This window comes from Hippopotamus amphibius, chromosome X, assembly GCF_030028045.1.
Source record: "Hippopotamus amphibius kiboko isolate mHipAmp2 chromosome X, mHipAmp2.hap2, whole genome shotgun sequence".
Lineage (NCBI taxonomy): Eukaryota > Metazoa > Chordata > Mammalia > Artiodactyla > Hippopotamidae > Hippopotamus > Hippopotamus amphibius.
The window spans coordinates 83,347,738-83,491,916 of NC_080203.1; the positions used below are offsets into that span (position 1 = coordinate 83,347,738).

Here is a 144,179-nt window from a genome sequence, read left to right on the forward strand (position 1 = left end):
CACTTCACATAAAGTATTCCCATGTCTCCACCTCACATTTGCAGACAGGGTTGTTTCTGTATTTTTTGAGTGCCAATAGGAATACAGAGCATGTATCCTAGTTTTGAAACAGAGCATGTCCTGTATTCTAGTTAATAGTGCCTCAGGCTTAGGAACAGGTAACAAATTCAGTCTTTTTGGAATGTAACTCATAGTAAGAGTATTTGTATATATGTATGTGTTTACTGTAACTTCAGTAGCATCTGGCCAGATAGGCCATTTGGGCATTCAGATGAAAAGAATTTATCTAAGAATAAAAAACTGGTTTAGTGCTAGACCTCTAACTTTGATATTGTCCAGCTAAGTGCCATGGTAACTTTAGGACATGTTGAGCCAGGGATAGAAACCAAAGTGATGGTGAAGTAATTGTCCTTTTTACTGGGGTGTATCAGGCAGCTTTAGAAGTAGTATTCAAATATATGATCTTTGTTACCTATAGTGTGACAGTGTTAGCAATATGCCTGCATGAACGTCATGCAACTGATGTATAAATCAGAATCTAGGCTGTGTAGGTTCTTTGAGAGCCTGACTTTTCATTGGCCTCAGGTTTATAGAATAACTGTCATGGCAGCTCAAGTATGAACTTTCCAAGGTACAACCATGTATATGATCAACTTTCAACTTCCTGTAGTGTGTTATCTTGAACCTGTAAGACCAGTGGGGTATGGGTGTGTGACCCCCGTCAGAACGTTCACTGTCATTTGTTTAATCGAGTGCCAAATTGCTCACTGGCTCCCTTCTGCATTTGTGTTCCAATCTGAAGATGGTTGATACAGTTTTGTTGGTCTAGAATTTAAAACCTTCAGTCTTTTATGTGTGTGAGGTTATTGTGTAATAGCTACAAATTAAAGGAAATGTGGCATACCTTCAAAAAAAAGGTACCCTGATCTAGCCTTAATGGATGAACCACCTTATAAAGACAGAATCTGCAGGTAGGTTAAATGTTGATGTTAAAATAAGACAAAACAAGTATCAGAGAAGATGCTTGGTTCTGGACGGCCATGGAGTTCAGAGTCTATCTGGCACTGATAAGCTGGGAGGGTAAGACTGACACCTACTTAACTCACAAAAGCATACTGTCTGACTGAACACCAGTTTGTTCACTCACATTGGGGGAAAGATCTATCCAGGGATCAGGCTCTTCATCCCCCTCCAGGGCCCCTTCTCTTTTCTCCACCTCCCATCCACAAGAATCTTCACACATGGAGCCTCATGAACTCAGGAATTATTTCCTCCAGGCCACAAAAGAGGCCAGTGATCTCTCCTTGCCCCCAAAGCAGAGCCTCCCTCTCTGGGAACTACATGCCCAGGGCCTCCAGTGGGTAGAACACAGAGAGATCTGGGTTCTAGTCCTGGCTTTGCCATTTACTAGCTGTGTGGCCTTGAACAAGTTACTACCCTTCTCTGAGCCTCAGAGGCCTCATCTGGAAAATGGAGGTAATAATTATACCTTCCACACAGGATGATTGTGCAGTTTAACTGAGCTAACATGTAAAGTACTACGTGGTTAAGTGCCTGGCAAATTTTCAAAAATCAATCAGAATACATTAGTCAGGCTCCTACTTTCAGCCCTGTTGCTACTAATTAAACTAACCAATTCTTTTTTTTTTAGCTCTTTATTGGAATATAGTTGCCTCACACTTTTGTGACAGTTTTTGCTGTACAACAAAGTGAATGAGCTCTATTTATACATATATCGCCATATTCTCTCCTTCCCGCGACTCCTTCCCACCTTCCCCATCCCAGCCCTCTAAGTCATCACCCATCATTGAGTTGATCTCCCTGTGTTATGCAGCAGCTTCCCACTAGCTATCTATTTTACATTTGGTAGTGTATATATGTCAATGCTACTGTCTCATGTTGTCCCAGCTTCCCCTTTGCCCCCCACCCTGTGTCCTCAAGTCTGTTCTCTACATCTGCATCTTTATTCTTGCCCTGTCACTGGGTTCATCCGTACCATTTTTTTTTTTTTTTTAGATTCCATATATATGAGTTAGCATACGGTATTTGTTTTTCTCTTTCTGGCTTATTTCACTCTGTATGACAGACTCTAGGTCCGTCCACCTCACTACAAATAACTCAATTTCATTCCTTTTTATGGCTAATATTCCATTGTATATATGTGCCACATCTTCTTTATGCATTCATCTGTTCATGGGCATTTAGGTTGCTTCCATGTCCTGGCTATTGTAAATAGTGATGCAGTGAACATTGTGGTACATGTTTCTTTTTGGATTATGGTTTTCTCAGGGTATATGCCTAGTAGTGGGATTGCTGGGTCATATGGTAGTTCTATTTTTAGTTTTTGTTTTTGTTTTTGTTTTTTTAGTTTGTTATGGAAGCTCCATACTGTTTTCCATAGTGGCTGTACCAGCTTACATTCCCACCAACAATGCAGGAGAGTTCCCTTCTCTCCACACCCTCTCCAGCATTTATTGTTTCTAGATTTTTTATGATGGCCATTCTGACTGGTGTGAGGTGATACCTTATTGTGGCTTTGACATGCATTCCTCTAAAGATTAGTGATGTTGAGCATCTTTTCATGTGTTTGTTAGCCATCTGTATGTCTTCTTTGGAGAAATGTCTATTTAGGTCTTCCACCCATTTTTGGAATGAGTCAGTTGCTTTATTGGCAAATATTTTCTCCTATTCTGAGGGCTGTCTTCTTGTCTTGTTTATGGTTTCTTACCACTGGACCACCAGGGAACTCCCTTAAACTAACCAATTCTTACTCTTAGGCTTCCTTTTTCTTCAACGCCATTCAGATTCCTACCTACTCTTGACACATTGTTTTTAGACAGTCAAGTTACAATACAATAAGGTTACAATACAATTTCTGTCAGTCCATTTAGATTACTATAAATACCAGACACTGGGTGGCTTATAAACAACAAACATTTATTTCTCATGGTCTGGAGGCTGGGAAGTCCAAGATCATGCTGCTGGCAGATTTGTTGTCTGATGAGAGCCTACTTTCTAGACAGCTATCTTTTCACTGTATCTTCACATGGAGGGGAGCGGAGAGAGAAGCATGCTCTCTCATGACTCTTAAAATGGCACTGATCCCATTCATGAGGGTTCAACTTTCTTCAGCTCATCTAATCCAAATCACCTCCAAAGGCTCCATCTCCTATTATCATCATATTGGGGGAGGGAAAATTTTAACATGAATTTCGGTGGGACACAAACATTCAAGTTCATAACAGTGGATTAGGCTATGGCTCTCTTTTATAATTAACCAAGAATCATTTGTTCATTATGGAATGTTTTTAAAATATAGAGAACCAGAAAAAGGCTTCATAATTCCTCTGTGCAGAGATAAATTTACATGCATGCATATAGAATAAAAATCAGATCATACTATACACTCCTATATGTTTGTTGCTTACATATTTTAAACACCTTTCCACCTCTCTCTCTATATATATATGTGTGTGCGTGTGTGTGTGTGTGTGTGTGTGTAGATAGATTTCATTTTTAATGATCACATTGTATCTCACTATATGAGCTATAGTTTATTCAACCAACTCCCTATTGTTTGGTCAGGCTACAGCTTTCTTCTACATCAAATTTCAATCTTGTCCTTTATGGACTATACCCTATTTCCCTCTACTGGAATTCAGCAATCTCCTTTCTGATATAAGATACCCTCTTCTCTGAGGTGACCTGTTCAGATGGATAGTTTCATCTATCTGGGAGGATTTTTTACCAACAGATTCTCTAAGGCTAATTTGATTTCCAAGCTCTCAGGATACTTTACTATATATGGAACATAAGCTTGAACTTGGAATTTATCCACTCTATAGTCTCATGGTAACCTACTGTGTTAGTTGCAGCCGAAGACATGGCAAGCTTGGTCCCCTTAAATCAACTATTTCCACAGCCTCCTGTCACCTGGTAAAGGTCGTTTCACAGGGGCAAAGGTATCAATGGAAGACCCTGAATGAGAAATCACTTCTGGATGAGTTTCAGCCCCCCTACTTACTATGTTTTCTTATTCGTAAAATAGGAATAATCTCTATCCTGATAGTCTCACACTGTGATTGTGGAAAGCAAGGGAAGTTGTAGCTGCAAAAGCACTTTGTAAATTTGGAGGTGCTTTTCATATATAAATTGGTAAATCCTGTCAAATTGAACCACATAGAAGCTATCATATAGAAGGAAGGACCTAAATAATCAAGAATTGACAATGTCAGTTCTTTAAGGGGAAAATGTCACTTGGGTATATGTGAGTCACAGCACATTTGAAAGGCTCCCTCATTTCTCTAGGCCTCTGTTGCCTTATGTTTAAAACAGGTGACTTGAACTAGATGATTCCTAGGGAAAGATATTAAATACCTATTGAGTGACTCATCTGTGCCAGGCCTTGATCTGGGAGCTTTAAATGTATTTCATGTGGCTTAAATAGCTGAAATCCTGGGTAAGATACCAAGATAGTATGCAGGCTATTTGGAACCCAAGGCTGCCTTAAAATACTGTTTCTCTTCAGAATTTTGTACGACAAAATCCAGTTTATTGGACTTCTGGTCCATACAAGATGTTGTAGACTCATTTCTTACTGCTCCTTCCAACTAAGTACAACTTATAAACCCTGTAAATAACCCAAGAGGCAACCGAAGGAGGACTCTGAAAGGTGGTAAGAGAACTGATTTGGGACTCAGGATTAGAGTAACAACCCAAAAGAAGAAGGCAGTCCAGCTTGGGTATTTCCTGACCTCCAACTTAACAACAGAGGGCAGCCCAGAGAGGCTCATTTCTCCCCCAGATTGAACAGTAGTCCCCTCTGACAAGAGGTGAGCCTGGCAGCATCAGCAAAGGGGATTGATAAAGACCCTATCCCCCACTAATAATAATAAACTAACTGAAGGGCTCTCATCCCTGCCCTTTCCCACCCAGAGACACTGCAGTAGCCAGGAGGCATCAACAAGAGATGCCCTGCCACAACAAGTGCTCATCTCAGGAAGCTCTCTCCATTTCCACAGGCAGGGAGGACCCTGTAAAAATAAAGGACCAGCCAGGGAAGCCTCTTTGTTCTTGCAGAGCTGAGATTTTCATCCCCAGTGAGAGACACTGAGCAACAGGCCTGGGGAAAGCCCTTCCATCTTCTGAGGTAGCACAAGCAGAAACCAGTGGGATCCCTAGTGATGCGAGATAAATCAAGCAGAAAACTAGCACCACAAAGGCTCTAAAACTTTAAACTTCCATTTGAACCAGAGCTGACAGAAGCAGGCCAGAATCTGCATGCTAAAACTAAGATGACTGCCTACTAAAAAAGAAGATTTAAATAGGACCCAGAGTCTCCTTACATACTAAACTAAAATGTCCAGGACACAATAGACAGTCACCCATCATACCAAGAGCCAAGAAAATTGCAATTTGAATAAGAAAACACAAACAGCTGACATCAACACTGAGAGGAATCAGATTATCTGAAAAGGATTTTGAAACTCATAAATACTATTAAAAAGACAAATAAATTATTTTAAAACAAATGAAAAATAGAAAATCACATCAAAGAAATAGAAGTTATTTTAAAAAAGAACCAAATTATACAACTAAAAAATACAACAACATATTTTTAAAAAAGGAAAGAAAGAAAGAACGAAAGAAAAACACCTCACTGGATGGTATCCTAGTAGAATGAAGGTAACAGAGGATAAAATCTATGAACTTAAGGACAGGTTAATAGAATTTACCCAATCTGAAAAACATATAAAATTGACTTTTAAAATAAATAAATAAACAGAGCCTTGGGGACCTGTGTAACATTTTTTTAAGCCAACTTTCATATCTTTGGAATTGGAGAAGGAAAGTACAAAGACAACAGGGTTGGAAGAGTATGTGAAGCAATAACGACTTGAAAACTTACCAAATTTGGTGCAAACCTACAGATTTCAACTGAGCAAACCCCAGACAGAATAAACCCAAAGAAATCCATGCCAGGAAATATCATAATTAAACTTCTAAAAACTGAAGACAAAAATTATTGAGCACAGCCAGAGTGAAATGACACATTATTGAAAGGGTTTTTATAGGGAGCTACCAATTCAAGTGAGAGTGCATTTTTCATATGAAACTGTGGAAGCCAAAAAGAGTTGGATATTTTTTTCAACTGCTGGGGAAAAAAAAAAAAACTATCAACTGCAAGTTCTGTACTCATTGAAACTATCCTTCAGGAATGCATAGGAAAAAGACATCCTCTGATGAAGACAAACTGAAAGAATTTGTTGCTTGCAGACCTTCTCTTAAATACTGGCTAAATCAAGTTCTTCAATGGAAAGGAAAAATGAACAACATGCAAGAATAGATGAGTAATTTAAGCTGAGCGATGGGAACTCTAAGAAAGAATGAAAAAGAAATGCTAGAAATGAAGTACAATGTAATAGAAATGAAGAATGCCTTTGACTGGCTCATCAATAGATTGGACACAGCCAAGAAAAGAATCAGTGACTTGAAGAAACATCAATATAATCCTCCAAAAACTGAAATCCAAAGATATTTTAAAACTGGAAATTACATAACAGAATAACCAAGAACCATGAAGCAATTACATAAGTTATAACATGGATGTAAGGGGAATACTCGAAGGAGAAGAGAAAGAAGAAAGAAAGAAAGAGAGAAAGAAAGAAAGAAAGATAGAAAGGAAGAGAAGGAAGAGGGAGGAAGAGGAAGAGAGAGAGGAAGGAAGGAAGGGAGGAACAAGCAATATTTGAAGCAATAATGACTAAGAATTTCTGAAAATTAATGATAGACACCAAACTACAGATCCAGGAAGTTCATAGAATATCAAGAAGAATAAATACCAGAAAAATTTACACACATATGTAAATAAAACTTTAAATGCAGAAGATCAAAGACAAAGAGAAAATCTTGACAGGAGCCACAGAGGGGAAAATGCTGTAATAAAGCAAGGATAAGAGTTACATCAAACTTCTCTTCAAACCATTCAAGCACAGAGAGAGTATTTAAAGCATTAAAAGAAGAAAATGACCAATCTAAAATTATGTACCAGGGACTTCCTAGGTGGTGCAGTGGTTAAGAATCTGCCTGCCAATGCAAGGGACAGGGGTTCGATCCCTGCTCCAGCAAGATCCCACATGCCTTGGAGCAACTAAGCCTGTGTGCCACAACTATTGAGCCCATGTGCCACAATTACTGAAGCCCAAACACCTAGAGCCCATGCTCTGCAACAAGAGAAGCCACCAAAATGAGGAGCCTGTGCACCGCAAGAAGAGTAGCCCCCCACTCGCCACAACTAGAGACAGCCCATGTGCAGCAATGAAGACTCAACGCAGCCAATAGATAAATAAATAAATAAATAAATTTATTAATAAAATTCTGTACCAGTGAAATTATTCTTCAAATGTGAAGGGGATAAAAGCTTAAAGCAAGAGGGTAGACTAGGAAGATCCAAATCCTCATTCCCCCATAGAAACATTTTTTAAAACAACTAGAGACTAAATAAAATGACTTTATAAGACTTCTAGAAATCAGACAAATATCTATAGCGTCCAAGCAAATGCCCAATCAAGAAAAAGCCCGATTCAAAAATCTAGAAAATTTTGTGATGTTTTTACTCATCCTTGACCCACTTCCTCTCTGGCATGGTGTGATGGAGGGAAGCAGTGGCCCAGTGCCCAGTTACTTCTTCAAACCAAAGAAAGCAGAGTGGAAATAATTTGTAATGTTGTAACCTTCCTGGGGGCTGCTGGAAGGATTGGTCTCCATGTTGTTTAAAATGGACCTCAGATCTCAGAATAGGAAAAGCCATGTGAAACAGTGAGCACAGCTCATGAAAGTTGCAGAAGGACTACAGAGCTGCAGGCAATGGAGGCAAGAAAATATGGGTAGAGGAATACAGTATAAAAGCAAAGACTTTGACGCAGCCATTTGTTATCACAAGACCTGCCCTACAAGAAATACTAGAGTCCTTCAAGTTGAAGTAAAAGACAAATGCCTAAAAAATAACTGGAAATCTATGTCAGTGGGTACACACTGTATAAAGATATAACTTGTGACATCAGTAACATAAACTAAGGGAGGCAGACCTGCAAAGGGTAGTTTCTGCATGCAATTGAAGTTAAGCTGGTATCAATTTTAAATTGATTATTATAACTTTAAGATGTTTTATGTAATCCCCATGGTAACCACAAAGAAACTATCTATACAAGATATACAAAAGGCAATGAGAAGGGAATTAAAATGTGTCACAACAAAAAAAGTAAACTGAACACAAAGGAAGGCAATAATGGAGAAAATGAGGTTCAACAAAGATATAAGATAGAAAACAAATAACAAAATTGCAATACTAAGCTTTTCACCAACAGTAATTACTTTAAATGTAAATGAATTAAACTCCCAAATAAAGAAATATGTTGACAAAATAGATTTAAAAAAAAAAACAGAATCTAACTGTATGCTATCAACAAGGAACCCAACTTAGATCCAAGGGCATGAATAGATTGAAAAAAGTTGGAAAAGGGTATTCCATGTAAACAGTAACCAAAAGAGAGGAACAGTGGCTATACTAATACCAGACAAAACAGACTTAAAGTGAAAACTGTTACAAAAGGCAAAGAAGGACATTATATAATAACAAAAGGGTCACTTCACCAGAAAGATATAACAACCCAAAGCTAACAGAAATAAGAAAATAATAAAGACTGAAGCTTCAATAAGTAAAATAAAAAATACAAAAACAATAAGGGAAATCAAAAACAAGAGTTGGCTCTTTGAAAGATCAACAAAATTCACACAACTTTAGTTAGATTTACTAAGGAAAAAAAGAGAGAAGGCTCAAATATCAGAAATTTGAAACAAAAGAGTGGACATTACTACTAATTTTGTAGAATTACTACCAATTTTATAGAATTTTCTATATATTTTTATATCTAGAATTTAATAGAATTACTACTAATTTTATAAATTTTCTATACACTTCTATATTCTAATTATAGAATTTTACAGAAATGGATTATAATAGAGTATGCCAAAAACTTGGATAACATAGATGAAACAAACAAGGTCCTAGAGACATACAACCTACCAAGAATGAATCTTGAAGAAATAAAAGTTGGAATAGACCCATAACTACTAAGGATATTGAATCAGTAATCAAAAACCTCCCAACAAAGAAAACCCAGTACCAAATGGCATCACTGGTGCATTCTAACATTTAAAGAGGAATTAATTCAATTCTTCTTAAACTATTCTGAAAACTTGAAGAGAAGGGAACACTTACTACCTCATTCTCTGAGGCCAGCATTACCCTGATACCAAAGCCAGACAAAGACACTAAAAGAAAAGAAAAGTAGACCAATATTCTTTTTTGAATATTGAAGTAAATGTCCACAACAAAATACTAGCAAACAGAATTCAACAGCACATTAAAAGGATTATACACCATGGCCAAGTGGGATACTTTCCTGGAATACAAGAATGCTTTAACATACTAAAATCAATCAATGTAATATGCCACATTAATGTTAAGTCCATGTGCCCAATGCACAGTGAGGCCAAACAATACTGAAACATCAGAGTTTGGAGCAGAGAAAGGTTTACTGCAGGGCCATGCAAGGAGATGGATAGGTCATAGCTTTAACTCCCAAAGGCTTTCAGCAAAACCCTTTTAAAGGCAAGGTGAGGGAGGGGTGTAGTTGTTGCATACTTCTTGTAGGATCCTTTGTGCTTGCAGCTGTCCATGTAGGTCAGGTCACGGTCAGGTCACAATGTTCCTGTAAACCTCCAACAAGACAAATGTTATTCTCTGTTCGGGTCAGGTCACTGTCAGGCTATTTTGTATTTCAAGCTATAGGCAACATTCTTTTACAAAAGGTGCAGAGACAGCATGACTAAGCACAGGCAACAGAGTAGAAAGGGTAAAGTAAGGTTAAAGTAAAAAGAACGGATTTAATGTGGAGTCAGATTTGTTCTTCCCTATTACATTAATAGAATGAAGGGGAAAAATCACATGATCATTTCAAGTCATAAAGAAAAACATTTGAAAAAATTTCAACACTATTTCATGATTTTAAGAAAACCAAAAACATCTCAATAAACTGGGAATAGAAGGAAACTATCTAAACACAATAAAGGCCATATATGAGAAATCCAGAGCTAACATCATACTCAATGGTGAAAACTTTTTCTCTAAAGTCAGAAACAAGACAATAGTGCCTGCTTATACCATTTCTACTCAGCATTGTACTGGAAGTTTTAGCCAGAGCATTGGCAAGAAAAAAATATATAAGGGATCCAAGTTGGAAAGGAAGAGGCAAAATAATCTACTATCTATGTTTGAAGACATATAGATATAAAATAAATGAAATATACAATATAGTGTTAGAACTGATAAGTGAAACCAGAAAGATTGCAGGATACAAAATCAATATGCAAAAGATCAGTTGGATTTCTATATGCTAACAATGAACAATTTGAAAAGGAAATTAAGAAATCAATTCTGTTTACAAAAACATGCATAATAATAAAATACCTAGGAGTAAATTTAACAAAGGGGGGTAAAAGAAATGTACGCTGAAACTACAAAAGGATGCTGAAAGAAGTGAGACAAATGAAAAGACATTCATATTGATAGATTGGGAGACAATTTGGTTAAATGTCAATACCACCGAAAATAAAAAACAGTTTCAATACAAGCCCTATCAAAATTTGAGGCATTTTTTGGCAGAAAGAGAAAATTCCATCCAAAAATTCATATGGAATTTTAAGTATCCCCACAGAGACAAAAAAATCTTGAGAAAGAAAAACAAAGCTGGAGACCTCACACTTCCTGATTTCGTAACTTAAAGAAAGCTACAGCAATCAAAACAATGTGGCACTTGTATAAAGATAGGCAAATACACTAATGGAATAGAGTGTCAAGAAATAAACTCTCATATATATGATCAAATGATTCTCAATAGCAGTGCTAAGATCATTCAACAGAGAAAGGATGATCTTTTCAACAGGTGGTACTGGTAAAATGATGTCCATGTACCAAAGAATTGACTTGGAAATTAAAGGGGAAAAGTTTCTTGATATTTGATTTAGCATTTGCTTCTTGTACATGTCATCAAAGGCAGAGACAAAAGGAAAAATATACAAATTGGATTTCACCAAAATTAAAAACTTTTATCAAAAAACATTACTGAGAGAATGGAAAGGCAAAACATGGAATGAGAGAAAATATTTGTAAATCATATACCTAATAAGAGATTCGTGCTGAAAATATATAAAGAAATCCTACAACTCAACAAAAACAATAAAATGAATGTAATTGAAAATGGGCAAAGGACATGAACAGACATGACTCTAAAGAAGATATACAAATGGCAATAAGTACATGAAAAGGTGTTCAATGTCACTAATCATCAGGGCAATACAAATAAAAATCACAGTGAGATATTACTTCACACCTGTCAAAACCACTATTAACAAAAAGACAAGAGATAACGCTGGCAAGGATGTGGAGAAAGGGAATCCTGATGCACAGATGGTGGGAATGTAAATTAGTAGAGCCACTACGAAAACAGTATGGTTACTCAAAAGATTAAAAGTAGAACTACCATATGATCCAGTAATTTCACTTTTAAGTGTGTATCCAAAGGAAATTAAATCATTGTCTCAAAGAGATAACTGCACTCCCATGTTCATAGCAGCATTATTCACAATAGCCAAGACATGGAGAAAACCTAAGTATCCACTGGCAGATACATGGATAAAGAAAACATTTTAGATAAAGATACAGATATAAACTATTTCGCAGCCATTAAAAAGAAAGAAATGCTGCCAATTGTGACAACATGGATGGACCTTGAGGGCATTATGCTAAGTGAAATAAGACAGACAAAGACAGATACTGAAAGATCTCTCTTAAATGTGGAATCTTAAAACATCAAACTCATTGAAACAGTTGAATGATGGTTTTTGGGGCTTGACGGATGGGAGAAATTGGGAGATACTGGTCAAAGTTTACAAACTTTCAATTACAAGATGAATAAGTTTTGAGGAATCTAAGGTACAGCATGGTAAATACAGTTCACAATACTATATTCTATACGTGAAAGTTTCTATGAGAACAGAGTTTTAATGTTCTCACCATAACGACAAAATGATAATTATGTGAGGTGAAAGATGTTTGAAATAACCTTATTTTGGTAGATATTCTATAATATATATGTGTATCAAATCATCACATTGTATACTTTAACTTAATGTTGTATGTCAATTATATTATAATAAAGCTAGAAAAATAAATACAAGAATGGAAATTAAACAAGATATACTCTCAAATCACAACAGAATTACACTAGAAATTGATAATCAAAATCTAGCTGGTAAAGCCCAGTATACTAAGAGATTAAACAACATACTTCTAAATAACACATGGGTCAAGGAAGAAGCCTCAAGATAAATTTTTAAATGTTTCTAACTAAGTGAAAATTAAAATACAACTTATCAAAATTCATGGGATGCAGTGAAAGTAATGCATTGAGAGAAACTTATAGCATTGAGTTAGAAAAGGAGAAAGATCTAAAATAAATGATTCCACATTAGGAAACTAGGAAAAAAGAGCAAATTACACCAAAAAGAGGAGAAGAAAAAAAATTAGAGCAGTCATTGAGGAAAATCAAAAAAATCAAGTAAGACAGAAATTCAATAAAGAAAATCAACAAAACCAAAAGCTGGATCTTTGCAAAGATGACTAAAATTGCTAAGCCTTTAGCCAAGTTAACTATGCGAAGGAGAGAGAAGACACAAATTATTAACTGAGCAATAAAAGTATAGTAAGAGAATATTATGAACAACTCTATGCCACAAATTTGATAGATGAAATAGACCAATTCCTTGAAAGACAAAATCAACAAAAATTCACACAAGAAGAAACAGATAATCTGAATTGGCCTATTTCTATTAAAGAATTGAATCAAGAAATAATAATGAAACAGAATAGAGAGCCCAGAAATAAACCCACACATATATGCTTAATTAACCTACAACAAAGGAGGCAATAGGGAAAAGACAGTCTCTTCAATAAATGGTATTGAAAAACTTAGGCAGCTACCATGCAAAAAAATGAAACAAGACCACTTCATCACACTATATACAGAAATAAACTAAAAATGGATTAAAGACTTAAATGTAAAACCTGAAACCATAAAACTCCTACAAGAAAACATAGGCAGTATGCTCTCTGATATTGGTTATAGCAATATTTTTTTGGACTTTTCTTCTCAGGCAAGGGCAACAAAAAAAAAGTAAACAAATGACAGTACAAACTAAAACACTTTTGCACAGTGAAGAAAACTGTCAGCAAAACAAAAAGGCAACTACTGAATGGGAGAAGATATTTGCAAACAATATATCCAATAAGGGGTTGATATCCAAGATATACAAAAAATTCAATATCAAAATGCCAACAACCCTATTAAAAATGGGCAGTGGTGTTGAATAGATTTTTTTTTCCCAAGGAAGACATACAGATAGACAACAGACACATGAAAATGTACTGAGCATCACTAATCATCAGGGAAATGCAAATCAAAACCACAAGAAAATACCACCTCACACCTGTCAGAAGGGCTATTATCAAAAAGACAAGGAACAAGTGTTGGTGAGCATGTAGAGAAAAGGGAACCCTCATACTTTACTGGTGGGAATGTAAATTGGTACAGCCACCATGAAAAACAGCATGGAGATTCCTCAGAAAACTAAAAATAGAACTACCATCTAATCCACAATTCTACTTTTGAGTACTTATCCAAAGAAATAAAAAAAAAAACACTAATTCAAATAGATACATGTATCCCTATATTCATTGCAATACTATTTACAACAGCCAAGATATGGAAGCCAGCTAAGTGTCTATCAATGGATGAATAGATAAAGAAGAGGTGGTATGTATAAATAACAGAATATTACTCATCAATAAAAAAGAGTGAAATATTGCCATCTGCAACAATATGGATGGAGTGAAATGAGTCACAGAAAGATGAATATTATATGATTTCACTTTTATGTTTTGGAATCTATAAAACAAAACAATGAACAAACAAACAAAATAAAACAGAAACAGACTCATAAGTACCAAGAACAAATTGGTGGTTGCCAGAGGGGAGGGGCGTTGGGGGATGGGTGAATAGATGAAGGGGATTAAGAAGTACCAAGTGCCAGCTATAAAATAAATAAGTCATGGGGATGTAAAGTACAGTATAGGGGGCAAAGTTAATAATATTGTAATAACTCTGTCTGGTGACAGATAGTAACTACACCTATCATGGTGATTGTTTCATAATGTATAAAAATACGGAATCACTATGTTGTATACCTGAAACTCACATAATATTGGATGTCAATTATAATTTCTAAAAAAAAACCTTCCAAAACAGAAATCACTAGTCTCAGATGGGTTCACTGGTGGATTCTACCAAACACTTAAGGCAAAAAATTATACCAATTATCTACAATTTCTTCCAGAAATTGAAGCAGAGGGAATACTTCTTACCTCACTCTATGAGGCCAGCATTATCCTACTACCAAAACCAGATAAAGACTTTACAAGAAAACTGCAGACCAATATCTATCATGAACATAGATGCAAAACCCTCAACAAAATGTTAGCAAATAAAATCAAACAATGTATAGAAAGAATAATACAACATGAACAAGTGTAATGACCACAAGGTTGATTCAATATTTGAAAATCAATTAATGTAATCCATCATAGCAACACACTGAAAAGAAAAATCACAATCATATCAATAGATGCAGAAAAAGCATTTGTAATATCAAACACTCATTTATGGTAAAAACTCATTAAAATAGGAGTACAGAAGAACTTCCTCAAATTGATAAACAATATCTAGGAAAAACCTGCAGCTAAGATCATACCTAATGATAAGAACCTCAAAGCGTTCCCATGAAGATTTGCAAGAAGGCAAGGATATCTCTTCTCACCATTCCTTTTCTACATCATACTGAAAGTCCTAGCTAATGTAATAAGACAAGAAAAGAAGATAAAAGGTATAAAGATTTGGAAGGGAGATATAAAACTCACTTTGTACTAGATGACATTATTTCATGTAGAAAATCCAAAAGAATGGACAGAACAACTCCTGGAACTAATAAGCAATTATAGCAAGCTTGCAGGACACAAGGTTAAAATACAAAAGCCAATCATTTTCCTATATACCAGCAATGAATAAGAAGAATTTTGAAACCCAAAACACAATACCATCAACATTATCACCCCCAAAATGAAATAAATAGGGATAGACAACAAAATATGTACAACATCTACATGAGGAAAACTACAAAACTCTGATGAATGAAATCAAAGAAGAATGAAATAAATGGAGAGATAATGCTTGTTAATGGATAGAAGACAGAATATTGTCAAGGTGTCAGTTCTTTCCAACTTGATCTATAGATCCAATGAAATCTAAATCAAAATCTCAGGAAGTTATTTTGTGAATATCAACAAACTGATTATAAAGTTATTATAAAGTTCATATAGAGGGGCAAAAGACCCATAATAAGCAACATAATACTGAAGGAGAAGAACAATGGAGGGCTGACACTACTCAACTTCAAGACTTACTATAGGTCACCAAGATGGCAGAGGAGTAGGACGATGTGGAGTTCATCTCTCTCCACAAAAGCATCAAGAATACATCTACATGGCTAGTGGGCAGCAACTGCATAACACAGGGAGATCAACTCAATGATTGGTGATGACCTAGAGGGGTGGGATAGGAGGGGTGGGATAGGAAGGGTGCGAGGGAGTTTCATGAGGGAGGGGATATGGGGATATATGTATAAATACAGCTGATTCACTTTGTTGTACAGCAGAAACTAGCACAACAGTGTAAAGCAATTATACTCCAATAAAGATCTGGGAAAATAAGAAATAAAGAATACATCTGTAGATGGAACAATTCTCACAGAACATCAGCTGAACACTAGCAGAAAACCCTGGACACCTGAAAGGACAAGAAAGATCCCTGCATAACTGGGTAGGATGAAAGAAAGAAGGTAAAAAGAAGAGAAGAAGTGGGATGGGATCTGTGCCCCTGGTGGGGGAGCTGAAGCAGATCAGAGGAGAGGCTCCCACATCTGGGGAAGCCCCCTCACTGACAGGGAATTCAGTTGGGACAGAAAGGTAGGATCTGAGGCTGTTGGAGGAGGGTGAAATGGCCAGTTTGTGGCAGACAGTACAGTGAGACCTACACAGATGGTCCACACCACAGCCCTGTGCATCCCAGCCTGGGACGTGTGTTCACTGGTGCACAGAGGGGCTAAGAGGTGGAATGTGGGGACTGGAGAGCAAACCTGGTGGGAGGACTGCCGTTGGCTATATGGAGATAGCCTGAGAGGATGGGAGGGAGGAAATTCATAACCAGGAATGCTAGAGGAAACTCAGACTGCCATAGAAGCAAGGCACTACTGTTGAGTGACGCATAGGGATGGAGCCGCCATTGCAGCCTCTCTCTCCATGTTCCTACCCCCTCCCCCGGCAGGCATTAAGAAAAACCACCTAGAGGGCTGACCTTCTCGTGCTGGCTGCCAGGCACTAGGGCCAGATTTATTGCACCCATGGCCTCTAGCTTTCCCGCACACCTGTCACTGCCAGGGCCCCCATGACCCAGGCTGTCATGCCACCTCTGTGCCCTGTCCTCACCAGGGTATACCTGAGTGCTCCAGAGCAGCCTCAGGAGCAGACTCCTGTGGTGGCCTACACACGGTGGGGATAAAACCAAAGCTGAGCCCCAGGGGCAGGGCAACTAAGGAAAAGGAACAAAATTCTTCCCATACAGCTGCACAAGGTGCAGATTAAATCCCCCACAATCAGCTTGGTAAACCCTGCATCTATGGAATGGATGAGCATTCCCACAAGTGAAACCCATCTAGCTCTAGCAGCTGTGGAATCTGGGGACTAGTACTCACAGGAGCTGAGCAGCTCAGAGTCTGAGCTGCCCCCACAGTGCCCACAGTGGGACCAGAGACCTACCTAGAGGTTTTGGAGGGCCTCTTGGGGAGGTGGAGGTTGAGTGTGACTCATGGTGGGGGCAAGGATACTGATAGCTGAGACTCCAGGGAAATATAATTATTAACATTTTTTATGTTCTGTTCTGTTGTATTTTTATCTGTTTTTATTTTTATTTTCATTTAGTTTTTTTCTTTAAATTTTTAAATATTTTTATATTTATATTTCTACATTAACTTTTATGCTGTTTTTTCCTTGTTATTTCTTTTTTCTTTCCTTTCTTCTATTTTGTTTTTATCTTTTCTTCATTTGTTCTATTCGTTCTTATCTTTTTCATATTTTTTAAACATTTTTATGTGTTTCTTGTTTGCTTTGCTTTTTCCTTCAGTTTGTATTCTGCTTTTGTTCTGTTTTTTTTATTTTTTGTTTTCATCAGTTTTGTTTTTAATTGTCTGATTTCATTTTGTGGTTCATTTGTTTGTCTGGTTGTTCTCTTGTTTATTGTTTTCCCTGTTTTTGTTTTTGTTTTGTTTTTGTATATGTGTGTGTTTGTTTTTTTCTTTTTGTTTGGTTCTGCTTTTACCATCTGTCTGGGGTTTTATCTGTTCATTTGTTTGTTTATTTGTTCTTAATTGTTGTTGTTGCTGTTTGCTGGGTTTTGTCTTTGCTATTTGTCTTGGGGGTTTTTGTTTGTTTTCATTTGTTTTCTTACTGCCCTTTATTTATTTTATTATTTTTGGCTGCACTGGGTCTTCGTTGCTGCATGCAGGCTTTCTCTCTAGTTGTGGTGAGTGTGGGCTACTCTTCAATGTGGTGCATGGACTTCTCAGTGTGGTGGCTTCTCTTGTTGCACAGCATGGGCTTCAGTAGTTGCAGCATGCGGGCTCTAGGGGGCATGGGCTTCACTAGTTGTGGCACGCGGGCTTAGCTGCTCTGCGGCAACTGGGATCTTCCTGGACCAGGAAGTGAACCTGTGTCCCCTGCATTGGCAGATGGATTCTTAACCACTGCACCACCAGGGAAGTCCCACTGCCCTTTATTTTTTACTTTCCTTTTTTTCCCCTTTTATTGCCAAGCCATGTGGCTTGTGGGGTCTTGGTTCCCAGGCCGGGGGTTGGGCCTGAGCTACAGGGGTGGTAGTGCTGAGACCAGGATACAGGAATGCCAGAGAATTCCCAGTCCCAGGGAATATTAAATGCTGAGAGCTCTCCCAAAAGTCTCCATCTCAACTCCAAGACCCAACTCCACCCAACTGCTTGCAGCCTCCAATGCTGAATTCCCCATGCCAAACAAAAAGCAAGACAAGAACACAAACCTATCCATCATCAGACAGGCTGCCTAAAGTCATACTAAGCCTATATACACCCCAAAACACACCACCTGACATGTCCCTGCCCATCAGAGGGACAAGAGTCAGCTCCACTCACCAGAATGCAGGCAGGTCCCTCCCACCAGGAAACTTACACAAGCCACTGGATCAACCTCACCTACTTGGAGCAGACACCAGGAGCAAGAAGAACTAAAACCCTGCAGGCTGCAGAAAGGAGACCTCAAACACAGTAAGTCAGACAAAATGAGAAATATATTGCAGACAAAGGAGGAAGATAAAAACCCACAAGATCAAATAAATGAAGAGGAAATATGCAAACTACCTGAAAAAGAATTCATAGCAATGGTAGTAGAGATGATCCAAAATTTTGGAAATAGAATGGAGAAAATACAAGAAACATTTAACAAGGAACTAGAAGAACTAAAGAACAAACAATGATGAACAATGCAATAACTGAAATAAAAAGTACATTAGAAGGAATCAGTAGCAGAATAACTGAGGCAGAAGAATGGATAAGTGAAGTGAAAGAATGGTGTAAATAACTGCCATGGAGAAGAATAAAGAAAAAAGAATGAAAAGAATTGAGGACAGTTTCAGAGACCTCTGGGACAACATTAAATGCACCAACATTCAAATGATAGGAGCCCCAGAAGAAGAAGAGAAAGAGAAAGGGTTTGAGGAAATATTTGAAGAGATTATAGTCAAAAACTACCCTAATAAGGTAAAGGAAATAGTCAATCAAGTTCAGGAAGTGCAGAGTTCCATGCAGGATAAACCCAAGGAGAAACACACTGAGACACATGTTAATCAAACTAACAAAAATTAAATACAAACAAAAAATATTAAAAGCAGCAAGGGAAAAGCAACAAATAGCATACAAAGGAATCCCCACAAGGTTAAAAGCTGATCTTTCAGCAGAAACTATGCAGGCTAGAAGGGAGTGGCAGGATATATTTAAAGTGATGCAAGGCAAAAACCTACAACCAAGATTACGCTACCCAGGAAGGGTCTCATTCAGATTTGACAGAGAAATTAAAAGCTTTGCAGACAAGCAAAAACTAAGAGAATTCAGCACCACCAGAACACCTTTACAACAAATGCTAAAAGACCTTCTTTAGGCAGGAAACACAAGAGAAGAAAAAGACCTATGAAAACAAATGCAAAACAATTAAGAAAATGGTAATAGGAACATACATATTGGTAACTATCTTAAACGTGAATGGAATAACTGCTCCAATGAAAAGATACAGACTAGCTGAATGGATACAAAAACAAGACACATATATATGTTGTCTGTAAGAGACCCACTTCACACCTAGGGACACATACAGACTGAAAGTGAGGGAATGGAAAAAGATATCCCATGCAAATGGAAATCAAAAGAAAGCTGAAATAGCAATACTCATACCAGAAAAAATAGAATTTAAAATAAAGACTGTCACAAGACACAAGGAGGGACATTAGATAATGATGAAGGGATCAACCCAAGAACATAAAACAATTATAAATATTTATGCAGCCAACATTGAAGCACCTCAATACATAAGGCAAAAGCTAACAGTCATAAAAGGGGAAGTTGACAGTAATGCAATAATAGTGGGGGACTTTAACACTCCACTTACACCAATGGATTGATCATCCAGACAAAAATTAGTAAGGAAACACAAGCCTTAAATGACACATTAGACCAGACAAACTTGATTGATATTTATAGGACATTCTTCCAAAAGTAGCACTTTCTTCTCAGGTGCACACAGAATATTCTCCAGGAGAGATCATACCTTGCAGAGGAAGAAACACTCCCAAGCTCATTCTACAAGGCTACCATCACCCTGATACCAAAACTGGACAAAGATAGCACACAAGAAAGAAAATTACAGGCCAATATCACTGATGAACATAGATGCAAAAACCCTCAACAAAATACTATCAAACAGAATCCAACAGCACAACGAAAGGATCATACAACATGGTCAAGTGGGATTTATCCCAGGGATGAAATAATTCTTCAATATACGTAAATCAATCAATGTGATACACCATATTAACAAACTGAAGGATAAAACCATATGATAATCACAATAGACACAGAAAAAGCTTTTGACAAAATTCAACACCCACTTATGATAAAAACTCCAGAAAGTGGGCATAGAGGTAACCTACCTCAAAATAATAAAGGCCATATATGACAAACCTACAGAAAACATGGTGAGAAACTGAAAGCATATCCTCTAAAATCAGGAACAAAACAAAGGTGCCCACTCTTGCCACTATTATTCAACATAGTATTGGAAGTCCTAGCCATGGCAATCAGAGAAGAAAAAGAAATAAAAGGAATACAAATTGGGAAAGAAGAAGTAAAACTGTCACTTTGCAGATGACATGATACTGTACACAGAAAATCCTATAAATGCCACCAGAAAACTACTAGAGGTAATCAATGAATTTAGTAAAGTTGCAGGATACAAAATTAATACACAGAAATCTCTTGCATTCATATGCACTAACAATGAGAGGTCAGAAAGAGAAATTAAGGAAAGAATCCTATTTACCATGGCAACAAAAAGAATAAAATACCTAGGAATAAACCTACCTAAGGAGGCAAAAGACCTGTCCTCAGAAAACTATAAGATACTGATGAAAGAAATCAAATATGATACAAACAGATGGAGAGATATACCATGTTCTTGGATAGGAAGAATCAATATTTTGAAAATGACTATAGTACCCAAAGCAATCTACAGATTCAATGCAATCCCTATCAAATTACCAATGGTATTTTTCACAGAATGAGAACAAAGAACTTTACAATTTGTATGGTAACACAAAATACCCCGAATAACGAAAGCAATCTTGAGAAAGAAAAATGGAGCTGGAGGAATCAGGCTCCCTGACTTCAGACTATACTACAAAGCTACAGTAATCAAAACACTATGGTACTGGCACAAAAACAGAAATATAGATCAATGGAACAGGATAGAAATCCCAGAGATAAACCCATGCACCTATGGTCACCTAATCTATTACAAAGGAGGCCAGAATAAACAATGGAGCAAAGATAACCTCTTCAATAAGTAGTGCTGGGATAACTGGACAGCTACATGTAAAAGAATGAAATTAGAACACTCTGTAACACCACACACAAAAATAAACTCAAAATGGCTTAAAGATCTAAATGTAAGGCTAGACACTAAAACTCTTAGAGGAAAACACAGGCAGGACACTCTTTGACATAAATCGCAGAAAGATCTTTTTTTGTCCCACCTCCTAGAGTAATGAGAATAAAAACAAAAATAAACAAATGAGATCTAATTAAACTTAAAAGCTTTTGCACAGTAAAGGAAAGCATAAACAAGTCAACAAGTTGAAAAGTAAACCCTCACAATGGGAGAAAATATTTGCCAATGAATCAATGGATAAAGGATTAATTTCCAAAATATACAAACAGCTCATGCAGCTCAATATCAAAAAAACAAAGAACCCAATCAAAAAAAAAATGGGCAGAAGACCTAAATAGACATTTCTCCAAAGACATATAGATGGCCAAGAGGCACATGAAAATATTCTCAATATCACTAATTATTAGAGAAATGCTAATCAAAACTACAATGAGGTATCATCTCACACCGGTCAGAATGGCCATCATCAAAAAATGTACAAACAATAAATGCTGGAGAGGGTGTGGAGAGAAGGGAACCCTCATGCATTGCTGGTGGGAATGTGAATTGATACAACTACTATGGAGAACAGTATGGAGATTCCTTAAAAAACTAAAGATAGAACTACCATATGCCCCAGCAATCCCACTGCTGGGCATATACCCACAGAAAACCATAATTCAAAAGGACACATGCACCCCAATGTTCATCGCAGTACTATTTACAATAGCCAGGACATGGAAGCAATGTAAATATCCACCAACAGAGGAATGGTTAAAAAAATGTGGTACATATATACAATGGAATATTACTCAGCCCTAAGAAGGAACAAAATTTGTGTCATTTTTAGAGACATGGATTGACCTTGAGACTGTCATACAGAGTGAAGTAAGTCAGAAAGAGAAAAACAAATATCGTATATTAACGCATATATGTGGAGTCTGAAAAACTGATACAGACAATCTTATTAACAAAGCAGAAATAGAGACACAGACGTAGAGAACAAACTTATGGATACCAAGGAGGAAAGGGGGTTGGGATAAATTGGGAGATTGGGACTGACATATACACACTATTGATACTATGTATAAAATAGATAACTAATGAGAACCTACTGTATAGCACAGGGAACTCTACTCAATGCTCTGTGGTGACCTAAATGAGAAGGAAATCTAAAAAAAGGGGAATATATGTATATGTATAGCTGATTCACTTTGCTGTACAGTATAAACTAACACAATATTGTAAAGCAACTATACTCCAATAAAAATTTTAAAAAGTCTTACCATAAACCTACAGTAACCAAGACAGTGTGTTATCGGCAAAGAAGAGATGAATAGATCAATGGAAAGCTCAGATATAGACCCTCATAAAAAGTAAATTAATCTTTGACAAAGTAGCAAAGGCAATACTATGGAGCAAAGATAGTCTTTCAACAAATGGTGCTGGAACAACTGGACATCCACATGCAAAAACAAAAATGAGTCTAGAGACAGACCTTACACTTTCACGAAAATTAACTAAATATGGTTCTCAGACCTACATGTAAAATGTAAAACTATAAAACTCCTAGAAGACAAACCAAAAGAAAACCTAGATGACCTTGGGTATGGCAATGCCTTTTTAGGTACAACACCAAAAGCATGATCCAGGAAAGAAATTATTGATAAGCTGGACTTAAATTTTTTTAGGTTTGCTTGGCAAAAGACACTTTTAAGAGAATGAGAAGCCAAAGACTAGAAGAAAATATTGAGAAAAGTCACATCTGATGAAAGACTGCTATACACAGTACACAAAGAACACTTAAAGCTCAACCATAAGAAAACAGACAACCTAATTAAAAAATGGGACAAAGATCATAACAGACAGCTCACCAAAGAAAATATACAGATGGCAAATATGCATATGAAATAATGCTTAAACCATATTCATCAGGGAAATGCAAAATAAAACAATGAGATACTACTACATGCCTATTAGAAATGCCAAAATCCTGAACACTGACAACACCAAATTCTGAGAAGGATCTGGAATGATAGGAATCCTTGTTCATTGCTTGTGGGGATGCAAAATGGTACAGCCACTTTGGAAAACAGTTTGGCAGTTTCTTACAAAGCTAAACATAATTTTACCGTACATTCCAGCAACCATACTCCTTGGAATTTACCATAAGGAACTGAAAACTTTTATCCACACAAAAACCTGCATACAGATGTTTCTAGCAGCCTTATTTATAATTGCCAAAACTTGAAAGCCATCAAAATGTCCTTCAGTAGGTGAATTTATAAACTGTGGAACATCCAGACAATGGAAAATTCTTCAGCACTGAAAAGACATGAGATAATAAGCGGTAAAAAGACATGGAGGAACTGTAAAAACAAAAAACAAAACCACAGAACCCTCAATTAAATAGAGTTAGGAGAACAGAAGTGGGAGCACTCATGCCCTGTGAGGACAGCAGAGCCCAGTAGGAAGAAGAAGGACTTCCTTCCTGGCAAGGACTCCACCAATGAAAAGTCATGAATTCTGTTACTATAGCCCTGCCAGCTTCCTTTTCCCCTCTATAAAAGTGTTCTCCTTTCCTTGCTGTGAGGGGACTTGCATGTGGCCTGCCATGGTTACAGACCCCAAATTGCAATTCTCTGCTGATCTTGAATAAACCCATTTTTTTCTGGAGAAATATCTGGTAGCCTATTTGTTTTAGGTCAACATAACCTTAAATGCATATTACCAAGTTCAAGAAGCCAACTGAAAAGGCTACATATTATATGACTCTAGAAAAGGCAAAACTATGGAGACAAAATGATAAGTGTTGCCTGGGCTTGAGTGGGAATGGAATGAATAGGTGTAGCACAGAGTATTTTTGAAGCAGTGAAAACACGCTGTATGATACTATAATGATGGATACATATCAATATACTTTTGTCCAAACCCATAGAATGTAAACACGGAGAGTGAACCCTAATGCAAATTATGGACTTAGCGTGATTACAATGAGTCGATGTAGGTTCATCATTTGTTATAAATAGTCCACTCTGCTGGGGGATGTTGATACTGGGGAAGGCTATTTGTGCATAGGGGTGGGGAATATGGGAAATCTATGTGCCTTCCTCTCAATTTTGCTGTAAACATAAAACTTCTCAAAAAAAAAGTTTTTTTTAAGTGAGTAAAATGGTAAATATATATCTGCAATAAAATAATTGATTAATTGTAAAAGGGAATGCTATGAACAATTTCACACATAAATATGACAATTTAGAGAAAATTGACCTTCAAACCCTACAAATTACTAAAACTTCAATAAAGATGAAATAGCTGATATGAATAGTTGTATACCCATTAAAGAAATGCAATTCATTATGTAAAAGCTCCCCTCCCCCAAAAATCTCCAGGCCCAGATGGTTTTACCAGAAAATTCTACAAAACATTTAAAGAATTAACACCAATCTTATGAATTTACACAGTCTCTTCCAGAAATAGAAGAAAAGACTTCTGAACTCATTTTATGAGGTCAGTATTATCCTGATACCAAAATCAAAGAGAGAAGAAAAAAAAAATCTACAAACCAATATTAGCAAACCTAATCCCACAATGTATTAAAAAATTATACACCATTACCAAGTGGAATTTATTCCAAGGATGAAAGGCTGATTCAACATGTCAAAATCAATGAGCTTAATCCACCATATGAACAGGTTAAAAAGAAAACTTAGATGACCACATCAATTGATGCAGAAAAAGCATTTAACAAAATCCAACATCCACTCCTGATATAAACTCTCAATGAACTATGAATTGAAGGGAATTCTGTGAACCTAGACAAAGGGCATCTATAAAATCCTACAGTTAACATCATACCTAATGATGAAAGACTAAACACTTTCCCCCAAGACTGGGAAAAAGCAAAGACGTGCACTCTCACCACTCATTCAATATATTTCTGTAAGTTCTAGACACTGCAATAAGGCAAGGAAAGGAAATAAGGCATTACTGATTAGAAAGGAAGAAATAAAGCTGTACCTATTTGCAGATGACATGATTGACTACACAGAAAATCCCAAGGAATATACAAAAAACAAAAACAAAAACACTGGAACTAGTGAATTCAGCACTGTAGCAACACATAAAATCAATATACACACACACAAAAATCAAATTTCTACACAAACACACGGAAACCAAAATCAAAACCCAATGTAATTTACAGTGTATCCAAAGATATTCAAATACTTAGGTATACACTTAACAAAATATGTACATGATGCATAGCTGAAAACTACAAAATGTGATGAAAGAAATTAAGGACTTAAATAAATGTAAAAATATACCATGTGCAAAAAAAGACAAATGTCATATGATATCAGTTATATGTGGAATCTAAAACAAGGGTACAAATGAACTTATCTACAAAACAGAAAGAGAGTTACAGATGTAGAAAACAAACTTTCGGTTACCAGGGAGGAAAAGAGGGGATGAGGGATAAATTGGGAGACTGGGATTGACAAATACACAGTACTATATATAAAATAGATAACTAATAAGGACCTACTGTATAGCACAGGGAACTCTACTCAATACTCTGTAATGGGACTTCCTAGGTGGTACAGTGGTTAAGAATCCTCCTACCAATGCAGGGGACACGGGTTTGAGCCCTGCTCTGGGAAGATTCCACATGCCACGAAGCAACTAAGCCCGTGCGCAACAACTATTGAGCCTGTGCTCTAGAGCCCGTGAGCCACAGCTATTGAGCCCGTGTGCCACAACTATTGAAGCCCACATGCCTAGAGGCTTTGCTCCACAACAAGAGAAGCCACTACAATGAGGAGCCCGTGCGCTACAATGAAGAGTAGCCCCTGCTCGCAGCAACTAGAGAAAGCCCGTGTGCAGCAACGAAGACCCATTGCAGCCAATAATTAAACAAATAAATAAATAATTTAATACTCTGTAATGGCCTATATGGGAAAGTAATCTAAAAATGAGTGGATATATGTATATGTATAACTGATTCACCTTGCTGTACACCTGGAACTAATACAATATTGTATATCAACTATACTCCAATAACAATTAAAAAAAAAAACATACCATGTGCATGGGTTCAACACATTAAAGCAGTCAATTCTCCTGAAATTGTTATATAGACTTAACACAGTTTCTACCAAAATCTCAGCAAGCTCTTCTTTCTTTTTTTTGTAGACATAGACAAGCTTATTCTAAAAGTTGTATTAAAAGTCACAGGTCTGAGTATAGCTAAAACAATCCTGACATGGAAGAGTAAATTGGGAGTAATCACTTTAGGGTTAGGGTTAGCGTTAGGGTTAGAATTAGGGTTAGGGTAAAATCACTTTACTCAATAAGGCCTATGATATAACTAGAGTCATAAGGACCTGTGCACAGATGTTCATAGAAGCTTTATTCTTTTTTTTTTTTTTTTGTGGCACACGGGCTTAGTTGCTCCGCGGCATGTGGGATCTTCCTGGAGCTGGGATCGAACCCGTGACCTCTGCATTGGCAGGCGGATTCTTAACCACTGCACCACCTAGAAAGCCCAGAAGCTTTATTCTTAATAGACAAATACTACATACAATCCAGATGTCCTTTACTGGGTCAATGGTTAAACAAATCATGGTATATACATACCACAAAAACAAAAACAAACTTGATACAGGCAACAACTTGGATGAGTGCCAAGGGCAGGCTGGATTAAAAAAAGCTACTTTCAAAAGGTATGGTTTCATTTATATAATTTTGAAATGCCTAAATTATAGTAATGGAAACAAGATTAGAGGTTGCCAGGAATTAGGGACCAAGGAGGGAGAGTGGGAAAGGAGTGGATATGGCTATTAAAAGGAAATCTGAGGTGTCCTTATTGTGATAGAACTATTCTGTATACTGTCTGTAGTGGTATATGCAAGAACCTACTATATAATAAAATTGTACAGTAGTAAATATATACACACATACACACAACTAGAGGTAAACCTTGGGAAATCTGAATAAGATAGGTGGATTGTATCAATGTCAATATCCTACTTGTGACACTGCATTGTCTTGCAAAATTCTACCACTGGAGGAAACAGTAAAGTCTACAGGGGATCTCTGTATTATTTTTACAACTACATGTTAATATACAATTATATCCAAATTTTTCTATTAAAAAATCCTACTAATCTTTTTTTTTCAAGAATAATACTGCATCATAATGGCTTGTTTATTGGCTGCTAATCAGGTTTACATGAGACCTCAGATAATAAACAGTTACAGGCCACTGGTTCAAACTAAGCTGAAGCAGATAATGCTTTTTGATGTTTCTGGTAGTCAGAGTCATTGGTCATACTGGGAAACACTTGACACTTTCCTAAGGAGTCATCTGACCTCCTGTGAACTCCCTGATGCTATTAATGCGTAAACAGGCTGCATGACCACTTCATGAGCATGGCAGACAAGACTTGAGGAGAGACTGGATAGATAGCAGCTTGAAATAAATAGTTGAAGGAGCTGAGATGTTTTCACTGAGATAAGGTGATATGAAGGATAAGATACCTGAGTTCATACAATATTTGTTTTTCTCTTTCTGGCTTACTTTGCTCTGTATGACAGACTCTAGGTCCATCCATCTCACTACAAATAACTCAATTTCATTCCTTTTTATGGCTGTGTAATATTCCATTGTATATATGTGCCACAATATGGAATCTAAAAAAATGGTACTGATGAACCCAGTGACAGGGCAGGAATAAAGATGCAGTTGTAGAGAATGGACTTGAGGACACGGGGCGGGGGGAGCAAAGGGGAAGCTGGGACGAAGCGAGAGAATAGTATTGACATATATACAGTACCAAATGTGAAACAGAGAGCTAGTGGGAAACTGCTGCATAAAACAGGGAGATCAACTTGATGATGGGTGATGACTTGGAGGGATGGGATAGGGAGAGTGGGAGGGAGTCGCTAGAGGGAGGGGATATGGGGATATATGTATAAACACAGATGATTCACTTTGTTGTACTGCAAAAACTGGCACAACAGTGTAAAGCAATTATATTCCAATAAAGAGCTTTAAAATGTGAAATAAAAAAAAAGATACCTAGTTCAGATCCCTGTTTTGGGACAAAGAAAGTCACTGTGTTCTCTGAGGTCCTAAGTGTAAGTGAAGATCGGATCAGCAGCTGATCTCAAGGGTGCTTTACAGATACAGATACAGGCTTAGCAGAAAGAAGGACTAACTGAGCTGTCCAATAATGAGATGTGCTACTTCTGGATGTAGAGAGTGTCCTATTATTGGAAGCATTTAAGCAGGTCATTGAACATCTCCCAGAAATGTGGAAATTTCCTCTCAATATGCAGGTCCAAACACCAAAGTAATCATGTGAAACAGGGGCCCTGGTGCTTTATCCCAACACATCAATCATTCCCTCACTGGCTTTTCATTTTTCCTGACTGTAACCTTCTCTTCTCTGATAATTGGAAAGGAAATAAAGGGACTCTGAGGTCTTGGGATCAATGTTCTCTATAGATTGGAATCTCTGCAGGAAAATTCAAGTTATTATTGTTTTTGCTGGCATGTAGGGACATAGAACCCCGCAGTAACCCCCTGGACTAATTTGGAAGATTGACATGGACACAAGATAACCATAGACAGCTTTGAGTTCTGGCATTTTTGTATTATGAGAAATACAATTGTTTCCATGTCAGTTTTTCCTAATAAAGTATAAACTCAGGGATATTATATTCTACATTTCTTTGTGTTCTTCCTGCATGTGGAACCTTGTACCTAATGGTTTCTTGATAGTTTCTCCAGAAAGTGTTTCTCAGACATGATCAGATGGTCTGTGCTATAGTTTGTATACCAAATGCTAGGCTGGCATTTCCTCCCAGAGAGAAGAAAGAGCTGGCTTCCACTTTCTTTTTGGGTGACACCTAAAGTAGATAATGTGACTATTCCCAAAGGTATCTCCCTATGACTTTCTTCATTTAATGGCAACCAGGGAACTAAAACAGTACTTTTAAGATCTGAGCTTTTGACAAAGTTCCTAGTGCTGGACACATAAATCTGGTTTGATTCCTTAGGTGTGAGAAGACTGGAGAGGCTGTGAGTATCTTCTTTAAGCAGAGCCTGGTGGGTTGGTGGACTGGGGAGGCATTTATAAATAATCATGGCCTTCTAAACCTTAGAAAACATTGTTGATATATGTCCCAGTATGGAAGTCTCTGCTTCCCACCATCCTCCTCACTCTTGGGAGTGGGGGCATGGGGGCGGGGGGGAGGAAAAGGTGATGTGTCCTTCAAAAAAGGAAAAAGGAAATCCAGAGAGGCTAAGTTAGGGAGAGAATAAGAAGAGGCCTGGGCCCAGAAGAAGATGTCCGAAGGGAGACTGGGTCTTCTCAGGCCCCTTGGTGAAAGGATGGGAACACCCACAGCACGGGAGTCTGGCCTTGTAGCCCATTTGAATGGTGGGAAGGGGTACCCTAGGACACACTAGAAGCCTAAGTCCTGGCCCTGGCCCTGACTGTCAGTCAGTCCTTCCCCAACTTCCCTGTGGATGGCCCTCCCTTCGCTGGGATCTCTCCCAGAATGGCATTAGTAAGATAACACAGCCCTGGGGGCGGGGGTAGCCTAAAATTAGCCCTCTGGACCTATTCAGCCAGGCTTTTAGGCGGTGTTGTTAACAGTGGAAACTGAGGGCCCTGCCTACTCCAGCCCCCAGGGAAGTAGGGGGCTCCCCTTGGAGGAGCCATCAGGCTACAGTGCTTCACAGAGGGGTAGCCCGGTGAGTACCTGGAGCCTACGGCCCGATGATGCTGTCAGGGACGAGTGAACCCTTAGGGCTGCCGGCCAGTGGTCTGGTTTCTGGGGGTGCTTGGGAAGTCAGTGGGGAAAGCTGCCCACAGAGGAAAGGATGGCTTCTTGCTGCATCTGTTGCAGGAAAGTGTTTCTGCCTAGGCTCTGGGGTTTAAATAAGCCTACTTCTTGAGGGAAATTGCTGTGGTTATGCAATACAGGGAGGGTAAAGGTTTATTTCTGTGTCCCTGTGTAGTATTTGTGAGTCTGTGTGTGGATGCAGTGGGGTGGGCTCAAGGGCAGAAGGGCAGAGCTCCTCAATGTGTGTGGGGGGGAGGAAGATGAGTAATAGTCTGCTAATGCCTGGCAGACTATTCTAGGGCCCACTGAAACCAGCCACTCTCCCATAGGAGTTCTTAACCTAGATTCACAGACACCCCCACCCCCACCCAAGAGGGCCTTAGATAGAATTCAAAGGGTCCAAAAATACAGATGGGGCAAACAATCACCTTTATTTCTCCCTAATCTCTAACTGAAATTTACCATTTCCTTCAAGGATGAATGCAGGCAGCAAATGGCAATAGTATTACTAGTTCCTGTACCCTGGTCACCGTAAGAAATCACAGATATATTCTATCATATTACAGTTGTGGTGGAGATCTGGAAATGTAATTTATGCTCATAATCACTTAGAAATTATTAGTAGATCTTGTTATTTAATGTGTTAGTAAAGAACTTCTAGTACTATATCATGCAGTTTTAAAAATATTTTGATAGCTATATTCCAATATAATTGGTTTCCTTTAATTCTATATATTTTATGTATTAAAAATCATTCTGAGAGGGTACCAGTGACTTAGCCAGATTGTCACAGGGGCCAATGTCACCAAAAAAGGGGTTTAAAACCCCTGCACTTTGGGGATCAGGAGGAGGATCCTTGTACAGAATGGTCACAGATAACTTTTTTATTAATAAACCACAGTATGGTGAGGTGAGACAAAAGGTGAGTTAGATTTTCTTATCCTGTCTAATGAGATGAGGCACAATTCACTCAGGTGCCCAAGGCAGCTGGGGGTCATATCTTGTTCTCCCTCTGGAGGCTCATTATATGGGCCCTGCTGTGGGCTCATAGTATGACATTGGTGAGAACTTCAGCATTTCCCTTCGCACTCCCTTTGCTCTTCATTTCTCTGAACACCACTCCCCCAAATAAAATAGTAAGAAGAGAATCCTTACTGGCTGTCAGAAGAAATGATTTGTAAAGAAACCTTCTGTGATTGAGGTCCTGGAATCCAGCATGACCCTCAAACCTGAGGATTCTGGGAGCTGCAATATGACTGCTTGAGGCAAGGGGGAGAGGTATGTGTTTGTTTTTCAGGTGGCAGTAGAAAGAACAGGATGGGAAATAGGGAAACCTGGATTCTATTTCTGGCTCTGCTATTGCCCTGTTGTAAGGCACCTAGGAAATCCCTTACCCTACTGAACTTCAGTTTACTCATCCACAAAATGGGGATAATGTTACCTATTCCACTCTGTGAAACAGCTTTGAAAAGCACAAGATTATAGATGTGTTCTGAGTTCTTGCTAAGGAGACAACTGTCAATAACACCCATGTGACCTTAGCAAAAAGTCTCTGATCTCCTCTAAGCCTTGGTTTTACCACCTCTAAATTGAGGAAATTAAATTAAATGATTTATTACGTGCATTCCATCTCTGAAGTTATACAGCTTTGATCTCAGGCGGGAGCAACAGTCATAGAAATTAGAGACCTAAGTAATAATAATAATCATGGTGAAAATAGTTACTGAGTACTACATTCAGGTGGTATTCTAAACATTTAAGATGTATTGATATTAACTCATTTAATCCTAACAACCCTCTGAGGCAGACACTACTATCATCCTATCTTTACAGATGAAGAAATAGGCACAGAGAGATTAAATGATCTGCCCTAGGTAACACAACTACTAAGTGGTAGAGCTGAGATTGAAGCAGAATCCTAGACCATGTTTTACCACTTCCATATATGGCTTCCCAATCTGCAGTGGGGGCAAAACAGACCTATATATAAGGAGTTATGATACAGTGTGATGACTGCTATAGTGCTATAAGAGCAAACTCAAGGAACTAACCTATCAGGAGTTGCATGTGACAGAAGGAAGCATGAATATATCAAGAGCCATCATCTCTCTTCCCTTATCAATGGATCTTGGGGTATAAGTAGAGGAGTGGTAGGAAGTGAGGCTGGAGATATTGGCCAAGGTTTTCTCATGAAGGACCTGTGAGCCAGTCAAGGCATCTGGGCTATACTCTGAAAGAAAGGGGAGTCATTAATGGATTTAAAATAGGGGATTGGCACAGACAAGATCTGCATTTTTAAATGATCACTTTAGCCAAAATGTGGGGAAATTATTGAAAAGGTAAACTAGCTAGGAGACTACTAGTTAATGCAAAAGAGGATGGGGGCCTAGGTAAAGCACTGGCAATGGGGTAGCCTACAGAGGCCTCTAGGAAGTAAAATCCACAGGATTTGATGACCAATTAGATGGGAGTGGGACAAAGAGATAAGAGGCTTGACATTAGTCTTACGTGTTTGGTTTGGTTGACCAGTTGGATGATGAGAAACAGAGATGTGTATCTAGTTTGGTGATGGTGATGGTAGTAGTGGTGGTGTGATACTGCTGAATTTGAAGTACCTGAAAGAACTCAGTGAATACATACCTTCTGCTGAAGAGAGAGCTGGGGAACTTGGAGTGGTAGGCATGAAATCATCCTGGTAGATCTTGTTCTAGTACAAGGAGAAAACAAGGGGAACAAACCTAATTCAGGGGAGAACAGAGGGGAGAAAAATCAGAAGAGTGTACTGGCCAGGAAGCCAAGGGAAGACTACATAGGAGGAAGTGGTCAGTGGAGACAGATGTCCCAGAAAATTCAGAAAAGGAAAGAGCTGAGAAACAGCCAGTAGTTTTAACCACAAGGATGCCTTTTAAAGAACTATCTCAGTGTGTGATTGAGGGTGGGTGGAGCCAGACTGCAGAGGGTGGAAAAGTGAATTGGAGATGAGGAAGTGGATGGCAGACAACTCTTTGGAGATGTTTGGTGAAAAAAAGAGAAAAGAAAAGAAAGGTAGCTAGAGTAGGACAAAGGACCACAGAAGTGTTTTGTTTCCGAAGGTGATTAAGGGGGAGGAGCCAGTGGAGAGGTTGAAGGCACAGAGGAAGCTCACCTTTGAAGATCTAATACGTGGTAGCTCTCTTTCTCTTAACAGCCCCATGAGGTAGGGACTATCATTTGTGTCTTATAAATGAGGAAACTGAATCGCAAAGAAGGGAAGAGACTTGCCCAAAGGTTACTCAGATAGGAAATGGGGGTGCTGAGTTGCAAAATTCGGTCTGCCTGATTTCTAAAATCCTCTCCTTATAATTGCATCCCAAAAGTGAATAAATAAAAAACCATATACAGAGTTGATGCTGATTTGTGGGGGGGGGGGGTAAAGTTGAGGGAGACCCCACCCACCCACCCACCTCACAATTTATTCTATGAGGTGTGTATTTGAGGTCCCAGGCTAACAAAGAGGGGTGGAGGTGGATGATGAATAAAAGGAGGTGTGTGGCCCTGAGCCCAGGGCTGCAGGGTATGGGAGAGGAGGGAGACCCAATCTCTGAAAAACCTACCAGCTTACCCTGATGACATGACAAACCGAGGTGGGTGACTTTGATTTTGGAGCATTAGAAACAGGATTAGAAAGGTCAAGGGGTTAGGTTGAGTCAGTCATTGAGCCATGGGTGATGTTATAGGGCCTGGGGATAATGAGAAGAGAAATGTTGAGGGTTGAGGCAAGGCTCCAGGCTGAGTGGAGCAGAGAGGATGGGAAAAGGCTTGACTCAGAGAGATGTGGAAGCCACAGTTTTCAAAGAGATGTTGGCAATCAAAGGGGCTCATGGATTGAAGTGGTCCTGGTGGAAAAACTAGCTGTCAACAGAGAGGAGGACTTGCCCTGGAAACCTCAACTATTTCCTACTATCTCGTTGACTTTGTTTTACTACAAGTGTATTCTTTGTAATGTCACCTCTTTATATAATCAGTGAATATCATTAAACATCCATTTCCTGAGCAACTCTGTTGCCTTAAGCATGGGGCCTGAGTCTGAGGGGAGGCCACTTCTGAGGGGAGGTCACGTATGAGTGGCTGTGAAGAGGCTGAATCCCATCTAAGGTAGAGTTGAGGGCCTGCCCCATGAGAATGATGTCAGAATGCTCAGGGATGACAGCTTGACACCACAAAGCACCATGCTGTTGGCCTAGCAACTGCCAGACCAGAACCACCTCATTAGTCCACGCATTCTTAACTAAGGATGATGCATCTATCAACTCCCCAGCCACGATGTAGGCTCTACTGGGAGTGGAGGAATAATAAGATGGATACAAGAGTCCTTACCCTGGAGTTTACACACTGATGAAGCACAGATAAGTGGAAATGTGATGTGAAAGTTCATGGCTAAAGCCGAGTTGTAATCCTTTGGAATTCCTGAGCAGGGGAGGAGAAGATTAGAGAAGGCTTCCCAGAAGTAGGAGTTTGAAGGCAAGCAGAAGAGCATATGTAAACGCACCAGGCTGTGAAATGGCCTGATCTATTTTGGCAGCCATCTCTGGGGTCTGAAATAAGATGGAGTAGGAGTTAGAAGCAGGGGACCCACAAGTGAAGACCCTGATGGTGAAATATGAGAGGCAAGCATCCAGGCATTTGATGGGGGCCCTCAGTATCTCCTGTTTTTGTCACTAGAGATCTGTCATATCCTCCTACTCATAATGAGAATAGTTCTGCTCCAATCAGCCAAGGTGGACCTCATGGACATCAACAAGCTCTTCTCCCTCCTGCAGCCCGATAAGGAGGAGGAGGACACCGACACAGGGGAGAAGCAGGCTCTCAATCAAGCAGTGTACAACAATGACTCCTATACCTTGGACCAGCTTTTGCTCCAGGAGCGTTACAAACGATTCATCAACAGTAGAAGTGGCTGGGGTGTCCCTGGGACACCCTTGCGCTTGGCTGCTTCTTATGGCCACCTTAGCTGCCTGCAGGTCCTCCTGGCACATGGTGCTGACGTTGACAGCTTGGATGTCAAGGCACAGACACCACTTTTTACCGCTGTTAGTCATGGCCATCTGGACTGTGTGCGTGTGCTTTTGGAAGCTGGTGCCTGTCCTGGTGGTAGCATCTACAACAACTGCTCTCCTGTGCTCACAGCCGCCCGTGATGGTGCTGTTGCCATCCTGCAGGAGCTCCTGGGTCATGGTGCTGAGGCCAATGTCAAGGCGAAACTACCAGTCTGGGCGTCAAACATAGCTTCATGTTCTGGCCCTCTCTATTTGGCTGCAGTCTACGGTCACCTTGATTGTTTCCGCCTGCTTTTGCTCCATGGGGCAGACCCTGACTACAACTGCACTGACCAGCACCTTTTGGCTCGAGTCCCAAGGCCCCGTACCCTCCTCGAAATCTGCCTCCACCATAATTGTGAGCCAGAGTACGTCCAGCTGTTAATTGATTTTGGTGCTAACATCTACCTTCCATCTCTCTCCCTGGACCTGAACTCACAATATGACAAAGGCACTGCATTGCTGCTACAGGCCCGAGGTGAGTGTCAAGCAGACCAGCTCTAATATGCCTCCTGGCTTGAAGGTCCCAGGGCCCCAGATAACCCCCCAAGCTAATCCTTCTGGGATGAATTGGAGAAAACACCATCTTCTGCCCTCTCCTGGGACCCCAGTGGAGAAGAGGTTACAGATTCCTTTTTAGGGAAGGAATCACTAAGTTGAGGCAGGGGACAGCACTAGCCCAATGCCTGGTTCTGGCTCTGCCAATGACTGTTTTGTGGCCTTGAACTGCCCTCTCTAGGCCTCAGTGTGTCCCCAGTGGTACCATGCATTGGGGGCAGGGAGGGAGACATTTCTTAGAAAGGAGAGAGCAATTAGTGCTGCAGTAGCCAGGGCAAGAGCGATGTAGGCTTGGGTGGGAGAACTACACTGAAAATTGCTTCTCATGACCTGTTTTTCCTTGCTGTAGCCACTCCACGGTCACTACTATCACAGGCTCGTTTAGTTATCCGCAGAGCCCTGCGCCATGCCAGCCAGCCACAAGCCATCGACCAGCTGGATATCCCCCCCGTGTTGATTAGCTACCTCAAGCACCAACTGTAATCTTGTAGCCTGCCCAGAAACCCACAACGCCTCCAAAAAACCACCTGAGGACCCAGGTAGCCAGAGGTCTACCCACTCACCTAAAGCTGCTCTCCTGTATTATCCTGCACAATAAACTCCTCAACAAAATAAATCCTAGGGGCTGTTGTGTCTGGTGGGGGGGGGGTGTTCACTGGGGGAAGGGGCCTGGTTGTCCGTGGGGAAGGATTAAGTGGCCTGGCATGCAGCAGGCATAGGAGCCTAGCCACTGAAAGAGAAAACCAACCTAATAACCTACACCTCCCCACCAAGATCCTTGAGAGAATTTGGAGCTATAATGTCCTAGAAGCAAGGTCCTGAAGAATTCAGGTAAGTTTAAGGGTCTATCATCTTGCTTAGCCCTGTATCTCCACTGAATCTCTGGCTGCTATTGTTAACTGAACCAAACTTGGGTCCACAGCCAATCTACTGACAGTGGGTTGTAGTGAAGGAAAGGCACCTTTTCAGGGGCTGTTGCCCAACACCCTACGTGAGTCAAGTGACCAGGGAGTCTCCCATTCACTCACCTTGAATCATAGGCTTCATTCCCACTAGTCTATTTTATAGTCAAGATCTAACTAAGAAAACAAACTACCAAATATTTGTGACAACGAATTTAACACAGAAAAGAAATTGGTTACATAGGTGACAGGCAGAGAATCTAAGAAGGACAGGAAGTTAACACAGAGATTAGGGACAGCAGGAGGCCAACACCACCCTTAGGCTGGAGGGGTGAGGGAGGAGGTATGTCCAGAGCCTAGGGACAGGGGTCGCCTGATAGAAAGTGGAATCACAAGCCTATCGTGTGTATCCAAGCAAGAGGAAAGGAAGAAATACCCTCTTCTTTCCCTCACTCTTGTCCTTCAATCTGCTTCCAATGTCTCACTGGGGTAAACTAGAAGTCAACTAATATGAGAGCCTGGGAAACACAGCCTACAGGAGGAGAGCAGGGCAAGGTGAAAAACACAGCCTGCAGGGACAGAGTAGGGCAAGCTGAAAAATAGACAGTGGAAGGAGGTGGTGTGACCTGTAACATGAACTGGGATCACACAGAAGAACTGGAAGTATATTGACAGCAGGAGCCATAGAAGAGACAGCAGAGATACCACCAAAGGCACAAAAGGTGGAGGTAAGTACCGTGGCTTCCCCATTTTTCTTACCCTCCTACCAGTGCCAGCCAGAAGATGATTGATGATGAAGCCTGAAAAACACAACCTGCAGTGGTCAGTCTCCCTATGATGTGGAGAAGACCAGGGGAAGGAGACAAACAGGGCCTGGACCAGCACATGTAACCACCCAAATCCAGATCCAGGCACCTTCAATTTTGCTAAATCTTTATCTTTCCACAGTACCTTTTATATCTCCTGCACAACTCTGAGTGAGGATGTGGATGAGCAGTGAAAGAGACACAAAGTGAAGGGGTTGAGGATGTGAGCCCAGATAATCTGTATATGGGAAGTACTTTAAATGTTTAGAGCTTTTCCTGGGAGCTGCCTTGGACAGACCCACCTCCACACCCCTACATAATTATCTCCCATCATGCAGGAAAGGAGGCAGGGAATGGGGTCTTGAACTACTTGCCTCTCCCCATTGTTACCTCCCCCACTCTCCTTAGCTCCAGTGCCTGGGAGACTTTAGGAGAAAAGGCAAGAAAACTGGACATCTATCCTCATGGTCCTTCCCCATTCAGCTTCCGGACTTTCAAATGCATAAGGCATTTTGGAGAGCAGTGCAACTGTTTATTTCCAAGGAGCAAGAGAACTGAAGGACTGGACTGTAAACAGAGACTTCAGGGAAGGGAGCTGCAGGTCTCTTCTACCTTTCTTGCAATCTGGGTTCCTGAAGGGTGAGTTATCTGGGATCGCACTCCTTGCTCTGCTGCCCATCCCCTTAGTCAGGGCGTAGAATATTAGAAGTTAAGCTCAGCAACCCCATCTACTTTAGGACCCCGGGAAAGTACACCCTTCAAATGGGGCCTGGCCAGGGTGGCCTCCCCTGTGCCACCTGGAACACAGATTCACTGATTGACCCTTGAAAGCACATGGATACTCTGGGCATATCAAAAGACTTGCATTTGATGAGGATGTAGGAGCATACCAAATTCTAGGCAGAGAGGAAGGGCTGAAACTCTTTGCCCCTTTTCCCAGAAGTGCAGACTTGAGAACCTTTCAAAGTTAAATGCTCATGTAATTGGCAGCCCAGCTCTCCAGACCTCTCTGAGCTGTTGTTCCTCCAGTAGCCTGTGCTGCTGTGGGCAGAAACAACTTTAAGGCCTGGTGCCTTGGTTTCTTCCCTATCTAGACAACAGGCCAGGAGTGAAAATGCATCATCTCAAATTCTGATGATGAATCTTCTGAGGCAATTTTTCCCTAGGACGTGTGAGGAGGAGGTTCCTGGAATGAAATCTCACCCTTGGCCTTTAGTCTCTTGTTGGCATTCCCCTAGATGATAACCTAGCCTCCCTCTTACCCCCCATTACAATCACCAGTTTCCAGGTAATCTGTTTTCACAGTTTGATCTTAACTATAAACTGGACTAGTGGAAATGCAGCTTCCAAGAAAGCTGAATCTTAACCCTTCTCTCCCTTTCTCCTCCTAACTTCCCTTTTTTTCCTTCTTTCTTCTCTCCCTTTTTCCTCCCCTCCCTTCCTTCCTGGAACTGCCATGAGCCTAGGGCTGGCTCTGCTCTGCACAGGCCACTGACCACTCTGCATTCTTTCTTGCAATGGGAAAATTCTTTTGCTTTATTTGGAAAGGTGGCCCCCAAAGACAAGATCCAAAGTGCAAATGGTCCACTGTACTGCAGAAACCAGAGAGCTCCCCTTCAGCTGCTAACTTGAGGGAAAGGATAATGGAAGAGGTGGTATTTGATCTTGGCTTTGAATGGTAGAAAGTGTTTTAATTAGTAGAGAGGAAAGAAAAGGTATTAGTGGAGAGAACTCAGTGAGTAAAGACGTAGAAGTGGGATAAAGCAAGGCAGTTTGGATAACCAATTTAGTCTGGTTCGAGTTCAATGTGTTTCAACAAGAGCTAGGCTGGGGACTAGACTGGAGAGGGCCCTGAATATCCTGGTCTTTCAGACTTGAAGATTTCAGTTCTTAGGATGGGGCATACACAGTCATAGGAATGACTTACTGAATGTACAGAGAACATGTCCCCTGATTTCCCAGGCAAATCTGGCATAATTACATTTTTTACTGAAATATAATTAACATACAACAATATATTAGTTCCAAGTGTACAACATAATTCAATATTTGTGTATATTGTGAAATAATCATAACAAGTGTAGTTAACGTGCATCACCACACAGTTATAATTTTTTTCTTGTAATGAGAACTTTTACTCTCTTAGCAACTTTCAGATAAGCAATACAGTATTATAATACCATATTCACCATGCTGTGTATTACATCCACATGACTTATTTATTTTATAACTGGAAGTTTGTACCTTTTGACACCCTTCACCCATTTTGTCCACCCCCAACCCCTGCCTCTGGCAACCACCAATCTGCTCTCTGTGTCTATATGCTTGTTTTGTTTTGTTTTGTTTTGTTTTGTTTTTAGATTTCACATGTAAGTGAAATCATATACTATGTATCTTTCACTGTCTGACTTATTCACTTAGCATGATGCCCTCCAGGTCCATCCATGTTGTTGCAAATGACAAGATTTCATTATTTTCTATGGCAAAATAATATTCCTGTGTGTGTGTGTGTGTGTGTCTGTGTGTGTATCACATTTTCTTTACCCATTTATCCATTCTTGAACATTTGGGTTGCTTCCATGTCTTGGCTATTGTAAATAATGTTGCAGTGAACACGGGGATGCACATATCTAGTGCCTTTGTTTTCTTTGGATAAATACACATAAGTGGAATTGCTAGATCACATGGTAGTACTAGTTTTAACTTTGAGGCACCTCCATACTGTTTTACATAGTGGCTGCACCAATTTACATTCCCACCAATTGTTCACAAGGGTTCCATTTTTCCCACATCCTTGCCAGCACTTATTATACCATTTTGATAACAGCCGTTTTAACAGGGGTGAAGTCATATCTCATTGTGGTTTTAATTTGCATTTCCCTGATGATTAGTGATACTGAACACCTTTTCATGTACCTGTTGGGCATCTATATCTTCTTTGAAAGAATGTCTATTCAGGTCCTCTGCCCATTTTTTAATCAGGTTGTTTGTTTTCTTGATGTTGAGTTGTATTGACTTCTTTTTTATATTTTATATTAAACCCTTATAGAATATAGTGTTTGCAAGTATCTTCTCCAGCTTGGTAGGCTGCTTTTTCATTTTGTTGGTAGTTTCCTTTGCTGTGCAGAAGCTTTTTAGTTTGATGTAGTTCTACTCGCTTATTTTTGCTTTTGTTTCCTTTGCTTTTGGTGTCAAATCCAAAAAATCACTGCCAAGACTGACGTAAAGGAGCTTACCACCTATGTTTTCTTCTAGGAGTTTTATGGCTTCAGCTCTTACATTCAAGTCTTTAATTCATTTTGAGTTAATTTTTGTGTATGCTGTAAAATAGTGGTCCAGTTTCATTTTTTTTCATGTGACTAGTTTATCCAACACCATTTACTGAAGAGACTGTCCTTTCCTCATTGTATATCTTGGCTCCTTTGTCATAAATTAATGGACCATAAATGCTTGGGTTTATTCTGTCAGTATTAACTTAACTATTCTCTTGTGGGGCCAGAGCATTTGACTGCTTACAAAACATCTGCTTATCCATCATTTCATTTACCTCTAAAGTAACTCTGAGGTAGGCAGAACCATTTTTGTACAGATGTGGAAACTAAGGCCCAGAGTCGGGAAGAAACTTGCCCAAGATGACACAGTGAGGCAACAGTAGAGCCAGAACTAGAACCCATGAGGTTTCTTGTTGCCCAAGACAGGGCTTTTCACTGGAAACCATGTTCTGCCTCATTTGTGAGTGGGAGCACTGGGGAAGAGGGGGGAAAGCCATGACTTCATTTCATAGGCCTGGACAGTGTGTACAGGGCTCTCTCTTACTGAGAATGCTGGTAGCCCCTTAGTTGTCAGAGGCCCCATCCTTGGCCCCAGGGGCCAGGGGAGGTTGAGTGAAGGAGCTCCAGACAACTGGGGGAAATAAAATCCACTCTTGGAGGGTGCACACAAGGTCTTGTGAGCACCAGGACCCAGGGCAAAGGCAGTGACTTCATAGGATCCTGGGCCACACCCACCTATGGGTCTTGGAGCATCTCCTGGAGAGGTGGGGGAGAGCTGTGGCTCACGGTAGGGACAAGGAAACTGGAGGCAGAGGTACCAGGGAATATTCATCAGCAGTTCTCCTGGAGGTCGCCATTTTGGCACTAATACCTGGCCCCACCTAACAGCCTGGAGGTTCCAGTGCTGAGATGCCAGAGGCCAAAGAACCAATAGGACAGGAACACAGCACCACTCATCAGCAGACAGGCGGCCTAAAGACTTCCTGAGCCCACACATGACTCTAGACATGCCCCTTGACACAGCCCTGCCCACTAGAGGGTCAAGGCCCAACTCCATGCACCAGTGGGCAGGCACCAGCCCCTCCTGCCAGGAAGCCTGTACAAACCTCTAGACCAGCCTCACCCACTGGAGGCAAACACAAGAAGCAAGAAAGTTACTATCCAGGAGCCTGTGGAACTGAGTCCACAAATGCAGATTAGAACCTATTCTGGGAACAGCTGGTCCCTGGCCCATGGGTGAGAGGGGAGTATACTACTGGGATACATAGGACATCCCCTACAGAGGGCCACTTTTCTTTTTTTTTTTTTTTTTTTTTTGGCACATGGGCTTAGTTGCTCCGTGGCATGTGGGATCTTCCTGGAGCAGGGATTGAACCCATGTCCTCTGCATTGGCAGGCAGATTCTTAACCACTGTGCCACCTAGGAAGCCCCCCAGAGGGCCACTTTTCAAGGGTTGAGAAACATAACAAACCTTCCACACATAAAAATACGAAAAGAAATTGAGACAAAATGAGATGACAGAGGAATATGTTCCAGACAAAGGAACAAGATGAAACCCCAGAAGAATAACTAAGTAACGTGGAGATAGGCAATACACCCAAGAAAGAGTTCAGAATAATAATTTTAAAGATGATCCAAGAACTCGGGAAAAGAATGGATGTACACAGTGATAAGTTACAATAAAATTTTCACAAAGAGTTGCAAATTATAATGAACGATCAAAGTTGAAGAATATAATAACTGAAATGGAAAACAAACTAGAAGAAATCAATAGCAGAATGAATAAGGCAGAAGAATGGATAAGTGAGCTGAAAGATGGTGGAAATCACTGCTATGGAACAAAATAAAGAAGAAAGAATGAAAAGAAATGAGGACAGTTTAAGAGATCTCTGAGACAACATCAAACCCACCAACATTCACATTATAGGGGTCCCAGAAGGAGAAGTGAGAGAAAGGACCTGAGAAGATATATGAAGAGATGTTATCTAAAAATGTCTCTAACATGGGAAAGGAAACAGTCACCCAAGTGCAGGAAGTTCAGACACTTACATACAGGATTAAATTGAGGAGGAACCTGCCGAGACACATACTAATCAAATGGACAAAAATTAAAGATAAAGAGAAAACATTAAAAGAAATCAGGGAATAGCCACAAATAACACACAAGGGAATCCCAAAAAGGTTATAACCTGATTTTTCAGCAGAAACTCTGCAGGCCAGAAGGGAGGGGCACAATATATTTAAAGTGATGAAAGGGAAAAACCTAAAATCAAGAATATACTACCCATCAAGGCTCTCATTCAGATTTGACAAAGAAATCAAAAGCTTTGCAGACAAGCAAAAGCTAAAAGAATTCAGCTTGACGAGAAATGCTAAATTGACTTCTCTAGGTGGAAAATAAAAAGCCAAAACTAGAAACAAGAAAATTACAAAATGGGAAAGCTCAATGGTAAAGGCAAGCATAGAGTAAAAGTAGGAAATCATCCACACACAAATATATCTAAACCAGCAATTGTGAGAGGAGGAGAGTACAAATGCAGGATATTTGAAATGCATTTGAAATTAAGAGATCAGCAGCTTAAAACAATCATGAATGTATACAGACTGCTGTATCAAAACCTCATGGTTACAGTAACCAAAAATCTACAATAGATATACACACAAAATAAAAAAGGAATCCAAACACAACAGTAAAGATAGTCAACAAATCATAAGAGAGGAGAACAAAAGAAGAAAGGAAGAAAAAATACTGACAAAAAACCCAAAACAATAAACACAATGGCAATAGGAACATACATACTGATAATTACCTTAAATGTACACTGATTAAATGCTCCAACAAATGACACAGACGGGCTGAATGGATACAAAAACAAGGCCCATATATATGCTGTCTACAAGAGACCCACTCCAGAGATAGAGACACATACAGGCTGAAAGTGAGGAGATGGAAACAGGTATTCCTTGCAAATAGAAATCAAAAGACAACTGGAGTCACAGTACACATATCAGACAAAATAGACTTTAAAATAAAGACTGTTACAAGAAGCAAGGAAGGACACTACATAAGGATTTAGGGATCAATCCAAAAAGCAGATATAACAATTGTAAATATATATGCACCCAACATAGAAGCACCTCAATATATAAGGCAAATGCTAACAGCCATAAAAGGAGAAATCAACAGTCACACAATAATACTGGGGAACATTAACACCCCACTTACATCAAAGGACAAATGTTTCAGACAGAAAATCAATAAGGAAACACAGGCCTTAAATGACACTTCAGACCAAATTGATTTAATTGATATTTACAAAGCATTCCATACAAAAGCAGCAGAATACATCTTATAAAGTACACATGGATTCTCCAGGATAGATCACATGCTGTCCCACAAAGGAAACCTTGGTAAATTTAAAAAAATTGAAATCATATCAAGCAACTTTCCCAATCACAACACTATGAGATTAGAAATCAACCACATGAGAAAAACTGCAAAAAAACACAAAACATGTGGAGGCTAAACAATATGCTACTAAATAACCAATGGATCACTGAAGGAATCAAAGAATAATAAAAAAAATATATCTAGAGACAAATGAAAACAAAAACACAATGATCCAAAAACCTATGGGACAAAGCATAAGCAGTTCTAAGAGGGAAGTTTATAATGATACAAGCTTACATTACCAAACAAAAACATCTCAAATAAACAACAAAACCTTATACCTAAAGCAACTAGAGAAAGAAGAACAAATAAAACAAAAAGTTAGTAGGAAATCATAAATATCAGAGCAGAAATAAATGAAATAGAAACGAAGAAAACAATACAAAGATCAATGAAACTAAAAACTGCTTCTTAGAAAAGATAAAGAAATTTGATAAACCTCTAGTTAGACTCATCAAGAAAAAAAGGGAGAGGGCTAAAATCAATAAAATTAGAAATGAAAAAGGAGACTTACAAACAACACCACAGATATACAAAGGACCATAAGAGACTACTACAGGCACTTGTATGCCAACAAATTGGACAACCTAGAAGAAAGGGACAGATTCTTAAAAGGTACATCTTCCAAGACTGAGCCAGGAAGAAATAGAAAATATGAACAGAAGTATTACAACTATTGAAATTGAACCTATGATTGTAAAACTCCCAATAAACAGACGAGGACCAGATGACTTCACAGGCAAATTCCACCGAATATCTATAGAAGAGTTAACACCAATCCTTCTGAAACTATTCTAAACAACTGCAAAGATCACTTCCAAACTCATTCTATGAAGCCACCATCACCCTGACACCAAATCCAGACAAAGATACCACAAGAAAAAAATTACAGGCCAACATCACTGATGAACACAGATGCAAAATTTCATACAAAATACTAGCAAACCTAATGCAACCATACATTAAAATGATCATACACCATGATCAAGTGGGATTTATCCCAGAGATGCAAGAATTTTCAATATCCACAAATCAATCAGTGTGATACACCACATTTACAAATTGAAGAATAAAAACCATATGATCATGTCAATAGATGCAAGAAAAGCTTTTGATAAAATTAAACATCCATTTATTATAAAAACTCTCCAAAAGTGGGCATAGAGGGAACATATCTAAAGGCCATATATAACAAACCTACAATTAACACCACATTCAATGGTGAAAACCTAAAAGCATTTCCTCTAAGATCAGGAACAAGACAAGGATTTCCACTCTCATCACTTTTATTCAACATAGTTCTGGAAGTCTTAGCCATTGCAACCAGGAAAGAAAAAGAAATAAAAGGAACACAAATTGGAAAAGATGAAGTAAAACTGTCACTGTTTGCAGATGACATGATGCTATACATAGAAAATCATAAAGATGCTATCAGAAAACTACTAGATCTCATCAATGAATTTGGTAAAGTTGCAGGATAGAAAATTAATACACAGAAATCTGTTGCATTTCTATACACTCACAATGAAAGATCAGAAAGAGAAATTAAGGAAACAATCCCATTTACAATTTCATCAAAAAGAATAAAATACCTAGGAATAAACTTACCTAAGGAGGCACAAGAACTGCACTACGAAAACTATAAGATGCTGATGAAAGAAATCAAAGATAAGGCAAACAGATGGAAAGATATACCATGTTCTTATCTTGAAAGAATCAATATTGTCAAAATAACTATACTGCCCAAGGCAATCTACAGATTCAATGAAATCCCTATCAAATTACCAATGACATTTTTCACAGAACTAGAATAAAAAAAAAATTAAAATTTGTATGAAAACACAAAAGACCAAATAACCACAGAAATCTTGAGAAAGAAAGATGGAGCTGGAGGAATCAGGCTCCCTGACTTCAGACTATAACACAAAGCTACAGGAATCAAAACAGTATGGTACTGGCACCAAAAAAACAGAAATACAGGTCAATGTCACAGAATAGAAAGTCCAAATATAAAACCATGGACCTAAGGTCAATTAATCTATGACAAAGAAGACAAGAATATACAATGGAGAAAAGACAGTCTCTTCCATAAGTGGTGTTGGGAAAACAACAGGTACATGTAAAGGAATGAAATTAGAACATTCTCTAACATCATACACAAAAAGAAATTCATAATGGATTAAAGGCCTAAATGTAAGACTGTATGCAGTAAAACTCAGAGGAAAATGTAGGCAGAACACTCTTTGACACAAATCACAGCAATATCTTTCTGGATCCGTCTCCTAGAGTAGTGGAAATAAAAACAAAAATAAGCAAATGCAACCTAATTAAACTTAAATGCTTTTGCATAGCAAAGGAAACCACAGACAAAACCAAATGACAACCCAAAGTATGGAAGAATATACTTGCAAATGATTTGACCGACAAGGATTTAACCTTCAAAATATACAAACATCTCATGCAGCTCAATATCAAAAAAAAAAAAAAAACCCAATCAAAAAATGGGCAGAAGATCTAAATAGACATTTGTCCGAGGAAGACAAACAGATGACCAAAAAGCACATGAAAATATGCTCAACATCACTAATTATTAGAGAAATGACTACAATGAGGTATCATCTCATACTAGTCAGAATGGCCATCATCAACAAGTCTACAAACAATAAATGCTGGAGAGAGTGTGGAGAAAAGGGAACCCTTCTACACTGTTGATGGGAATGTGAATTGGTACAGTCATTATGGAGAACAGTATGGAGGTTCCTTAAAAAATTAAATATACAACTACCATATGATCCAGCAATCCCACTCCCGGGCATACATCCAGAGAAAACCATAATATGAAAAGATATATGCACCCCAGTGTTCACTGCAGTACTATTTACAATAGCCAGGGCATGGAAGCAACCTAAATGTCCATCAACTGATGAATGGATAAAGAAGATGTGGTATATTTATACAATGGAATATTACTCAGCCATAAAAAATGAAATAATGCCATCTGTAGCAACATGGATAGACCTAGAGATTATTATACTAAATGAAGTAAGCCATACAGATAAAGACTAATATCATATGATGTTGCTTATATGTGGAAACTTAAAAAAAGTAAAGATACAGATGAAGTTATCTACAAAACAGAAACAGAGCTACAGACATAAAAAATAAACTTACAGTTACCTAAGGGGAAAGTTGGGGGGAGGGACAAATTAGGAGTTTGGAATTAACATATATAGGAGTTTGAGATTACCTACTATATATAAAATACATAACCAACAAGGTCCTACTGTATAGCACAGGGTCCTATAAGGGAAAGAATCTGAAAAAAATATATATATATATATGTTGTATAACTGAATCATTTTGCTCAACACCTGAAACACAACATTGTTTATCAAGTATACTTCAATAAAATAAGCAAATTTAAAAAAAGAACCTCTATATAAAGTCACAGACTCATGTGTATTTTTATAAAAATTTGGTTTCAAAATTAGTTCCATAACTTTGAAGAGCTGTATACTGAATCAGAAGGAGACCAACAATAATAATATCAACAGCAGCAGCTAACATTTATTGAGAATTTTGTATGTAACAGGCTCTGTGCTGAGTATTTACGTGTAATACTAATTTAATTCTTACCACAATTCTGTGACATGGGCACTCTCACTATTACCATTTTTCAGAAGAGAAAACTGAGACCAGAGAGGGGAATTAACCTGCGCAGTTCACACTGCTCCAAAGTGGTTTGGCCAGCATCCCAGCCTAGGCAGTCTTATAGCAGAGCCACTACAATATCTAGCTTGCTTCCATGGGAAGGACAAACCTAGCTAGGTGAGCCTCAATTTAGCCAGACAGCCATGGTCTTTTACACTTTGGTTCTTAAACCTATCTTTCCAGCCCAGTTTCCAGCTCTTCCTCTCTATATATACAAATACTCAGCCCAGATGTCCAGAATCCTACTTTTTGCTTAACCCATCATACTCTCTCAGACTGATGGGCTTTGTATTGGTCAGGAATCCTTTTCCTACTTTTCTGACTTGACATAATCCCCAAGGCCATCTTCCACGGAACTTTTCTCTGATGCCCCTCCCCACCCTGGAGAGAAGAAATCTCTTCATCTGCAATGCTCCAGATCACCTGTGCTAGACCTCTAGTCTAGCTTTCAGCTCCTCTCAGAACTCCATCCCCAGAATTCCCCTTCTCCCAGAATGTTACCACTGTACCCACTCCTCCCAATGCCTATCACCAGGCCTGGCATAGAGGAGGTGCCCATGGAACATTTGGTGAAGAAAGAAATAAGCATTTTAGTCATGTGAATCAGTCTGTCTACCTGAGTTGCCTCCACACAGCCTGCACATCTGTTCTCATGGGCTTTTCACCACAGAAACAAGGTACTGAGCAGCAGAGTGATTATCTCCATTTTGCAAGCGAAGACATGTAAGACAAGAAAGCATTCTTGCTCCCCACTACCAGCCCCTGTAGTGACCAAAAAGTTGATCACGCATCAGTTAGCATGTGTAATGGGGGTCTGGAAGGCACCCTCTTCAAGAAGGAAGTTTTAGGTACAAGTTTGTTCTTGGTCCCTGGGGAGGAGTAGGCCATACAAATAAGGAGCTGTGCCACCCTCCCCAACATCCCTTCTACTTTAATGTGCACATATGCAATCTCCACCTGAGACTTTGAACTATTCCAAGAAGAAGGGCACCCAGCTGAGACCTCTTTAACATGTCAAAGACTACTTTCATTTTCCTCAATCCCTATTTCTTTTGGGCCCAGCCCAATGTCAAATATCTATCAGTCCCAAATCTAACTGGCGTGGCAGAATGTTTGGTAGCTGAGTAGAGGATATGGAAGACTAGCTCCTGTGACAGAAGCAGTGCAATAGTGCCCCCTCACCTCAGGGTTATTTCAAGCCCACCACTTGACTACTTTGTACATCTCTTCTCCCTGTTCCCACAGCTGAGACTGTCCTGGCCCTATGTTTCCCTGGGCTCCAGATTTGGAAACTGTCTTCTCCAAATTGTAATCTTTGGTCTACTCCAGAGAATCAAGGTTCTGGGTGAAATGGGAACAGATGGCAGGCAACCAGAGACACGAGGCATTGAGAAAGCCTATGAAGGAGGCTCTGGAAAAAAAGACACCTCCAAATCAGGTCCAATAAATGAGAATCAGAACTTTGCAAAGCAGGAAAGCACAGCTCCAGGGAAACATATAGTTCAGCCATCCAGATAGGGAAACTGAGGCTAGGGAGAAGAAGGCACTTGCCCAACAAAGTTGCACAATGAGCCAGCCGAAGCCCCCTCCTACCTAACATTTATTTGGACCTAGGACTAGGAGAGGAGTTCTGATGTTCAAATACTGATTTTTGTTGGGGATGTATAGAATGTCATGGAAAGTCATGTAATATTATAAAAAGAATTGAGTTGAACCGTCAGAGTTGGAAGGCATCAATGAGCTTGAACAGTCAGTCTTACCCCCTCCTGGTGAAGATGGGGTGATGGTCTGGCCCAGAGAAGAAAAGGAGCTTGCCAAGGTCATACAGCAAGTCTGAGGCAGAGCTGCAGCCAGATCCCAGCTCTAGCAGCCATGTCACTTCCTGTGCTCCACACATGCAGGGGCAGCAGTCCTTCTCTTACCAGTTTAGCAGCCGGATCTTTTCAAGGCAGACAGCACCCAACAGAGCAGCAGAGAACACTCCTCCTGCAATGCAAAAATGGCAGGCATTGTTCTCTAATCCCTCCCTTCTCCTCAACTCTACCACCCCCACCCCCACCCCTCCTGCTTTTTAGACATTCACAGAGTTTTAGGGCTGGGCCTTCTGGATATTCTTGAGCTAGTGGTAGAACTGGATTCTTTGTTGCCTCTGCTCACCTGGCCCTGGCAGCCACCAATGCCACTTAATGCCCTCAGGGTAGACAGACCGTAGTTCAGGCTGGCCCCATGCCACATTCCAGACACATCAGCAGCAAGGCTGGTAAAGGCCTCCTCACTCCACCTTCAACTTTGACCTCCAGTCTGGGCCCAGACATGTTTTTTCTCTCAATATCCATATTTTTCGGGGACAGGAAACTGCACAAAGTCTAGATCACCATTAAAAGCCACTAGAGACTTTGGGGATCCTCCCAAGTTCGTAAAAGGTGAGAAATTTGGGTGAGGGTCAATCACGGATACAAATCTTTACAGAGAAGAAAAGTGAAAGCAGCGCTGGACTGAGAGCCCGGGTACTGAATTCCAAATCTGCCCCAGTCGCTGGCAGGGTGGGTGCCCTTGGGGAAGCACCTTCTCTTCTTTGGGCAGCAGCAGGCCCTTCAGTAACTGGTGGAAGCTGGACTCTATGGTCTCTTTGGGTCCAATGTGCCAAAGAGGCGGAGGAAGCAGGGACGCGGGCGCTGCAATTGGTTTTCCAGGCAGGTGAGTCCCTCTGCACGGCCCGGGGGCGCGTGCCCCGGGGCCCTGTTCTACGCCTAAGAATGGGCTCGGCAAGATGCCAAGGGACTTTGTAGTCCCCCAGAATCCCCAACCTCTCGGCCCCCGCCTCCCCGCCGGCCTCTCGGTCTGGAATGAACTGCCGGGTGGCGGCCAGGGCGCCGCAGTGCGATTGCACCGCGGCCACGGAAATGGGAGCATATGCAAAATCGAAACCGAGCTCCAGGACTCCAGCGAGCCCCATCCGGGCGGGACCGGCCCCTCGAGCTTGCGGTGTCGCTAAGCAGCAACTCGCCTGGCGTGGGGGGTGGAGGCGTGGGGAGTCCCAGAGAGGGGTTCTGCAGCCTCTCCGCCCCCTGCCAACACCACGCCCGCGCCTATTTGCATTTAAAGAGAAACGCATCAAGGAAAACAGTGGCCGAGTCGGGAAACGCTTTCTCACCATAGCGATTGGGCCACAGGCCTGTCCATCAGGGCGCCGATGCCCCACCCTGTGGCTGTGGAGCCCGGGGGGAGGGGTATGGGGGAGCTGCCCAAAGATTGGGGAAGGCGAGCCGGTGCAGGAGGTGACTGGAGCCACGGCGGCGGCAGGGGCGGCGGTGGCGACGCTCTCAGCCGTGGCTGCCAAGGCTCCAGCCCCAGCCAGGGCGGCGCAAGAGACAATAAGAGGGCTGGAAACTGGGCCGGGCCGGGTAAGCTTTGCGTGCAGCCAGGAGCCTCCGCCTGCCCCCCGTCCGGTGCAATCTCGTGTGCTCCGCTCTGACCGCCTGGAGCAGAGCTCTAAGGGCTGGGCCGGTCGGCGTCCGGACCGCTCTGCGCTCCCCCTTTGGAACCCGCTTTGAGGAATGTCCGGTGAGGGCCAGAGCCCTGTCCCCTGGGCGCAAGCGACCGCGGCTAGAGGCGGGGAAGAGGTTGGCAGGCCGGCGGACTGTCCTGGGCCGTGCCTCGGGCTCTCGGGGGAGGCGGGAATGGGGCCCGCACGTGCTGCCCTGCGGTCCCGGGAGGGGAGCAGCCAACCAGCACCCCCAGCGGTGCGTTTGTAGGCCAGGAGCTCTACAGCTTTGTTGTAGCACATTAGCTGGAACCGCTGTGTTAAGCGGGTATCGCTCACCCCAGCGGCCCGGCTGCCGCCCCTCGCCGCCCCTCCTCTCCCCTGCGCACCTCCTCCCTCTCCCTCTCCTTAGGGACTAAGCTAACGCGCTGGCCTGGGTCCGACGGGTACTTGCTTTGGCGTAGATTGGGGTATCTACATTGTCTGCCTCCTCCCTGAGGGAGATCAGTTGGGCCTGTGGGCTGCTCACTTCCCTTTGGAACCTCGGCCTCGAGGCCCCAACCAGCCGCGCCCCCTGCTCCTGGGCCTCCGGGCGCATCTGCCGCCTGCCCCCGCGGACAGGCGGGCTGGCAACCCGGCTCTCGCTGTACCTTGTGTTAGGGCAGCAGCTCAAGCTAGTCCTTGGGTTAGAGCTGCAAGGCCGCTTTGTATCCGCCACCCCCCCCCCCCCCCCCCCCCCGCCTCGTCTCCTCTTCCCTTGGAGGGCACTGGCCGCTTTTTTCTAGACAGCCTCCTGTTTAAAAATAGCGACAACCATGGTGAGGTGTGTGTGTGTGTGTGTGTGTGTGTGTGTGTGTGTGTGTGTGTGTGTGTCGGAGGGTGTTCTGTGCCAGAGGCCGAGGGAGCAATTATTGTAGTAGGGAGCGAACCGTTTGGGTGTGTGTGTGTGTAAGAGAGCTAAGAGAGGCAGCCAAGCCCTTCAACTTAGCAGTTACTTAAAATACCCAGGCCGCCGGGCCGCTGTCATTGTCTGCTGCAGACACCTTTGACACTGGTGACCGGCAGACTTTACCTAGGCTCTCCGGTGGTGAGGGGCTGTGCCCTCCAGAGCCGGCCTCGGTTTGGCCCGGCCTGTCTTGGCGTGGGCCACGGGGTCAAGGTGAGTCTTAGCCCCTCACAGTAACATCTCCCTCTGCAGTTTTGCTTGCCTGCTGCATTCATCTGGGCTGGATGGAGGGTGCTGCTCTATTGGACTTCCCGCCCCGCCCCTTGGGGATTCCAGCAGAGCCCCCTCCGCAGTGCAGCTCCCCTCATTCGGCCCCACCCACGGCTCAGTCTACATCACTGTGTGCCTCTAGCAATGGACTCTAGGCCTTTCTGAGGAACAAGAGGGAGGGAGCTACCTAGGGGCTTGACAGTCTCTTCTTGGACCTTTGACCCACCTCTGAGGGTGGAGAACTGTATGGGCTGCAGAGCCCAGGCAAAGCCTAGGCACCTTTGAGAGGAGGCAGTGAGACCCAATAAATCCCTCACTTAAGGGAAGCCTAGCTGGGCACCTTTGTGACACTAGCCAGGGCTACAGATACTACACTATAGTCACCTCCTCTCACTTTGACCAGTTCCCCTACTTGCAGTTGGGCATCCCCAGCCCAGAGCTGGACATGTCCTCTGCACTGCCTTAAACCAACAGCCACTCAACATATCTGCCCTATATAACTCCCCTCCCCACACCCAAACCCACTCACCCTACACTGTCCAAATTCTCTTCCCTGTCAGCTGTGGTCCTGTCTCCTCAGTGCCTTTCCTGACCATCTCTTGCAATCCATGATAACCTCTTCTTTCTCAGAACTCCTCCAGGCTGCCTGCATCCCTTGGGCATATTTGGGCTTAAATTATAATAGGAGACAAACTATAATTAAGTTTTCCTGCTTCTGCTTTGTCTCCCTGATATCATGGATGTCTGGGTTCTCTTAGAACCTCTCAGAGGGGTAAAGGAAGCCTGGATCTCAGCCACAATCCCCTCAAAGCCTAGCAATGCATAGCAGTTAATGAATGCTTGAGAAGGACTTGCTGTCTGTAAAGCTTTGGAGAAGACCTTTAGCTCTCCAACTGGCACTTGTCCTGATTCATATGAAAATGATTAGAAAAATGATACTCAAGGCTCAGATATTTATTGAATATACTTACTGAAGATTGAGAAGGGGGGTGGGTTGCATCTACAATTAAAAAAATAAATAAATCATGATGGTTCTCTTCAGTAAGCTCAGGACCTGGACTGCCCAGTCCCCAGACTACACGTACCTTTCTTTGGTTGCTGATTCATGAGTCTAGAGGCAAACTACCATGGAGAGAGATGAGAGATCTGTATATACAGGGGTATTGTCCTGGGAAGCCTCCAGAAATTAAAGGGGTTTGGTTAGGCAAAGGATAGTGGTATAAGCAAAATTAGGAATGGGAGGGGGTGCCTGGCAAGCAGGCTGAGTAAAGTGACAGTGTTTTCTGGTTGATAGTGTAACTTCTGTAAGGTAGAAAGGAGGTTGGGGCCCAGTGGTGGTTGGGTTCCCAAATGCCAGGCTGTGGAATGGGGATCTGATCTTGAGGAAATGGAGGAAGAGGCCATCAAAGAATGAGGAATTGGGAGGTTTTGATATTTTTTTGTGTGCAAATATGCCACAATAAAACAGGATCTTAGAAGGGTTTTAGAATGGGATCTTAAAAAGGGATAGGAAGAGTGCCATAAATTGGACAGTTAAGAGTCCACCTTTGGATCTGGAAGAACTGAGGGGCAGGCTATCTCTAGAGGGAAACTGTATCTTGTCAGCCTCTCTTCAGCCTTGCAGAGGTTGGTAGGGAAAGGAGGGAGCCTGGAGCCTACATACCAACATGGTGGAGGCTAAGCGTGCCTCAGGCCTCTGCTGATCCTTTTTCTCCCAGCTGGACAGGCCTTCAGGGAGCACCAGTTTGGACTCCTATGGTTACAGATGGGAATCCTGAGGCCTTGGAAAGCAACAGAGTCTTGCTTAAGGTCACGTAGCATTTAGGGAAAGGCTTCTGCCTCCTGTGCAGCAGCTCTTTCCACTGTATCCCACTGTATCCAGCAGCCTCCATTCAACACAAATCAGCACTTATCGCATTAACCAATCCCTCATCTTACCTCACCCATTCATCAAGAGTGAAGGGATGCTAGGTTAGCTTGCTAGGAACTCCTTCTCCCCTTTCATGTCTCTTTTGCTTTTTAATCTTGGTCTACAGACTGTCAGGGGCTGAACATTTCAGGAAGGGAGGTAGTTGAAAGAAGTTGGCAGTCCAATGATTCTCTCCTAGTATAGTGGAGGTGTTAAAAATCCCCCAAGAACTGTTATATTTACACTCTCTGGACCAGGGGAGGAAGGGAATGAGAGAAGAAGCAACAAGTCTTTCTTGCTTGTAGAACCAAAGAGGGAGAAGGAGCTTCCAGCCCCCTCATTTACAGATAGGCTAGAATAGGGCATGCCCATTGTTATTTCGTCACTTCCTCTGCCTCAAATCCTGACCAGGCAGATAGACTAGGTGATAAAAGTAAAGCCCTCAGAGGAGGCATTTCATAGCCTTCATGTGTCACTCATTCCTGGGTTGCCCATCTCATTGACAGGAAGTTCTTTCTCAGATCTAATCTGAGCCTCTCATGCTATGCTTAAACCAACTGTGTCTGAGTGTGTGTGTGTGTGTGTGTGTGTGTGTGTGTGTGTTGTGGAGTAGGGTTGAGAGCCGTTAGCCACCGTTGCTCTTCTGCTTAACAATTCATTGGAGATTTCATGGGCATTAAACCATCTCTTCCACCTCCAACTTCTATTCTCTGATTTAAATAATCGCAAAGTCTTTCATCTCTCCTTCATCTTATTTTTCAAACCTATGCATGTGTAAGTATATTGCTAGCAAGGCCTGCAGGGAAACCAGAACGACTGCAGAGGTTCAGGTGCCAGCTGAGTGAGGGTGCATTGCTCCTCTGAACCTCCCCTTTTGGGATTAGGGGATAATATGAACAATGGAGAAAATGGCCCGTGGGGGCTTGGTGGAGTCAGAGGCAGGCATACTGATGCTGCAGGGGGTGGGGATGGGAGAGCTTTGCGACCCTTTGATCTACATTTCATATTGTGGAGCCTTCATTGCTTTCATCTCCTACAGGTTTTTTTTCCCCCTGCTGGGTTTCCAAGCAGATACTAACCCCCCTTCTCTAGCCAGTACTCCTCAGCCCTCCCTGCTGGGGGCTGCAGCTCTTCTCCAGAGAGAGAGGGCTGGGCCCGGCCAGTTGTGGTCCCCCTCCTCTCTGTATATGTATGAAATATTCATAGGCTAGGCCTAGTACATTCAGAAAGAGTAAAATATTGGGTGGGCTTGTTGGGGGTAGAAGTGAGAGGCATGAGGAGTGAGGCTGGGCCACAGTGCACCTCTGTTTTGCAGTGGACCCAACCAGCTAGGCATCCAGGCCTCCCACTGAAGCCTAGGACCCCAAAATCACATTCCCTCAACATGCCTCATGACTCAGCAGCCACTAGAAAACTGGACACAGGACCACCCTTTTCCCAGCTTCTCATGCAGCCTGGGGGAAGCAGATCCCCTGTCCAATCTCCCATTTCTAGATGGGGAAACTGAGGCCCAGAACAGGGAAGGGATTTATTTGCTCAAGGTTACATAAGAGCACAAAGCTCCTGGCCCCCAATTCAAGGCTTCTTCCTCCAGGCACACTGATCCTGATCCCCTCCCAAATCTCAGTTTCCTTACTTGGTCTCTCACATAGGGTATGGTACATATAGAGGGGTGGATACATAGAAGAGTCAGGAGTCTTCATTGTTCACTTGACCCAGCTGCTCCTCTGCTGGCTTTCCTCAGCTGCCTTGTCACATCTGTTTCCCTGGGGTTAGCTCTTCTCTTGTTCTTCATCTGAGCAGGAGTGGGAGGGGGTGGTGCCTGTCTTTGATCTTACCTTGCTGGGTTAGTACTGAAAGTGGAAACCATCGTAGTGGAAGCCTTAGGATGCAGGCATGACAACTTCCTTAGATACATTCTTCTCTTAAGGGGGTTTGGGAGTCTGAGAGGGGAGTGGCAAGTTGGTGGCTCCCAGAGCCCCCATCATTGCAGACAAGCTGGGTAGGCAGCCCCAGCAGCCTGCGGAGAAAGCTGGAGCATCAAGAAGATTCACCAGGAAAGCCTATTTCTACGGAGAGGCAGAGTCTGGGTGACCACACCTCCCAGACTGGAGAAGCCCCTGTATATTTGGGGCTGAGGCTAAGGGGCACAGAAGTGAGCCTAGGAAACCTGAAAAGGGCATGCAGAGAGCACGTCTTGAAGGTCAGGTAAAGGGGTTTGGCTTTGATCCTGTAGGCAATGTGGAATAATTTGGTAAGTAGAGGAGTGATGTGCTGAAATCAGGTTTGTAAAAAAATGAATCTGGCAAGGGTGTGCAGGATGGATGAGATGGAAGTGGGGATGTAGGGGGCAGGATTTCAGTGTTGTGGCAGGGAGGAACCAGGGGGAGCTCTGCTAAGAGGCTTTTGTGATCCTTATAGGACCAGGAGAGTGTAGGGGCGAGGAATCTGAGGAGCTGGAGTGGAGAAGGTAGCTGCAAGGCCCCATCACAGGGGTACTTTATTGAACATCTGCTTGGTACCTAGCAAGTAATCTTTTACATTTGTCCTCTCTAATCCTTACTGTGATTCTACATGGTAGGTAGCATTTTCTTCATTTTACAGATAGGCATTTGAGTTTCAGAAAGGTTAGGCCACTTTCTCAAATCTCACAGCCTGAAAAGGATGAAGCTGGCATTTTAGTTCTGGGTTGACAAACTCCAGCTGAACCAGTTGACAAACTCAGTTGAACCAATGTTGTTTGAGCTCCTGCTCTGTGCTAGATGTGGTGACTACTGTATAAGATAAAGGAGGGTGCATTGGAGAGAAATGAACAAACAGACTGGGGCCTGCCAGAATGAATTGCTCAAGGCTGAGTCGGCAATTAATTCATTTGAGGGGCTGGTGGTGGGGGAATAGGAGCAGGAGCTAGAGGGCCCAGTTTGGGGTCTGTGCTGCATCTAGAGTTGGTGGGATGCCCCCTTGATAAGAGGTGCCCCTCAGGAAGGCTGCAAATTAGGGGAGGAGTGGTTGCAGGGATAGCTTGGGTGGGACTCTGCCAGCAGCCTTTACAGCTCCGCTAAAGAGTACTAAGCTAGACAGCCCTTCCTTCAGGTCCTGAAAAAATGATTTTGAGAGTAGACTTGGCTGTGGGCTTTAGAAATGGTTGATTCAAGTTCCAGATATCGTAAATCATTTTCCTTAAATAATAGCTCACATTCTTTGTCCCCATTTTGTCTTTATGTTTATCTTTGTCCCCACTGGTAGGTTTCTATTTGGCCCATCAAACCTTTCTCCCAGGGAAAAGAAGAGTAGAGGAACATGTTCCACGGTTTGGGAGTTGTGATAGTGGGGTTGCTGATGAGAAGAACAGCCACAGGCTGGGTTGACAGTTCTTGGATTCTGAAGTCAGCAGGCTTTCTGGAACGTGCTAGGTGGGGCCAAAATAGCGGCAGCCAGTGAGGACTGGACATGCTGCGGAGAAGGCTCAGCAGGATTGGGATGGGAATATGATGGAAGGCTCTTGATGATGTGAGGGGAACCTGTACAGTCCTCACTCTCAGTCTTCTTCCTTTGAATAGGGGCCAGCACAGTGCAGCCAAATGGCATAGAATTGGGACTCAAAGAGGCCTGGAAACGGGTGTGGCTCTGTCATCATCCTACTGTGTGACCTTAGACAAGTCTTTTCCCAAGCCTAGGCAGTTTCCTTTTCTGTGACAAGGAGTTAACCATCCCCTGATCAACCAGGCCTGATTAATGGATCGCTGGGAAGGAGAAATGGAGAGTGAGAAAGTGGGGAACAACTTGTAAGCTGGTAAGTACCATGAGTGGATGAAGGACATCTGTTGATCTGCGTTTCCTCTGATGCTGGTACTTTAGCTGAGTTTGAATTGTTGACCTTTTTGGCTTGGGCTAGAGAACCTGCTAGTTGAAATTCCCAAATATTCCAGAGCTGTTAGCCAGTAGCTGATTTGAGGCAACATTTTGAGTCCCTGAATATCAAAGGTTGGCTTAAAGAACAACTGAAGCCTCCTGTGAGATAACTGCATAGTCACCCTCATTTACCATTTAGGGAAACTGAGGCTCAAGGAGGTTTGGTGACATACCCTTAGAGCCCCGGGGAGCACCTTAATCAACCCTGACTGAGGTAGTTTTGCTGCTAGAAATTGTCCAACTATAGTTTGAATAAAATATATATAAAACTAGTTGCTACGTTTTTGGGCCTCTTACATAATACATTTTATTTGGTACTTTATATACATCGGTTTTTCCTTAAAATAGCTTTAAGAGGTAGGCACTCTTAATAGCCTCATTTTCCAGTTGAGGAAACTGAAAGAACTTGCTGGATTTCCCCTCGGTAGGCAGAGCTGATTACAGTGCAGAACTGGCTGACTCTTGGGGAGTGGAGGGCTGGACTTCCTGTCCTTGCTACTTCTTCTTAAGACCACCCTCCCCCACATACACAAGGGCAGGATGGGCCCAGAGTGGGCTTGCTCGCAGGAAAACTTCTTGGAGGAGGTCTAGGAAACTATGCTTGAGGCCATGCCTCTGAAGCTACTGCATAAATCCACACACTTCTTCCCTGAACTCAGCCTTCTCTAAGTTGGCTGAGCTGGCCCCAGGAAATAGGGCTGGGAGCAGAATGTGTAAGACTTGCTGCAGCTGTTTCCTCCTTACTGAGAAGAATTCCTGGGGCAGGTTTGTGACTGGTGTCCTGCCTGTATTTTGAGAGGAGGGGAGAAGGAAGAAGATTTGCCCTAGTTCTGACCTAGCCTTTCACTGGTCCGAGAATGGCCTGAAGCTGGCCTCTGGAGCAGGGATGGCCACAGCCCAATTCCTGCCATGCTAGCAATAGCTGCAGCAAGTGGCCCCTGCTAGGGACCACAGAGTGGCCTTAGAGGGTTCCCTCACCCACCAGTCTACCTGAAACTTAGAAAGCCATACAGGTTGAGAAACCTAAGGGTGGAGGGGCTCTGCATTTAGCAGGACCACTTTCTTGGCAGGAACAATGAAGGGAGCCAGCCTCAGCCTGGGGAAGCTGCAGAATCTGTCCCTTTACTGTCCCCTTTGCCTTCTGTCCCACCTTACTCTCCTGACCAGTGAACTCTCTGGTCCTGAGTAAAGGCAGCATAGCCCAGTGGGAAAGGACAGCACTGGGATCTAGTGAGGTAGTAAGGAGTATGGAGAAGGGGCCTGGGCCAGAAGAGACTAGATGGGGCTGGGCTAGGGGGCTACTAGCTATGGGTGATTCCTGCCACCTCCTAGCCACTTTCTGGGGTTGGGGGGCACAGGGCAGAGACAATATGAGCAGGGTACATGGCTCTGGAAGGGACAAGGCAGGGAGGTAGGAGACAGCATAGTTTCAAGGCTGGTCCTTGCCAGTAAAGATGACCCTGGGCCTAGTTAGGAGGAGGGCCTGAAGCTGGGGGAAGAGAATTGCATTCCCAGGGACACAGCCCTGCCTAGTTCACCCACTCCCACCACATACACAGAGGGCTTTTTAAACTGCCCTTAATGGAGGACTTTGTATAAATCCACAAACATGTCTTTAAAATCCTCTCACTCCTGGCTCTTCCTCAGCATGGGCCAAGGCAGCTGGTCCTTTGGACTTCCTATAGTGAATGGCTTTCCCAAATGAGTGACCTTTTACACATGGTCTACTACTTCCTATGAAACTGGGATCTGACCTGAAATAACAGTAATGCCAATCTTTCTCATTTGCTTTGCACTTTACAGTTTATAAAGTGCTTTTGGTGTCCATTATCCCATCTAACCTCACATCACTGCAGTGGACTGGGAAGATGGAGGGGATAGATAGAGGACCTATTTTGATCTCCATTTCACAAGTGCCCAAGGCTCAGAGGGATGCCTTGGCCTGCTCAGGGTCCCTTGGCATGGTCTGGAACCCAGCCCTGTGGCCCGTGGCTCCTTCCACAACATACTGCATATTCCTGTGACAGGGAAGTGGACAATGTAGAGAGCAGTGGGCTGGCCTCTACTCCAGCAGAGCACAGAAGCAAGGGCAAGAGAAAGCCCAAAGGGACTACTACCCTCCAGCCAAGGCATCAAGGTTCTGGAAAGCAGCCCTCTCTGAGATTCAATTTGCCTAATTCTTCTGTTCATAGGAATTCCAGGTCCAAAACCAGTAGGACAATTAAGCCTTTGATTCACAAGGATGGGAAAGCCCATATGGTTTTTCACTTAGCTCTTGGTCTTCCTTGATGCCCAGCCGCACCTACTTGTCTCGCCCATCCTTTCCCCTAAATAATTGCCATTTTTACTCACTCTTGTCTAACAAGGCCCAGATTGCATACCTCCTTATCAAGGCAGCTTTTATGAGCCCGGGGGCTTTCTGTCTTTCAAGTTTATCCTGGGATATGATCACAAGGTATGAAGAATGATACTTCAACATTCGGCTTAAGCAATAATGGGGACTCTAACACCTGCATCATGTTGTGCCTTCAGACTATTACATACAGGATTTTCTACCTGTGAGCCTAGGAGTTCCCCAAAAGCAAGGACTGTGGTTTCCCCTTCTGGTAGCACTGAGCTTTATAACTATCATTTAACCAAATGTTCTGGGGAGGTTCATTTCATGAATTCCACAGACGGGAATAGAATTTCACAAATAACTCCACTTATTGCCACCCCATCTCCTCAGTGCCCAGCACCATAATGACAACACTGTCAATAATTTCAGAGCTGAGGTGAAAACATCTGTGCCTTGGAAAGTGAGGGATTCAAATAGATGATAGGGCCCCTATTCCCATTAGACCCCAGGGCAGAGGACTCTTGAGTATGTGTGCGTATGATTGTGTATTTGAGGGATAGCACTGTCTATTGTGGGCCTATCAGTTGCAGGGCTGAGCTGGAAAATGCCATTTTAAAATATGTAACACAGAATGAAAAAAATAAAAACCTAACTTTAGCAAATGGCAATACAGATCTCTGCAGAGAGGGAATCAGATGAGATTTTCTTGTTTTTTTTTTTTTTTTCCTCTTATTTTCTGGATAACCAGCCATTATCTTGCTCCAAGTTTAATATTTGGTTTTGCAGAGCCCCTGATGGAGGCCTGGATCACATTGATGATTCAAGTGTCAGACCAAGCAAGGCACAAGGCACAAAATTAATGTTTGCTAGACAAGATGAGGGACTCCAGGAAGATTCCTCTAATGAGGTCAGAGGCTAGAGTGTAGCTGCCAGGCTCTCTCCACCACCAGTGCTGGTCCTTAGTTTCCCACTGCAGGTGAATGTGTGAGTGTTATTACTGAAGCAACCAATCACAGGGCTGATGTGCTGGCCAGCTGCTCTTAGGACAACAGTGTTGCTTGCCTCTCCTCTCTTTCTGGCTCCCAGCAGCTGTTCTGCCTCCCTTCCCCACCCAAGCTCCTTATCTGCTGGTGGCTACCCTACAGAGAGGGGACAGTGATGAGGGACTTTTCAGGGAGGGGTCATTGGGTTTTAGCAGGCTGGTCACTGATCCAGCTGTCAGTCAGCTGTAGTCACTGGAATGAATACATCAGAACATGGGGGGGGGAGGAGAGGGATATGTTGGGATGGGTGGTGGCTAGCTCTTCTTTTTATTCCATCTTGGTGACATTTGGTTATTTAGAGGATTGGGAGCCTATACCAGAAGGGTATGTCTTGCACCAGGTTTATTGATTGATTGATTGATTGATTGATTGATTTTTAATTTTTGTTGGAGTATAGTTGCTTTACAATCTTGTGTTAGTTTCTATTGTACAGCAAAGTGAATCAGCTATACATATACATATATCCCCTCTTTTTTGGATTTCCTTCCCATTTAGGTCACCACAGAGCATTGAGTAGAGTTCATTGTTGCACCAGGTTTATTTATTTAAATAGCTGTTGAGAGTCTAACTCTCAGACCAGGGCCATGAATTATGTGGAGTTGTGCCTTCAAGGAGTTCCCTTTCTAAGTAAGGAGCTAGATGGGGCCAAAATAATGAAAGGAACAGAGAGGAAACAGTCTGCCTGTTTTTGGAACTTGGAAGTTTCAGTTGCTGAGGGCCACAATAAAATCTGTTCCCAGCAGGACAGTCACTAGAGAGTCTGACCTAGACCTACCCCTCACATAACCACTATGACAGGGAGGTATTTCTAGGCCTCTTGGACAGAGGATACTGAATCCCAGAGTGCCTTGCCCCGAGGCTACCGTGCCATCTTAGCTGGAAGCCTGGATTGCAGCTCTGGAATGTGGGTCTGCAAGGCTCCTACTCTGGGCTTTTGAAGGTCTGAGCATGGTGCTACAGGCAATTTAGGGAGCTTGGGGGAAGAAGGTGAAACTTCATGTCTACTTTTCTACCCAGCCCCAGGCAAAGTGTCAGTGAGAACCCTGGCTAATGTGAAATTGAGGCCTGGACCTTGCAGAAATCAGTGAATACTTAATGGGCTGTTTTGATAGATGCTTTTCAAAAGTTCTGAGTCATCAGATCTGACTTCCCTTCTGCCTTTCCTGCCTTTCTACCCCACCCTCTTTGATAATCCCTCCCATGGCCAACAGCACCGTGGGCCTTTTTCACATCAGCAGTTCCCCCTGCCCAGTGCTCCCCTGAGCTTAAGGTTACCTGCAGTGAGTGGACCCAGAAAGTGGGGTAGGGGTGATGGCTGCCTGTTGTTCAGTGTAGGGTTTTGCTGCCTTGGGGCCCAGCGGAGGCTGGCCAAGCAAGCCAAGCATATGGAGTGCATTAAGGTTTTCTCTACAGTTTCTCTTTCTTTCTGGTTCCACTCAAGCCTGAAACTACAGACACCTGTGAAAACAAACCCAGCTTGGATGCTTGCTCACCAGTACTGTCTCTCTGTCTTTGTCTCTCTCATCTTCAGCCCCAGCTGTGATGCTTCCTGACTGATGATGTTATAACGGTGCCCAGAAACCAGCAGGCTGCATTTTTCAGCTGAACATACCTGAGTTGCCCCCACCATCATGGAGACCCGAAAGGATGAAGCTGCTCAGGCCAAAGGAACAGCAGCCTCTGTGGATACCCAGGACCAAGGGGCAGAGAAAGGAGCCAAGAACAAGGCAGCCGAGATGACAGAAGGGCCAGCATCAGAGCCACCCTCATCTGGCCCAGGTAGGCTGAAGAAAACTGCCATGAAACTCTTTGGTGGAAAGAAGGGCATCTGTACCCTGCCTAGTTTCTTTGGAGGGGGACGAAGCAAAGGTTCTGGGAAAGGCAGCTCTAAGAAGGGTCTTAGCAAGAGCAAGACCTACGATGGACTGAGTGAAGCAGTCCATGGCCCTGAAGACATTGTCAGTGAAGGAACCGGCCTCTCCTTACCTTTGCCTGAGTCATCCTGCCGACTTCCCGGCTCTCAGAGTGCCCATGGGTCTTTGGAGACAGGCTCCAGAAGCAAGACGTCTGTGGCTGGAGCCATAGAGAAAGCTGGGGCTGAGAAGGCTCCCTTTGTGCCCAAGCCAAAAAAAGGCCTGAAAGGTTTTTTTAGCAGTATCCGCCGTCACCGGAAGAGCAAGGTCTCTGGGGCTAAGCAAAGTGATCCAGGAGCCAAGGAGCCTGAGGGGGCCAGAGTCAGACCTCATGAGCATGTGAGCTCAGCCCTTCTGCCCCACACTGAGGAGACCCTCCAAGCCCCAAGAAAGGAAAATGCCAAATCCCAAGATATCCCTGGGCCACAAGTTTCTTCAGTACCGCAGACTTCTCCAGCAGCCACTGAGAAGACAGCCTGCAAAGATCCAGAAAAAACCATGGAGGCCTGTGTCTCAGCACTCCTGCAGCCCAAACCTGCCCCTGAAGCCAGTGGCCCAGAGAAGCCCCATAGCCCAGAAACAGGGAAGAAGGTTGTGGCAGGAGAGGTCAATCCATCCAATGGCCCTGTGGGGGACCAACTAAGCCTCTTCTTTGGGGATGTCACATCCCTGAAAAGTTTCGACTCACTGACTGGTTGTGGTGACATAATAGCAGAACAGGACATGGACAGTATGACAGACAGCATGGCCTCCGGAGGGCAGAGGGCCAACCGAGATGGGACCAAACGAAGTTCCTGCCTGGTGACCTACCAAGGTGGGGGTGAGGAGATGGCCTTGCCTGATGATGATGATGAGGAAGAAGAGGAAGAGGAGGTGGAATTAGATGAGGAAGAAGAGGAAATCAAGGAGGAAGAAGATGATGACTTAGAATATCTGTGGGCAAGTTCCCAGGTATACCCAAGGCCCATTCCAAATCCAGGCTACCATCCCACCACATCCCCAGGCCACCTCAGCTACGTGCTCCTTGACCCAATTAGGTCTTATCCTGGCCTAGCCCCTGTGGACCTTTTGACTCCTCAGAGTGATCAGCAAGAGTCTGCCCCCAATAGTGATGAGGGTTATTATGACTCCACCACACCCGGACTTGAGGATGACTCAGGTGAGGCCCTGGGGCTTGTCCGCAGGGATTGCTTGCCCCGAGACAGCTATAGTGGCGATGCCCTCTATGAGTTCTATGAGCCAGATGATAGTCTTGAGAACTCCCCACCTGGGGATGACTGCCTTTACGACCTCCATGGTCACAGCTCTGAGATGTTTGACCCCTTCTTGAACTTTGAGCCCTTTTCTTCCTCTCGGCCACCTGGGGCAATGGAGACAGAGGAAGAACGGCTAGTGACCATCCAGAAACAGTTGCTGTATTGGGAGCTTCAGCGGGAACAGCGAGAGGCCCAGGAGGCATGTGCCCGAGAGGCTCACACCAGGGAGACCTATACCCAAGAAGCTCACAGCAGGGAGGCCCACGCTCAAGAGGCCCACACCCGGGAAGCTTATGTCAGAGAGTCCCGAGCTCGAGAGGCCTATGCCAGGGAGGCCTGTGGCCGAGAGGTCTGTGCTCGAGAGGTCCAGGTCCGGCAGGAGAAGCCCATCATGGAGTATCAAATGAGGCCTTTAGGCCCATTAGTGATGGGCCTGGTGGAAGGGGCATCAGGGGCTTCTCCGACTTCCCACAGAGGAACCACCTCAGCTTTCCCTGCCACTGCAAGCAGTGAGCCAGACTGGAGAGACTTCCGTCCTTTGGAGAAGCGTTTCGAGGGAACCTGCTCCAAGAAAGATCAAAGTACCTGCCTGATGCAGCTCTTCCAGAGTGACTCTATGTTTGAGCCAGACATGCAAGAAGCAAATTTTGGAGGATCTCCCAGGAGGGCCTACCCTACTTATTCACCCCCTGAGGAGCCAGAGGAAGAGGAGGTTGAGAAGGAAGGGAATGCCACTGTGAGTTTCTCTCAGGCCCTTGTGGAGTTCACCAGCAATGGAAACCTCTTCTCCAGCATGTCCTGTAGCTCTGACTCTGACTCATCCTTCACTCAAAACCTCCCTGAGCTGCCCCCCATGGTGACCTTTGACATTGCTGATGTGGAAAGGGATGGGGAAGGCAAGTGTGAAGAAAATCCTGAGTTCCACAATGATGAAGACCTTGCAGCCTCCTTGGAAGCTTTTGAACTGGGCTATTACCAGAAACATGCCTTCAACAACTACCGCAGCCGATTCTACCAAGGCCTACCCTGGGGTGTGAGCAGTCTCCCTCGATACTTGGGATTGCCTGGCATGCACCCTCGTCCTCCACCTGCTGCCATGGCCCTCAATAGGAGGAGTCGCTCCCTCGACACTGCTGAGACCCTGGAGCTGGAGCTCTCCAATTCTCACCTGGGCCAGGGCTACATGGATTCTGATGAGCTTCAGGCTCAGCAAGGAGATTCAGGTGAAGAAGAAGAAGAGGAAGAATGGGGTCGAGACAGTCCCCTGTCCCTCTATACTGAACCTCCAGGGACCTACAACTGGCCTGCCTGGTCTCCCTGTCCTCTCCCAGTGGGGCCAGGTCCTGCCTGGATAAGTCCTAATCAGTTGAATGGGCCTTCCAGCCAATCTGCATATGGGCAGGCAGTCTGTTGCATATCTCCTGTCGCCATGTCAATGTTGCTGTCAGTATCAGGGCCAGAGCCAAGGGCACCTGGGGAATCCAAGTCTCAGCTAGCTCGACCTTCACACCTACCCCTGCCTGTGGGCCCTTGTTATAACCTCCAGCCAAAGGCCTCCCAGAGTGTGAGGGCCAGGCCTCGAGATGTGCTGCTGCCTGTTGATGAGCCCAGTTGCTCCTCCATTTCTGGAGGCTTCGGCCCCAGACCTCTGCCCCAGGCCAAGCCTGTGGGCATTACCCATGGCATCCCTCAGCTGCCCAAGGTCCGGCCTGAACCCCCAGAGCCTCAGCCCATTCACTATGGGGCTTCCAGCCTTGACCTGTCAAAGGAGAGGGCTGAGCAAGGTTCCTCTCCCTCCACCAGCTACTCCTCCACTGCCATGAATGGAAACCTAGCTGAGTAGTCATCATCAATTCTGGAGTTGGGGGCATGGGGCCTGAGCATGTGAATTGGGGATCAGGGTTGGGCAGAGGGGTGGGGGGTGGGGGTTGCTGTTTAACTTGAAAATCCTTTTGGCTGAGGAAAGCTCCTATGAGTTTTCACCTTTGTTTTCCCACTTCCCTTGTCTGCCATCTGTGGCCACATTCAGCTCAAGTACATCTGCCCTGGGAGAATGCTGCTGCTGCTGCGCTCCAGTTTTTGCTTTTGGGTTTTCTTCTTGTGACCCATCTAGGGTTTGGGGTGCTGTAATTTTGTGCCTATTCCAGTTGCCGAGGTAGTGATTATATATATATAGCATGCATCCTTGATGCAGACCGAATCCTTAGCACCCTCTGCCACTTCTCCATCCAGTGAGTGATGAACCACTGATGAGCAGCCAGGTCTACACTGCCTCCCACTTGGGGACAAGGAGCTTGTTTACTGTTAACAATGTCAAATTATGGTACAGATCCCCCCCACCCCACTTCCTTTGGTCTTGGGATAGCTGCCACCATTACATCAGATGATATAATCTATTAGCCCCAGCTAGCTGTCCTCAGAGAGGATCAAGTAGCCTGTGTCTCACTGCCTATTGCTGTGGACTTTGGCATCATAACCAGATGAGGGCCTTTTAACCTGGCCTGCTACAGCTTGGGTTGAAGACAAAAATGCTAATTCCCTTAATGGAGTGATCAAATTCATCTAGTTAAAAACAGAAGACAAAATACGGTTCTATTGTAGACACTGCCATAAGTCTTGAGCTCTAGAATGATAGGATTTTTTTCCTTCTTTGTTTCTTTAAGCCTGTGACTGCCTGAATTGCAGATGCTTTTAAGTTTTGGTTCTTTTTTCCTCCAAAGGAAATGTTCATTATCTCATTACAAGGAACACATTCTTTTAATTGAGGTACAGGAAGAGAAGCAGCCTAAATTAGGCTTGGCTATAGGGGCTAGGGTTTTTGCAGGTTGCAGGAGAAGGATAGGAAAAGGAGGTTCATTTGTCCCAGCCATCAGGAGAGAGGATTTCATACACTGCAGAGCTCATGGCAACTCAGCTTCTTAAAAGGGAAAATTGCTTCCCCCCCAAAGACAAAAATTCCTTAAGACTTGCCCACCCCTTCACTGGACACAGTAAAGAGGCTCCACGCTAGCATTCCCAGGAGACAGGACTCCAAAGGCATTTAGGCTGCCATTCCAGGCTCTCTAAAGAGCTTTCATTTTCCATTTAGCCAAGTTCTTAGCATCATCAAAGGACCAGGATTCTTGAGAGGAAGGACTGTGACCTGCCCTCACTCTGCCAAGCTGAAGGACTCTGATTTGTGAGGTAATTGCAGCCCTTAATGGAATGAATGGCACCTCTCCTGCATTCACAGTTTTCATGTTAAACTAGCTTGGAAATATTTGTGGGGAAGAGTTGCTGTCAGGAAGACATTGCAACAGGCTCGTCTTGCCAGGCTCTACCTCTCATTAGTCACCAATATGAGAGGGGTCCTTTTAAATTTCTTTATTGGAAATGATATATGGAACATTTTTTACCTGGATATGTTGACCCAAATTATGATCCTTGCTTTCCTGACCCTGTCCCCATCCCCCACCCATCTCCATGCATGTTAAGGGAAGAGGGAAACAGGGCTCTTGCTATTCCCAAGATATGGCAACTTAGCTTAGGAACAGATGCTATTGACCCCCCTCGTCAAGATGACTGTGGGAAAACCGCCACCTGGCCAAGGGATGTGTCTGTGCTGGTCTTTGTCACCATTTCTCAGACTGGGGTTGGCCCAGTGCCCCTCCCCACAAAGAGAAAACCTGGATGGTAGAAGCTGTATCCCTAGAAGCACCACATGAATTTGCATGGCACTGACACCAACACTCAAGGGACCCAGACCAGCTCTCCAGGCTGAATTTGTCTGCATTGTGAAGAAATGCATCAGCCATGGAGCTGGAGAATCAAAGAGGGTGAGGAAGGCCCTCCTCATCCCTAGCACAGCATTCCAGGAGGAAGTGCCCAAATTCTGGCCTCTCACCAAAGCTGCCCTGGGAGGGTGGGGCTGAAATTGGCCTGGCTGTTTGGCAGGAAGGAAACACTCACCAAATGCCTTTATGACAGGGGAAAACCCACCACTTTACTCTTCTGTCTCTGCTTGTCCTTCAGGGCAGTTCAAGCTCCTGTTCTATATGTGGACTGTGCCAGCCACAGCATGTAGTAGAGCCTTCACCAACCTCCAGAGCCCACTTGGTCACCAGCCTATCTGAGAAGAGAAAAAGTAGGTGGTCAGCCTTTGGCCAAGGGCTGCAAGCTGAACTCTGCAACAAGAGGGCAGCAAGAGGCGCCACCTCTGCAGGGTGCAGTCATAGCCCTGACACACTTTGCTGGGCTTTGGAAGGTTGCATATCACAGTAAGTTTTAGGACTGAGCATCAGCTCATGTTTTGGACATTGCTGCCTACAAGTCCTTTCACTGTCCTGGCCACACCAGAGACAGGGTCCTCACCACCAGAAATAAGGCAGTCAGGGTGCATGTCTGCAGAAGCAGGCTCTTTTGAGTCTCACTCTAGATCCAAGCAGTTCGTGGCTGATTCGCAGCTGCAGCCTAGGAGAGGAAGGAAGACCAGCTGGGAACTCATGATGACAGCACAGGCTGACACTGGGAGAGCCATCCAAGCTCCAGGCCTCTCCCCAAACATATGCCAGTGTTTGCTTAGCTAACACCAAATATGTCCCAGGGTACTAAATGTGAGATGTCAAGTCCACAAGTGAACACCATTTCTGCATTGCAAGGTCATGGGATAATGCTTTGGATGTGACTTCAAGGGAAAATATGACAAGAGAAGGTGACTGCTCTTATCTTGCTACCCAGCAAGCAGGCTTATATAGTGTCAGATAGCTCTGATTCTGAGAATTCTCAAATGAGACTGGTCTTTAGGGGACCGGTGACTGGGTAGAGGAGGCCACCTAGAAGGTCCCTCCCAGGGTTGTCAGTTTCTCAGTGCTTTAACGCCTTCAAGGAAGCACTGCCTTGGGGCTCAGTCATCTGCCCCAATCATCTGGACTCAGCTTGGGCACCAGTCCATGAGCCTCCTGGGCCAAAGGCTTTGGTCAACACCAGTCTTTCTCCCTCAGTACTGTACTAAGGAGGGAAGTAGCTTCCCATACCCAGGGTGCGATCCCCTCATCCTGCTGCCAATGACTTTCCCACCCTTTTCAGTGCTACCACCCCACCTGCCCTCGGCCCCCAGGCCCAATTTCTAGAGGGAGGCATGGGGGTTTAGCAGGGAGACTTCAAGTTTACCCACGTGTATGTTGCATCCAAGTTGTTTTTAATATATATATATATCAAAAGTCAATTATCTATTTTTGTATTGTTTGCATTTTATATTCATGGAAAACAATGTTTATCAATTGTTCTTTTCTGATATATTTTATTTTTAAGCGGTGCTGTTTACAGTTTTAGACAAAACGAAGATGACACAAAAATTGCTGCTGCTTGTGCAGAGGGCTGGCATCTCAATTGCCCAGGACCCTCGCTCTTTCCCCTCTCCCCATCCCTGATGTATCTCACTGTCCATTCCCTCTCTCCATGATAGGGACAGCAGAAGATGCCCAGGTACTAAGACTAATGCCAGGTAACTCAGACGTGTGGAACCTGGTAGACAGCGTGTCGTTTTATGGTTTTGTTTTTTTTTCTTTCACACCTTGCCCTTCCCCGTGTGTAGACCTTCTGGAAGTACTCATGTCTCTGTCTCTCTCTTTCCTCTTTATGTTTTGTGCTCCAGTTTTGAAACCAGAGTGCCCGTGTTTTGCTATTTGTTGTGTTGAGTTTCTCCAAAGGAGCATTTTGGGGACATTCTCCACCCAGTGAGGAGGGCAATGGGTTTCAACTATTCCCCCTCTCCCCAAGAAGCTGGGGGAGACAGATGGAAGTGATGCTTGAACCATCAGGAATTGGCCATCTCATTGAGGAAACCCTTACATGGGACTTTCCAGGAACTCAGTTGATTCTGACATTCACCCAGAAGAGATGTTGGGGAATTCCTTGACCCCTCTTGCTGCTTTGGGGGAATCTCTTCCTCTACCACCATTCCCACTCCCCTGCCCTGCTCAAACTCACACGTGGATGGAACTTTGGGGAACAGTGACTGTTAGGGTGATGGCTTGCTGGCCTGATCCCTACTTTTCCATCCTATAGTCACTCCAAAGAAGAAAATCTATGGCATGCATATGTGTGAGGGTTGGGCCTACTGAGAGGCAGGGCTTTAATTATTCTTGTTACTATTGGTGCTTATTTTCCCTGGTGTATATGGGGTGGGGGTGGGGGTGGGGGAAACCAGGAATGTATATTTAGGTCATGTTAAATAAAATGGCTGGGGGACAAAGGGAAGAAGTTTGAAACTGCAGTACATCCTCACCCCAGGTGTAAGAGTTCTTTCTCTCCCAAGGCAAAAAGGGGAGCATGGCCCCTGGATGTGCCCTAGCTTCCCCTTCCCTATGCCTGAGATATCATGGAATTGCCTGGGTTGTGACCTCTCCAGTCCTAGTTCTCATTGACATCTGGATATCTTGATGCACTGCTTGTTTGTAACAACAAATATTTCTTTTGCTGAATGCTAATAAACTGGGTTCAGGAGGGACCCCCAGTCACTAAAGTGCATTCTTGTGGTTTGTTCCACAGCAGCATGCCTGTGACCCATGGTTGTTGGGTTTGCTCTTGAAGGGAAATGGAGAAAGCAAGGGGGTGTGTGGGAGTCAACCAGTAGAGGGAACAGAAGCCAGAGCTGAAATTGGAAGTAGCAGAAATTCAGTTCATACGAGCCATGCCCTGCATCTCAGTTTGATGATGTGTTGCTCTCCATCACACCGTCCATGCCCTGAGACCTGCCAGGGAGCTGGCTAGCACTTCTGAAATTAGCCTCAGTTCATTTGTGTGCTCAACTCCTCACCAGCCAGGAGGCAGAGGTGTGAACCTCCTACCGATGGCTATAGCAAAAGGATGTGTCTAATGGTAGGACTCAGGCCCACCTGAAAGGAGTAGCATCCTTTACCTAGCCCTATGGGCAGAGATGCTGGCCAGGCAGCTGAATGCCCTACCTTTTCAGCTGTGGGGATGAGTGGGGAGCATGTAGCTTATGCCCCTTATTGCAAGGCATCTCATCTGTTGGCACCAGAGGTGTACCGCAGCAATAACTCAGTCACCTGTGTTATATCCTGATTTCCAGGCCTGTCCAAGCCTAGGCAGTAATCACCTTCCCCTTTCTATTACCCACATAAAGGCTTTCCTATGCCATCAACCAGGAGAAGGTGATTGTGCTAATGGCTCAGGTTTCTCTCATCCAAAATTACCACTGGCCCCTGGTGAGCAAGGGCATCTAGCACCTGTTGATGGGCTTCCTTGAGTTCTGCCCAATTGCCATGTCCAAGCCAGAAGGCCTGAAATAGCAGCTGCTTGAATGTGCTGTGGATAGTGCTGCTAGGCTCCCTGGGGCCCCTTTTCAGATTAAGAAGCTTGTTGGCCACCAGGACCTCAGGAATCAAGCAAAGCCAAAATATAAGCAAATTAGCAAGAGAGAAAAACGAGAACACCCTGGGGGGGAAGTTGATACTGTACAGAAATGGAATTCCCTGCGCTGGGCTGCTCATGAAAAGAAGAGTGTTGCAGTTGCTCAGGGAGCTTTTGGAGCAAGACCTTCTAGGAAGGCCTTATTACATCCATTGGAAATTCACGGGAGTCATGGAGTCAGGCTTGGGTTTCTGCCCTAAGTTTTGCCCCTCATTAATCAATGAGGACTTGAGCAAATCCCTTCTCCTTCTGAGTCTGTTTCCTCAATAATAATATGTGGGTGGAATGGGCATAGATTTGATTAGACTAGTTTCCATATGTAAGACAGAAATTGGGCTACCTCGGAGTGACCCATGGAACTTTGTCAACTACCTAAGTCCAGTACTCCTCACCCTGATTCTAACTCAGTTGGCCTTGGTGGGTAGTTCTTTTTGTGGTACCCAACATGACTGATGTATTGGATCTCTTTCTGTTATGCTGTGACTGATAGCTACCTTCAATGTGACCTCCTGAGGAGTCCTTTGCAATACTAGAGAGGGCCATTGGTGGAGGGAACCTCCTAAGACTTTCCTTAGATCATGAAGAAAACTGCCTTGGTCAGCTCTAGTGCTATTCTCTGGTCTGCTTGAGGGCTGGCGTTGTGTCTAGCAAATGGGCTGCCTTTGTTCCCAGTTTCTGTTTAGAGCAGATGGAAACCTGACAGAGAAGAAACCTTTGTGCAAGCCTTTTGGTGGATGCTGTGGGCAAGCTGCTAGCTCCCCACTGCCCCCTGACTGGGCTGTTCTGGATAATTCCTAGACTTTGGCCTGCATGACTTTCGGGAGCTTGACCTAGCCAATAGGAGAAAGTGACCTGAGGTAGCACTTTCTAGTCTGCAAATTACTTGCATCTCCATTATCTTCTAAAAGGATTCTGAAGCAGGTGGGCAGAACAGATGATTTTATCCCCACTTTACAGATAAGGAAATGGAGGCATAGAGAAGTGAAATGACTTTCTCGTGGTGATCTAGAACATTGACTGCAAGGCAAAGTGGGAAAGAGGATGGACAGGCTGGGGTGGAAGATGTGGTGGAAGAGAAAGATTACTAATAATAATTTTCCAAGCACAGAATGAATAATATAATTGATGTGTGCCAGGCCCTAGACACTTTAACTACATTATCTTGTGTAATCCTTACCTTAACTGTATGAGGTCGACATTGTTGTTTATCTGCATTTTCAGATAAGAAAACAGCCTCAGAAAGGTTAAGAACCTTGCCAAAATTCACACAACCAGATCACTAGACTTCAAATCTCCTGCTTTTTCTGTTGCACTTGTAGTGAAACTGCTGTTGCAATGTGCATTAGGGGTTCTGGGGGTGAATCCCAGCAATGCCCCCAGCAGCAGGCCCAAAGACAGAGCATCCTAAAGCTAAAAGGGACCTCTGGCTGCTTCCTTATCCCACTGAGCCCAGTCCAGCTTCCCAGCTCCAAGCCCAGGTCAGAGGCCCATGTGGGCCCAGGGAGCAATTCCTTTGCCCCACTCCCACCTCACCTCCAGCATTGGATCTCTGGGAATTGTTCCCAGCCAGGTGGGCCCAACCCTTCTCCCACTTAAACCTGCTAATATGTAGCCTGGGAAAAATGATGAGTGAGTCAATAGATGTGAGCCTGGAGAACTGGCCTCTGGCTACTCAGACCTTCACCATCAATTGCTTCATGAAGAGATACTTAATTGCAAATCACTTAATTTCCACAGTGGGAAACAGTCTCATTTTCTGAAAGAATAATTGCTGTATGATGGGGTCTTGAAGGCTGCTCTCCTCTGCTCCTTCAGTTTTTCTCCTGCTTTTCCACTCCCTCCCTCTGGATGCCTGAGCATATTTTCATTTTCCTATTTCTTCCAGACCATGGGGAACATCATGAGGTTTCCCATGGGCTCCTATGCAGAACCCAGTGCCAACAGGAAGTGGATGCTCTGCCTGTCCATAAATTCTGTGATTAGAAGTAATGTTATGTCCTTCAAGAGGCTGAAAATGGAATGGGCATCCATCTCCATCCATAAACTCAGATGTGGGTGGGCAAGAAATAGTCCTTGTTTGTTTTATTTAAAGTAACTTAATTCTGAGTCCAAACCTCCTATCCTGGCAGGGAAGCGGAAAATTCCATGTTTGTCATGACTGGGGACCCCCTCAAAGGTGGCACTGGAATCCGAGGGGTACTTGTATTATCCAGAAATTAAGGCAAGGGCAACTAATCTCTAATATATTCTAGTCACGACTGGTATCCTCATTTTCCATGCTAGCAGCGAGGGAAGGGAAGATCAGAGCCCTGAGGTCCTAGGTCCTGCCTCCCTCTGAGTACCTTAGAGCCATCTCCTCCCCATCTTTGAGGCACTGCCCTAAACAGTGCTTCTGTTTCTCTACTGTCCCAGACTCAGGAGTTCTCCATTTCCAAGTGGGGCTGGGAGTCGTAGGGAATGCTCTTCATTTTTTTTTTTTCCTCCAGGTTTTCCTTCTCCTTTATGACTATATATCCTGAATGGGGTTTTCATACTTTTATAAAATAATGATAGATTCAGTGACTTCAGCCTGGTTTGGCTTTCTACACCGAAATCCATCTTGCAAAAGGCCTTTCAAAGGCCTTGTTACCTCCATGGAGCAGGGGAACGGGAAGTGGGGACATAGAGGGACAACAGACACAAACAAACATGAATATTTCCAGAAATTACTTCAATAAATACTGATTTATTGAAGAAAAAAATTATTTCACTGTCCTAGAATTTAGCACACCAAGATTTTAGCCCCTTTAGTCTGCCTGCAACTGATGGAAACGATTTCTCAGAGCCTCAGTTTCTTCATCCTTAAATGAAGGGTTGAAGAACACAGAATCTCAGGCTGTGGTCATTTCCTCATTCTTTCCCTTTTGAAGCTTAAGTTCCTCCTACACCATCTCTCTTGTTCCTGCTCACCTCCACTGGCATAGATTCCTGGTGCAGTTTTAATGCCAGGTTCTGTTATAGGTGCTGAGGGTGTGGCAGTAAATAAGCAAGATAAAAAAAAATCCCTGCCCTAGTGGGGCTTACTTTTTTCCACAGGTGAGCAAATAATAAAACAAAATAAATAAATAAAAGTTATAGTATGTGAGATGGTAATAGGTACAATGTATAAAAGTAAAGGAAATACAGGAGGTTGCAATTTAAAATAGAGTGATCAAGAGGGGACTCACTGAGCAGGTCACATTTGAGAGAAGAAGTAAAGCCTTGAGATGACAGCAGATAATAAATACCAGGAACAACCAGGAGTCCAGTGTGCCTGAAGTGGGGTGAGTGAAGGGGGCAGTAATAAGAGATGAGGTCACAGAGATAATGTTGGAGTGGGGGAGATGGGAAGACCATTGTAAAGACTTTGACTCTTGTCCTGAGTTAGATGGGAGCAGAGAATAACATGACCTGATCCCTGTTACCTGGAGTTGTCTGTTTTCCAGGCTAAACAGCCCCAGGTCCTTCCAAGCTTTCCTCATGTGTCCTTAGTCTAAGTCCCTTCTCCAGCCTTCTCAATGCCCCCTGGATGCCCTCTTCAAGTGTGGGTCCCAGAACCAGGCTCTTTAGACAAATTCACCTCGGTCCTTTTTTATTACTCCTGGACACCTGCAAGAGGATAAGTGGTATGAGTTTTGGAGTCAAACAGACCTGGATCCTCTTCTTGGCTCCACGACCTACCAGCTATGTGAGCTTGGATAAGTGAGTCCTTCTCTAAGCCTCAGCATCTTCATCTGTAAAATGGAAGAAATAATCTGTACCTTGTGGGGATTAGCAAAGATGTGAATAAAGCTTCTCTATCCAGTGCCTGGCCCACGTGGGCCCTACCCAGATGATGGTCAATCTCAGTTGTCATTGTGGCTTGCATCCTTTGCAACTAGGCAGCCTCACTTTGGATTCTTGGTAGGTGTGGACCCTGTAGTGGAGAGAATCTAGTCAACCTGGTCAAATTCTTTGAAGGCCTAAGCTGCTGGGGAAGTAACAGTATGGGCCCCTCATGTTTCTCCCATTGAGTTCTGTGAGTGCCTGTTGGTGGCTGGATTTGGGGGTCCCAGAAAATCCAGCACTGTCAGCATCCAGGATGAAGGTCCCATATCCCACCCCAAGGGAAGGTAGGATTGGAGACTTCAAGGAGAATGGGTGGCAAGTTTGTTTCTTTTATCAGAAATTGAAGGCGCCTGGAGCCAGGAAACCTGTAGCAGGCTGTACCTGGAAGAGCATGATAAGGTCTGAGCTGTATAATCAGGATTAAAACCATCATCTAAGTTAGGAGCTTAAAGTAAGTATGAGAAGTCCAGGTGCAAAGGGAGGAAGAAAGTGAGGAACAGTGGGACCAAACAGGTGAGTGGGAAGGAGATACAGTGGCTGGTGCTTGGTGTCAAGGCTAGGCTTTTATGAGTTCCCAACAACTGTTTGTGTAGGCATGTGTGCTGTATTTGCATACAAGGTACAAACAGAGGACTAAACAAAATGCTTTCCTCAGGGTCCCTATCTTGAGGGCTGCTTTCAGGCCTTAAAGCCAAGTATTTGTAGGGTATTTATAATGCCACTTCTGGGGCCAGGCTTCATGGTCAATCTGAAGAAGGACTCTACTCACCTGGAAGCTGAAAAAAATGGCTTGGGGCTGGCCTGTGCTGGGAGCAGCCGGTGTGTAACAGGCAAGTCCTTGAGATTATGTCTGTCACCAGCCCTAAGCATGTTTTCTCACCTGCTAAATGGACCATTAATGCCTACTCAGCCTCCCTCCTACCAATCCTGTACTTCAGCAGAGACCACCTTCGTTTTTCCTACTGGAAAATGCAGCAGATACTAAATGTGAAAGTAATTTTTAAAAAATTGCAAGAGGATATGTGTATAAAAACAGATGATTGAACTTGGTGTACCCCCAAAAAAATTAAAAAAAATTGCAAGAGATTACAGAAATGCAAGGTGGTAATAGTACTCAAATGCTTTGGCACTGATTGTCTACCCTCTATGAGCTCATCTCTCTTACAAAGCCAGGGCCCTGTGAAAAGCTATTTGTACCTACCAGTAGCCAGATCCCACACTGTGACAAGCCAGTCGTTGGATACAGTGACTTTAGAGTCTTATTTTTGATGTGTATGTGTGGGGGGTATGTTTTTATTTTTTGTTTTTAAATTGCCATTAACTAAAGGAATTCACTTTCTTGATGTTCCTAACTCCTCAATCTCAGTTTATCCCCAACTTCCTCATCCATCAGGTAAGAATATGTCCTGTCTCCCTCCTGTCTTCCTCCTGAAATGGATATACAAATTATTTGGAAAACTGTAAAGCAAAGTGCCAAAATGGTTGTCATTATTACTGGCATTATCTGTGCAGCTTGGATTCTTCAGGAGGAGGCTGCATCTTCAAATTGAGAATTACTGCCTCATACTAAGTCTGAGGTCCTGTGCTAAGTATTATAAAGGGATGTAGAGATAAGTAGTGGTGTGTTACAACCAGCTTGTACCAGCTCTCAAGAACCTATTGTGCACATCTCTTCCCAACTCTACATTCAGTGACATCACATTGGTAGAGGAAATTGGCAAGGGCGAGAGTAATTTCCACCATGGAAATCGGCAAACACTGCAAATATGGAACTTTTTTTTTCAGAGATCTAGAATTGTTTCAATCATAAAGGAGCTGTCAGTTTAGCAGTGGTGTGTGTGTGTGTGTTTCTGTATGTGTAAGTCTGTGACTGCACATGCATACATGCTGTGGGAAAATGGTAAGTTAAGCAGGCACATGATTACAATAGATGAAAGTACTAAGTTGAACCATGTCATATTGCTCTTTGTGCCAGTCAAAGCTAGGTGAATATTGACAATTTCATATAGTTCAACCTAATAGAATGTTATGTTTAGCAGAGGGGAGTATCTGGAATGAAAAAGGATTTCCCAAGTCCCCTCAGATGACCTGAGGCTGAGCTGGAGTTAGGCCCCAGGACTCCTAGTTCCTTGTTTTAACACTGAAGGCTCCATTACCACTTTATTTTCCTCTGATTCCTTGTCAAAATGGGCAAGGCTGTGACATGAGAACCACAGTGCTGATGGCATAAGATAACCACGGGTCTTTTACCTCATTGTCTCCTCTAAGTTAAAGATTAGAATTCAGGTCATATTCTTATACCATAGCCTCATTGTCCCAACACACACTTTCTCTCTCCCTCACTCTTTCTCTTTACCCCACCCTCACCAGTCTGCCTGTATCTTGCATTTTAAGAGTGCCAGAAATTAGAGTATGTCCAGAGAAAAGCAAAGGAACGTTATTATAACAGATGAGAATAGGATCTACGAGGAAAGGTGAAAGGAAGTTTGCCTTGAGAAAGGAAATTTGCCTGTCAACAGAATAATAATATTCACATCTCAAAAGACTGACATACAGGGGATGCTATACTGCTTTTTTCCATTTCCTGAAGCCAGAAGAATTCAACATTTCACTTAATGGCATTACCAGCCAACTGGACTTCTAAAAAGAGTCATCATTGACTCCTTTCTTTTGCTCAGTTGCCATATCTAATCAGTCACTAAATTCTGTTGACTCTACCCGCAAATATATCTTGAATCCATCACCTCCTCTCCATCTCAGCTGCCGTGGTCCTAGGCCAAGCCTTCACCCATAGTCTCCACTGAGCTCCATGCATCTACTCTCAGCTCCTGTCACCAGAATGTTCTATGGAAAGCACCCAACTGCTCAGGCCATGCCTCTTGTGAAGTCAATATTGTCTATGAAATTAATACTGACTTCCTCAACCTGGCATTCAAAACCTTCTATCTTATGGCTCCAAACTTTTTGTAGTCCTAACTCTCACTAGTCTATATACTAGATGCTTTAGCTGTTTCCTCAATATGGTCCCACTGTTACCACCACAGGGCCTTTATAAATGCTCTTCCCTCTATCTAGACTTCTGCCACCTTAACCTATTGAAATCCTACTTATCCCTCATGACACCTCCTAAATGCTACCTCCTCCTAATTTCCACATTATAGGAGGTTCATTTGCTGTTCTGAACCCTATTCATTTGCCTCTCTGTGTTGTTAATGAACTTAGTAGAGTGGTAAGAGTAGTAGCTTTTAAGCTGGACTGCTTAGGTCCCAGTCCTGACTTTGCTACCTACTAGCTTTGTGACTTTGAGCAAGTAACTTAACTTTTCTTGTGCATATTTAAAATGGGCAACATATTAGTACCTCCCTCAGAGGTTGTTATAAAATGTTAAACATTTATTAACTTAAAATGAATGCTTATTAACTGTAAACTGAAACATAGTAAATAGTAAATGCTGCTGTTAAATTTATATTCTTGTATCATCTCTCTGACTAGCCTATTGTTCCTTAAGGGCAGAAGTAATACATTACTTATCTTTATGACACGTAATAATTATTATTTTTTTAATTTTATTTATTTATTTATTATTTTTTTGGGGGTACACCAAGTTCAATCATCTGTTTTTATACACATATCCGCGTATTTCCACCCTCCCTCGAGTCCCCCCCCCATCCTCCCCCTCCCAGTCCTCTAAGGCATCTTCCATCCTCGAGTTGAACTCCTTTTGTTATACAACAACTTCCCACTGGCTATCTATTTTACAGTTGGTAGTATATATATATGTCTGTGCTACTCTCTCGCTTCATCTCAGCTTCCCCTTCACCCCCCACCCCCTCCCAAACCTTGAATTCTCCAGTCCATTCTCCGCATCTGCATCCTTATTCTTGTATGACAGGTAATAATTATTTTTTAAAAATGTTTTACAGGGTCTTCTGGTCCAGATGTACTTCCCCTAAAGTACATTCTGGAAATAACATAAGACACAACCAAAGAAGAACTTGAAAACTGCTAAGAAGAGGTGAGCTGGTTAGAGATCATAGAATTGGAGGACTATAGCACAACAACAGAACATAATGCATCCTCCAACGCATGAAAAAAAGGTGACCCAGACCTGGCATTTCCTGACCCCAAACCTAACAAAAGAAGGCAGCCAAGGAAGGTTTAACCCTCTCCCAGAAATAACAGATGTCCCTCTGACAAAACCATGTGATTCCAAAAACACCAGCAAAGAGGATTAACTGGGAGTCCTGCTGATAATAAGCAGTAAAAGGAATTGTCCTCCTTCTCTGCCAGGCCTCAGATTCCTCTCTACTATTAAGAGACATCAGCAAGGGGTATCCTAGCAAAACAAGTGGCCCAGCCTGGGATATACTCCTCCTCTTTGCAGGACAGTGACTATTTTCCCCCAACCTAGGTTCACCAGGTGGCCTGGCCTGGGGCACTCTCTCCACCCCTCAGGCAGCATCATCAGAAACAAATGGGAATTCCATCAGTACCACATAGACCAATAAGACTAAAATAGTACCGTAAAGACCACAAATAAAACTAAATTGCCATTGAAGCCACAGCCCACAAAAGTAGTCCAGGACCTGCATGTTAAACCTAAACAGGGTGGCTGCCTGCTAACATAAAACATTTATATAGGAACCAGAGTCTCCTAACATACTATGCGAAATATCCATGATAAAATAAAAACTTGGGACTTTCCTGGTGGCACAGTTATTAAGACTCCACGCTTCCAATGCAGGGGGCCTGAGTTCCATCCCTGGTCTGGGAACTAGATCCCACATGCATGGTGCAGCTAAGAGTTTGCATGCCACAACTAAGGAGCCCATGTGCCACAACTGAGGAACCCATGAGCCACAACTAAGGAGCCCATGTGCTGCAATTAAGGAGCCCACCTGCTGCAGCAAAGACCTGGAGCAACCAAATAAATAAATATAAAAAAATACAAAATCACCCATCATACAAGAGCCAAGAAAATCAAACTTTAGTGAGAAATGAAAACCAACAGATGCCAATATTGAGATAAATCAGATGTGGGGAATTATCTGATAAGCATTTTAAAGCAGCCATCATAAAATGCTTCAGCAGGCAATAACAAATTCTCCTGAAGCAAATGAAAACTTAGAAAATCTCAGGAATGAATTAGAAATTATCAAAAAGAACCAAATGAAAATTTAAAGACTAAAAAAATACAGTAATTGAAATTTTAAAAAATTCTGGATAGACTCAAAATTTAAGGATATAACAGAGGATAGAATCAGTGAACTTGAGGACAGATTAGTAGAATTTATGCAATCTGAACAATAGAGAGAAGATAGGTTGAAAATGATGAACAAAGCCACAATACCAGTGGGACAAAAACAAAAAGTCTAATATTTGTATCATTTGAGTCACAGAAGGAGAGAAAAGAGAGTGGAGGTGAAAGAGTATATGAGAAAATGATGGATGAAAACTTCCAAATTTTGATGAAAGACATAAAGTTACACATTCAAGAAACTGAGTGAACACCAAATAGGACAAAACCAAACAATCATAATTAAAACATGAAAACTAAAGAAAACAAAAAAACCTTGAAAGCAGCCAGGGAGAAATAATATATTACTTATAGGGGAACAAGATTTTGATTTTATTTTAATAATTATTTTAAAAAGTCACAATTTTATTCAATTTATTTTTTTTGGTTTTATTCAATAAATAAAAAAATTAGTGGTTGAGAAATAATTCTTTTCTTATTGAAATAAAGTTGAATTATAATATTAGTTTCAGGTGTACAGCATAGTGCTTTAGTATTTTTAGATTATATTCCATTAGATGTTACAAAATAATGGTAGTAAGTCCCTGTGCTGCACAATATATACTTGTTGCTTATCTATTTTATATATAGTATTTTGTCTCTCATACACTTGTACGACTATCATGCCCCTCTACCCTTCCCTCTCCCCACTGGGAACCATTAGTTTTCTATATCAATGAATCTGTTTCTATTTTACTATATATTAGTTTGTTTTATTTATTAGGTTCCACTTAAAAGTGATATCTCTGTCTGACTTAGATCACTAAGCATAATGTTCTCTGGGTCCATTCACATCGTTGCAAATGACAGAATTACATTCTTTTGTATGGCCTAGTAATATTCCATTGTATACACATAACACATCTTCTTAATCCAATCATCTGTTGGTGGGCACTTGGGATGCTTCCATATATTGGTTATTGTAAATAGTGTTGCTATGAATATTGGGTTGCATGTATCTTTTGGAATTACTGTTTTTATTTTTCCAGGTATATACTCAAGAGTGGAATTGCTGAATCATATGGTAGCTCTATTTTCAGTTTATTAAGGAAACTCTATACTATTTTCTGCAGTGTCTGCCCCACTTTACATTTCCACAAACAGTGTACAAGGCTGTCCTTTTCTCCACAGCCTTGCCAAAATTTTTTATTTGTAGACTTTTTTATGACAGCTATCCTGACAGGTGTGAGGTGATATTTCATTGTAGTTTTAATTTGCATTTCTCTGATGATTAATGATGTGGAACATATTTTCATGTGCCTGTTAGCCATCTGTGTATCTTCTTCGCAAAAAAGTCTATTCAAGTCTTCTGCCCATTTATTGATTGGATTTTTTTTTTTTGATATTCAGTTGTATGAGATGTTTATATATTTTGGATATTAACCTATTGGCCGTGATATGAATTGCAAATATTTTCTTCCATTCCATAGGTTGTCTTTTCATTTTGTTTAATTAGGTCTCATTTGTTTAATTTTGCTTTTATTTCTTTTGCCTTAGGAGGCAGATCCAAAATGATACTGCTATGATTTATGTCAAAGAATATTATGCCTATGTTCTCTTCTAGGAGTTTTTAATGTTTCAGGTCTTATATTTCAGTCTTTAATATATTTGAGGGTTTTTTTTGTATATGGTATGAGGAAATGTTCTAATTTCATGTTCTTACATGTAGTTGTCCAGTTTTCCTGGCACCACTTGTTGAAGAGACTGTTTTTTCCCATTGTATGTTATTCCCAACTTTGACCATAGCTGTGTGGGTTTATTTCTGGGCTCTCTATTCTGTCCCATTGTTCCATGTGTCTGTTTTTGTGCCAGTACCACACTGTTCTGATTACAGTAGCTTTGTAATTTAGGGAGGGTGATACCTCCAGCTTTGTACATTTTTCTGAAGACTGCTTTGGCATTTTGGTGTCTTTTCCTGTTCTATATATATTTTAGGATTATTTGTTCTAGTTCTGTGAAAAATATCATGGGTGTTTTGAAAGGGATTACATTGAATCTGTAGATTGCTTTGGGAAGGTTGGCCATTTAAACTATATTAATTCTTCCAAAACAAGAGCACTGGATACTTTTCCATTTCTTTGTATCATCTTTAATTTGTTTCCTCAGTGTTTTATAGTTTTCAGAGTATAAGTCTTTCAACTCCTTGGTTAAGTTTATGCTTAGGTATTTTATTCTTTTTTTAAGCTCTTCATTGGAATATACTTGCTTTACACTGTTGTGCCAGTTATTGCTGTAAAACAAAGTGAATCAGCTATATTTATACATATACCCCATATCACCTTGCTCCAGCAACTCCCTCCCACCGTCCACATCCCAGCCCTCTAAGTCATCACCCATCATCAAGTTGATCTCCCTATGTTATGCAGCAGCTTCTCATAGCTATCTATTTTACATTTGGTAGTGTATATATGTCAATGCTACTCTCTCACTTCGTCCCAGCTGCCCTTTCACCCTGGCCCCCAACCCAGTGTTCTCAGGTCCGCTCTCTACATCTGCATCTTTATTCTTGCCCTGTCACTGGGTTCATCACTACCATTTTCTTAGATTCCGTATATATGAGTTAGCATACTGTATTTGTTTTTCTCTTTCTGGCTTACTTCACCCTGTATGACAGACTCTAGGTCTATCCACCTCACTACACACAGCTCTATTTCATTCCTTTTCACAGCTGAGTAATATTCCATTGCATATATATGCCATATCTTCTTTATCCATTCATTTGTTGATGGGCATTTAGGTTGCAACCATGTCCTGCCTATTGTAAATAGTGCTGCAATGAACATTACGGTACATGTTTCTTTTTGGATTATGGTTTTCTCTGGGTATATGCCCAGTAGTGGGATTACTGGATCATATGGTAGTTCTATTTGTAGATTTTTAAGGAACCTCCAAATTGTTTTCCATAGTGGCTGTACCAACTTACATTCCCACCAACAGTGCAGGAGAGTTCCCTTTCCTTCACACCCTCTCCAACATTCATTGTTTCTAGATTTTTTGATGATGGCCATTCTGACCAGTGTGAGGTGATACCTCATTGTGGCTTTGACTTGCATTTCTCTAATGATTAGTGATGTTGAGCATCTTTTCATGTGTTTTTTGGCCACCTGTATATCTCCTTTGGAGAAATGTCTATTTAGGTCTTCCACCCATTTGTGGATTGGGTTATTTGCTTTTTCGGTATTAAGCTACATGAGCTGCTTGTATATTTTGGAGAATAATCCTTTGTCCATTGCTTCTTTGGCAAATATTTTCTCCCATTCTGAGGGTCGTCTTCTGGTCTTGTTTATGGTTTCTTTCGCTGTGCAAAAGCTTTTAAGTTTCATTAGGTCCCATTTGTTTATTTTTTATTTTATTTCCATTATTGTAGGAGGTGGGTCCAAAAAGATCTTGCTTTGGTTTATGTCATAGAGTGTTCTGCCTATGTTTTGCTCTAAGAGTTGTATAGTGTCTGGCCTTACATTTAGCTCTTTAATCCATTTTAAGTTTATTTTTGTGTTTGGTGTTGGGAAGTGTTCTAATTTCATTCTTTCACATGTAGCTGTCTAATTTTCCCAGCATCACTTATTGAAGAGGCTGTCTTTTCTCCATTGTATATTTTTGCCTCTTTTGTCAAAGATAAGTTTCCCACATGTGCGTGGGTTTATCTCTGGGCTCTCTATTCTGTTCCATTGATCTACATTTCTTGTTTTATGCCAGTACCATACAGCTTTGATCATTCTATCCTTGTAATATAGTTTGAAGTCAGGAAGCCTAATTCCACTAACTCTATCTTTCCTTCTCAAGATTGCTTTAGCTTTTTGGGGTCTTTTGTGTTTCTATACAAATTGTAAGATTTCTTGTTCTAGTTCTGTGAAAAATGCCATTGGTAATTTGATAGGGATTGCATTGAATCTGTACGTTGCTTTGGTTACTATAGTCATTTTCACAGTGTTTATTCTTCCAATCCAAGAACATGGTATGTCTCTCCATCTGTTTGTATCATTTTTGATTTCATTCCTCAGTGTTTTATAATTTCCAGCATATAGTTCTTTTGCCTCCTTAAGTAGGTTTATTCCTAGTTATTTTATTGTTTTTGTTTCAATGGTAAATGTGAGTGTTTCCTTAACTTCTGTTTCTGATTTTTCATTGTTAGTGTATATGAATGCAGGAGATTTCTATGCATTAATTTTGTATACTGCAACTTTACCAAATTCTGTGATTAATTCTAATATTTTTCTGGTAGCATCTTTAGGGTTTTCTATATATAGTATTATGTCATCTGCAAACAGTTACATTTTTATTTGTTCTTTTCCAGTTTGGATTACTTTTGTTTCTTTATCTTCTCTGATTGCTGTGGCTAAAACTTCCAAATTTCTCTTGAATAATAGTGTTGAGAGTGGGCACCCTTGTGTTGTTCCTGATCTTAGAGGAAATGCTTTCAGTTTTTCACCATTGAGGATGATGTTGGCTGTGGATTTCTCATATATGGCCTTTATTATGTTGAGGTACGTTCCCTCTATGCCCACCTTCTGGAGAGTTTTTTATCAAAAATGGGTGCTGAATTTTGTTAAAAGCTTTTTCTGCCTCTATTGAGATTATCATATCATTTTAATCCTTCAGTTTTTTAATATGATGTATCACATTGATTGATTTGTATATTGAAGAATCCTTGCATTCCTGGGATTAACTGCACTTGATCATGGTGTTTGATCCTTTTAATGTGCTGTTGAATTCTGTTTCCTAGTATTTTGTTGAGAATTTTTCCATCTATGTTCATCAGTCATATTGGCCTGTAATTTTCCTTTTTTTTTTTTTCTGATATATTTGTCTGGTTTTGGTGTCAGGGTGATGGTGGCCTCGTAGAATGAGTTTGGCAGTGTTCCTCCCTCTGCTATATTTTGGAAGAGTTTGAGAAGGATAGGTGTTAGCTCTTCTCTAAATGTTTCGTAGAATTCACCTGTAAAGCCATTTGGCCTTGGGCTTTTGTTTGTTGGAAGATTTTTAATCACAGTTTCAATTTCACTGCTTGTGATTTGTCTCTTCATGTTTTCTATTTCCTCCTGGATCAGTCTTGGAAGTTTGTATTTTTCTAAGGATTTGTCCATTTCTTCCAGATTGTCCATTTTAGTGACATATAGTTGTTTGTAGTAGTCTCTCATGATCCTTTGTATTTCTGCAGTGTCAGTTGTTATTTCTCCTTTTTCATTTCTCATTCTGTTGATTTGAGTTCTCTCCCTTTTCTTCCTTATGAGTCTGGATAATGGTTTATCAATTTTGTTTATCTTTTCAAAGAACCAGCTTTTAGTTTTATTGATCTTTGCTAATGTGTCCTTGATTTCTTTTTCATTTATTTCTGATTTGATGTTTATAATTTCTTTCCTTCTGCTGACTTTGGGATTTTTTTGCTCTTCTTTCTCTGATTGCTTTAGATGTAAGTTTAGGTTGTTTATTTGAGCTTTTTATTGTTTCTTGAGGTAGGATTGTATTGCAATGAACTTCCTTCTTAGAACTGCTTTTGCTGCATCCCGTAGGTTTTGGGTCATCATATTTTCATTGTCATTTGTTTCTCAGTATTCTTTTATTTCCTCTTTGATTTATTCAGTGATCTCTTGGTTATTTAGTACAGTTTTGTTTAGCCTCCATATGTTTGTATTTTTTACAGTTTTTTCCTGTAATTGATATCTAGTCTTATAGTGTTGTGGTCAGTATAGATGCTTGATACGATTTCACTTTTCTCAAATTTAGTGAGGTTTGAATTGTGACCCAAGATGTGATCTATTCTGGATAATTTTCCATGTGCACTTGAGAAGAAAGTGTATTCTGGTTTTTTTGGGTGGAAATTCTTATAAATATCAATTAAACTCATCTGGTCTAATGTCTCATTTAGAGCTTGTGTTTCTTTATTTAAAGTCTGTTTGGATTATCCATCCATTGATGTAAGTGGGGTGTTAAAGTCCCCTACTATTATTGTGTTACTATCGATTTCCCCTTTTGTTGGCTGTTAGATTTTGCCTTATGTATTGGGGTGTTCCTATGTTGGATGCATAGATATTTACAACTGTTATATCTTCTTCTTTGTTCAGCCCTCTATCATTATGTAGTGTCCTTCCTTGTCTCTTGTAATAGTCTTTATTTTAAAGTCTATTTTTTTCTGATAGGAGTGTTGCTACCCCAGCTTTCTTTTCATTTCCATTTGCATGGTATATCTTTTTCTATCCCCTAACTCTCAGTCTGTAGGTGTCCCCAGTTCTGAACTATGTCTCTTTTAGACAGTAGATACATGGATCTTGCTTTTCTATCCATTCAGCCACTCTGTGTCTCTTGCTTGGAGCATTACTCCATTCACATTTAAGGTAACTATCAATATGTATGTTCCTATTACCATTTCTTAATTGTTTTGGGTTTGTTTCTGTAAGTCTTTTCCTTCTCTTGGGTTTCCTGCCTAGAGAATTTCCTTTAGCATTTGTTGTAAAGCTGGTCTGGTGGTGCTGAATTCTCTTAGCTTTTGCTTGTCTGTAAAACTTTTAATTTCTCCTTCAAATCTGAATGAGATGCTTGCTGGGTAGAGTAATCTTGGTTGTAGGTTTTTCCCTTTCATCACTTTAAATATATCCTGCTGCTACCTTCTGGCCTAAACAGTTTCTGTTGAAAGATCAGCTGTTAGTCTTATGGGGGTTTCCTTGTATTTATTTGTTGCTTTTCCCTTGCTGCTTTGAATATTTTTTCTTTGTATTTAACATTTGATAGTTTGATTAATATGTGTTTCTGTGTTTTCTCCTTGGGTTTATCCAAATGGTACTCTCTGTGCTTCCTGGACTTGATTGAGTATCTCTTTTCCCATGTTAGGGAAGTTTTCCACTATAATCTCTTCAAATATTTTCTCAGACACTTTCTTTTACTCTTCTTCTTCTGGGACCCCTATGATTTGGATGTTGGTACGTTTAATGTCCTCCCAGAGGTCTCTGAGACTGTCCTTAATTATTTCCATTCTTTTTTCTTTATTCTGCTCTGTGTCAGTTATTTCACCTTTCTACCTTCCAGGTAACTTATTTGTTCTTCTGTCTTAGTTATTCTGCTCTGCATTCCTTCTAGAGTATTTTTAAGTTCAGTTATTATGTTGTTCATTACTGTTCGTTTGCTCTTTAATTCTTCTATCTCCTGATTAAACATTTGTTTCATTTGCTCCATCTGTGCCTCAATGTTATTTCTCAAATCTTGGATCATCTTTAGTATCATTATTCTGAATTATTTTTCAGATCGACTGGCTATCTCATCTTCAGTTGCCTGGTCTTTTGGGGTTTTACCTTGTTCCTTGATCAGCTGCATCTTTCTCTGTTTTCTCATTTTGTTTAAGTTCCTGTGTTTGAGGTCTTCTTCCTCAGGCTGTAGGGTTGTAGTTCTTCTTAACTCTGTTGTCTGTCCTCAGTGGGGAGGTTGGTCAGTGGATTGTGTAGGCTTCTTGGTGTGGGGGAGAGATGCCTTTGTTTTTGTCTATGGAGCTGGATTTTATCTTTCTCATGTGCAGGGCCATGTCTGTTCGTGTGTTTGGGTGTGTCTGTGAGCTTAGTATGATTATAGGCAGTCTGTCTGCTAATGGGTGAGGTTATGTTCCTGTCTTGCTAGTTGTTTGGCTTGAGGTATCCAGCACTGCAGCTTGCTGACCTTTGGGTCTAGTTGGATCTTAGTGTTGAGAATGAGACCTCTGGGAGAGCACTTGCTGATTGTTATTCCTTGGGGTCAGGAGTTCTCTGGTGGTCCAACATCCTGGACTTAGCTCTGCTGCCTCAGCGGTTCAGGTCTGACCCCCAGCCGGGGCACCAAGACCCTGGAAACAGGAAGTCCTCTAATACTTCTAAGTGGGTCTCTGCATCTGCTGTGGGGAGAACTGTGAAGAGCTTAGAATGTGATCTGGTATTAGTTCTGGGTGTATTTGCCCCCACGGTCCATAGTTGCCTCCTAAGTCTACAGCCTCTATTGTAGGTACACTCATCTATTCAAGTGATCCACAGATGCAGGGTCTATCAAGCCTATTGTGGGTATTAAACCTGCTCCTCCTGTAGCTGTTTCCCTTTCTCTTCTTTGGTCCTACAGTCCCCATGGATCAGTTCTGGTTTTGGTCCCTTCTCTGTGTGTGGGCTGCTCTCAGGAGTCAGTTCCCTGCCCAGGCAAGAGGGGGTGAAAGAGGGTGATTGGGACTTACTTGCAGATTCAGGCTGGGGAAAGGGAGGGGTATGGCAGTCTAACTGAAATTTCCAGTAGTGTTTGCCACAGCAGAGGTCAGCGTGAGCCTGAGGTGTGCCCTGCGTTCTCTCAGGGAAGTTGCTTCTGAACACATGACCCCTGCATTGACAGGCTCCACCTCCTGCTGGGAGGGTGTGGCCAATGACTTGCCTTACACACAGGACCCTAGGTGGCTGCCGCAGCAGCCTCTGTGTTTAGATTTAGCAGCCAAAGGTCGTCGTGGTCGTGCTCATGTGGGTGCTGCTCTGCAGTCTGTGAGTTCACGGAGCAGCATGCTCCTTTTGAGCACCCCAAAACAAAGGTCTCCTGGCTCTCTGTGAGGCCCAGGCTTTTCCCCAGACTCCCTTCCACCTAGCTGTGGTGTACTTGCCCCCAAGGCTGTTTTCACACAGGCATCCCCAATTCTTTCCCTGGTGTCTGTTCTCTGAAGCCCAAACCTTGGTGCCCAGCCCTCACCTGCCACTGTGAGTGAGCAGACTAGTGTCTCAGGCTGGGGAGTGCTGCTTGGATCCTCCACGTGGGAATCTTTCTTCTCTGCCCTCTGCACAACTGTTGTTGCTCTCTCCTCCAGGTGCTCCGAAGCTTCCCCCATCTATCCCCACCAGTGAGGGGGCTTCCTAGTGTGTGGAAGCTTTTCCCCCTTCACAGCTCCCTCCCAGAGGGCACATCTCCTTGGGATTCCTTTGTCTCTTTTCCCATTTTTTATTTTGCACTATCCAGTTTTGTGGGGATTTTCTTGCCTTTTTGGAGGTGTGAAGTCCCCTGACAGCATTCAGAAGGTGTTCTATAGGAGCTTTTCCACAAGTAGATGTATTTCTGATGTATTTGTGGGAAGGAAGATGCTCTCCACATCTTAATCCTCTGCCATCTTCTTGGTCCCCCCTGAAATTTGTTTTTTTAATTTCTGTTCTGACAGCTGATTTCCATTATTCTATCTTCCAGATCACTTAGTGTTCTTCTGTATCACTTAGCCTGCTATTCATTACTTCTTACTTCTAGTATGCTTTTCATATCAGTTATTGAATTCTTCATTTATGACTGGGTTTTAAAGATATTTTCAAGTTCATTGTCAAAATTCTCACTGTGTTCATATATTATTTTCCCTAATTCAATTAACATTCTTATTACCAATGTTTTGAATTCTTTATCTGGTAAATTATTTCTGTCTCATTATTTTTTCAGTGTTTTTCTCTTGCTCTTTTAGTTTAGACCAGTTCCTCTGCCTTTCCATTTTGCTTACCTTCCTCTGACTCAATGAATTTAGGTGAAACATTTACCTATTGTGATCTTGAAGGTGTATTCTGATGTGGAGCATCTCTATACATACTATGTGTGCCTAGTGCTTTTGGTAAGAGAGCTGAATTTGATATGGATACAAGTCACATCTTTCCTCAGGGTGTGCTGGCAGCTATCACCTTCATAGGGGGTAGAACTGGAGATGGAGGGGCTAGAGCTGGAGTGAGGTGTTAGATTGGATTTCTTCTCTACTCAATTGCTATCACTGAGTAGAGGTAAATTGGGCTGAGGTCTGATCTCAAGTTGCTGGAGCAGCCCTGAGGGTCAGGCTTAAGATGGCTCAGTTTCCTTTAAGTGTATGCTTTCCCCTCTCCAGCACTGGAACCCTTGCCCCATAGAGAGAGCATGCTGGGGCAAGGGGAGCCCATGTGATCTCTAAACTCATGTTGGCCACAGAGAGAGTTCTGAGCTGTCTCTAATGTGCTGCCTGTGCCAGCAGCAGCAATTGTTTCCTTTTCTTTGTTCAGACAACTCCTTACAGCCTCTGCAGCACCCATCCTCTTGCGGAACTGCACAACAGGGCAGGTAGTCCTGTGTGGACTCTCGGGGTATATTTGCATGTGAGCTGTGATGAAGTGGCTGCAGTCACAGTTCTGGGTTGCTTATGAGGTAGTGCTTGAGTAAGTGCCAACAATGGCTGATGCTGTCCCACTCAGACTGCCCTGGGACCAGGTCACCTATCAGTCTCATGGTCGAGTTTTCTTCCAGGTTGTGGAAGCCCTAGATCTAGGCTATGTCATGGAGTAAGTGGGGCTGAAGCATTTGCTTGGCTCAGGTTAGGGCGCAGGCTAGGTGGTTGTTGGAAAGGACTCACCCAGACATGTGGTTTCAATCTGCCTTTTCTGCACTGCCTTGAGGGAAAACCAGGGTTCACATGCTCCTCAAGAGCAGAGTCCAGGCTTCCCTCAGCCCTCTTGTTAGTCCCAGCCCTCCTCCAACCAGCCTAGGGGGCTCATCGCCCCTCTGTAGACCCCAGGACTGGGGCACCCAATCTGTGCCTCAAACCACACTCTCCCTAAAGTAGATCTTCATCCATGTATTCTCTCTTTTCCTCTGAGTCTCCTCCCGGGTGCATATGTCCTTCAATTCCTACCCAATTACCTGTGGATCTTTCTTACAGCCTTGGTTGTACAGAAGTCTTTCTGCCAGTTTCCAGTTAGTTTTTAATGAGAATTGTTCCACGTGTACGTGTAATTTTCATGTGTGCATGGAGGAGGGTGAGTACAACATCCTCTATGCCACCATCTTGATCTATCCCACATGGGAACAAGAATTTGAATGGCAGATTTCTCATCAAAAACCATGAAGGACAAAGGGAAGCGGCAGGATTTTTTTCAAATGCTGAAAGAAAAGAAGAATGAACTGTAAATTCAGTGTCCTGTGAATAAGGGGAAATAAAAACATCCTTGGAGAATCAAGACTAAGAAAGTTCAGCAAGGAAAAAAAGATGGAGGCAAAGTAGAGAGACGTGGAGTGCATCCCTCTCCACAGATGCATTGGGAATGCACAGAAGGACACAGTAATTCCCACAGAGAACCAGCTGAACACCAGCAGATGGCGTCGGACACCAGAAAGGGCTGCAGGGAGCCCGACATAGCCGGTAGGGAGGCATTTACAATGGCTCAAAGAGGGTGAAGCGGCGGAGCTGTGGCAGACGGGAGGGAGTGAGAAACATACGGAGGGTCCGCAGCACAGCTCAGCGTTCCCGGACCGAGACATCGATCCGTGGCTGAACGGAGAGTCCAGCAGTGGGAGCGTTGGAACTGGAGAGCTGGAGCAAGGTGAGAAACATTGTTGCTGGTAGGGTGACGGACTGAGAGGACAGGAGGGAGGAGGTCCGCGGAGAGGAGTGCCTGCCCCTGAGAGCTGCCCGGCCATGATGGCGGCTGGAGCCTGCAGGCTCACAGGTGGGGGGGAGGAGCCACACGCATAGCCTCTCTCTCTCTTTCAGGCCTCTGCAACAGGCAGTGGAGAGATGCCCTGCGGGCCACCTAAGGCGCTCAGGGATAACAAGCACCCTCAGGCGCTCAGGCGGGGCTAGATTAAAACCCCTTGCAACGCCAGCAGCAGGGGGGCTGCCAAGAGAAAAAAAAACAAAAAAAAAAACAGCATCAAAAAGAAAAAAACCTAGAGAGAGGCCCAAATCTAAGACATTCTGTTTACGCCTGAGCCAACAGCGCCCTCTGCAACAGGCACCTCCAAGCCTGACTGAAACAACAGTGTGCCACTGCTCACTCACTCCCAGGAGAAGGAGCCACTATTGTACCCTCTCCCTCCCAACACACCAACGCTTACAGACGAACAATAAAAGAACCTCTGCTGGTCACAGAATAACGCAAAAAAACCCAAGGCAAGGAGAAGGACACTTACAGCTGAGACGCTAAGGAAACAGAAATAGTAGTATTAATACCTATTGAACTGGTCCATTCTGGGATCAGTTCTGGATTTTTTTTTCTTTTTCTCTCTCTCCTTTTTTTTTTCCTTTATTAAATATGATTTTAGCCCTAAGGGATCTACAAGTTTTATAACATAATTTTTTAATGATTTTTTTTGCCTTTATATACTTCTATATCTAGCTAAGTTTTTGGTAGTACGGACAAAATATCTGTCATACTTTCCTTTCATCCCTATCTTTTATACATTTCTATTCCTTTCTTTTTATTTGCATATTTCCAACCACATTACGCTCTTCTGTTCCCCTTTCTTCCAGCCATTTTAAGTTTATTTTATCTTAACATACTTATAAGCAACACTATAGGTCTGCTCAGACTCCTTGCTCTATTCTCCAGATGATGCACTGCCTTGGTATTTAATATTAGGCTTTTGTCTTTATCTTAGTTCTTAGTACAGTTGTCTAATTTCATTCTGAGAATCTCCATTCTCTCTGGTGGTACTCCAGCTCTTTTCTATATTTGATCCTAGCTTACAAAATCTCCCTGGATTGATGTTTGTATGTGTAGGGTGTTATTTGTTGTTTGTTTGCTTTTGCTTTGTCTCTGATTTGTTCTGTTTCAGTTGTCAATTTCTGCTGGGTTTCTCTTTGAATATCTGATAGCACACTGGGGTTCTGTCAGGTCTTTCTAGAGCCTTATGTCCTAACGGATTCAGTAATTGTGTCTGTAATACATGTATGTGTTTCCTAGACTTAATATTCGTTTAATCCAATACTTGGACATTAGTCTGAGGCTTGGACAGTCTTCTATAAACACCTCTATCACCAGGACAAGCAACCCCAAAAGTTTGGACAACCATGAAGAAACAGAGAAACAACATGCAGGCAAAGGAGCAGGAAAAAAACCCACAACACCAAATAAATGAAGAGGAAATAGGAAAAATGCCTGAAAAAGAATTTAGAGTAATGATAGTAAAAATGATACAAAAGCTCGATAACAAAATAGAGAAAGTACAAGAAACAGTTCATAAGAACTCAGAAAAACAAACAGCAATGGATAACAAAATAACTGAAATTAAAAATACTCTAGATGCTCTAACCAGCAGAATGACTGAGGCAGAAGAACGAATAAGTGAGTTGGAAGATAGAATGGGGGAAATAAATGCCACAGAGCAGGAAAAAGAAAAAAGAATAAAAAGAAGAGAGGACAGTCTCAGAGACCTCAGTGATAACATAAAGCATACCAACATTCGAATTATAGGCATCCCAGAAGAAGAAGAAAACAAGAAAGGGTCTGAGAAAATATTTGAAGAGGTTATAGTGGAAAACGTCCCCAACATGGGAAAGGAAATAATTAACCAAGTCCAAGAAGCACAGAGAGTCCCATACAGAATAAACCCAAGGAGAAACACACCAAGACACATATTAATCAAACTAACGACAATTAAACACAAAGAAAAACTATTAAAAGCAGCAAGAGAAAAGCAACAAACAACATATAAGGGAAAACCCATCAGGATAACAGCCGACTTTTCTACAGAAACTCTGCAGGCCAGAAGGGAATGGCAGGATATACTGAAAGTCCTGAAAGAGAGAAACCTACAGCCAAGAATACTCTATCCAGCAAGAATCTCATTCAGATTTGAGGGAGAAATCCAAAACTTTCCAGACAAGCAAAAGTTAAGAGAATTCAGCACCACCAAACCAGCCTTACAATAAGTGCTAAAGGAACTTCTCTAAGTAGGAAACACAAGAAAAGGAAAACACCTACAAATACAAACCCAAAACAATTAAGAAAATGGCAATTGGAACACACATGTCAATAATCACTTTAAATGTAAATGGATTAAATGCTCCAACCAAAAGACACAGACTGGCTGAATGGATCCAAAAACAAGACCCTTCTATATGCTGCCTACAAGAAACCCACTTCAGACCAAGGGATACATATAGGCTGAAAGTAAAGGGATGGAAAAAGATATTCCATGCAAATGGAAGTCAAAAGAAAGCTGGAGCAGCAATACTCATATCAGACAAATTAGACTTGAAAGTAAAGACTATTAAGAGAGACAAGGAAGGACACTACATAAGGATCAAGGGATCCATTCAAGAAGAACATATCACAATGGTAAATATCTATGCCCCCAATATAGGAGCACCTCAATACATAAGGCAAATGCTAACAGCCTTAAAAGGGGACATCGACAGTAACACAATAATAGTGGGAGACTTGAACACCCCACTTACATCAATGGACAGATCATCCAAACAGAAAATAAATAAAGACACACAAGCTTTAAATGACACATTAGACCATCTCAACTTAATTGATATTTATAGAACATTCCATCCAAAAACGACAGACTACACTTTCTTCTCAAGTGCACACGGAACATTTTCCAGGATAGATCACATCTTGGGTCACAAATCAAACCTCAGCAAATTCAAGAAAATTGAAATCATATCAAGCATCTTCTCAGACCACAATGCCATGAGACTAGATATCAATTACAGGAAAAAAACTGCAAAAAATACAAACACATGGAGGCTAAACAATTCACTCTTAAACAACTAAGAAATCACTCAAGAAATCAAAGAGGAAATAAAAAAATATCTAGAAACAAATGAAAATGAAAACACAACAACCCAAAACCTATGGGACACAGCAAAAGCAGTTCTAAGAGGGAAGTTTATAGCAATACAGTCCTACCTTAAGAAACAAGAAAATGATCGAATAAACAACCTAACCTTACACCTAAAACAACTAGAGAAAGAAGAACAAAGAAGCCCCAAAGTGAGCAGAAGGAAAGAAATCATAAAGATCAGAGCAGAAATAAATGAAAAAGAAAGGAAAGAAACCATAAGAAAAATCAATAAAACTAAAAGCTGGTTCTTTGAGAAGATTAACAAAATTGATAAACCATTAGCCAGACTCATGAAGAAGAAGAGGGAGAAGATGCAAATCAACAGAATTAGAAATGAAAAAGGAGAAGTAACAATGGACACCTCAGAAATACAAAACATCATGAGAGACTACTACAAGCAGCTATATGCCAATCAATTGGATAACCTGGAAGAAATGGATACATTCTTAGAAAAATGCAATCTTCCAAGACTGAACCATGAAGAAATAGAAACCATGAACAGACCAATCACAAGTACGGAAATTGAGGCAGTGATTAAAAATCTCCCAACACACAAAAGCCCAGGACCAGATGGGTTCACAGGAGAATTCTATCAAACATTTCGAGAAGAGTTAACACCTATCCTTCTCAAAATCTTCCAAAATATTGCAGAAGGCTGAGCACTCCCAAACTCATTCTACGAGGCTACCCTCACCCTGATACCAAAACCAGGCAAAGATGTCACAAAAAAAGAAAACTACAGACCAATATCACTGATGAATATAGATGCAAAAATCCTCAACAAAATACTAGCTAACAGACTGCAACAGCACATTAAAAAAATCATACACCATGATCAAGTGGGGTTTATCCCTGGGATGCAAGGATTCTTCAATATATGCAAATCAATCAACGTGATACATCATATCAACAACTTGAAGGATAAAAACCATATGATCATCTCAATAGATGCAGAAAAAGCTTTTGACAAAGTTCAACATCCATTTATGATAAAAGCTCTCCAGACAATGGGCTTAGAAGGAAATTACCTCAACATAATAAAAGCCATATATGAAAAACCAAAAGCCAACATCGTTCTCAATGGGGAAAAACTGGAAGAATTCCCTCTAAGAACAGGAACAAGGCAAGGGTGTCCACTCTCACCACTATTATTCAACATAGTTTTGGAAGTTTTAGCCACAGCAATCAGAGAAGAAAAAGAAACAAAAGGAATCCAAATTGGAAAAGAAGAAGTCAAATTGTCACTCTTTGCAGATGACATTATATTATATATAGAAAACCCTAAAGATTCTACCAGAAAACTGCTAGCACTAATTGTTGAGTTTAGTAAAGCAGCAGGATACAAAATTAATGCACAGAAATCTCTTGCATTCCTATACACTAACAATGGAAGCGCAGAAAGAGAAATGAAGGAAACTCTCCCATTCACCATTGCAACAAAAAGAATAAAATACCTAGGAATAAACCTGCTGAAGGAGGCAAAAGATCTGTATGCAGAAAACTTTAAGACATTGATGAAAGAAATCAAAGACGACACAAACAGATGGAGAGACATACCATGTTCCTGGATTGGAAGAATCAACATCGTGAAAATGTCTGTACTACCCAAAGCAATTTACAGATTCAATGTAATCCCGATTAAATTACCAATGGCATTTTTCACAGAACTAGAGCAAGAAATCTTACGATTTGTATGGAAACGCAAAAGACCCCGAGTAGCCAAAGCCATCTTGAGAAGGAAAAGTGGAGTTGGTGGAATCAGGCTTCCTGACTTCAAACTATACTACAAGGCCATAGTGATCAAGACAGTATGGTACTGGCACAAAAATAGAAAAGAAGATCAATGGAATAGAATAGACAACTCAAAAGTAAGCCCAAACACATATGGGCACCTTAACTTTGACAAAGGAGGCATGAGTATACAATGCAAAAAAGACAGCCTCTTCAATAAGTGGTGCTGGGAAAACTGGACAGCAACATGTAAAAGAATGAAATTAGAACACTTCCTAACACCATACACAAAAATAAACTCCAAATGGATTAAAGACCTACATGTAAGGCCAGACACTATAAAACTCCTTGAGGAAAATATAGGCAGAACCCTCTATGACATCCATCAAAGCAAGATCCTTTTTGACCCACCTCCTAGAATCATGGAAATAAAATCAAGAATAAACAAATGGGACCTCATGAAGCTTAAAAGCTTTTGCACAGCAAAAGAAACCACAGACAAGACTAAAAGGCAACCCTCAGAATGGGAAAAAATAATTGCCTGTGAAACAATGGACAAAGGATTAACCTGCAAAATATACAAGCAGCTCATGAAGCTTAATACCAAAAAAGCAAATAACCCAATCAAGAAATGGGCAGAAGACCTAAATAAACATTTCTCCAAAGAAGACATACAGATGGCCAACAAATACATGAAAAGATGTTCAACATCACTCATCATCAGAGAAATGCAAGTCAAAGCCACAATGAGGTATCACCTCACACTGATCAGAATGGCCATCATCACAAAATCTGGAAACAACAAATGTTGGAGAGGGTGTGGAGAAAAGGGAACTCTCCTGCACTGTTGGTGGGACTGTAAGTTGGTACAGCCACTATGGAAAACAATTTGGAGGTTCCTTAAACAACTACAAATAGAACTATCATATGATCCAGTAATCCCACTACTGGGCATATACCCAAAGAAAACCATAATCCCAAAAGAAACTTGTACCATAATGTTTATTGCAGCACTATTCACAATAGCCAGGACATGGAAGCAACCGAAATGCCCATCAACAAATGAATGGATACAGAAGATGTGGCATATATATACAATGGAATATTACTCAGCTATAAAAAGGGATGAGATGGAGCTATATGTAATGAGGTGGATAGACCTAGAGTCTGTCATACATAGTGAAGTAAGTCAGAAAGAGAAGGACAAATATTGTATGCTAACTCACATATACGGAATCTAAAAATGGTACTGATGAACTCAGTGACAAGAACAAGGATGCAGATACAGAGAATGGACTGGAGAACTCGAGGTATGGGAGGGGGCGGGGGGTGAAGGGGAAACTGAGACGAAGCGAGAGAGTGGCACAGACACATATATACTACCAACTGTAAAATAGTCAGTGGGAAGCTGTTGTATAACAAAGGCAGCCCAACTCGAGAATGGAAGATGCCTTAGAGGACTGGGGCGGGGAGGGTGGGGGGGACTTGAGGGCGGGGGAGTCAAGGAAGGGAGGGAATATGGGGATATGTGTATAAAAACAGATGATTGAACCTGGTGTACCCCCAAAAAAATAAAAAATAAAAAATAAAAAATAAATAAATAAATAAATAAATAAAGTTCAGCAAGGTTGGGAATACAAGGTCAATACACAAGAGTTAATTGCAACTCTATATAATAACAGTGAACCTGTGTAAAGCAAAAATTAAAGACCCAATATCATTGAAAGCTCAAAGCAGATCAGGGACTTAAAAGTGAAATGTAGGACTATAACACTTAAAAAATAGCAGAAAATTTGGGGAGATCTAGGGCTATGCCATGAGTTCTGAGACTTGATAACAAAAGTGTGACTTATATAAGGAAAAATTGTTAAATTGGATCTTTAGAAAATTAAAAACCTTTGATTTGCAAAAGACTTTCAAGAGGATGAAAAGATAAGTTACATAAAGGGGGAAAATTTTTTTTTTATTGTCATAACTGTAGGTGTGAAGTGGCATTGCATTGCACTTTTGAATTGCATTTTCCTAATAATGATGTTGAGCATTTTTCTTGTGCTTATTTACCACTGTATACCTTCTTTGGAGGAATCTCTATTCAAATCCTCTGACTATTTTAAATTAGATTATTTGCCTTTTTCTGGTTCCCTTGTAAGTTATTTATATATTCTAAATACTAAGCTCTTATCAGATAAAAGATTTCCAAATATTTTCTCTCATCTGTGGGTTATTTTTAACTTTATTTATAGAGTCCTTTGATTCAAAAATTTTAAAATTTTAATGAAGTCCAATTGATCTGTTTTATTCTTTTGTTACTTGTTCATTTTCTTTCATATGTAAGAAATCATTGCTTAACTTGAGGTCATGAAGATTTACTCCTATGTTTATGTATACTTGGGCTGTTGTAAAAAAGTGTCACAAACTGGGTGGCTTAAACAGCAGAAATGTATTGTCCCACAGTTCTGAAAGCTAGAAGTCCATGATCAAGGTGTCGGTAGGATTGGTTCATTCTGAGATTTATGAGAAAAATTCTGTTCCATGCCCCTCACCTAGCTTCTCGTGTTTTGCTGGCAATTGTTGGAGTTCTTTGGCTTGTAGAGGTATCCTTTGATCTCAGTCAACATCTTCATGTGGCATTATCTCTCTGCGTGTGTGTGTGTCTGTGTGTCTGTGTCCAAACTTTCCCTTTCTATAAGGAAACCAGCCATGTTGGATTAGGGCACACCCTAATGGCCTCATTTTAACTTTACTACCTCTGTAAAGACCCTATCTTCAAATATGGTCACATGCTGAGGTTTAGAAGGCACAACATATTTTTTTGGGGAAATGTAATTCAACCCATAACAGTTTTTCTCTAGAAATTTTATAATTTTAAATTAGTTTTACCTCTTACATGAAAGCTTCTGTTCCATTTTGAGTTAATTGTTGCACATGGCAGGAGGTAAGCATCCAAATTCACTCTTTTGCATGTGAATATCCAGTTATCACAGCACCATTTGTTGAAAAAATTAATCTTTCCCCCATTGAAATATCTTGGCATCTTTGTCAAAAATCAATTGACAAATAAAGTTAGGGCTTGTTTATGGACTTTTAATTCTATTTTATTGATCTAGCTGTCTATCTTTATGCTAGTACCATACAATCTTGATTAATATAGGTTTGTAGTAAGGTTTGAAATTGGGAATATGAGCCTTCCAAATTTGTTCTTCTCTTTCAATATTATTTTGGCTTTTCTGGGTCCCTTGAATTTCAATATGAATTTTGGGATCTACTTGTTAATTTCTGCAAAAAAATTGGAATTTTAGTAGACTGCATTCAATATGTAGATCAATTTGGAGAGTATTGCAATTAATATTAAATCTTCCAGTCCAGGAACATGGGATTGCTTTATATGTATTGGGTATTAAGCTCTTTCAACAATGTTTTGTAGTGTCAGTGTACAAATCTTGCAATTCTTTAGTTAGATCTGTACCCACATATTTTATTATTTTTGATTCTATTGTAAAAGGAATTATTATTTTTTAGTTTTCAGATTGTTCATTGCTAGTGTATTCAATTCATTTCTGTATATTAATCTTGTATCCTCCAACATTGCTGAACTAATTTATCAGCTCTAATGTTGACTTTTTGGGGGTATATTTATTAGGAATCTTTTCCTTTCTAATATGCAAAACTTTTATTTATTTTTCTTGTCTAATTGCTCTGACTAGAATCTCAAATACAGTGTTGAATAGAAGTGGCAAGAATGAATATCATTGCTTTGTTCCAGACCTCAGTGGGAAAGATTTCACTATTTCACCATTGAGTATGATGTTAGCTGTGGTTTGTTTATAGAAAACCTTTGTCAGATTGAGAAAGTCCCTTTCTATTCCTAATTTGTTGAATATTTTTATTATGAAAGAGTCTTGAATTTTGTCAGATGATTTATCTGTATCTATTGAGGTGATCATTTGATAGTTTTTTTCCTTTATTATGTGGTGATTTGCATTGGCTGATTTTCATATGCTGAAGCAAACTCTCATTTCTGTAATAAATTCTACTTTTGTCATGATGTGTGATACTTTTTATAAGCTGCTATATTTTGCTTGCTAGTATTTTGTTTAGGATTTTTACATCATATTCATAAGGGACATTGGTCTGCGATCCTATATTCTTATGGTGTATTGATCTAATTTTTATATCAGAGTAATACTGGTCTCATAAAATGATTTGGAAAATGGTCCTTTCTCTTCCATTTCTTAGGAAGAGTTTAGGAAGTATTGATGTTAATTCTTCTTTAAAACTTTGGTAGAATTCAATAAAGAAATGATCTTATCCTTGGCTTCTCTTAGTAAGATTTTAGATTACTAAATCAATCTCTTTATATGTAATATGTCTATTCATGTTTTCTATTTTTTATTGAATAATTTTCAATAATTGTGTTTTCAATAATTTGAATTTCTCCATTTCATCTAGGATAACTAATTTGTTGCATACAATTGTTCATAGTATTCCCTTATAATTCTTTTTATTTCTGTAAAAATTGGTATTAATGGTCCCTCTTTTATCCCTGATTTTAGTAACTTGAGTTTCCTCTCTTTTTTTTCCCTCTGGTTATGAGGTAAAACTTTGCCACCTTTTTACCTTTCCAAAGAACAAATTTTTTTTTTTGGCAGATTTTCTTTATTGTTATTATATTCTCTACTTCATTTACTTATGCTCTTTTCCTTCTTTGAATGGAATTACACAAAAAAGCCTTAATTTCTCACTTCTGGCTAACTTTGAGGCTCTTCACTATGAACATGAAAGCTAATGCAGAGTTGAAAATTGCCTGACTGAATGTTGAAGGCTTGCTCCAACATATACACTGAGCTCCTTGGCAACAGCTGGAAAATGTACTGGTTCCAAGCATTCAAGGACATTTTTATCCATTTATTAGTTGATCACTAAACTATCCAAGCAGGGACTTCAGTGGCCACATATGTCAAAGAATACAGACGTTACAGAGTTAGATGAGGAAAGCCAGTGAACAAATAAACAGCAACAAAAATAAGAACAACAAAAACAAATCCTGTGGAAGAGAGCAACTGATTTCCCATGTTATCACATTATATTAGTTAAAAGGTTATTTTTTCACCAGAAATTATGGTACATGTAAAGAAAACATTTCTAAAGAACTAAAGAAAAATATTAGAACAATGTCTCACTAAATATAGACTTAATAAAGAGAAAGATAATGAAAGTTTAAAATATAACTGAATAAAACTCCTGGAGTCGAAAAGTTAAATAACTGAAATAAAAAATTCATTAAAGGTGCTCAATGGAGGATTTAAACTGATGGAAGAAAGAATCAATAAACTTGAAGAATAGATCAGTTGGCATTGTGCAGTCTAAGGAACAGGAAGAAAAAAGAATTAGAAAGAATAAAGAGGCCTGTGGGACACCATCAAGGGTATATACATATAATGGGAGTTCCAGAAATCAATTAAAGAGAGAAAGGGAAAGAAAGTGTATTTGAAGAAATATTAGCTGAGAGCATCCCAATTTTGATAAAAAAATTGTACTCTACACATACAAGATGCTCAATGAACTTCATGTAGGATAAATTTAAAAAATATCCACATCTAACCACAATTAAACTGCCAAAAACAAAGACTCTTGAAAAGAGCAAGAGTCATATCCAAGAAAATCATATGATTAACAGCTGACCTGTCATCAGAAACAGTGGAGACAATCAGATGGCATAGCCAAAGTGCAGAGAGAAAGAAAATACTGTGAAACAAAAACTGTATATATGGCAAAGTTATCCTTCAAAAATGAAGGAGAAATTAAGATATTCACAGATAAAAACAGAAGACATGCCTTACAAGAAGTACTAAAGGAAGTTCTTTAGGCTGAAAGGAAGTGACACTAGATACTAATCTGCATCCCCATGAAAAAAATTAACAACTCCAATAAATGTAATTATGTAGATAATAATAGAAAGCATAATTACATGCTTGTTTACTCATTTTTTCTTAACCAATTAAAAAGTAATTTTGTATAGGTTGATTTCAGTGAAAAGAATGGGCAGTAAGGACCTACAAAAAATTCTCTGCTACAAAAGCAAGGTAAAACCTGGTAAAATTTGTCAAAATCAACATTTTTAGAAAGCTGGAAGTTAACAAAAGTTTTGCAGAAACCTGAGTAGTGTTTATTCAAGAAACACAACTGGATCTCAGTAAGAATAGTGAGTTTATGGTATTTTAATTTGCTCTAGTCCCAGCCTATAACTGCTCTCCAATTATGCAGTATACTTAAAAAATAGCAGCCCATATTCCAAAGCATCTTGTCAGCCACTAGAGTGAGCAGAATGGGACCACAACTCTCTCAAAGCCTTATTATCAAAGAACTGTCATTATCTTATCTGTCTTGTGGTTTTCTGCAAGATCCCCTTACAAGACCAACTCAACTTTCACCCAGTGATAAAAGTATTCTCTCTGGGGGCTGGGGATGGGGTGAGTGTAGGTGTTTGTTGAAAACAACCACAGATATGTGTATTAAAATATAAGCTGGCTGAGAAAATGAATAATGTTTGGAGGAAACAATGGATTAACCACAAGATTAAAAGGAAAAGCAGAGGATTGAGATGTACATAGGGACTTTGAAAAGCACCAACATTTCCAGTAATCAGAAAGCCTACACATGCCTAGGGCTGTGTGTATGCTCAGGTAAGACCTGAGAAGGACCTATGCTCTCACCTATGGCTGACCTTGAAGTTCTGTACAAGTAGGAATGGAAAGCTAATGTAGCATTATAAACTGTTTGGCTGAGTGTTGAAGGCATGCCCCAACAAACACATAGTGTCCCTCAGCAAAGACTGGGTTATTTATTGTTTTGAAGAATTTAAGGAAATTTCTGTCCAATTATTAGCAGACCACTAAGCAAACTGAGCAGAGACTTCAATAGCTACACACAAAGAACACAGAGTTTACAAAAATAACTCATAAAACTCACAAAAGAAACAAAACAACAACATTACAATATACAGCAACGGTAGTAAACCCTGAGAAGCAAGGAGAATCTGATTTTTGGGGTTGCCACATTATATTATTGAAAAGGTAGAATTTTAAGTAAAAATTATGAGAAATTTCATGTCTAATGAAATCATTAGATGGAAGAAAATATGGGTCATATGAAGGGGAAAAACCATCAATAGAATCTGTCCATGAGAAAACCCAGACATGAGAATTACTAGACACATACTTTACATTTACTATTTAAAACATTTCCAAAGAGCTAAAGGAAACAATGTCTAAAGAACTAAATATGATACCTTATTTTCTCATAAAAGAAAGTATGAAGATGATTTCCCAACAAATATCAATGAGATAGAAATTATAAAAAGAAACCAATAGATAGTCTGAAGTTTTATATACAGATAGGTAAATAGTAAAGACAGTGTAAATGTAATTTTGAAACTCATTTTTAGTTCTATCTGATTTAAAATGCCACTGCATAAAGCAGTAATTCTAAATCTATGTTGATAAGCACATGATGTAAAAAGATGTAATTTGTGATAATAATAGCATAATGGAAGGTGGATGGAGTAATATAGAAGCAAAATTTTTGTACATTGTTGAAAAAAGTCAGTAATAATCCAAACTATATCATTATATATTAAGATATTAATTATAATCCTCAGAGAAACCATTAATAAAATAAAAAAAATTATGTAGAGGGGCTGCCTAGGTGGTGCAGTGGTTAAGAATCTGCCTGCCAATGCAGGGGACATGGCTTTGATCTCTGCTCCAGGAAGATCCCACATGCCATGGAGCAACTAAGCCCATGAGCCACAACTATTGAGCCCATGTGCCACAACTACTGAAGCCCATATGCCTAGAGCCCATGCCCTGCAACAAGAGAAGCCACAGCAATGAGAAGCCCGCGCACCACAACAAAGAGTAGCCCCTGCTCGCTACAACTAGAGAAAGCCTGCATGCAGCAATGAAGACCCAACACAGCCAATAAATAAATAAATAAATAAATAAATAAATAAATAAATAAATTTATTTATTTAAAAATTATGTAGAAAAGAAGTGAAAGGGAATTAAAATAGCAAACAATATGTATTTAACTAAAAAGTTGCAATGATGGAAGAACAAAAAGACATGAGACATATGAAGCCAAATAGAAAAATGGCAGGCATAAATCATACTTTATCCATAATTACATTAAATGTAAATGGACAAAACTCTGCAATTAAAAGTAAGATACTGACAGATTTGATAAATATAATATGATACACATACTGTTTGTAAGAGACACAACTTAGATTCAAAGACAAATGTAGGGTTAAAGTAAAAGTATGAAAGCAATAATCAGCATGAAAACAATAATCAAAAGGGAGACGGAGTCAGTATGCTAATAATGGACAGAATAGAGTCTGCAAATGATCTACAGACAAAATAGACTCCTGTAAAAGATTTACAGATTGAATGCAGTCTCTGCTAAAAATCCTAGATGGATTCTTTGCAGAAATTGTCATGCTGGTCCTAAAATTCATATGGAAATGTGAGGGATCCAGAATAGCCAAAACAAACTTGACAGAGAAAAACAAATTTAGAAGACTCATATTCCTGATTTTAAATTTTACTACAAAGCTACAGCAATCAAGACTGTGTAGAGTGTGTGTATGTGTGTGTGTGTGTGTGTGTGTGTGTGTGTGTGTGTAGAATATAAATATGAGTCCAAAAAGAAATGCTTACATTATTGGTCAACTAATTTAACATTTAAAAAATTATTTTATATTGGAGTATAGTTGATTAACAATGTTGTGTTAGTTTCAGGTTATAGCAAAGTGATCAGTTATACATATACATGTATCTATTCTTTTTCAATTTTTTCCCATTTAGGTTACTACAGGGTACAGAGCAGAGTTCCCAGTGCTATACAGTAGGTCCTTGTTGATTATCTATTTTATACATAGCAGTGTATATATGTCAAGCCCAAACTCCCAGTCTATCCCTCCACCCCCACCCTTCCTTCCTGGTAATTATAAGTTCTTTCTCTAAGTCTATGAGTCTGTTTCTCTTTCATAAATAAGCTCATTTGTATAATTTTTTAAGATTCCCCAAATAAGTAATATCAATGATATTTGTCTTTCTCTGACTTACTTCACTTAATATGATAAACACCAGGTCCATCCATGTTGCTGAAAATGGCATTATCTCATGTATTTTTTTTTATAATTCCTTCACATTTCAAATTTTATTTATTACTATTATCATTTATCTGTTGCAGTTGAGGTCTGTATTTATCAGATACTCTACCTAGTGCAAGACAAGAATTCACTTATGATGTAGTCTCTTGCTAACACTCTGAGGAAAGTTCTATCCCATCATCCCTGTATCTCATGTATTTTAATGGCTGAGTAATATTCTATTGTATATATGTATCACATCATCTTTATCCATTCATCTGTCAATGGACATTTAGGTTGCTTCTATGTCTTGGATACTGTAAACAGTGTTGCAATGAACGTTGGGGTGTATGTACCCTTTCAAACCAAGTTTTTTTTTCCCCCAGATGTATGCCCAGAAGTGGGATTGCTTGATCATATTGTAGCTCTATTTTTAGTTTTTCAAGGAACCTCCATACTGTTATCCATAATGGCTTTACCAATTTACATTCCCACCAACAGTGTAGGAGTGTTCCCTTTTCTCCACACCCTCTCCAGCATTTATTTTTTGTATATTTTCTGATGATGCCCATTCGAACTGGTGTGAGGTCATACCTCACTATAGTTTTGATTTGCATTTCTCTAATAATTAGTGATATTGAGCATATTTTCATGTGCCTCTTGCCATTTGTATGTCTTCTTTGGAGAAATGTCTATTTAGATCCTCCACCCACTTTTTGATTCAGTTGTTTGTTTTTTTGATATTGAGCTGCATGAGCTGTTTGTATATTTTGAAGATTAATCCCTTGTCGATTGCTTCATTTGCAAGTATTTTCTTCCATTCTGAGGGTTGTCTTTTCGTTTTGTCGATGGTTTCCTTTGCTGTAAAAAAGCTTTTAAGTTTAATAAGACCACATTTATTTATTTTTGTTTTTATTTTCTTTACTCTAGGAGGTGGATCAGAAAAGGTCTTGCTGAAATTTGTGTCAAAGACTGTTCTACCTATGTTTTGCTCTAAGTGTCTTAGAGTATTCAGACTTAAATTTAGGTCTTTAATCCATTTTGAGTTTGTTTTTGTGTGTGGTTTTAGGGAGCATTCTAATTTCATTCTTTTACATGTAGCTGTGCAGCTTTCCCAGTATTACTTATTGAAGGAGCTGTCTTTTTTTCCATTGTGTATTCTTGCCTCTTTTGTCATAGATTAGGTGACCATAGGTAAGTGGGCATATCTCTGGGCTTTCTATCCTGTTCCACTGATCTATATTTCTGCTTTTGTGCCAACACCATACTGTTTTCACTACTGTGCTTTGTAGTATAGTCTCTTTTCAAAGTATGGTTTTCTCCAGATATATGCCCAGGAGTGGGATTGCTGGAACATATGGTACTTGTATATCTAGTTTTTTAAGGAACCTCCATATGGTTCTCCACAATTGTTGTTTCAATTTATATTCTACCAAAAGTGTAGGAGGGTACAATTTTCTCCACACCCTCTCCAGGATTTGTTTCGACTTTTTGATGCTGGCCATCCTGACTGCTGAGAGGTGATACCTCATTGTAGTTTTGATTTGCATTTCTCTGATAATTAGTAATGTTAAGCATCTTTTCATGCACCACTTGGCCATCTGTATGTCTTCTTTGGAGATATATCTATTTAGATCTTCTGCCCATTTGTTGATTTTATTTTTGTTTTGTTTTGTTTTTATATTGAGCCACCTGAGCCGTTTGTATATTTTGGAGATTATTTCCTTGTCAGTCACTTTGTTTACATTTTCTTTCATTCTGTGGGTTGTCTTTTTGTTTTATTTGTGGTTTACTTTGCTGTACAAAAGCTTTTAAGTTTAATTAGGTCCCATTTGTTTATTTTTGTTTTTTTATATTCTTTACTTTACTAGGTGGAAACAAAAAAATATTGCTGCGATTTATGTCAAAGAGTGTTCTGCCTGTATTTGCTTGTAAGAGTTTTATAGTGTCTGGCTTTACATTTAGATCTTTAATACATTTTTTTCCACTCTTTTTTAAAAGACTCCTTTATGATATAGGCCATTACAGAGTATTGAGTAGAGTTCCCAGTGCTATAAAGCAGGCTCTTATTAGTTCTCTATTTTATGTATAGAAGCATGTTTATGTCAATCCCAATCTCCCAATTTATCCCTCCCCCCATCCTCTGGTTAAGTTACTTTTCTACATCTGTGACTCTACTTCTAAATTCAAAAATATTACTTATTTTGTAAAAAAGTTCATTATACCCTTATTTTTAGATTCCACTATAAGCAATATCATGTTATTTATCTTTCTTTGTCTGACTTACTTCTCTAAGTATGACAATCTCTATGTCCATCTGCATTGCTGCAAAAGGCATCATATTTGTTCTTTTTTATGGCTGTGTAATATTCCATTGTAAGTATGTACCACATCTTCTTTAAGGTCTTTAATACAATTTGAGTTTATTTTTGTATATGGTGTTAGAGAATGTTCTAATTTGATTCTTTTTACATGTAGCTGTTCAGTTTTCCCAACACTATTATTGAAGAGACTGTCTTTTCTCCATTGTATATACTTGCCTCTTTTTATTGAAGATTAATTCACCATAGATGCATGGATTTGTTTCTGGGATTTTTATCCTGTTTCATTAATCTATATTCCTGTATTTGTGTCAGTACCATACTGTCTTGATTACTGTAGCACTGTAATATAATCTGAAATCAGGGAGTCTGGTTCCTTCAGCTTTATTTTTCTTTCTTAGGATTAATTTGGCTATTTGGGGTCTTTTGTCTTTCCATGCAAATTTTTTTTTATAAATTTATTTATTTATTGGCTGCATTGGGTCTTCATTGCTGCACACGGGCTTCCTCTAGTTGCTGCAAGTGGGGGCTACTCTTCATTATGGTGCACAGGCTCCTCATTGTATTGGCTTCTCTTTTTGTGGAGCACGGGCCTTAGGTGTGTGGGCTTCAATAATTGCAGCACATGGGCTCAGTAGTTGTGGCTCATGAGCTTAGTTGCTCCATGGCATGTGGAGTCTTCCCAGGGCAGGGCTCAAACCCGTGTCCCCTGCATTGGCAGGTGGATTTTTTACCACTGCGCCACCTAGGAAGTCCTTCCATACAAATTTAAAGATTTTTTGTTCTAGTTCTGTGAAAAATCCCATTGGTAATTTGATAGGGATTGCATTGAATCAATAGATTGCCTTGGGTAGTATAGTCATTTTGACAATTGATTCTTCCAATTCAAGAATATGATATATCTTTCCATCTGTTTGTGTCATCTTCAATTTTTTTCATCATCTTATAGTTTTGTAAACCTATCCTTAGATAGGTTTATTCCTAGATATTTTATTCTTTTTGATGCAAGGATGAATGGGGTTGTTTCCTTAATTTCTCTTTCTGACATTTCATTGTTAGTGCTTAGAAATGCAACAGATTTCTCTGTATTAGTTTTGTATCCTGAAGCTTTACTGAATTCATTGATGAGCTCTACTAGTTTTCTGGTACCATCTTTAGGATTTTCTGTGGGTAGTATCATCTCATCTGCAAACAGTGACAATTTTACTTCTTCTTTTCTACTTTGGATTCCTTTTATTTCTTTTTCTTCTCAGGTTGCCATGGGTAGAACTTCCAAAACTATGTTGAATAAAAGTGAGAGTGAACATCCTTGTCTTGTTCCTGATCTTAGAGGACATCCTTTCAGTTTTCACCATTTAGAATGATGTTATTTCTGTGTTTGTGATATATGACCTTTATTGTATGTGAGGTAGGTTCTCTCTGTGTCCCTTTTTTGGAGAGTTTTTGTCATAAATGGGTGTGGAATTTTATCAAATCTTTTCATGCATCTATTGACATGATTATATGGTTTTTATTCTTCAATTTGCTGATGTGGTGTATCACACAGATTGATACATGGATATTGAAAAATCTTTGCATCCCTGGGATACATCCCACTTGATCATGGTGTGTGATCCTTTTAATGTGTTATTGGATTTGATTTGTTAGTATTCTGCTGAGTATTTTTGTATCTATATTCATCAGTGATATTGGACTTTAATTTTCTTTATTGTGGTATCTTTGTCTGGTTTTGGTATCAGGGTGATGGTGGCCTCATAGAATGCATTTGGAAGTGCTCCTTCCTCTGCAATTTTTGGATTACTTTCAAAAGGATAGGTGTTAACTCTTCTCTATACTTTTGATAAAATTCCTATGTGGTATCATCTGGTCCTGGACTTTTGTTTGTTGGAAGATTTTTAATCACAGTTTCAATTTCATTACTTGTGATTGTTCTGTTCCTATTTTCTCTTTCTTCCTGGTTCAGTCTTGTAAGGTTTTATGTTTCTAAGCATCTTTCCATTTCTTCTAGATTGCCTATTTTGTTGGCATATAGTAGCTTGTAGTGGTCTCTTATGATCCTTTGTATATCTGTTGTATCTGTTGTGACTTCTCCTTTTTCACTTCTAATTTTATTGATTTGAGCCTCCCCCCCCCCTTTTTTTAATGAATCTGGCTAGAGCTTTACCAGTTTTGTTTATCTTTTCTAAGAACCAGTGTTTAGTTTTATTGATCTTTGCTATTGTTTTATTCATCTCTATTTCATTTATTTCTGCTCTGATATTTATGGTTTCTTTCTTCTACTAACTTTGAGTTTTGTTTGTTCTTCTTTCTCTATTTGCTTTAGGTGTAAGGTTAAGCTATTTCTTTGGGATTTTTCTTATTTTCTGAGGTAAGATAGTATTGTTATAAACCTCCCTCTTAGAACTGCTTTTGCTGCATCCCATTGGTTTTAGATTATTGTGGGGTTTTTTTTTATTTGTTATTTGTTTATAATTATTTTTTTATTTCCTCTTTGATTTATTCAGGGATCCATTGGTTGTTTAGTAACATATTGTTCAGCCTGCATATTTTTATATTTTTTACTTTTGCTTTTTCTTGTAACTGATTTGTTATGTCATAGCGTTGTGATCAGGAACGATGCTTAATATGATTTCAAATTTCTTAAATTTACCAAGGCTCATTTTTTGGCCCAGCATGTGATCTATCCCAAAAAACGTTCCATGTGCACTTGAGAAGAATGTGTATTCTGCTGCTTTCGAATGGAATGATCTATAAATATCAGTTAGGTCCACCTGATCTAATGTGTCATTTAAGCCCTCTTTTTCCTTACTGATTTTCTCTCTGGATGATTTGTCCATTGTTGATAGTGGGATGTTAAAATCCCCAACCATTATTGTGTTACTTTTGATTTCTCCTTTTATGGCTGTTAGCATTTCCCTTTTATATTGTGGTTCTATGTTGGATGCATATATATATTTAAAATTGTTATATGTTCTTCCTGGATTGATCCATTTATCATTATGTAATGTATTTCTCCATGTCTTGTAACAAATTCATATTGTATGGTTTATTTTTTTCATGATTAGTCTTGCTAAGATTTGTGTCTAGGAATCTGTTCATTTCATCTAGGTGAACCAATACATTGGCATACAATTGTTCATAGTCCTCTCTTTTTAATACTTTTTTATTTTTGTAGAATTAGTAGTAATATTCTCATTTTCATTTCTATTTTAGCATCTTAAGTCTTCTCCTTTTTTTTCTTAGCCCATCTAGCTAAAAGTATGTCAATGTTCTTAATCTTTTTGAACTTTAAAACTTCTGGTTTAATTGATTTTTTCCTATGGTTTGTCTATTCTTATATATTGATCTCTGCTGTAATCTTCATTATTTCCTTTGACCTGCTAGCTTTGAGTTTAGGTTGTTTTTCTTTTTCTTGTTCCTTAAGGTGTGAAATTAAGTTATTAATTTGAAAACTTCTTTTTTAATGTGTGCATTTACAGATATAAAATTTTCTCTCAGCACCACTTTCCTTGTATCCCATAACTTGTATCCCATAATGTTTTCTTTTCATTTTCATTAGTCTCTAAGTATTTTTAATTTCCTTTTGACTTCTTCTTTGACACATTGATTGTTTAAGACTGTGTTATTTAATGTCAGCAGATTTGTTAAATTTTCTAATATTTTTTCTCTTATTGTCTTCTAACTTTATTCAGTTGTAATTGGAAGAGATACTTTGTATGATTTTGATCTTTTAAATCCTGTTTTAAACTTTTTAGACTTGTTTTGTGGCCTAACATATGGTCTTTCCTGAAAAGCATATCATGTACTCTCGAGGAAAAAAAAATGTGCATTCTGTTGCTGTTGACTTGAATGTACTCTATATTTCTTTTACTTCTAATTGGTTTACAGCATCTTCAAGTCCTTTATTTTCTTATTGGTCTTCAGTCATATTGTTCTATCCACTTGTTGAAAGTGGGGTATTGGTCTCCAACTATTATTGTGTAACTGTGTTTTCCTTCAAATCAATTAGTGTTTGCTTCCTATGTTTTTGGGTTCTGTGGAGTTTATTGTTATATCTTCTTGATGAATTAATCCTTATATCAATATATAAATCCCTTCATTTTTTCTTCCAACTGTTTTAATTTAAAGTCAATTTTGTTTGACTTTAACATTGTCCCTCCAGGTTTCTTTTGATTACTATTTACAAAGACTATCTTTTTCCATTCTTTCATTTTCAACCTATTTGTTGCTTTAGATCTAAAATGAGCATCCTGTAGAATGCAGATAGTTGGATTCTATTGTTGTTTTTTAATCCATTCTACCAATTGTTGCATTTTGATTAGAGTATAATATATTTACATTTAAATTCATTCCTAAATAGGAATGAATTACTTCTTTCATTATCTATTTGTTTTCTTTATGCAACAATTTTTCTGTCCCTCATTTCCTCCCTTTAAGTCTTCTTTTGTTTTGTTAATTTTTTCTCATTACACAATTTTATTTCCTTTTGTGTATAGTCTATAGATATTTTCTTATTTAAAAATCTAATATGAATTGATACCAATTTAACTGTCACATACAGAACCTCTATTTCTATTTAGCTCTGTCCCCTTTTCTGTTATTGATATAACAAATTGCATGTTTATGCATTATGTGCCTAATAACAGATTTATAATTATTTTTATGCTATTGTCTTTTAAATCTTAAAATTAAAAAATGTATTTATAAATGAATTACAGTAGTACTGGTTTTTATATTTGACCATTTACTTACCTTTATTGGATAGCTTTATTTCTTCATACTTCTTTGATTTACTATCTAGCATCCACTCATTTTAACCTTAAAGACTCCAGCACTTCTTGTAGGTCAGGTCTAGTGATAATCAATTCCCTCAGCTTTCACTTACTGTGAGCACCTTAATTTCTCCCTTATTTTTGAAAGATAGTTTTGCTGAATATAGAATTCTCAGCTGATAGTATATTTCCATTTTTTGTTCAACACTATCTTCTGGCCTGCATACTTTTTGCTAATAAATCTGCTAACAATCTTCTAGAGGCTACTTCATAAATAAGAAGTCAATTATCTCTTGTTGGTTTCAAGATTCTCTTTGAAACCAATCTTCGACTTTCAACATTTTGAATATAAAGTATACCTTAGCATGGGTCTCCTCTATTTATTCTATTTGCATCATTATGCTCCTTGGATTTATAGTTCCAAAGCTTCCGCCAAGTTTAGGAAGTCTTCAGCCATCATTTCCACAATAATATTTCTGTCCATTTCTATCTCTTCTTCTCTGAAACTCCTATCATAAATAAATTTGTCCACTGAGCCCTATATATTTATTAGGTTTTGTTTACCTTTCTTTATTCTTTTCTCTTTCTGTTCCTCTCTTTTTTTTACTTTCTGTTTTCTGTGTCATTTGGCCTGTCTTCAAGTTTGTTTCTTTCTTCCTCCTCCTTAAATCTGTTGTTAATCCCCTATAGTGAATTTTTCATTTCATTATCATACTTATCAGCTCCAGGGTTATGTTTGGTTCTTTTTTTAAAATAATTCTATGTCTTAGTTTATGTTCTTATTTTGTTTATATATCATTTTTCTGATTTCTTTAGTTCTTTATGTTTTCTAGTAGCTTTTCAAACATATTTAAAACATCTGTTTTAAGTCTGTTTAGTATATCCAATGTTTGCACTTCCTCAATGATTGTTTCTATCAGTTTATTTTATTCTTTTGAATGGACCATGATTTTCTATCTCTTTGTATGCTTTGTGGGTTATCGTTTTTTGGGGTGTTGTTGAAAATTTGACATTTGACTATTATAATATGGTAACTCTGGATATCATATTCTCCTCCTTCCCCAGGGTTTTCTGGTTTTTATTTGATCATTGAAAGCTGTAATAGCCTTATTTTTTTATTTTTTACTTTTTCAAAATATTTTTGGAGATTATAACTTATTGTATGTAATAACTGAAGTCTTTGTTACTGGTGCAATAATGTAGCTTGTGGTCCAAAAATATTTTGACAGAGATTTCCTGGAATGCCGTGAGCTCAAACAAACAAAAGAGAGAATCATGAAAAAAACACAAACCTCTCAGTCTTTGCAAATTTGCCTTGTGCTGTGTCTCCCCTATAACTCTCAGCTAGGCTTGCTCTGAGTCTATAGATCAGCTGTTGGGGTGATAGCTTAAGGTCTCATCAGGTCTATTCTGAACATGCATCCTGCTTGCACATGTACATGGCTTTCTTTCCATAAATTAATTTTTGTTGGATTATAGTTGATTTACAATATGGTGTTAGTTTCTACTGTACAGCAAAGTGCACCAGTTATCTGTATAAATATATCCATTCTTTTTTAGATTATTTTCTGATATAAGCCATTAGAGAAAATTGAGAAGAGTTCCCTGTGCTATACATTAGGTCCTTATTAGCTATCTATTTTACATATAGTAGTGTGTATAAGTCAATACCAATCTTCTAATTTATCCCTCCCACCCCTTACCCTCTGGTAACCACAAGTTTGTTTTCTACATCTGTAATTCTATTTCTGTTTTGTTGATAATTTCACTCGTACCCTTTTTTATCTTTCCACATATAAGTGATATCATATATTTGTCTTTCTCTTTCCAACTTACTTCACTCAGTATGACAGTCTCTAGGTTCATCCATGTTGTTGCAAATGACATTATTTTGTTCTTTTTTTATGGCTGAGTAATATTCCATTGTATATATGCATCATGTCTTTATCCATTCCTCTGTTATAGGAAATTTAGGTTGCTTCCATGTCCTGGCTATTGTAAATAAAGCTGCAATGAACATTGGAGGGCATGTACCTTCTTTTTTTTTAACTTATTATTTGTTTATTTTTTACAATAAACTGCATATATTTAGAGTGTACCATTTGGTATCCCTGTCTCCCAATTCGTTCCCCCCCCAACCCTCCCCACTTTCCCTTTTTTGAATTATGGGTTTCTCTGGGTATATGCCCAGCAGTGGGATTGCTGGGTCATCTGGTAACTCTATTTTTAGGTTTTTAAGGAACCTACATACTGTTCTCCATAGTAGCTATATCAATTTACATTCCCACCACCAGTTCCCTTTTCTCCACACTCTTTCCAGCATTTATTATTTGTAGATTTTTAATGATGACCGTTCTGACTTGTATGAGGTGATACCTCATTGTGGTTTTCTTTTTGCAGAAAGAGAATAAAATTTTAAATTTTTATTTTATTATTTAATTAAACTAAATTTATTTATTTATTTATTTATTATTTTGTCTGTGTTGGGTCTTAGTTGCTGTGCACAGGTTTTCTCTAGTTGCAGCGAGTGAGGGCTACTCATTGTTGCAGTGCATGGGCTTCTCATTGTGGTGGCTTCTGCTTTTGCAGAGCATGGGCTCTAGGTGCATGGGCTTCAGTATTTAGCATGCAGGCTCGTAGTTGTGGCTTGTGGGCTCTAGAGCACAGGCTCAGTAGGTATGGAGCACAGGCTTAGTTGCTCCACGGCATGTCAGATCTTCCCGGATCAGGGATCGAACCCATATCCCCTGTATTAACAGGAAGATTCTTTTTAAAATTAATTAATTAATTAATTGGCTGCATTGGGTCTTCATTGCTGCACATGGGCTTTCTCTAGTTGCTGTGAGCAGAGGCTTCTCTTCATTGTGGAGAGTGGTCTCCTCATTGTGGTAGCTTCTCATGTTGCAGAACACTGGCTATAGCCACATGGGCTTCAGTAGTTGTGACAAATGGGCTCAAGAGTTGTGGTTCACAGGCTCTAGAGTGCAGGTTCAATAGTTGTGGTGCACAGGCTTAGTTGCTCTGGGGCATGCGGGATCTTCCTGGAGCAAGGATTGAACCTGTGTCCTCTGCATTGGCAGGTGCATTCTTTTTATTTTATAAATTTATTTATTTTATTTATTTATTGACTGTGTTGGGTCTTCGTTGCTGCACACAGGCTTTCTCTAGTTGCTGCAGGCAGGGGCGACTCTTCATTGTGGTGCGCAGGCTCCTCATTGTAGTGGCCTCTCTTGTTGTGGGCCCTAGGCACGTGGGCTTCAATAGTTACAGCACACAGCCTCAATAGTTGTGGCTCACGGGCTCTAGAGCACAGGCTCAATAGTTGTGGTGCACGGGCTTAGTTGCTCTGTGGCATGTGGAATCTTCCCAGGGCAGGGCTCGAACCCATGTCCCCTGCCTTGGCAGGCAGATTCTTTACCACTGTGGCACCTAGGAAGTCCGGCAGGTGCATTCTTAACCACTGCACCAGCTAGGAAATCCTAGCAGGCAGATTCTTTTTTTTTTTTTTTTAAGAACTTTTATGGAAATGCAGTTAGCATACAATAAACTGCATATATTTAGAGTGTACTATTTGGTATTTTTCTTCCTATTAGAAATGTATATATGGCAATCCCAATCTCACAATTCATTCCCCCCCCCCCCCAAGCCTCCCTACTTTCCCCACTTGGTGTCCATATGCTTGTTCTCTGCATCTGTGTCTCTATTTCTGCCTTGCAAAACAGTTGATTTGTACCATTTTTCTTTATTCTGCATGTATGTGTTAATATACGATATTTGTTTTTCTCTTTCTGTCTCACTTCACTCTGTATGACAGTCTCTAGGTCCATCCATATTTCTACAAATGTCCCAGTTTCATTCCTTTTTACAGCTGATTAATATTCCATTGTATGTATGTACCACATCTTCCTTATCCATTCATCTGTTGATGGACATTTAGGTTGCTTCCATGTCCTGGCTATTGTAAACAGTGCTGCAATGAACATTGGAGTGCAGGTGCCTTTTTGAATTATGGTGTTCTCTGGGTATATGCCCAGCAGTGGGATTGCTGGGTCATATGGTAACTCTATGTTTAGTATTTCAAGGAACCTCCATACTGTTCTCCATAGTGGCTGTACAAATTTACATTCTCACCACCAGTGTAAGAGCATTCCCTTTTCTCCACACACTCTCCAGCATTTGCTGTTTGTAGATTTTCTGATGATGCCCATTCTAACCAGTGTGAGGTGATCCCTCACTGGAGTTTTGATTTGCATTTCTCTAATAATTAGTGATGTTGAGCAGCTTTTCATGTGCCTCTTGGCCATCTGTATGTCTTCTTTGGAGAAATGCCTATTTAGGTCTTCTGCCCATTTTTTGATTTGGCTGTTTGTTTTTTGATATTGAGCTGGATGAATTGTTTATATATTTTGGAGATTAACCCTTTGTCTGTCTATTCGGGGTCTTTTGCATTTCCATACAAATTATAAAATTTCTTGTTCTAGTTCTGTGAAAAATGCCATTGGTAATTTGATCGGGATTGCATTGAATCTGTAAATTGCTTTGGTTAGTATAGTCATTTTCACTATGTTGATTCTTCCAATCCAAGAACATGGTATATCTCTCCATCTGTTTGCATTGTCTTTGATTTCTTTCCTTAGTGTCTTATAGTTTTCTGAGTACGGGTCTTTTATCTCCTTCATTAGGTTTATTCCTAGGTATTTTATTCTTTTTGTGGCAATGGTGAATGGAGCAGGCAGATTCTTAATCACTGTGCAACCAGGGAATTCCCCGTAGTTTTAATTTGCCTTTCCCTAGTATTTAGTGATGTTGAACATTTTTTCATGTGCCTCTTGGCCATTTGTATATATTCTTTGGAGAAATGTATAATTATGTCTTATTCCTATGTTTTGATTGGCTTTTTTTTAATATTGAGGTGCATGAGCTGTTTGTATATTTTGGAGATTAATCCCTTGCCGGTCGCTTCATTTACAAATATTTTCTCCCATTTTGAGGGTTGTCTTTTCACTTCATTTATGGTTTCCTTTGCTGTGCAAAATTTTTAAAGTTTAATTAGGTCCCATTTTTTAATTTTTGTTTTTATTTTCATTACTCTAGGAGGTGGGTCAAAAAAAGATTTTGCTGTGATTTATGTCAGAGTGTGCTGCCTACTTTTCCTCTAAGAGTTTATAGTGTCAGGCCTTACATTTAGGTCTTTAATCCATGTTGAGTTTATTTTTGTGTATGGTGTTAGGGAGTGTTCTAATTTCATTCTTTTACATGTAGCTGTCCAACTTTCCCAGCACCACTTATTGAAGAGGTTATCTTTTCTCCATTGTTTATTCCCTTGTCGGTTGCTTCATTTGCAAATATTTTCTTACATTCAGTGCATTGTCTTTTTCTGTTTCTTTGTTTATGTTTTCCTTTGCTGTGCAAAAGATTTTAAATTTAATAGGGTCCCTTTTTTTTTGCTTTTGTTTACTTTACCTTAGGAGAGAGATGCAAAAAAATATTACTACAATTTATGTCAAAGAGTATTCTGATTACGTTTTCTTCTACATGGCTTTCTAAATGTTCCCTTACATATGACTGCTTTTGAAAGTCCTAATTTCCCAAAGAATCTCACCTCAGCTTCTCTTCTGCTCCTTAGATGGTCTGTTCTATATCTACACTCATAATCTCTTGCCTTGGATGTCTTCAGGTCTCTAGCCTGCTTTTCAGCACTTAATATGCAGCGTCCACTGCTTTTTCCACCTGAGTTCTGAATTAGGTGAAAGCAAGATAAACATTTTGCACCAGTTCTTCAGGTATTTCCCAGGTAGGATAGAATAAACATAAACAATAGTTTGCAAACAAAGTCTTTTCTGCTGCCTCTGGTTTGTGAGAGGGAATTAAGAACCAGGCTGCTGCTTCTTTAAGATCAAAACCACTGCTGCCCTGGGGAGGGAGTGGGGGTAAAACTGAGTCAAAAAGCCACAAAACCTTCTTGCCATAATGAACATGATTTTTTTCTTGATTCAGCAATGACCCAGTTGCTGTAATCTTTTGAGTGTTTTCCTGAGCTCTGAAATAACTCGTTCAGACAGTTTCTAGTCGGTTTCATTTTTAATTTTTCTGTGGGGAAACAAGAGCTTGGAAGTTCTGAATCCACCATTTTGCTGATGTGCATCATTTTTCTTGGAGCTGCTCCACCTATAAAGTTTCTTATCCTGGTTAATCATAACACTATCCAGTCACCCATGACAGAAGCCTTAATGTCTACATAACAATTCTTCGTTTCTCCTTCATACCCTACATTTAATTAATCACCAAACCCTATAGATTGTACCTGTTAAAGGTCTCTTAATTCTGGTTCCAGTTAAGATGGAGTAAGTATGCTCCACCATGTCTCTTCCATTGGTTTAAACTGAAAACCCTGTAGAGAATGCATGGAGCAGCTATCTGAAGACAAAACGTAAATGGCAATAGGCAGATTTGTGAAGAAAATGAGAAGACTGATTCAGCAGTGATTTCCCTGTTTCCTCAAAGGTCACCTTAAATCTGGAGTTCCACACTGGATATGGATAGAAAGAGGTACTCTTTTTCTTGTCTGAGGAGCAGGAAGAGGCTCAAGGGTCAGAGAAAGTGGGGAAAATCCCATCTTTTTTTTTTTTTTTTTTTTTTTTTGATCAATTCTCTTCTGCTTCAGCCCCCAGGAAATCCTGCAGCGGTTAAAACAATGGTAACCACAGCTGAGAAAATACTGTTCTCTTAATAGAGAAACCATGGTCCTAAGAACATGGAGATAATCCCTATTGCATTTTATCTCATTCCATCCTCCCACTGCTTGGTCCCAAGAGGCAGATGCACATATGAGAAGTACATGGCATAGTAGGGAATCCAAAAACCAGGTTTATTCTTAGAAAATCCAGAAAGTGGAGCTCCAAGGAGCCAGAATCTGCTGTAGAAATCACAGAAAGGAGGGAGTTCGAGAAGGTGATCCCATAAATTGTATGGGCTTAGCCCAGAGCTGTGTATGCATAGAAATGACCCTAAACAGCAAACACAGCAAAGTTTTTGAAAACTAAACTACAAAGTTGACCTCCACCCAGATCAAAGACTGGCCACTATCTGGCACAGACATGGGACAGATCTTGAGTAACATTACAAACACCCTGGAAACTGAATTGGCATTAAAACCACAGCCCACACAGGCATGTTAGAATTTATAGATTTAATCTAATCAGCTGAGTTGCCTGATAAAATAAAAAATTCAGCATTATCAATATGTATTAATCAAGACACAAAGTCTCATATCATAACATTCAAAATGTTCAGGTATAATCCAAAATTATCTGACATAAGCAAATATAGCAAAACCTATTCCCTAAAAAAATAGGAAAACATTAATAAAAAGAAAATCAAGAGATGCTGATACTCAGATGATACAGATGTTGGAATTATTAAACACTTTGAAGCTGCGAAAAATAAGAGTAAATATTCCTGAAATCACTGAAAAGATAGGCGGTTTCAGCAGGAAAATACCTAATGTAAAGAAGAACCACATGGAAATTTTATTCCATCCACACGAACTGCCTAACTATTCCCATGCACCCAGTTAACTTTCACTCTTCAGCACTTGGCTGAGACAACACCGCCTCTAGAAATACCTTCCCAGCAACTATTTTGGGGTATGTTTTTCCCCAGAGACAGCAGCATTCCATATGTACAGGGGGCTATGGGGAGATGCTTAGGCAAGCAGACTTTTTCTGTTAGCTGTGGCCATCTCTTTCCCCCTTTTACTTCCCTATCCCTGGTTTCCAGGCACTTATGCATGGTTTGGGTTTGGGTTTAGGAGACGGTATTTTCAGACTCAATTCCCTGATGTACAGAAAAATGGTACATGATGGATGAATTTGAAAATAATGGCATGATTTTCATCCATCCTGGGAAAGAAAGTCTTCTGATAGCCTTTTTCTGTGGCCAAGCAGCTGCGCAACAGACTCTGGGGCTCTGGGAGGTATGGGAAGAGTTTTCCAGCTGTTCCTTAATGTGATCCAGGATGAGACTTCTTATTTTGGGTTCTTGGGTGTTTGGTTGCTTTGAATTTTCAGGTATTGGTTTTCTAACAATGCCTATGTATCTGCATCAATGTATATTTTTATACATACATGTTCCTGTTGTTTGTAGATAGGCAGGTGTCAGATTTTAGTCAGATACCAGTCAGGAGGCAGTACTTGTGGGTAGTCCCTGGCTGGCTCAGAAGGGAAGATGAAATTACTGCAAGTCACTCACCAAGGGCAGGAAATCAGCCATTTTCTGAAAGATGGATTCCCTCTTTCTCTCCCTCTTCCACATGTGCACACGTGCACACGCATGCGCACATGCATGCACACACACACATACTCCTGAAAAAAATCTGAGTAATTCAAAAGATTACAGACTATGTTCCTAGCTTTGAAACTTATTAACTTTTGAACTATCACACCTGTTCTCTCTTCGCTGACGTTCTTTAGGTTCTCCATCTATAGAACTCCTCAATTCTTAAGGTCCAACTCATACGCCACTTCTATGACATATTCTTTTAGTCCCCTAGTGGCTAGTTCCCCTTCTTCTGCTCTGCATCTCAGGTATTGCATTGATCATCCTACATTACAGCAATCACGTTATGATTCTTTTTCTCTCACTAGATTGATGTCTCTTAGAAGGTGGAGGCCTCCTTAGCCCAATGCTCAAGGAGTAATTTATTGAGTGAATCTCATTATGGATTCCTATGGGAAGATGTATGTTATCTTAAAATTACAAGGTGTGAAGTAGAAATGGGAGGACCCCCAGTGGCCTTGGACATGTCTGTTTCTCTGAGAGGGCTGGCATGTGGAAGAGAGAGCAGACACTTTCATCTCATTTCCAGAGAGTAGAACACAGGGCAAGTCATAGAGAGGAAAATTTCAACCATATCTAATGAGGACTTGTCTACAAAGGCAAACTAACAAAGGACAAGCAGTCAGGCTGGTGTGAATACAACTCTGTATGTAGCCATCAGGGACTAAATAATAACTTGTCAGAGATGGTATGGAGGGAATTGTGGAAAGAGAGGTTTTGTCCTCAGCTTTCAGAATTTGCCAATAATTTTGGGGTGAGTTGGAAGAAGGACATTGTTTGGGGCGTGGTTCAGAGTTGTATAAGATAACCTCTAAAATTCCTTTTGGCTTTACAGGTCTCTAGGTCTCAATTTCCCCACTGTGTCCTAGAGAGAAAAATTCCTCTTTAATATATTAAGTATGTGCAAATGGGTGCAGATTTTGTGGATACAAAAATTCAAAGCTACTGTAGTGTTTTCTCTTGAGCAACCAGTTTCCTTTGCAATTCAACCTTGATAGTTTATCTGCTCAACAAACATTTTGCAAGCCAATTTATGTTGCCACTCAGCTAATGAGGTGACCATGCTGAGAGACTATGTAGGACAGGAGGTAAGAACATGTCTGAACAATCCACAGTACTTGATTCTGAGATCCAGCTCTACGATTTGCTAGGTGTGTGACTTTGACTAAGTCACTTAACCTCTCTGTGTCTCAGTTTAATCATCTGTACAAGGGGGATAATAATGGTGATAATAACACCTACATCCTAGGGTTGTTGTGAGAATTAAATGAGTTAATGTATGTGAAGTACTTAGCACAGTGCCTGGTACAGAGTAAGTTCCGTGTAAACAAGTTTTATTTATTTTTGCTATTATATATGGCTGTCATAGCTGTGTCATCTGTTGAAGGGCCACACAGGTAGGTCATGATATTCATTACAGAAGGAAGGAAGAGTAAAACCTTTCATGGAAAATGCCAGCTTCTAACACAGGCAGGAGTCTGATACCCTCTTAGTTGGATTCATCATGGCAACAGAAATTATGACATTTACCCCAGATACTCTCCAGGTGCCAGATCTGTTGCTGCCTTTTATCTTTAATCCATCCTAGTGTTGTCATCCTCCTGCACTTAGGTGCAGGGTTTGGCAAGAACAGCTTGGCCAGGGAGTTCCATGGCATGGTTCAGTGTGCTTTCTGCACCTGTCTTAAAGGAATAATTGATGAGGCTGAGTGGGAGATCATGAGACAGGAGTCCAGTCAGCCTGAAGGGTATGGTGTCCCTACTGCTCAGTCTAGGCCAATGGGGAATGTACATCTGGGCTTGTTGCTGGGTTAGAAACCTTATAGTTACTGAACAACAGTGTCTTATGGGGTTTCTGGTCAGAAGTGATAAAGTAAACTATTACAAGCTGAGTTACCAAGTCAGAACAGGTCAAAGGAGAAAAGAGAAGCAGGTTGCAAAGCAGGTTGGGGCCTGAGGAGAGCAGATGGGAGGAGGTTTATTTCAGAGAAGATGATTAGAATGGAAAATTTTATAGGTTCCTAAGGCCTGAGCAGGGGCTTGCCCTCTATACTTAAAGATGTAGACTGTCTAGGATACCTCTGTTTTCTCTACATGGCTCTGGAAATCAGTATTATGTGCCTGGGAGTCCTACAAAATTTTTAAATCTCCAGAAGTGGCCATTATCAATTATTGATCTCTTACTAGGAATTAATTTATCAGATCAAAAAGCTATGCAGTAGCTCAGTGCTTCATGACCACCTAGAAGGGTGGGATAGGGAGGGTGGGAGGGAGGTTAAAGAGGGAGGGAATATGGGGATATATGTATACGTATAGTTGATTCACTTTGTTGTACAGCAGAAACTAACACAACATTGTAAAGCAATTATATTCCAATAAAGATGTATTTAAAAACAGGTGATGCAATAAAGCCCTGTGGAAATGAGACACAGGCCACACCAGATTTGAAGAAGAGGGAAGAGCAGAAAGAACACTGGTAACACAGGGAATTTTCCCAAGATGGCAGACCTGTATGCGGTACCACAGTGGTTTTGGGGGACCCAGCGGTTGGCTGGGGTGGGGCTGCCATGATAAGTGAAAAGGTCACAGAAAAAGGATGTTAGAAAGAATTGAAGGTCAATAACAACAATAGCTAAGATTTCCTGACTGCTTCACCATGTCTTTGAAAGTCAGAATCACATTATGAAGTAGGTATTATTAATCTCTCCATTTTATAGGTGCAAATTGAGGCTTAGCGAGGCAAAGCAAGTTGCCCAAGGACACATAGCTAGTAAATAGCAGAATCCATTTTTTAATCCAAGACTAAATGATTTCAGGGCCTAAGATCTCTACCCCTATTCTATTACCTGTCCCCCCAGCTGAATTCCTACCCATCTTTTAGTGCACCAGTCAGATTCCACCTTCTCTTTGAAGAAATGTAACCAGCTCCACCTCTGAGACCCTTTCCTTGTTTATTCTATCAACTTGTACAACACTTCTAGGCTGGAACATATCACTTAGTACTAACTAGCTGCTGTCTTGTTTTGCTTGGGGTGTGTGTGTGTGTGTGTGTGTTTGTCCGTGTGTGTGTGTGAGAGAGAGAGAGAGACAGACAGACAGACAGACAGACAGATAGGCAGGCACAGACAGAGGCAGAGAGACAGAGGAAACTGTAGGAAACTTGAAGGCAAGGGGCTATGTCTTTTCTCCCTGGCCACAGAATGGCCCAGTCTGAGCTGGGAAGTGAGTGGCAACCTATTAATAGAACCTCACTATTTTATACAGGATGGTGAGGGAAGGCATCTCTAAGAAGGGGATGTGTGCACAGAGATCTAAATGAAATATAGAAACACACCACATGCATGACTTTCTGCAGAGTGTTACTCCTATACACAAGTCTAATAGTCATTTGGGCTCTTAGGACCAAATTCAGGGCTTCTGTACTCTTTGGGTTTGGTGGAACCTACTCAGAGGTCCCTCAGGATCCCCATGCCCATTTTATTCAGGGTAGGTCTCTTCTGAGTTGCTTTATGTGTTTATGCCCTTGTGTAAGGTTTTATTTGAACATAGTGTGCTGAAACTGGTGATACTTTCCTATACTTCTGTCAGGCCCTCACTATCTCTCCAGACTCTTCTTCCCCTGCCTCTACTCCACACTCCAGATCCAGTGCCTAGAGCACTTGTCCTCAAGAAAACATCTAACTTTGTCATTACTCCTGTCAGGGGAAAAGCCCAACTCCTAATTGGGGGTTATAAGGCCTATTCTGGTCTGACCTATCACTCTGGCCTAGGCCTGGCCCACCAGACATACTGAGTGAACTGTAGTTATTCAAATGCACTACACCTTTTGGGGCTTCTGCACACTTTTTCAGGCACTGTACTCACACACCACCCCTTGTACCCTGCCCTTTAGGACCCAGCACCAGTGTCGTCTTCTCTGTTAGGCATTCTTTAATCCTAACCCCAGCAATCTTGGTCCCTCACTTCTTTTTCCACTACTGTACCTTGCAAAAACTTACATTATGATACTTTTCACATGGAATTATAATTTGTCAATTTCCATATCTGTCTTTGCCTTTACATAGAACTCTGGAAGTCTGGGGGACATCCCTTGTTCACTTTGAATCTCTAAAGCCTAGCAAAGTGCCTGGAACCCAGTGGGTATGCAACTATAATAGCCAACATTTATTTTCAAGTGCTTATTATATGATTGGCACCATTCAAAATGCTTTAGATAGACTGATTCATTTGATTTTCAGATCAGTCATATGAGGTAGATAGTATTATCATCTGCAGTTTCCAGCTGAGACAACCAAGGCACAGAGAGGTAGAGTAACTTGCCTAACATCACACAGCCAGAAAGTAAGGAAATCTGGAACCAGTTCCCAGATATTACTACTATCAACAGAGGTCTTCAATGTTTTTATGATGAGTAAAAAAATGCTATTTCAATAATCCTATGATAGTCTCTTGGTGGCAGAGCTGGAGACAAGCTTTAAATCCCCAAAGCATTGACAGAGGTGACAGGGTGTGATAGCAGCAAACAGTTTGGGAGGTTTGTACAATATTGAGGTATATTTTGTTAGACCCTTTGGGGGTTGTGACCCACTACCTCCATTAATGTTGGGGATGACCAAGAAAAAACATGAAGAAGTGGTATATTTATTTAGAATCCTCTCCTCCCTCCTCCTCCTCACAGGATAATTCCCTCTTAGTTGAAGATAATTTTATTTTACATGAGGGAGTTCACTGTCCAGGCCTAGAAAATGGAACCATTGTACCATTTTTCAAATCTACGTTAAGGAGGCTTATAATAAAAGCTCTTCTCTAAGATTACAACTCATGGAAGACTTTCAATTAAAGAAGCAGAGTGGTAGGGCAGAAACAGTCCCATGCTGAGTGACAGGGTACCTAGGGATCCAGCCTTGGATTGGCCATTGAAAAATCATGCGACACTTGGGCAAACCTTTCCCTTCTATGGGCCTCACTTTCCTTGTTCGTAAAATGTGAAGGTCCAATCTCTCATTTCTCTATGGAGATTTTCAGCTCTGACTCACACTGACTTGGCTGACATGACAAATGGGGTGATCATCCTGTCACCAGCACCTGCCATTGAGGTCTGAGAGGGTTTGGTGACCCAAAGCCTCCTGTTTAGAATAAGGTGAGCCTTTCTGCTTCTGTCAGCCATATAGCCACTCTACAATGGCTCCTTTTTCCCTGGGAGAAGGTGAGGATAGGATGGGCATTTCCATGAAGACAGAGGAAGAAAAGGGGTATATGAAAGGTTCTAACCACTAGTGGCTTAATGTCAGGGATATGCCTTCAGGTAGAGCCTAAAGATAGCCTTTGTACTCCAAACTTGTAGAAAAAGAGGCATGTGAACCTGACTCATCATTTTCTCACAGATACTCTGTGAACCTGTGTATCTTCAGCAACATCTTTCAGTCAGTCAATCAGTCAACAAAACATTTATCAAGTACAAGTACTTTCTATGTGCTGGGCACTGGGCTACGTGTTGATCACCCCCCCCCACACACACACACACATACACACACAAAGCACAATCCATAACCTCAAGAAGCTCACAGTCTATGGAGGAAATAAGACAGGAAGCTCTGACATGGGAATTCAGTAGAGGGAGGAAGAGGTCTTCCATGGAAAGACCAGGTAGCTCTCAAATGGAGGTGACATTTGAGCCCCCATACAGAAGACTATAATAATTAACCTCCTGGACTTTGGGTTTAGCCAAACTTGGCTATCTCACTACTATCTGTCTCTAATTCAGGGGCTCTTACATCAGACCCCCTGGGACTGGAAGATTTATTTCTGAATAGTACAGGTGGGGTAAATAGGTAAGAATTTGTCCTTCCAACCATTCTTTCTTCTTCCTTCCTGGTCCCAGGGAAAGGGACCAGACCTGGAAACAACCATAATTTCATTAAAAGGAGCCTTGTTGTCATACATGGGCCTTATTCACTGACCTTAGATTTGATTTATTTTCTAACCTATGTATCCCCACTCTGTGCCTCAGTTTTTCTATCTATAACATGAGGATGCTTTTCTAAAGGATTTCTCAGGGCTCTTCCAGTGACAAAAATTCTAGTATTTTCAATTTAATCTGGGAGCTGTTAAAAAAATTTCCAGTTAACTTGTAGGAAACATCATTTTCTCCAAAGAACTTCCTAAGTCAGAAGGGAAAAAAAAGCAACAAAGGTTAACTAGTGTACTTATTTGACTTGGAACAGAATCATATTCAGGATTGACCTTATTTCCAACAAGAAGAACCCAATCAGTGCAGTAAAAACTGTTGTTCCTGACATTTATACAGCACTTTAAGCTTTTCAGGCAGTTGGATAAGTGAATGTGCCTCCTTTACCCCTTGCTCTCTGATCCTGGTAAGGAGAAGCTGCCCTTCAGGTGACTGTAACCCTGACCATTGGAGGAGTAAGCCTCAGCTGACCAAGGCCTGGGGATTTTAGACAACTGAAGTGAAAGCATTTTCAGTCTGAAAAATCTCCAGATCCCCTACCCCATTCTCTCTGACAAAATATCATCAGGAAATCTCTCCTGTGTGTAAAATCCTTGTCTCCTTCCCTCTTAGCTCCCTGCTCCTGGTTGCTACAGCCTGAGTGTGTGTATGTATATGCATACACATGTGCACATGGGTCAGGGGAAGGTCAAAATGAAGCTACAGTCATCAGCTTGGACACTATAAGGGAGACTTTGTATTTGTCCTCCTTTCCCTATTTCTTCTTTCCCATGGCACTGGGTACCTAACCTCAAATGGTCCTGAGCTCTGTGCTAGCCCTGGAGTCCCCTTCTACACCTTACCTTGGCAGGGGTAGCAAGTGGAAAGGCCCTCCTGCCTAGTGTGCCCAGTCTGTGATTTAGGTATGGGATAGTTAAATTACTCAGAGTGAATAGTTTAGTCCCCTCTCCCTCTTAGGTTTTGAGGCTGGGTTCAGGGTTCCACTGCTCTTTCAAACCTAACTTTCTAGAAAAAACCAAACTGAGGAGCCAACTGGGATGAAATCTAAACTGGCCTCCAAACCAGCTGGCAAAATCATCAGGTCTTTGGTTTCTCCAACTATAGGTTTTTCCTGCATTTGCTCTTGAGATGTAATAAATGCCCCTGGTAATCCACTACTTCATCCTGCTTAGTCCCAAACCTCATCTAAGTGATAGTCTCTCCCTCACCCCATCCCAATTCTGCAGATGTAGAAGAGTTGGCCAAGAAAGATTACAGAATGTTTCTCAAGAGCTATTCTGTGAGTAGTGACCCCTGAGGGAAGAAATACTCGCTTTTCTGAGTACAGATATAAACTGAACACTCTAATTGGGTACATTATAGTCAATATTCAACAGTAATCAGAGCATGATCACCTTAGTTTACAGATAAGGAAAATAGAACATAGAGAAGTTAGGTAAGTTGCTTGGAGTTACCCAAGCAGAAGTGGTTGAGCTTAGGTTCCAACAGAGAGCTGTCTGATGCCCAAGCCCACAGGTCACCTTGAAAAAAAAAACCCTAGATTCTCACAGTAGGATCCATTATATTATAGTTCAGTGGACTGCTGTACCTGGAGAAGGTTCTAGTCAGAACCAGGAACAATGTGTGTGTGTGTGTGGGGGGGGGCAAACTCATGGAAGCGTCTTTCTTTTCTGCCATCTGGGGAATCTAATCACAGACTCGAGGCAGTATAAGACTGTTAAAGTAAATGCTGACCCCCAGCATGTTGAGTTCCTCTGTGATAGTACCTCTCTAAATGTTTCTATATCCTTCTCATGTTCTCTTCCTTAGCTTTCTTCAAATGGCTCTCAGGAAAAGCTCAGCTAACAGTCTTTAGCATTCTAAAAGAGGTTTAATGTCAGCATAGATCCACAGAAACTCAGCATGAATCTTTTTCAACATGGAAACAAGCCCAGAGAGATAACCATCTTCTTTCTCTTTAAAAAAAAATTATTGGAGAAGAGTTGATTTACAAAGTTGTGTTAGTTTCAGATGTACAGCACAGTGAATCAGTTATACATATAAGTATATCCACTCTTTTTTTAGATTGTTTTCCCATATAGGCCATTAGACTATTGAGTACAGTTCCCTGTGCTATACAGCAGGTTCTTGTTAGTTATCTATTTTATATATAGTAGTATGTATATGTCAATTCCAATCTCCCAATTTATCCCTCCCCCCATATTTCCTGGTATCCATAAATTTGTTGTCTACATCTATGACTCTACTTCCATTTTGTAAATAAGTTCATTTGTACCCTTTTTGTAGATTCCATGTATAAGTGATATCATATGATATTTGTCTTTCTCTGTCTGACTTACTTCACTCAGTATGACAATCTCTAGGTCCACCCATGTTGCTGCAAATGGAATTATTTTGTTCTTTATTACGAATGAGTAATATTCCATTGTATATATGTACCACATCTTCTTTATCCATTTCTCTGTTGATGGACATTTAGATTGCTTCCATGTCCTGGCTATTGTAAACAGTGCTGCAATAAACATTGGAGTGCATGTATCTTTTCAAATTATGGTTTTCTCCATGCATATGTCTAGGCGTGGGATTACTGGGTCATATGGTAGTTCTATTTTTAGTTTTTTAAGGAACCTCTATATTTGTCTCCATAGTTGCTGTACCAATTTACATTCCCACCAAAAGTGTAAGAGGTTTCCCTTTTCTCCACACCCTCTCCAGCATTTATTTGTAGATTTTTTGATGTTGGCCATTCTGACCAGTGTGAGGTGATACTTCATTGTAGTTTTGATTTGCATTTCTCTGATAGTGATGTTGAGCATATTTTCATGTGCTCTGTGGCCATCTGTATGTCTCCTTTGGAGAAATGTCTATTTAGATCTTCTGCCCATTTTTTATTGGGTTGTTTGTTTGTTTGATATTGAGCTGCATGTGCTGTTTGTGTATTTTGGAGATTAATCCCCTGTTGGTTTCTTTGGTTCCAAGTATTTTCTCCATTATAAGGGTTGTTTTTTCATTTTGTTTATGGATTCTTTTGCTGTGCAAAAGCTTTTAAGTTGGATAAGATCCCATTTGTTTATTTTTGTTTTTATTTTCATTACTCTAGGAGGTGGATCAAAAAAGATCTTGCTGCAAGTTATATCAGAGAGTGTTCTGCCTTATTTTCCTCTCAGAGCTTTGTAGTGTCTGGCCTTACATTTAGGTCTTTAATCCATTTTGAGTTTATTTCTGTGTATGGTGTTAGAGAATGTTCTAATTTCATTCTTTTACATATAGCACTCGTTTTCCCAGCACCACCTATTGAAAAAGCTGTCTTTTCTCCATTGTATATCCTTGCCTCCTTTGTCATAGATTAGGTGACCATAGGTGGGTGGGTTTACCTCTGGACATTCTATCTTATTCCATGGGTCTATATTTCTGTTTTTGTGCCAGTACCAGTGTTTTGATTACTGTAGCTTTGTAGTACAGTCTGAAGCCAGGGAGCCTGATTCCTCCCTGGAATTCCTCTCCATTTTTCTTTCTCAAGATTGCTTTGGCTATTTGGGGGCTTTTATGTTTCCAGATAAATTGTAAATTTTTTTGTTCTAATTTTGTGAAAAATGCCATTGGTAATTTAATTGGGATCTTATTTAATCTGTAGTTTGCTTTGGGTATAGTCATTTTCACAATATTGATTCTTCCAATCCAAGAACATGGTATATCTTTCCATCTGTTTGTGTCATCTTTGATTTCTTTCTTTCATCAGTATCTTATAGTTTTCTGAGGACAGTTCTTTTGCCTCCTTATGTAGGTTCATTCCTATGTATTTTATTGTTTTTGATGCAATGGTAAATGGATTTTCTTAATTTCTCTTTCTTATCTTTTGCTGTTATGTATAGGAATGCAAAAGATTTCTGGAATTAATTTTGTATCCTGCAACTTTACCACATTCATTGCTGAGCTCTAGTAGTTTTCTGGTGGCATCCTTAGGATTTTCTGTGCATAATACCATGTCATCTGCAAACAGTGACAGTTTTAGTTCTTCTTTTCCTATATGGATCCCTTTTATTTCTTTTCTTCTCTGATTGCCTAGGCTACAACTTCCAGAAGTATATTGAATAAAAGGGATGAGAGTGGATGTCTTTGTCTTGTTCCTGATGTTAGAGTAAACACTTTCATTTTTTGACCATTGAGAATGATGTTTGTTGTGGGTTTGTCATATATGGCCTTTATTATGTTGAAGTAGGTTCCCCCTATGTCCACTTTCTGGAGAGTTTTTTTTTTTTATTATTATAAATGTGTGCTGAATTTCATCAAGAGCTTTTTCTGCATCTGTTGAGATGATCATATGTTTTTTTATTCTTTCATTTGTTAACATGGTGTATCACATTGATTGACTTGCATATATTGAAAAATCTTTGTATCCTTGGGATAGATCCTACTTAATCATGGTGTATAATCCTTTTAATGTGTTGTTGGATTTAGTTGAGGATTTTTGCATATATGTTCATCAGTGATATTGGCCTATAATTTTCTTTTTTTGTGTTAGCTTCATCTGCTTTTGCTATCAGGGTGATGTTGGCCTCATAGAATGATTTGGGAGTGTTCCTTCTTCTGCAAGTTTTTGGAAGACTTTTAGAAGGATAGGTGTTATCTCTTCTCTAAACGTTTGATAGAATTTGCCTGTGAAGCCATCTGGTACTGGACTTTGGTTTGTTGGACGATTTTTAATCAGTTTCAATTTCAGTACTTGTGGTTGGTCTGTTCATATTTTCTATATCTTCCTGGTTTAGTCTTGGAAGGTTGTACCTTTCTAAGAATTTGTCCATTTCTTTTGGGCTGTCCATTTCATTGGCATATAGTTGCTTGTAGTAGTCTCTTATAATCCTTTGTATTTCTGTGGTGTCCTTTGTAACTCCTCCTATATCATTTCTAATTTTATTGATTTGAGCCCTCCCCCTTTTATTCTTGATGAGTGTGGCTAAAGGTTTATCAATTTTGTTTGTCTTCTCATTGAACCAGTTCTTAGTTTCTTTGATGTTTGCTATCATTTTCTTTGTCTCTAATTCATTTATTTCTGCTCTGATCTTTATGATTTCTTTCCTTCTCCTAACTTTGGGTTTTGCTTGTTCTTCTTTCTCTAGTTGCTTTAGGTATAAGCTTAGGTAGTTTATTCGAGGTTTTTCTCATTTCTTGAGGTAAGATTATATTGCTATAAACTTCCCTCTTAGAACTCTATTGCTGGGTACCATAGGTTTTGGATCATCATGTGTTCATTACCTTTTTTCTCTAGGTATTTTTTGATTTCCTCTTTGATGTCTTCAATGATCCAGTGGTTATTTAGTAACATATTGTTTATCATCCATGTGTTTGTGTTTTATACATTTTATTTCCTGTAATCAATTTCTAATTTCATAGCATTGTGGTTGGAAAAGATGCTTGATATTATTTCAATTTTCTTAAATTTACTGAGGCTTGATTTGTGACCCAATATGTGATCTATCCTGGAGAATGTTTTGTGTACACTTGAGAAAAAAGTGTATTCTGCTTTCTAATGGACTGTTCTATAAATATAAATTGAGTCCATCTGGTCTAATGTGTCATTTAAGGCTTGTATTTCCTTCTGAATTTTCTGTTTGTATGATCTGTCCATTGTTGTGGGGTGTTAAAGTCCCCCACTATCATTATGTTACTGTTGATTTCACCTTTTATGGCTATTAGCATTTTCCCTAAATATTGTGATGATCCTATGTTGGGTGAATAGATATTTACAATTGCTATATCATCTTCTTGGATTAATCCCTTGATCATTATGTAGTATCCTTCCTTGTCTCTTGTAACAGTCTTTATTTTAAAGTCTATTGTGTCTGATATGAATATTGATACTCCAGCTTCCTTTTGATTCCCATTTGCATGGAATATCTTTTTCCATCTGCTCCCTTTTAGTCTGTATGTGTCCCTAGGTCTGAAGTGGGTCTTTTGTAGACAGCATATATACTGGTCTTGTTTTTGAACCCATTCAGTCAGTCTATGTCTTTTGGTTTGAGTCTTTAAGCCATTTACATTTAAGGTAATTATCTATATGCCATTTTCTTAATTGTTTTGGTTTTATTTTTGCAGGTCTTTTTTCTTCTTTTCCTCTTTTTTTCTCTTCTCTTGTGGTTTGATGACCGTCTTTAATGTTGTGTTTTGGTTGCTTTTTTTGGTATGTGTGTGGGCATCTATTGTACTTTTTTGGTTTGCATTTCCCATGAGGTTTTGATAAAGCAGTCTCTTTATACACAAGTTGTTTTAAGTTGCTGGTGCCAATTTCAATTATAGTTCCCATTTCCTGCATTTGTACTCTCCTATTCTCATGGTTGCTGGTTTTGATATCATATTTTCATATGGATGATTTCCTGCTTTTATTGTATGTTTGCCTTTAACAGTGAGCTTTCACATTTGTGATTTTCTTGTTTTGAGTTATGGCCTTTTTTTTTTTTTTTTTTTTTTTTTTTTTTTTAGTTCTCCTGCCTAGAGAAGTTTCTTTAGCATTTGTTGTAAAGCTGGTTTGGTTGTGCTAAATTCTCTTATTTTTGCTTGTCTGTACAGCTTTGGACTTCTCCATTGAATCTCCCTTTCTGGATAGAATATTCGTGGTCACAGGTTTTTCCCTTTCATCACTTTGAATGTATTGTGCCACTCCTTTCTGACCTGCAGATTTTTTGCTGAAAAATCAACTGATAACCTTATGGGGATTCCCTTGCATGTTATTTGTTGCTTTTCCCTTGTTGCTTTATATAAATATATATATAGTATATAATTTTTGTTCGTTTGATTATTGTGTGTCTCAGCATGTTCCTTCTTGAATTTACCCTGTATGAGACTCTCTGCACTTCTTGGACTTGGATGACTATTTCCTTTCCCATGTTAGGGGAGTTTTCGACTATAATCTCTTCAAATATATTCTCAGGCCCTTTCTCTTTCTCTTCTTCATCTGTGACCCCTATAGTTCTAATGTGGCTGTGTGTAATGTTGTCCCAGAGGTCTCTGAGACTATCCTCATTTCTTTTTATTCTTTTTTCTTATTATGTTCCACAGCAGTGATTTCCACCATTCTGTCTTTCAGCTCGCTTATCTGTTCTTCTGCCTCAATTATTCTGCTATTGATTCCTTATAGTGTATTTTTTATTTCAGTTGTATTTTTCATCTCTGTTGGTTTGTTCTTTAGTTCTTCTAGGTCCTTGTTAAACATTTCTTGTATCTTCTCAATCCATGCCTCCATTCTTTTTCTGAGGTCTTGGATCATCTTTACTATCATTACTCTGAATTCTTTTTCAGGTAGATTGCTTATGTCCTCTCCATTTAGTTTTTCTTGGACATTTTTATCTTGCTCCTTCATCTGCAACATATTTTTCTGTTGTCTCATTTTGTCTAACTTACTGTACTTGTGGTCTCCTTTCCCCAGGCTGCAGAATTTTAGTTCCTCTTGCTTCTGGTGTCTGCTCCCTGGTGGGTGAGGTTGGTCCCATGGCTTGTTCAGGCTTCTTGGTAGGAGGGACTGGTGCCTAATCTCTGGAGGGTGGAGCTGGTTTGTGTCCCTCTGGTGGGCAGGGCCATGTCAGGTGTGTGTTTTGTGGTGGCTGTGAGCTTAATTCCGCTTTAGGCAGGCCATCTGCTGATGGGTGGGCCTGTGCTCCTGTCTTTCTGATCATTTGGCCTAAGGCATTTCAGTACTGGAGCATGCAAGCTGGTTGGTGAGTCTAGGTTTTGGTGTCGAAGTGGGGGCCTCTTGGAGAGCTCACACCAATTAATATACAGTGGGGCCTCTGCTACCCATCCCCTTGCTCCCACAGTGAACCACAGCCAACCTGCACCTCTTCACGAGAACTTCTAAGACCCCTGGGTAGGTATAGCCCAGGTTCCTATGGAGGTACTCTTTGGTGCTGGGACCCAGTGCACATAAGATCTTGTGTGTGCCCTCCAAGAGTGGAGGCTCTGTTTCCCCCAGCCCTGTGGAGCTCTTGCACTCAAGCCCCTCTGGTCTTCAAGGCCAAATGCTCTGTGTGTCCTTTCTTCCAATGCCAGCCCCTCAGACTGTCTTGGAGGGCTATTTTTATGTGGGAATATCCCTGTGTGGCCTGCGTAGGCTTAATTTGTGTGTGTGTGTGTGTGTGTGTGTGTGTGTGTGTGTGAGAGCTGTTTTTCTTTTTTTTTTTTTTTTTTTTTTTTTGGTCTGGATGACTGCTGCCTCTTTCCTCAGTGTATGCTGGCTGTTATCCCCTTGATATGAGGCTTGACTGATGTTGTGGTGTCCAGAGCCTGCCCTGGATATTGAGCAGGGCCTGCCTTTTGCTCTGTGGTTGTCACTGCCCTGTCAAGGGTGGGGTCTGCTCCCTAGTTGTTAGAGGATAGTCCCCCAGATCTGTTTCTTAGCTGTGTTTCTGATCTGTGGTGTGAGGTAGGCAGGATTGGAGCACTCTCACTAGGAAGGAAGTGACTGAGTATTCCTCCTCTGGAGCTGTTCACCCATGAATGTGATTTGTTGTGTCGCTTTTTGCATTGTGCAGGCTTTCAAAGTACACTGTTGTTGGCACTGCTTTTGGCCCCACTGTAACTGTGAGTATGCCAGCAATTGGCCCTGGTGCCTCTCAGGCATTGTTTTCACCAGGCCACTAGCACAGATCCACTGAGTTCAGGTCCCAGAACTGCAGTAGTTTTGCATCTGGATCCAGTGTGGGAGCTATGGACAAGGCTCAGACTCTGGCCTGGCCCAACTGTAGCAGGTATGTACCCACAAATTTCACAGCTGCTAAAGCCCAATGTGTCCCAGCTTCAGGAGCACTTCGTGTCCCTTTGGATGTCTCACAAGTGAAGAATTTAGGAAGCTGTCAGTGGAGGAGTAACTGTGTTTTGTACAGCTGTGAGGAGAGATTTCAGCTCTTCTTCCTTAGTCACACAGCCCCTGGGGCTCAGCTGTGGTTTCAATGACTCCTCTGGGTGGATTTCCTAGTGGGGGGAACTATTTGTGCCCTCCAGGGACAACAGGGTGGATCCTGGCACCTACTGGTGGACTTCCTAATAGCAAGAGCTATCCTCACTCTCCCAGAACAATAGGGCATGTCCCGGCACCCACTGGCATATTTCCTGGTAGGGAGAGCTATCCACACTCCTGGGACAGCAGGGCAGGTCTTAGCACCCACTGTTGGATTTTGTAGTCATGGAAGCTATCCGTGACCTCCCAGGACAGTGCAGTCAGGTCCTGGGGCCCTCTGGTGGAATTCCTAGAGGTGGGAGCTGTCCGTGCCCTTCCGGGTCAGTGGGGGTGGGTCTTGTGGCCTGCTGTCAGAATTCCTAGTGGCAGGAGCTGTCTGCACCTTCTGGGTCAGCAGAGGTTGTGCTGGATATCTGCCTGTGGATTTGGAATAGGTAGCCAGTGCCTGCCTCTGGAGCTCAAGTTGGCAGCAGTGACTTTCATGTGTCCCCCAGAGCTCCTGTAGTTGGTGTCTTGTTACCTGGGAGTGCTCACAAGTAAAGAAGCTCTTATGGTGGTCCTGCCCCCTCCTCGTGCATCTCCCAATAATGGTGACTCACATCTCTGGCAGGCCCAGGCTTCTTCCTAGCACACCCTTAGTTGCCACAGCCCAGCTTCTTCAGGTTGTTTCCACACCTAACACTGGTCCTCTCCCTGGGACTGACCTCCAGGGCCTGAGCTTTAGCACCCGACCCCTACTCTCACCAACAGAGGAGTGTCTCTAGTTGGGGAGTGCAGGGTGGTGGTGCCAACCCCCTGCACTCTCCATTTTGCCTTTCACAAACTGGTTGCCATTCTCTCCTCTTAGGCTCTGAAGCTCCCCCTCTATCCAGCCTGATCTCCCCACCACTGGTAAGGAGACTTCCCAAAGTGCAGGAAGCTGTCCTCCTTCACAACTCCCTCCCTGGGGCGCAAGCCCCATTCTGAGTTCTGATTCCTTCTTTTTCTTTTTTCCTTTCATTCTATCTGGTTATGTGGAAGTTTTCTTGTCTTTTTGGGCATCTGAGGTCTTCTGTCTGTGCTCAGTAGCTGTTCTACGTAAATTGTTCCACTTGTAGATGTATTTTCAATGTTTCTGTGGAAGAAGGTGAACTCTGCTTTCTACTCCTCTGCCATTTTGATTTCTTCAACCATCTGCTTTCTTGAGGAGATTTATGTTTAGCTGGAAGCAGGTTTGAGAAAACAATAAAACAAAACAGGACACCAGTCCTGGAGAGGGATCTCCAGGAGACAGCTCCTTCCCCCTGTGCTTTTTAGAGCCCTTACTTGGTTGGGGGAGGGGGTGCGGAAGGTAGTGGGGGGGGTGGAAGAGTGCCAGCCAAAATGTGTGGGTGAGCACCTACTTAAATCCAGAGATGATAAAATTTTAGGTTTTACAAAAATTGGAAACAAGAAGAAGGCAGAAAGCTTTTTTATCAGTAATTGGCTCCTCTGAATTCCAGAGGTGTTTGTAGCAGGAAAGAGGCCTGCTGTGTCTTGGAATAGGGAAGGAAGCTGGGGTTTCCTATCCAGAAACCAGATTCTTGCAAACTCTCACTACACAGATCACTGAAGAAAGTTTAAGACCTCTTTGTAACATGGCCTCACTTTGGTCTCATTAGCTTGCATATCTTTCCAGAGGGTTCCATGGTCACTTAGCCCAGTTCAAGATCTAGCGATCTTTGAAATATCTGTATGTCCTTCCTCTTAGGCTATTCGTATTCCCCTTACTGCCCCTACATCCAAATCTCATTAGGGACTGAAAGCCTTGTCTGTACCTCCCTCTTAGATCACCCCTTCCCAGGGTCCCTGAAATATTACCACATGACACCCAGGCCCAGAAAAGAAGATATGGAAAAATAAGATGTCAGAACTTTAGTACTAGGTCATGTTTACATTGGGAGTATGATCACAGCTAAGCTGTATGACACAGCCTGATAAATAAGGACTCTCACCACCCCCAACTGTACTCTGAGAGAGCTCCAGCCTGTCCAGACCAGCAGTCCCAAATTAGATCTTCTCTTTGAAAATAGCTGCTCTCTCTGTTTATTCTTACTCTCACAGCTCTTTCTTTGAAACTTTTAATAGTGTACTTTGTGTATTGAGCACCCTCTAGAGACTACATTTCATTAATGCAGCCCCAGCCAGGGCTTGGCTTTATAGCAAATTGATAGTTTTTCCAAGCTGGCCTATGTTTCCCCTAGTATTTTAACTAATCTCTCCCCAGCTTCAAAGCAGTAGATACAGAATCTCAGGAGCATAGAAATATAGAGCTTTACAGGATCTTGTAGATCACCTAATGCTTCTTTATTTTACAGATAGGCCCAGATGGATAATTACCGAATTGGGCCCCACCAATCCTGGGCAGGTGTGCTTTTTGCGGAAGCCAGTTGTCTGAGCAGTGGGCTGAGTGAGAAGTACAGAAAGTGTGAACAATGCATTTCTCAGTAGAAGGAGAAATAATAGCTTATATATATGAGTGCCTCCTATGTGCCAGGCACAGTCCTCTACATGTAGTGTCTTACTTAATCCTCACAGCAATCGTCTGACATAGGTACTATTATCACCCTCATATTACAGATGAGGGAACTTGAGGCCCATGTTTGCATAGATAATAAATGGCAGAGTCAGAAATGAAACTGAGGCAGTCTGATTCATGAGCCCAAGAGCCTCTTTAGTCTCTTCCTTTTTTTCCTGTCTTCCATCCTACATCTGATCAGTCACTAAATTCAACAAATTCTTTTTCATTGAAGTATAATAGACATATAACCTATTAGTTTCAGGTTTACAACATAATATGATTTTTGTATATATTGGGAAATGCAAATAACAAGTCTAGTTAACATCTACCACCACAGTTAATTTTCTTCTTGTAATGAGAAGTTTTAAGATATACTCTCTTGGCAACTTTCAAGTATGCAATACAGTGATTTTAACTAGTCAACATTCTGTAAATTACATCTCCAGGAGTTATTTTATAAATGGAAATTTGTACCTTTGACCTCCTTACTCATTTTGTTCACACCTCACACCCCACTTCTTAGCAATCTCCTAATATGTTTTCTCTGTACATGAGTTCAATTTTTGTTTTTTAGGATTTTTAAAACATTCCACATATAAGTGAGATTATACAGTATTTGTCTTTGTCTGATTTATTTCACTTAGCATAATACCCTCAAGATCCATCTATGTTGTCACAAATGGCAATATTTCCTTTTTAAGGCTGAATAATATTCTTTTATACATATAAAATTATAAATATATACATCTCACATTTTCTTTATCCATTCATCTATCAATGGACACTTACATTGTTTCCATGTCTTGGCTATTGTAAATAATGCTTCAGTGAACATGGGTTGCATATATCTTTTCTTTTTTTCTATCCTCAATATTTATTATTTTGTCATTTTAAAAATGCTACATAAATTTAATCTTATGGCCCATAAATTTTGAGATTGGATTTTTTGACTCAACATAATTTTCTGGAGTTCATCTAAATTATTGCATATATCAATAGTTTGTTCTTTTTTATTGCTGTGCAGTATTCATGGTATGACTGTTTAATCATTCCCATGCTGAAAAACATTGGGGTTATTTCTAGGTTTGTACTATTACAAAGAAAGCTGTTATGAACTTTCATATACATGTTTGTGGTTAACCTAAGTTTTCATATAATTGGAATAAATGCCAGGATTATACTATCTGGGCCTGTGGTAATTTTGTTGTTATGTTTAGTTTTTTAAGAAATTTTCAAAGTGCTGTCCTGAGTGGCTGTTCCATTTTACATTCCCTTCAGCAACATACGAGTAATCTGGTTTTTCCATATCTTCAGCATTTAGTATTGTCATTATTGTCTTTATTTTTTAGTGTAGCTGATAAAATCTCATTTTGGTTTTAGTCAGCATTTCCATAAAAGCTAATGACATTGAACATCTCATGTGCTTATTTGCCACCTGTATATCATCTTTGGTGAAATGTCTCTTCTTGTCTTTCCCTCGTTCTACTGCAATATTCAGGGTTTTTTTTTTACTGTTGAATATTGAGAGTTGTTCATATTTTATTATTTATTTTTCTTTGTTTTAATTATTTTTATTGAGGTATAGTTGATTTACAATATTACAGTTATTAGTTTCAGGTGTACAAAACAGCAATTCAAATATTTTACAGATTATACTCCATTTAAAGTTATTATACATGCACTCCAATGTTCATTGCAGCACAACTTAATAGCCAGGATATGGAAGCAACCTAAATGTTCATCAACAGATGAGTGGATAAAGAAGATGTGGTACATATATACAATGGAATATTACTCAGCCATAAAAAAGAACAAAATAATGCCATTTGAAGCAACATGGATGGACCTAGGGATTGTCATACTGAGTGAAGTAAGCCAGAGAAAGACAGATATCATATGATGTCACTTATGTGTGGAATCTAAAAAAAAAAAATGATACAAATGAACTTATTTACAAAACAGAAATTGAGTCACAGACATACAAAACAAACTTATGGTTACCAAAGGGGAAATGGGGGGGAGGGATAAATTGGAAGATTGGAATTGGCATACACACTATTATATATAAAAAGATAACTATTAAGAACCTACTGGGGAGGCTTGGAAGAAGGTGTCCGCCCAGGCAGTGGTGTAAAGGTGACGGGACACCTGGATTCCTCAGTTTCCTTCTTTCCTTATTCCTGGGCCGGAGGAAACACCCAAACATGTGGAATCCCAATGCCAGGCATTAAGGGCCATGTCCACACCCGCCTAATGTCGGATACCCTGGAGGTTGCAATCCTGCCCATCCACCACCAGCCAACCCTGTCTGTCCTCCAGGCCCCTTTCCGACTCCCCCAGGAGCACCCCAGGGGAATCCAGCCTTTCCCCCTTGTGGGCCCTGTTATCCTGTGCCACAACCAGGGTATCCAGGATGCCAACCCTCAGGTCCCTACCCCCCTCCATACCCACCACCTGCCCCTGGCATGCGTCCTGTAAATCCATTGACTCCTGGCATGGTAGGACCAGGAATAGTGATTGACAAGAAGATGCAGAAGAAAATGAAGAAAGCTCATAAAAAGAAGCAGAAACACCACAAGCATGGCAAGCATTCCTCCTCCTCCTCCTCCTCTTCCAGCAGTGACTCTGATTGAATACAGGGCCTGGACCCTTCCCTCAAGTCTCTCCAGTTCTGCTCTCCCATCAAGCTTCAGATGCCATCTTGTACTGGGGGAAATTAGCCCCTGTGTCCCTCTCCCACTGCCACCCCTGCAATCTAAGCCTCACTCTGCTGTTAAACCCTAACTGGCTAGGGAAAATGAGAAAAGAATTGCCATCAGCTAACAAAGGCCATCTTTTCACTGCTTGGATAGAACTTTTAGCTGACGGGTTTTGCAGGAGAACTATTTTTTGAAGATGGAGATTTGAACTAAATGCTGAAGACAAGTCTAAGATCTGTAAAATGTGATTTTTTACTTTGTTTTTTAATACTTATGATTGGGGAGATGCTGTGGAAATTTAGTTATGGAAAGAAAAAAGTGACCTGTACCTTTCTTGTAATTGTGGCATGCTTGGGTGATTTAGTGGCAAATAAACATTTCCCAGCAGGCCTTTTATTGATTGCACTCACTGCAAGGCTGCTGGGAAATGGAGTCCATTTGGTTGATGAGCTCTGACTGCCATTTTGGAAACTAATTTCTGCTCCTTAGCTTAGTATGCTATCTCAGGTCTTCCTCTTACTCTCCAACTCTCAAAATAAAGCTGTTTCTCCTGGTAAAAAAAAAAAAAGAACCTACTGTATAGCACAGGGAGCTCTACTCAATACTCTGTAATGAACTATATGGGAAAATATTCTAAAAGAGAGTGGATATATGTATATGTATAACTGATTCCCTTTGCTGTACACCAGAAACTAATACAACATTGTAAATCAACTATACTCCAATAAAAATTAATTAAAAATAAAATTATTATAAAATATTGGCTATATTCCCTCTGCTGTGCAATATATCCTTGTAGCTTATTTGAATTTATTTTTTGAAGAACTTTGAGATAACTGACATACCATAAACTGTATATATTTAAAGTGTACAATCAGATATTTTTTTCTTATTAGTAATGTATAAATGGCAACACTGATCTCCCAATTCATCCAAACCCAACCCCACCCCCCCCAGCTTTCCCCACTTGGTGTCCATATGTTTGTTCTCTATATCTGTGTCTCTACTTTTTCCTTGCAAACCAGTTGGTCTGTTCCATTTATCTATATTCTGCATATACACATTAATATATGATATTTGTTTTTCTCTTTCTGATTTACTTCACTCTGTATGACAGTAACTAGGTCCATCCGTGTCTCTACAAATGTCCCAATTTTGATCTTTTTATGGCTGAGTAATATTCCATTGTATATATGTACCACATCTTTTTTATCCATTCATCTGTTGATGAACATTTAAGTTGCTTCCATGACCTGGCTATTGTAAATAGTGCTGCAGTGAACATTGTGGTGCATGTGTCTTTTTGAATTATGGTCTTCTCTGGGTATATGCCCAGTAGTGGGATTGCTGGGTCACATGGTAATTCTATTTTTAGTTTTTCAAAGAA

General features: G+C 40.7%; 3 protein-coding genes and 1 long non-coding RNA gene across 9 annotated transcripts; 3 read left to right on the plus strand and 1 right to left on the minus strand.

The window, feature by feature from the left end:
- Nucleotides 1–2,957: 2,957 nt before the first annotated feature.
- LOC130841974 (uncharacterized) lies at nt 2,958–50,132 on the minus strand. The gene is made up of 3 exons (XR_009050317.1): nt 50,069–50,132; nt 33,011–33,077; nt 2,958–3,169 (listed from the first exon to the last, which is right to left on the minus strand). It is a non-coding gene; the product is annotated as an uncharacterized LOC130841974 (long non-coding RNA).
- Nucleotides 30,158–36,619, plus strand: ASB12 (ankyrin repeat and SOCS box containing 12). Of its 4 annotated transcripts, none has more exons than XM_057718615.1 (4): nt 30,158–30,278; nt 31,508–31,648; nt 35,072–35,923; nt 36,353–36,603. In XM_057718615.1, the coding sequence occupies exons 3-4, from the start codon at nt 35,098–35,100 to the stop codon at nt 36,484–36,486; spliced, it is 960 nt and encodes a 319-aa protein (XP_057574598.1). In that variant the 5' UTR covers nt 30,158–30,278; nt 31,508–31,648; nt 35,072–35,097; the 3' UTR covers nt 36,487–36,603. The 4 variants fall into 4 exon arrangements, with proteins under 4 accessions (XP_057574598.1, XP_057574599.1, XP_057574597.1 ...); XM_057718616.1 differs by having other exon boundaries at nt 35,123–35,923; XM_057718614.1 differs by lacking the exon at nt 31,508–31,648.
- A 672-nt stretch (nt 50,133–50,804) lies between the features above and the next one.
- AMER1 (APC membrane recruitment protein 1) lies at nt 50,805–71,364 on the plus strand. 3 transcript variants are annotated; one of them, XM_057718610.1, is made up of 2 exons: nt 50,805–50,843; nt 63,580–71,364. In XM_057718610.1, the coding sequence occupies exon 2, from the start codon at nt 63,680–63,682 to the stop codon at nt 67,058–67,060; it is 3,381 nt and encodes a 1,126-aa protein (XP_057574593.1). In that variant the 5' UTR covers nt 50,805–50,843; nt 63,580–63,679; the 3' UTR covers nt 67,061–71,364. The 3 variants fall into 3 exon arrangements, with proteins under 3 accessions (XP_057574593.1, XP_057574592.1, XP_057574591.1); XM_057718609.1 differs by lacking the exon at nt 50,805–50,843 and adding an exon at nt 51,400–51,710; XM_057718608.1 differs by lacking the exon at nt 50,805–50,843 and adding an exon at nt 51,400–51,550.
- A 70,918-nt stretch (nt 71,365–142,282) lies between these two features.
- Nucleotides 142,283–142,796, plus strand: LOC130842150 (proline-rich protein 13-like). The gene is given in 1 exon segment (XM_057718819.1): nt 142,283–142,796. A coding segment is annotated over 1 exon segment (429 nt). The 5' UTR covers nt 142,283–142,297; the 3' UTR covers nt 142,727–142,796.
- The last annotated feature ends 1,383 nt before the right edge of the window (nt 142,797–144,179 follow it).

Coding starts and splice junctions, on each gene's coding strand:
- ASB12 (XM_057718615.1), top strand. CDS start 35,098: ATGAGAATAGTTCTGCTCCAATCAGCCAAGGTGGACCTCATGGACATC. Junction 35,924..36,352: donor ATTGCTGCTACAGGCCCGAG/GTGAGTGTCAAG, acceptor TCCTTGCTGTAG/CCACTCCACGGTCACTACTA.
- AMER1 (XM_057718610.1), top strand. CDS start 63,680: ATGGAGACCCGAAAGGATGAAGCTGCTCAGGCCAAAGGAACAGCAGCC.